This window comes from Triticum aestivum, chromosome 1B (assembly GCF_018294505.1).
Source record: "Triticum aestivum cultivar Chinese Spring chromosome 1B, IWGSC CS RefSeq v2.1, whole genome shotgun sequence".
Taxonomy (NCBI): domain Eukaryota; kingdom Viridiplantae; phylum Streptophyta; class Magnoliopsida; order Poales; family Poaceae; genus Triticum; species Triticum aestivum.
This window is the reverse complement of record NC_057795.1, coordinates 283,973,927-284,118,105: the sequence shown is the minus strand read 5'-3', so window position 1 is coordinate 284,118,105 and position 144,179 is coordinate 283,973,927.

Genomic DNA, 144,179 nt, shown 5'->3' with positions numbered 1-144,179 from the left:
GGATGAAAAGGTAGCATGAATTTCAAGCACGCGCCAATATGCTCTCGGCGTGCAAGTGCACGAAAACACCGGTGGCGCCCACATGTTGGCCTAAGAGTCCTTATTCTTTGTTTTTTTGGAGAGCCCGACCTTTTTTTTCAGGATCTTTTGAGAGCCTGGCCCGAGAGTCATAATTGACCTGTTTGGCATTGCGTTACTACTCGACCCATACACGACACCTCACTGGCCCAAACAAGTGTACATCATCGAAAAGGCAGTGAGCTCAAATTATATAACTTGAAAAAAGGAGATATACTCTGAACACTGGAGAATGGTGATGCCCTCATTTAGCCCACCAGTAGTTCGAGACAATAAACAGTTAGAAACAACGATATATACAACATTCAAACACTGACTAGTGACTACTACTGACATAAACAACAAGACATGATAGTTCATAAGAAGTCTTGCTACACCACCAAAACGTACCCATCTGCAGCGCTCAGACTCTCGTGATCCAGACGAGAATGACATTCTAAACAGAAGCAACTATTACATAGAAAGAGTGACATAGACGAGGATGAACAAATGACAAGGAATATGCATAACAAAAGAAAGAACTACCCATCCAGAACCAACAGCAAAGACAACAAAGTCATTCGAAGAGATGATCCAACACCATCATAATTTGCAGCCCCGCTTCAGCGACCAGTGATCCGGAGACACCAGTACTCCACCCTTTCGATGCAACAGCCCAGTTACCTATCAACCTGAAGGCTTGAACCACATCACTGCCTGTCGTAATTGAGACATCCAAGGATCAAAGTTAATCCGGATGCCTTTGTCATTCTCACCTTCTTTTGGGTGCAGGTTGTATCATTGACAATCAGGGGAGTTTGCTCCCGAACTCCTAGGGCTCGCCGTGTAGACACAGTTTTCCATAGCAAACAGAGACTCTCTTCTATCAAGGTCCTTGCCAACGGTGATCTCCTGGTTAATCAGATAATTGAGTCCGAGAAATAGAGAGTGTGAACCAAGGTTGTTTACCCGCCTCCAACTAAAAAGTCCTAAAGGCCCCAACAAGCTGGTATCCTGCTCATAGATGTAACAGCCACTGTCCAGATACTCACGTATTACACGGTGCTTGTATACAGTGGGGTTTTTGCAATATAACTTTTTTGTCTCATGTGTCCGAATGATCATCTGTCTTTTGCCGTCGTCTGATCGAGCGAGGAACCAGTTGTGCTTCCCTGTTTTTGGCAAAGGTGGTGTAATTACAAAGGGCAGTAACTGTAGGGACACTGCATCATATCAAAAAGGACAGGCGTTGTTAATGTAAGATCAACATTGTTCAGAGTATGAGTAGGATAATGCAAGAAACATCATTGATATGTCCCTATTGGAACTGGGAGGAAAATACAGGGAAATGTATACTGGGTTTGAAAATATAGAAGTGCCATGCATGGTTATACTCATGTTATCTCGCAATCGATTCTTCACAGGAAACTACCATGTCATGCATGTTATGTAATCATGTTCTGTCCTCACAAAAAAATTCTTCAAGGTAACTAACAGAACATGCATTGTTATATACTCGTGTTCTGTGGGCAAATTTTTTGTGAGGATATTATTCTAGCCATTGATTGCTGAAGGGCGAATATAGGTATGTACACATGGTAAGCATTGCAGGATTTCACTACTTCCAAATATAGAGTTCTCCATATGCACATTTACTTCCCTAATGTATGGTTAGATGAAACCAACAGTGTGGTGCATGTTTCTACATCATGAAAATGAGGAAACTAACATGGCCATTGATACACACTCATATTTAGTAGTAGTATATAGATTACTGTAAAATAAGGATAATATCCATATATTCCTAACCGTTTGATTATTCAGGGTACAAATTGGTTGTAATGACATGGTCACAATCGCATGAATTAACTCATTCCAAATATAGCTGATTTATGGTGTCTCTAATATATTGCCATAGTTCTACTCAAATTCTGCTCAAACAGGGATATGCCAATCATCACAAAAAGTTCAAACAGTGTCATGGCGTCATCATTAACATGAGACGGAAACAACTTACATGCGCCGTCCCAACAATACGTGCTGCCATCTGCTTTGTCGATCGCGTAGATGATGCCATTGTGTTCAATAGCATCACAGAAGTGTGTATCAGCTTTGACGATGATCCACTGCGAGCCGAGTTGTCTCCAGCTAAAAAAAGGCACCGGCGTAAAGATAGGCGAGTCCGCGGTCGAACAAGGCAATTAGCTTGAAGTCTGCGTAAATCGCATGTCGTTTGGGTACTTGGCAGATTACAATCTTCTGCAAAACAAGGTCCATCCAACTGACGTAGTAATCTAGATGACTTGGACTACAATGGTAATACTCTATATATAGTCCAACGGAGGAAGGATAATCTCATGGGAGGTCTGGAAGTTCACGAGCACCAACTTTTTGCCGTCTTCTCTGAAGGCAGCCATCCAGTGGGAATTCATGCCGACCCAGTACATACCTGCCAAGAAGTTTCGGACGATGGTGATCGGATCGATGTCAAGGGAAATGATGTACGGCGACACACTACATACCTGCAAAGAAGTTTCGGCTAATGGAGATCGGATTGAAGTCGAGGGGCATCATGCACACCTCCGTATCATGGTGAGCCAATCTCGCAAGACCAGATAGCAGCAAGCAGGGTGTCTTGAAAAGCTTAGGCCTCGCTTCGACGATGGCCGTGTGCATGTCCCTCGAGCATGCAGCCAGCCGCAGGGCGGTCAACATATCCATACACGAACAACAGAGGTCGAGGATGTCACTGGAGAGATTGCTCCAATCGTGGCTCATATGGATGCTGCGCAGTTCGCGTTCGGCCATGGTGGAGTTTGGAAGGGGGCTTGATTTACGGGGGAGAAGGATGTCGGTGCTGGAGCGGCTAGCGAGGGAATAGTGGTACTGGGGGAGGCGAGTGAGGCGACGGTACACGGGGGCACAGTGAGATGGAGACGGCGACAGAGACGGAGAAGGAGATGGAGATGGAGTGGTGCTATGGGAGTGGAGAGGGAGACGAGGCGAGGTGCCAATGTGCTGTACAACGGCGGTGACAGACTGTACAATGCACAGGGTGAGGCTGACTTTGGTAACCCGAACACGCCACCTCTCCTGGACTAGTGTCAGGCGCAGGGTGTTGTCACTTCACTGTGAGGGACGGATGAATAGTATTTTGACCATCAAGTGTACCATAGTTGTACTACTACTACTACTAGTAGGAACATGAGTACTCCAGTATTGTATAGCGGAAATAGGTCTCCCGTGCTAGCATGCATGTTTACTTCATCGTTCAGGTATCATCCATATTGCGAGCAGAACCAAATTCTCGTGCATGCCCAATCAACGCCCTTCCGCGATGCATGCAGTGGTCGTTCTGGTGCATCAAGGACGGCATGCAGATCGTTCCACACTTGAGAAGAGGAAAAAATGGAAAGGTAGAACACGGCAGCAGAGGAAGAGAAGCTGGCTAACGAGGCTGGGAGGGGATCGAGCAGGAAGTTAATGCTCCACGCCTAAAGGTTTTGGGAAAACCTGATTTTCATAAGGTGACTTATACTCACCTAAACGGAGGGTGTATTCCTTAACCAGAGAATGTTGTGTCTCCCACTCACGCGCTCAAAAAAAAAGCTACGACACATTTTTTATCTGTTTGCATAGGTCCCACCATCAGGAAGGATGGGCACGTACACGAACAGGTATGACTCCTTAGTCTACCCGCATAGCCTTTTCGTTTAGTCTACCTAGCCGTCTAATCAACTGCCTACACGCCACTTCTCCCATTTACTTCTCCATCGGGAACCGATTCGCCTCGGCTTCTTCACCTCCCCTTCGTCTTCATTTGCATCCAAACCCCACTGTGTTCACACTGTTTTAACCTCTTTAAATAATTATCTACTACTTCAGTTAGACTAGCCATCTAATCCTAATTCTCCAAACCATAGCCCTCCGTTCCAGCGGTTCCAAATGGCAAAAGAGATCAAGATGCAGGTTTTTAGCGTCCAACATGTCCTCGTCGAAGGATCGATGCGCATAGTTGCCACCGTCACCGTCAACCCAAGGGTTGTTCGGCAGTGGATCAACAATGTCCAACTCCCTCGAAAAGGTAGAGACGAGGTCATTGGTCTCGACGCAGAGTACACGGAGCGTGCCCCTGGGAAGATCCAGCGCGCCGTCGTCCTTCAGCTGTGCCTCGAAGATGATGTTTTGGTGTACCACATCATACACTCGCCCTCCATACCAGGTGAGCTTCACGATTTCTTGTCTCGGGAGGACGTATACTTCTGTGGGGCAGCCATCGAAGGGGACAAACAGAAGCTGGAGCCGTACAACCTTGATTTGAAAAGCATCGCTGACCTACAAAACAGAATCAAAATTCCTGTAGAAGATTGTGCTAAACAGACACCATCCCTATTCGACGTAGCAAATTTTGTGCTTGGTACAAATCTTCAGAAGGGTGACGAGACGGTGGCATTAATGTCGTCTGGATGGGAGAATTATCCCTTGACATACGAGCGGATAAAATATGGTGCCCTCGATGCCCGTGTGAGTTTCGAGATAGCTACAAGGTCCAAAGAGCTTGTTGCGAAGCCGTCTCCCACAGAGAATGAGAACAAGAAGAAGAAGAAGAAGAAGAAGAAAACGCTGCACCAGCAGGAGAGCATTATGGATGGATGAACTATTTCCTCTCTTGTAAAAAAAATTATTCCCTCTCGGTGTATATTGATATAGATGGACTATTTCGATGGTGTGCATGCCTTTGGAACAGAGTAGTAGCGTGGGTCCGCTTGACTATAAGGAACTATTTATCTGCATATATAGCTTTCTCTGCTACTCCTTCCAGTGATCGGTATGCAGTGCATGTGTCCGTAGACATGACAGCTGGTCCATGGAAGTTCAACTACGACGACCATCACGTTTCATCTCGCGATTCCCACGATGCCTCTCCAACCCACGACACCACGCCCCCCGACGTGCGCCTCACCCCTCTCGGCCGCACCGCCCCTCTGCCTTTGTGTGAATGACATGTGGGCCACCTAAAATGCGGCGAGCATCAAGTTTCTACCATAGCCACCCGCGATTACCATGACGCCGCTCGAACCCATGAAACCACACGTCCCCCGACCTGCGGCTCACCCCTCTTGGCCCCATTGCCCCTCTGCCTTCGGGAGCATTACATGTGGACCAGTCACCTATCGGGTCCACATGTTATTGACTCAAAGGTAGGTGTAGTAAGGTGCTGAAGCTCAGTCCCGACGGCCCTGAGAGGGAAATGTAACTCCTGCACCAAGCTTGTGGTGCTCCCGCAGCACGAACTCGTGCCAAACTCGAGATTTATTTCTTTACTATACATGCACGCAACGATTTAATGGACATTGTAATCTCAACATGTGATGGGGAGCTCTAAATTTGAATTTGAAACTTATAAAACGAAAAGATTCAAAACAAATAAACTGGGAGAGAGGGAGTATATCGTAGGATGTGTCCCATACAAAATAAGTCCCCTGGTTTTTCACCGCGAAGATGTGGTTAGAAAGGAGCACAACGTCTTCCTACTCGTACGGCAACAAATCGGCCGCAGACAGCATGGTCCGCCTTTGACCGCCATGTGCAAGGTTCGTGCTATCGTTTATTCAATCTCACCATGGTTCCATCGTACCAATTCATGCGGTGGCCCGTTGCATGGCTGATCCCAATGTTGGACAAAGGTTCTACGGGAATGCTGTCACCATTGTAAATGTTGTGCAAATTGATGTTGGTACCCTACCGTACATATGCAAGCCAATCTCCACTCGCACCGAGCCTAGCCTATGAAACAGTGGGCAGGGGGAGAATTAGGAAATGGACATGGAAGTAGTCTTTAGAATGCATTTACTACGTGATCAAACTCATCTTACCTGCTCATCGGAGGAAATCCGAGTGCCCCTCAACGTCGGCATCTCAAGGGGTGTCAACTTGCAACTACGGCCACGCCGCGCTGGAGAGACCCCCAAGGAAACATCCTCGTGCGTTCCATAGAACATCAAGATGCATTTGTATGAGTAGTTTATCTTGTGAGAGAAAAGGATGAACGAGGGAAGGCCTCTAGAGATAGATATGGACACTACTACTACCAATGTGCTGGCCCGTGCGTTGCAATGGATCCAAACTAGTAGAATAATACTTGTTCACATGCTTGAAATATAAACACTCTAGTTTTGATATACATGTGTCAGCAGACACGACAGGTTGTCCATGGAAGTTGAACCACGGCGACCATCACGTTTCTTGTTTCTACCACTGCCACACCCACACGCGATTCCCACGACGCCGCTCCAACCCACGGCACGACGTCCCCCGATGTGGACATGGATCCTCTGACGTGGCTATCACTGCCTTGCCCTGCCTTTCCTTCGCTGACATGTGGGACCCACGCTTATGGGTCCCAGATGTCAGTGACAAAATGGTAGGATTGTTCGTGCCCCTCATCCCTCTCGGCCCCACCGCTCCTCTGCCTTTGTGTGCATGACATGCAGGCCAACTGAACTGCGGCGACCATCAACTTTCTACCACAGACACACCCGATTGGACGCGGTTTGCCTGCTCCGCTGCTATGCTCCGATCCGTACTCCCGCACCATCGAATTTTCATCCAGCAGCTGTGACACATTTCTTCCCGGGCATCAATCCTCAGTTGGAGTACTTATGTACTACAAGTAGTACCCGCCGGTGTGGCCATCTACGCCTCGTAACGCCCCGGCGCCCAACTGTGGTACCCTCGCCACGGCCACGCCACCACCGGCCGGTTCATCTCGAACGAGTGAGTCGCGAACCACGCCACCACCATGAGAATGACATGTCGGCCAGCCGCATTTAAGGTCCGCATGTCATTGACTCATAGGCAGGGCACTAAGCCACTGAAGTTCGGTCCCGTGGGCCCTGAGAGGGAAATGTAACTCCTGCGGCAGGCCTTGTGGTGCTCCCGCAGTACGAGCTCGTGCCAAAACTGGAATTTGTTTCTTACTACTACCAACTAGTACTAGTAAGGTACACGTGCATTGCATGCATGAGATTCTGGTGGTTTGTGCATTATGCTTCTACATGTGAAGTTTTCTGGATTCTAACATGTGCCAAAATCTGGTGGAATGTAAGGTTAGGCAAGTTTGATTAACTTAGGTGAGTGTCTGGTTCAAGCCACACCTTAGGCAAGCCACACTAAGGCCCCACATGACATACACACACAAAATGTGGCAAGATTCCCTTAGGCTTGCCAACTTGTGGGTCTCATTTTGAAGAACTAATAACTTTGCCTAAGCTTAGTTGTGGCAAAGTTAGTCATGAATTAAGTTCAACCATGGAGTCTTCTAGATTATACATGTGGCAGAATCTGGTGGATGATATCCAATGGCCAGTAGTGCTCGGATTTGCCATCTTTGTACCGTCGGATTGGCTTCATCCAACGACCAACTTTCAAAGTTTTTCACACACTATATAGGGGGTATAGATATAGATGTGCCGGTCCGTTGCAATGGATCCAAAGTATATCTATTTAGTGGAGTGCACTCTAAACACATTATCTATTTATTTTTCTATAACCTTCCATAGCCATGCAACCAAGCCACATAAGCTTCATGGGTGCCCCCCACATCATATTATTCATACTACGTTGATTGAAAAAAAGATAAATCACCCAAAACAAGATCTTCCCATTTTTTGTTCCTACGATGTTGTGCCGTGCACGCACCTACTAGTTTTATAGTGGTAGTACTAGTAATATAGTATTAGGAGTACAAACTTGGTAGTACTAGTAGGAGTAGTACTAGTACGGAATGCTCCTACTCTATCAACGAGCCCTGTCTGACACAAAATTTCTTGGCTTCCATGCTACAGCTAGATCTCCCCCTTGTTTCTCTTTTCCAACCCGGCGGCGGGCGGGGTGTCGGTTTGCTCAACGGCGGTCCCACATGAAAGTGAAAATTCTAGGCAGGCAACACGCCTTCCCTAAGCTATGTGTCGTGCCGGACGGGCCGTGTTGTACTCCCGATTCCCGGTTGTGTGGGGGTGCGACGCGAACGTGGCATGCCTTTTCCTTTTACTAGCAATGTGCCCGTGCATTGCGACGGATCCAAAGTAGTAGAATAGTAGTATTTGTTCACAAACTTGAAAGAAATCACTATTGTTTTGATATACTCCTAATATATTACTCCCTCCGTACCTAAATATTTGTCTTTTTTGAGATTTCAAATGGACTATCACATACGGATTATATAGACATATTCTAGTGTTTCTAGCAAGATGCCCGCGTGTTGCACGAAGTTGATGGAAAAGGTAAGCACAACTTATAAATTGACGGATGGAGTACTAGTTACAGTGATGCATATAATTAAGCAAAGGGATCGCACATATCGGTATTGACTGGAACGAGAATGCAACAACACAATAAGCATTAAGGCCACGATGATGTGATCGCGGTGGTGGTTACAGAAGGCAAGAAGAAAGATGGATCCACGAACGTACGACCTCCTCCTCCTCAACTTAGTGCGCCGGGCCACCAACCGGCGGCTAAGGAGCGGCGGATTTTGTGGCGAGGTCGAGGTGCTTCTCAACAAAGGCATCCAAGGCTTCCAGCCGATTGAGGAAGGCCAACATCGTTAGTTCCTCACTGGCCTTGTAGATACCTATGTACACGATTTTCTCGTATGCGTGGATGTGTAAGTCGACGAATTCTTGTAGGGCGAGGCACCTCGCGGCGAGCACAACCTCCAGGTGGACATTCTTCGTGGCGTCGGTGGGCAGTCGCAGGGCCACCAGTGCTTGAAAGAGGTTCCGGCCATGGAGGCCGATTAGGGTGGCAGGCAATGAGGAGCCCGGGCGCGCGGGCTGGAGGAGTACGGCGATGTCGTCCGCGAGCTTCTTGAGGACGGTGAACTTGTTGCTGGTGGCAACGATCATCTGGTCCAACTAAGAGTCGTAGTTGGCATCGACGGCAGCCATCCACCAGCCGGTCTCCAACACCGTCTAGAGATGATCCTCGGCGCCATGCCACAGGCCGGCATCGTGGACCATCTGGCACAACCGCTGGCTGCTCACGCGCATCACCGCCATGGGTCTGGAGCGAGCTCTTTTGCGCTTAGTGTAGGTGCTTAGGCAAATGCTTAGGTGCGTATGATGTGGTAGATGCATTGGAATGGAGGGGCGCCTTTATATGAGGGCAATGAGGGCAAACTGCGTTGCATTCACATCGTGCAGCCTCTTTTCCCGGACCTCCTCCCATTACTTCCCTCATGCATTAATTGAAGGAGGATGCATTGGCCGTTCAACATATCGGGAACCGCTACTCCCTCCCTCGTCTACATTAAAGCCGTATCGGGAACTGTGCCGCCCGCTGTCAAATCGAATACTCCCTCCGTCTAGGTGAGTGTTAAGTCATCTGACAAAAACCAAATACTAGTAAACACATAGGCGTGACACATTAACTCTCACGTTGTTTCTTATTTTTTGACATAAATAGAGGAATCAACCAAGAAGAGATGTGGGGCTTGTATGCTTTTAATGACTTGAGACTATCAAACATGACATGCAGTGGTCAGTTCGTTGCACAAGAACAAATACAACCCGCGTCAGCACACACACGCATCTTATAGCATCACATCCAATGGCTATAAAAGATGAATGAGACCAAATTATATCTCATCTAGATGAGTTCTAGCAAAACTGTATTAATAATACTTAGTACTCCTGCGCCATGTATCATATATTAGGCTGGTTGTAATGGGGAGTATCATATAGTAGTATCATGCATATGATACTAGTGTATGATACTACATCCGTAATGCATGGTATCATACTCCCTCCTTTCCGGTTTATAGGGCTTATCTCAATTTGGTTGTTCCCCATCACATGTTCAGATTTCAAGGTGCAATAAATCATTGCATGCAAGTATTAAGAGAAAATTGACCAATGCATGTACTTTATGCATGCATGCATTGCAATTAATGCATTCGTAAACACAATTTTTGAGGAAAACAAGCGCATTAATTGAGTTGTTTTGCAAACTACAACAATTGTTCCACCACTCACCATCTACCTTGGTTGGCGAGATTTTTGAATTAAGCCCTATATACTGGAAAGGAGGTAGTATGTTGGTATCATATAGGACTACAGTTATTGCCATGCATGACACAAAGTAGTATATGATACTCAAGCTCCTCTTTCCTCATTTAATTCAATGACACCTCATCAAAATTGCTTAGTTGGCATGCATGATACTACCTATGATACTCCCATTACGACCAGCCTTAGTATCATGTAGTACTTTATTTATTGCCATGTATGACACATAGTTCACGAGCGCTCTCTATACGTACCACCTTTTTTTTAATTTCAAGTTTTGCTCCATGGCGCAATCCATCGATACTACTACTGTACAAAAGTGGAGTATATACATTTTTTAAAAGGCTAGAGGGCAGGGCAGTCTAGCTCGGTCGGTTTCACGAGAGGCGAGGGCCTTTGTGATTTGATGGCTCATTAATGCTGTCAAATCAAATAGTACTGCGCCGCCCGCTGCATGCCCGGCGCCTCCATTAAATCCCTCCGTTAAACCCGCATGCAAACCGAGAATCCTACTCTGGCCACACATCCGTTCATGAGCGGGCAGGAATTAAACGCAACACCGGCCGAGCTACTCCCGTCCGCCCTCAGTTTACACGAGGCCAGACGCCGGCCAAGCTCCTACTGTCCGCCCTCTATTTACACGAGGCCAGATAGACAGCGGGCAAGAACCGCACCCCTCCGCCGCTCCCCCATCTCCTCCTTCACCATTTTCTCCATCCTTCCGATGGCTTCCGATGAGCCGTTCTCTGACATATTACCCGGCTGGGTGGCCCGCCGAGCCCTTCGGATACGGGCGAGGCCGCTCGGTGCTTCACCAACCTCGCTTGGCCCGACGAAGCCAGTTTGCCGCCCCAAGCAGGCACGTGGTTCAACAACTTGTTGCGCCAGTTCAGCTCGATGAGGAGTGGCGAGTTGCTCCACGCTGGCACGGCGCGAGCATGCCGGTACGGGCGCCATCACTGCCGCGTCCTATGGCGCCACCAGTGTCTGCGGTGGGGGCACCTCCCGTGTCTGTGGGCGCACCTCCCATGCCTGCGGCAGAACCATGCAGGCAGAGACAGAAGCCGGGTGCGTGGAGAGCAACGAGTCGGTGGCCAGCTTCTCCGTGTCCGCCGCCATCATTGAGGAGAAGAAGAACACGGGAGGCCACCTCCACTTGGGACCCATGAAAGGCCACCGCCGAGGCGAAGACCGCGGATTCAAGTGGTTTCTTTGCTGCTTCGTCTCTTCCGAGGACCTTCGTCGACCCCGCAAGTGTCTGACGGACATGAGGAAGACAAAGGGATCCGCGGGCGGCCATTTAGAACTAAAATAAGTCTAGATATATCAATTTCTAGGACATGTATTTCTGGACGGAGGGAGTATTAATTATACAAGAGAGCCGGATTGGCACCTCTTAGTTCATGTAAATGTAATGAAATCCATCATGTTTATATGAAGATCCGACTTTTTTATATGAAATCCTTCATGCTTATATGAAATCAGTCCGTGTTTGCACGAATTTCATCTGGTGGGTTAGAGTTGTAAAAATGTATGCTGCTGGCGTTTGATGTCGTCCTCCGCGGAAGGAAGCGGGAGGAAATTTGCCGGCTGTCCTTGGAGATGCTCTTTATGCTGGAAATAATAGAGTGACATCCAATCCATTTGAGTTAATTTCCTGTATGATTGTCCCTCTATAAAAAGTTAATTGCATGTACAGTGTACACGTGACTTGCAGGGTGGCTACAGCTTCGTACAGAAAGTTAAAAAGAAACAAATCCATTCTTAATATTCTAAGTACTCTGTGGGTTCCACTGTCAGTACAGTAGCGAAAGAAGTATATATTAAATAAGTAGAGTAATATATAAAATAAAAATCTAAAGTTAAAAGACAGAATTTGAACTCATGTCATCGCGTTACGAGCATCCGGCGCTAACTAGCCCAACACATTTTTGTTGTAGACCATGCTGGAGATATATCTCCATGTCTACTTTTATATATACTCCATTCATTCCTAAATATTTGTCTTTTTCAGATTTCAAATGGACTACCACATACGGATGTGTATGTAGACATATTTTAGAGTGTAGATTCACTCATTTTGCTACGTATGTCTTTTCAGGAAGGGGTCAGATTTGTCCTTGATTTATTTACGAGGTATCCAGATGGCACTGCACCGCCAAGAAAAGAGGGTAACATCAAAATTATGGACTACTTTTTTGAGTATGTTGGTAAGGTCCGGTCATAGTCACTTGTTGAAATCTCTAAAAAGACAAATACTCCCTCCGTCCGAAAATACTTGTCATCAAAATGGATAAAAGGAAATGTATCTAGACGTATTTTAGTTTTAGATACATCTATTCTTATCCATTTTGATGACAAGTATTTTCGGACGGAGGGAGTAGAAAACAGAGTTGGTGATGATGGTGTGCGTGCCATCCTGCAATATAGGCCATCGTATTTATATCTAACGGATAGGAAAGAAACTATGGAAATTTTGCAAAAATATACCCACATGTCTCTCCATGTTCGCAAATAAGGCCTTCCCTCATTCAGCCTTTTCTCTCACAAGATAAACTACTCATACAAATGCATCTTGATGTTCCGTGCAACGCACGGGCAGCTAGCTAATTTCTTTTAAAATAGTTGCTGCGATAATTGGGTTGAAGTGATATATTTTATGTCTGCCCCGAATGATTTCAGATTCACTAGTAGTAACAAAGAAAAGGTTGCCTTGTTAATTAACAGAAAACAGGGTGAAAACTATCACATGAGGCCGGTAAAAACAAGGCACAATGGGTTCAGCGTCATCGTCACTACACCTGTGCGCACGTGAGAAGTCTACATATCGAGGGGGCTACCGAGCGAGGCACCGAGACACAATGTTTGAGAGAGAAACCAATTGACAGATTATGATCAGATCGAGTTGTCACCCTTCTGCTGTCATTGTTGTGGGGGGAGGGGGGAGGGAGATTAAGACATATCGAGAGTGTGCGCAGTAGGCACAGAGGCACAACTAGCATGTGTGTGTGTGTTTGAAAGAGGAGTAGATAGATTATTATCAAGATCAATGTGCCACCCTACTCCTTCGGTGCCGGGTAGTGTGTGTGTATGTTTGAGAGAGAATCCAGTCGATAGATTAGTATCAAGATGGAGGTGTCACCCTACTCCTTCGGTGCAGGGTAGTGTGTGTGTGTATGTTTGAGAGAGAAGTCAGTCAATAGATTAGTATCAAGATCAAGGTGTCACCCTACTCCTTCAGTGTTGGGAAGTGTGGGTGTGTGGGGGGGGGAAGTGACACTCACATACCTCTACTCTTATAAAAAAACAAAGTTGGTGATGATGGTGTTCATACCATCCTGCAATATAGGCCATCCGATTTATATCCGACGGACAGGAAGGAAAATATGGCAATTTTGCAAAAAGATACCCACACCCCTCTCCGCATTTGCAAATAAGGCATTCCCTCGTTCATCCTTTTTTCCCACAAGATAAACTTCTCATACAAATGCATCTTGATGTTCCATGCAACGCATGGGCATCTTGCTAGTAGGGAGAAGGAGTTTGTGTGACACATATCTAGCTATATTAAGGGATAGGTAGATAGCATATGTGTGAGAGACATTATTATACTTTGAGACATTAGTGGTTGCGGGTGGGCGGAACTAAAGGGGTGGGCATGTTAGACATAGAGAGCGTCTGTGTTTCTGTGTGAGAGACTTGTAGGACGGGGTAGAAAGACGAATTTAACCCTGACGGAGGGAGAGAAATATATGAAGTGCGCGTGTGTGATTCCGATGCCCACAGGGAAATGAGATATGTATGCGTGTGAGAGAGATTGCACAATTCATTCACGTATCACTATCTAGCGATCGTGGACGTGCATCGCTTGAACATAAGTCAATATCTACTGCGTATCATGGCCAAAGGTACAATATCGATTCAACGCTGTAAAGATTGGACACTCACATATCACATATTTTTCTATTTAAATAAACCTTTTCAGTTGTGCATGCCAAAGTTACATTGATGTTTCTTCAAACAACCAATGTAGCTATCATGCACATGCACCATTGTTACTCTTGCATTCAAATTCATTAGTCTTGGATGATTTAAGTTTCTATTTTGAAGTAATATATGAAATATTCATATATGAATTCAACGGGTACGCAATTTATGAAATGGAGGCTATGTAATCATATGAGGTAACACTTTTAAGTAGCTAACTACAATATCCATTTCTTTTTGTGCGCCTCTACACTAACACGTCAATGCATTATGTTTAAAGTAAATAACCAATGGCACTAAATTATGTATTTACACGACAAATACATAGGCTCAGTGTTTGATCCCTTTTTTTGAGAACGTGCCACTACACCCATACGATTGGTCGCGCCCGTGTGAACGTCCAAGTTATCGGCGCATCATCCCGAGTTATTGTCTTTTTTTCTGGGGTGGACTTCACACTAGTTATTAACTGCTGACGCATGCCCCGTGTACACAGTCTAGCATGACCTTCCCACTAGCACGGTCCAAAATTAGTTGAAACTGGATACGAACAATCCCGCGGGCGGAAAAATCTCCCGCCTCCTTCTAAAATTTCCGCCACCTTAGTCTTTAGCATGAGAAATCCCCCTTTTGTCCTTGGTGCACGGAGACCAACAGTTACAATACCGCCCTCATCTACATGATAGGTCGGGGCTGCTTTGGTAACTTCCGGTTCCCCCCACTACATGGCACCCCCATTTCCTCTCCCCCTCCCGCAAAAACGACTAACTCCACAGCACCAGAGCATCTTACATCACGCCGTCCGTACTTCATCGCCCTTTCTCCCCTCCCCTCTCGAAACCCTAGACTGCTCATCCACCGGCGTACCATAGCCCATTCACTGCCAGCGGCGTCTACCTCGCCGGATCTGCTTCTATGGTCGCATCTACCCCTCCCACCTCCCCTAGAAACAAGTAGACTGCTCATCCACCACTGTACCACATCCCATTTAGTGCGGCCTTGTCCACGGCGCCGGATCTGCTTTGCCAGTACTCTCGTGAACCGCCGCGCATCTGCAGCGGCTCATTCGTACTCCCCACAGGAGACGCTTCGTCCACACCCCCCGGAGCCGCCCCACCGACGCCCCCGTCGACGGCCTCTGATCCTCTTCGCTGACACCTTCCTCAACCCTACCAGAGCCGCTTCGCCGATACCTTCCTCAACCCCATCGGAGCCGCTTCGCCGACACCATCGTCAACCCTACTGGAGTAGCTTCGCCTATACCATTCTCAATCCTACCGGGGCCGCTTTGCCAACTCACAAGTCCATGGCCGCAGATCCGCATCGTCGACACCACCCTTAACCCAACCACCGGAGCAGCTTCTAACACCCTGTCCACGACCGCAGATCCGCATCGTCGACACCATCCTTAACCCAACCACCGGAGCAGCTTCTGATGCCCCGTCCACGGCCGTAGATCCGTGTCGTTGACACCATCCTTAACCCAACCACCGGAGCAGCTTCACCTACGCCCTCGTCCACGGCCACAGATCCGCTTCGCCCACACCATAGTCCACCCTACCAGAGCCGCTCCACAAACACCCTACTCGACGGTTCTAGATCTCCTTACCGGACCCCGACAGCCAGCGCAGCGTCATCACCCTCAACGTTTCTAACCTGATTCCCACCGTATGGAGAGATGCCAAGCACCCGCCACGGCCTAGGTACTTGTCACCGTTAAACCCGTCTAGCATCACCTGCCCGATGCACTTCAAATATACTAACCGGTTGCTGTTACCTGTTATGCAGCTAGCAAAAACTACAAGGACGATGTTTCTTCTGGATCTAACAGCTTGGCCAACCAAGATCCCGGACTGAGGCATTGCTATGATCTTGTAAGCGCGTCTCTCTCTCTCTCTTGTATTGTTCTGTGCCTGCCAACGTGCTTTGCTAGGATTTTCGACCAGTAATCCCTTTATGCACACAATGATTTCTACTACTGGCTGCTAAATTATATATGTAGATGTCATACATGATACTACCTCGTACCTCCGTTCCTAAATATAAGTCTTTTGGAGATTCCACTATAGGCTACATACGGAGCAAAATGAGTGAATCTACACTCGAAAATGCATCTATATACATCTGTATGTGGTCCATACTGGAATCTCTACAAAGACATATATTTAGGAATAGGGGTAGTACATTACACAAAATCGTAGGTGGCATGTAGGAATTCCAGTGCACTACATTAGGCTCCCTTAGAGTGCCTGCTAGTCCAGCATACAGAGTCATGGCTAGTTTATGGTACGCACACAATCGTTAATTGGTGGTTTAAATATGCGCAAGGGATATGCAATGTAGTATCATGTAGAGATGTCTGAAATTAGCCGTGTCAACTTGCAGATAGGGTTACACAATGAAAAAGTACAAGATGTATGTGGCAATTTCATGGAACATCGCAAAAAAAGGAGAGGCAGCGGTGAGCCTATACAGTGTGCTATGGTACGTCACTCCTCCATTGTAATCATCGTGACATGTTATTTGTATGCCAGTTCTATTAGCCAAGTTTCTTAGGGACAGTTATTACGAGTTATCCTAAGAAAATAAGCACCTGTGAATATAAGCTCCATGTAATATGCCAACTAGTTCTTTTCATTGCGTTTTCAGCTTATCTTTGGTATGATCAGTGGAAAGTATAGATTGCATTATATATTTTTCATTTTGCTGCCCATATGAAAATTAATTTGACTTGCAAACATTACAAATTGAACCCAGTGCAATAATTAATATGATAGGAAAACAGACCATCACTATTTGCTCAAAATGCAAATACAAAGATACCATCTACTTGGCACAATCTACTTTGGTCAATGTTTTCCATAGAGATCCCATTGCCTAATTTAAACGAAGAACACATGACCCACATTTAAATGAAGAACAATTATTTATTGAAATTCGATGGTCCAAGTAGCTGGTTATTATCATATAGCAGCACCACCTGAAAGCATCATATAGCAGCAGCAGCTCATAGCAACTCATCATACAGCAGCAGCAGTCTGCAATTCAACATATACCAGTAGCAGCTCATATCAATTCATCATATAGCAGCAGCAGGAGCAGCTCATAGCAATTCATCATATAGCAGTAGCAGGAGCAGCTCATAGCAATTCATCATATAGCAGCAGCAGGAGCAGCTTGTAGCAACTCATCATATAGCAGCAGCAGCTCATAGCAATTCATCATATAGCAGCAGTAGCTCATAGCAATTCATCATACAGCAGCAACAGCTCATAGCAATTCATCATATAGCAGCAGCAGGAGCAGCTCATAGCAATGCATCATATTATAGCAGCAGCAGAAGCAGCTCATAGCAATTCATCGTATAGTGGATCAGAATGAAAATTTGGCAAAAAATCAGAGGAGATCCTCACATTGTTGGATGAGCTCATCCTTCAATAGCACATCAAGGCCATGGCCTGGGAGGAGGGCAAGGGGAACAAGGTGCCTTCTGCCGCAGTGTGGCATTAGCCGTAGTTGTGCAGCGCCCGCCGGAGTACTGCGTTGGATGAACCACAGTGGAGCAGCTACTGGAGACCATGAGAATGAGGGGCGGCGCCAGAGGGAGGAGCAGCCAGGGAGATTTGCCCCTATCCGCCGGCCATGTAGCCTAGCTGGACATAGCATCGTCGAGGACCAGGCCAGATGGGACCAATGGCGACGGCTCGCTGGAGGAACCCTAGTGCTGCAGGCAGGGGATCGAGGTAGAGGGAAAGGGGAGAGGAGATGCAAGCGGGCAGGGCAATGAATGCTTGCGTGTTTGTTTTTACTTGAGGGTCAGGTGCGACACGGGCGTCAGCAGTTGCATTTTGAGTGTAATATAGGCTGATAACAGAGTCACTTCACTATTCCCCTTCCTTTCAATTTTTAGTGAGGATCTACCCGAAACACCCCCCTCCAGAGCAAAATTACTTAAGCCCAAGCCCATAACTCAAAAATGACTTCTTTACATCTTTTATGGCTTATTTTGACAATATGCCCTGAAAAGGCGGAATCGAACTGGCCCTTAAGCTGCAATTCAATTGTGCGTGCAATGATGAATCACTCCTGCCTGCTATCTGTACATTTAGGCATCATCATACATGGCATAACCTAATACATGTGCATTCCATTGTAGAATCTGGAATATGCAATGTTTATGTTAGTTCATACGTTGCACATGATGTTTAAATGCCCCTTAAATCTGGTTAGTCAAGTGATGGTCTTTAAGCCTCCTTCTTTGCTTCTTTTCTTGATATGTAAGATTTGCTCACACATCTGTTCAATTGCTTGTTTGCATCAGCCAGCCATACTAGGACTGTTTGCTTTGATTACTTGTTGTTCTTTATCTAACACTCTAACAGAGCTTGTCAACGATTTAAACACTAACGGCTGCTGTAGTGGGGCCTTGTCTAACTCATAGGTGACATAAAGGTTTGGTTGTACACTACAGTAGGCTCTCCAAGAGTGCTTGGAGATCCAGTTCGAAGGTATGCCTAGTTTTTACATAGTGCAGACATAGTAAATGCTCATTTCATTGTGTGCAAGTGCAAGAGATGCGGCTTCATTATGTGGTGTTGTTTTGTTATAATCTCATCCTTTTGTGTTCACAGACTGTAAAGTATGCATATTTATCTTCCAAGGAGATGAGTAACTAGTTTGTGTCACCTTGCAGAGGGGGTGCAATGAAGATAAGATTGAGGATTTCCAAGTACAAGATGTTAGGAAGGAGCCTTGCAAGAGAAGTAGGAGCTGCGCTGAGCCTCTTCAACCTGCTAAGGTAAGTCACTGTATGCAACTCAACAGTTCAATTCCTTGTTTGTTTCAGGCATAGTTAATTTTCTCTTTCCAATTGCTTTATTTGTCCTCACTTAATGAGATGCCCAAATAATTATGCCTGATGTTCGGTACTTGTATCACTATTAGTTGACATAATTAAAGGCGTTACCATTTAATTACTCTATCGAAGTGTGCCTGAAGCTTTGAAGTCTATTAACCAACTATTATTGCATGAGGCTCACAATCTAGTTTATACTACGCTAATGATTGCATAGTTTTGCGTGCTGTAGTATGTTTGTATGAAACCCTCTGCTGTTCATTATGCTCCCTAAGACTTTAATTGAGGTACAGAATGGCCAACTGCTTGCTTACTTATACGCAACATGCTGTCTAAATTTGTAACTTGTCTGTGTTTTCGATTGGGCCCCAACATCATGCTCCTCTGGTGAGCTAAGAGGGATTTCTGTATGCAGGCTGCACAGACTATCTTTTTTATAATTTTTAAATATCACATGCTTATGCTTCATGACATGTAACATTTTTTTGTGAAAGTGACGTGTAACATTATTGTTAGTCCTGTTTTGCCATGTAGTACAAAATAGTGTCTTGTTCGGTTCACTGTTGTAACTATATTTTTGCCCTAGTCATGTGTACTTACAGAAACATTTCAGGATGAAGTGACATCAACACAAAAATCTGCGAGCAGTGCAGCATGGCCATTACCGAATGATTATGGATCGGAATTGGAATGTGCTGATGTTCTCGAGCATCAACTAGAGGTGGCAAGATAACGTGTACATGACTGTCAACGTATAATCAACAAGTTGAGACTGGACATGCAGGTATTAGATGTAGGAGTCAAAAAGTGAAATAAGACACCGAGGTAACCATGAAGGAATTGGAGTTTTGTCGATTGAAATTTGTACTATCTGAATCCGGCCAATCCTATTTTCTGAAGAGATTATAGTTCAAATGGAGTTAAGTTGATGCGCGTCCATGATGTATGAGTTGTATTTGCCCAGTGTATGTAATTTGTTGTTTGTGTATGCTTTATTATCACCTGTGCCGAACCATAATGCCAAGTGGGTATAATCGGCTATAATTTCTTTATTGTATAGTGTAGGATTATTCTACCTTTCTATGCCTTGATCTCTTTGTTGTATAGTGTATGCTTTTTAGAGGTGATAGTATTGAGTAGGATAATTCTTTGAATATGCTATATCGTTCAAACGGGGGCCAACTCGCCCGACCATGGCCCTTCATGGGCCATCGGATCCATGGGCCTTCTACGTCTCGCAGGATCCATGGGCCTTCTACGTCTCGCAGGATCCATGGGCCTTCTACGTCTCGCAGGATCCATGGGCCTTCTACATCACGTAGGATCCATGGGCCGCCGACTCATTTATGGGTCTTGTACGAGCCTTTAATGGGCCGTAAACGGGCCTATAATGGAAATCGTATGTTTTATCGGCTGACCATAACGGGCCGTTAATAGGCCATATTTGGTGATGCTATGAAAATGGCCCAACATACTAACGGACCACAAACGGGCCGACTGTAACGACGGGCTGAATTTGGCCCACAAGCAGAAAATGACAGTAACGGGTTGTAAGTAACTGAATGCTGCAAATGAGCCCAAGAATAAATGGGCCCTCAGAAGGCCGAAAGTTAACTTGGGCTGGAAACGGCCCAACGGAATAACTGTCCGTTAATGGGTATAAAGCGTTACACTGTTCATTACGGGCCAGTTTCACCGCAGGCCGTTAATGGGTGTAAAGTAATACACTATTCATTACGGGCCAGTTTCAGCACAGCCCGCTAATGGGCCAAGAGTTACAAAGGGCCTCATATGGGCCGAAAGACGTCATGGGCCATACATGGGCCATAAGTGAAAACGGGCTGGAATCATATTGGATGGCCCAGATGATGCTACTAGGCCTAATTCACATAGGGCGTAACGGGCCTTGGGTTAGCGGGCTGTAAATGGGCTATATGCTAACAGGCGTTAACATGCTTTCCATGGGCCGGCCCGCCAGCTTTTGACCAAGTCAAACGGGCCGGCCTTTTCACAGGAATGGGCCACTGTTGGGCCGTGCCACGTGTCGACGTATCATCGGCGCCTTCTGTCCAGTGAGTGGATGACATCTATCCCAATGATGAACCGACACGTGTTTCCTCCAGCCAATGATGATTTTACACATGGAAAATCCCCATTGGTCGGGGCTGTTAACGGGTTATCGGATCCAAAACCCGACCCGATAGCTTAACGGCGTTCCGTGACGGTGGATGCCACGTGTCGGTCACCCTTGAGGAAAGCACTTCTGTGACGCGTGATTTATCGTCATGGAAGTGGACACTTCCTTGATGATAATTTTGGTAATGTCATGGAACACTTCTACGACAGCACAGGTATGACTATCTTGATTCTGTCATAAATTTGTCATGGATGTACGTGCATGACAAAAAACGCGACCTACTGTGACAAACACGTGTCATCACGGAAGTGTATTTTTTTGTAGTGAGTCCGGCGCGCAATCTTGTCTTCGGCATTGCAAGGCGGGTTCCATCTCCGAATACTCCAAAGTAATTATCAAACACGTCGACCGTGTCCGGTTCTACAAGATGATCTTCACATACCACCGTAGAGAAAATGATATTTCAGCTGACAACTTTTTAGATGACGTGATATGTCATTATGGTCGGGTCATTATTCGAACCGTTTTCCCACAACCAGCCACAACGCATATTGTGAGGCGGTTTCCTTGACACGTCTTGTCAAAGCAGAGATCGCGTCCCCTTATCACAGGATTCTCATCAATATGGGTATGGGTAATCCCACCGCGCCATCAGTCGTGGCGCTTGGGAAATAAGTGATTCTCAACGGGCAAGTGGGGAGGCGCACCGCTTTTGTCGCCTCTATAAAGGGATAAGGCTTCCCCATTTTCACCCACGCCTTCTTCCTTCCTTGCTTGTCCTTGCCTCCTCGAGCTCCAGCGCCCTAGTCCAAGCCTTCTCGGCACAACCAAACATGTCTGGAGCAGGAGGCAAGTGGGTGGCTTCCATCGTGAAGGAGAAGCATATCACAAATCTTCGGGCGGCCGGATACTTGGCCGCAGACATCACGCACCGGCTACCAGACGAAGGGCAGGTCATTCCAACCCCAGAACCCCACGAGAGGGTCGTGTTCCTCGCCCACTTCGTCTGTGGACTGGGGTTTCCACTTCATCCCTTCGTCTGCGGGCTCATGTTCTATTACGGGCTAGATTTCCATGATCTAGCCCCAAACTTCGTCCTCAACATCTCGGCGTTTATCGTCGTATGCGAGGCCTTCCTCCGCATCAAGCCTCACTTTGGCTTGTGGCTGCAAATCTTTTGCATGAAGCCGAAGATCGTGAGCGGCCAGCAAGCGGAGTGCGGAGGGGCCATGGTGGGCAAGATGCCCAACATCACCTGGCTTGACGGATCCTTCGCGGAGACCGTGAAAGGGTGGCAATCGGGGTGGTTCTAAATCACCGAGCCGCGCAGTGCCAACTGGGCGGCGGCCCTCGAATTCCGATCCGGAACCCCCATGCGGCTCACCTCCTAGGAAAAGAAGGGCCTGGCCTGGGGTGAACCTACAGAGCTGACCGGACTCCAAAACTGCATCAAGAGCATGAGGTACAAGAACATCAAGCTTGTCAACGTGATCCAGGTCATGCTCGTTCGCCAGATTCTTCCATGCCAAAGGCGGGAATTTAATCTGTGGGAGTTCGTCTAGGTCGAACACCAGACGCTTCGGACGCTCTACGGCATGACGCATAAAGACGCATGGAAGGCGTTGTTCAAGGCCTTCGAAGTACCTCCTCCCACATCCGAGGACCATGGACTTCATGCCGCCCAGCCTCCTAGTTCGGTGAGTTTTCTGACTACCACCAGATTCAGTTCTTCCCAATATATTCGTGGGGGAGTCTTAAGTAATTGTGCATATTCGATCAGGATTATGTGGAGCCAGCGGAGTGGACTAACTGTCTGACTCCGCTGCCAGAAGGACCAGCTGATGCTCTCCTGACGGAGATGCTAGTCCCGGCGCCCTACAAGGCACCAGAGAAGAAGGCCGAAAAGAAGGCCCCAGGGACCAGGAAGGGTCTCCGGCGTAAGGTCGTACCGGAAGCCTCGCCCGAAGACGACGAGGCGCACTGCTCCCTCGAAGGGGAGGAAGAAGAAGAAGGGGCAACCCCATCTGGAGAGGATGGGGGGCCTGAGAAGGCGGACCAGGGGGCCGGGAAAGGCCCCCGGCGCAAGGCCGTCATTCCCTCGTCGTCCGATGATGATGAGGCAGATTCCTCCCGCGAAGGTGGGGGGAAGCAAGAGGAAGCTCTGCCTCCCCGCATTGGGGAGGAGAAAAACAGGAAAGCCGCCCCGGAGGGGGAGGCTGGGTCGTCCAAGAAGGGAAAGGTGTCCCTTCCGGACTACTCCGCCATGGCCGCCCATAGCGAGGAGGGGTGGCTGCCCAGGGGGAAGCCCCTAGCGTGATCGTAAGTATCTGCACTCTATTGTGATTTTACTTCATAGTCTTTTTATAACACCAAACATATATGCAGTCTGGCCAGGGTTCATCCCGAGGTAACATCTTCGGATGGGTCCCTGAGCGATTCAGCGATGAACTCGCTCCCGACGGCCACTACTCCTCAGCCCGCGGATGACACGGAGGTGTTGTCCCGAAGGCTCTTAGAACGGGGGGAGGTGACTCTGGAGACGCCCCAAGGCAGAATTCCAGATGTCGGACACGCGGGGTTCAAGATCCCTGTGGATCGTGTCGATGAGAGCCGCAGTAGGCCGGGCTCTCAGCCGAACACTGTTCCGGAACCTCCAATGGTTCCGGACTCAGGCAGGCAGCCCCTCGTTAGGGAGGGAGAGCCGTATGTGCCGAGGACTTCCGTTGCGCCTGAGGCATCGAATTGTCTACTGGAAGCGCTTCGCGATGCTTCCATGGATGAAGAGCATCGTACTGTTATGAGTGCGGTGATTCAGAAGGTTTTGTCCGCCAAGAGCGGACTAACCGAAGCTTGCACCAGCCTCCTCACAGGCTTTGAGGTAAGTAATGAAAATGTGTGTAATTACCACCCGATAGGTAGTAGCCCCTGATACTCTGTTTGGTGTTCAGAAAGAAAAGCCAAACTGAGGGTCAATTATAATCCGCAGGAGTCTAATAATAAGTGTGCATGTGAATAAGCAGGCTGTGCTGCTTGCCGCTGCTGTCCGCACAGCCGAGGTCGCCGGACTAAAGCGGGACCTGGAGCAGGCGCAGGGAGAGCTCAACCTCACGAAGAGGCAGCTCGAATAGAACAAAGGTGAGTGACTCCATGCTCTCATATAATGAAGGATAGATAAAATTGGTTATTCTAACGACGAAGCGTCGTGACTGTGTAACAGAGGCCACCACCGAAGTGGCGCCTCTGAAGAAAGAGTTGTCTGAGGCCGAAGACAAGGCGGCCTTGGAATGCAAGGAGCGCGAAAAGCAAGATGCTAGAGTGGGCGAGGTACAGCAAGAGCTCCAGGAGCTCGGCAAGAAGTTCGAGTCCGTGGAGCATGATCTTAAGATGAAAGAGGCCGAGCTTGCGAAGGCCCTCGCGAGTATGAAAGACGCCAAGGCTGAAGCCGCCAAGGCACAGCAGGAAATCCAGGCGGCCAAGAAGATAGCAGCGGGTAAGACATTCTTTATGCAAAGCAAACATGTGGAGGAGGCATTTCTTTTACTTAGCCGAATTCGGAGCTCTCCAGGGGCATTCACAGATCTGCCACGCAGCGTATCAGATGCCATGGAGTTCTACCGTGCCAAGGAGGGGAGCTCAACGGAGAAGCTGTTCTGGTCTCAGTATGTTGGGGCCGAACACCCAATGCCTGTGAGTGACCAACTAAAGCAGTTGGTCGAACTCCATAGGGCGGGCGAAGTGGCTACGAAAGATTTCATAGTCCGGATGTGGCCTGGTGAGCCCCTGCCCACTAGCTACTTCGGCCTGATCAAGCGGATGGTGAATGCCTGTCTGCGGCTTGAAGTTATCAAGCGATCCGTTTGCATTGAGGGTGCCCGCCGGGCCTTTGCCCGCGCGAAGGTGCATTGGGGCAGGCTGGATGCGGAGAAGCTGGTGAAGGACGGGCCGCCGGAGGGCAAAGCGCATCGCTATCCCGAGAAGTATTACAATGGCGTTATGAAGGGCGCTCGTCTCGTGGCCGATGAATGTACCAAGGACACGATCCTTGAGTAAATGTACCTCTGTCGTTGTTGTAATGTTAAGACGAAGTTACTTGCGCTATGTAGCGCTGTTTGATTTAAAATATTACCTTCTGTGTGTCTGTTTATAAAATTCTGAAAGTAGGCCAGTTGTCAGCTTCCGCCTCACGTAACTAGTACCTGGGTGTTCCTGGAAAAACCCGGATACTCTTTATCCAAATTTTTTGTCCCTTAAGGATGTATCCGGCGCAGCGAACAAGACAATCGGACTATGCGGCTTTATAACTTTCACTTAGCCATAGAAGTCTACAATTTTAAATTTCGGCGAAGCCCCTAGAATTCTGAAGGCCGAATTGGGGCGCTATATACGCCTAAATCGGATGAAGCCGATTCCTCGCCTAAAGCGAAAAAATCTTTAAGGATTTTAAGACCTCTCGAACAGCGACCAGCTCTCGCCGCATCATGCCGATCAGTTTTCGGCTTTCTCTACTGAGGTGCCCGTCCGAAAGAACCGAGACACAATCGCAGTAGTTCTCCCTGTGCTACCTTAGCCGATATAACGGAACATAAGGTACCAAAACAAGGGAGCCGGGCAAACCCAACTATTGACCCAAGACGTGATTCAGAGCTGATGCATATAGTGCTATAAGTTCGGGGTGCCGCACTGTTGAAAGTGTTCGGACTTGTTTTGTCGTATTATGAGGTGCCATAAGAAGCCCCTGGCAAACTGAACGTACCAAGGTGTATGGATGCAATATTAAATAAACATTTGTAAGAAAAAATGCTCAAATAAGAATAATAAGCTGACGCTATATATGGTCTCCCATGGATGAATAATACGTTTAAGCGTATGTTTACAATGGGTGCGTTTAAGCAGAAGTAAATAGGACTATTTAACATGTCCTATCCAAGGGCAGGCTGCATGTAGGTATATAAAACAGGTATAACGATCATGAACAGATTCCACCTGGGTATTCCCCTTTGTGCGCAAAGCCTGTTGCCTCCTTGGTTTTCTCTCCTATGTAAGTCCGACAATCCGGCTCTTCTGAAGAGGCTGCCCTAAAGCAATGTCCTGAAAGATAAAAGGAAAGGTTATGAAGGTATGTTGCGATGATACCGCACTGTTGACTGAGTCACTGCTGCGCCTCCGCTTGTGCCCATGGTATTTTGAGTGCGTAATTGTGTACGCGTGGCACAAATGCTGCTTTGATGGGGCTTGAGCGGAGGCTGGACTGCTAGTCGCGCTCTTGGCGTGCCTGGTGATCCTATTGTGGGGTGCTCCGGACTCGCTTGACGGTGCTCGAGGTTGTCGTCGCCGGATTGGTGGTTTGTCGGAGGAGGCCGCATTATACATCCACCGCGAGGGCTGCAGTATGCTCTTCTGTATGGAGAGAGCAGTCCATATTTCCATTGACTGTTATGACCCCGCGCGGTCCTGGCATCTTGAGCTTGAGGTATGCATAGTGTGGTACCGCATTGAATCTAGCGAATGCGGTTCGTCCAAGCAGTGCGTGGTAACCACTACGGAAAGGGACGATATCGAAGATTAACTCTTTGCTTCGGAAGTTATCCGGAGATCCGAAGACCACTTCCAATGTTATAGAGCCCATACAGTGGGCCTCTACTCCAGGAATTACACCTTTAAAGGTGGTTTGGGTGGGCTTGATCCTTGAAGGGTCAATGCCCATTTTGCTCACTGTGTCCTGATAAAGCAGGTTCAGGCTACTGCTGCCATCCATAAGGACTCGCGTGAGGTGGAATCCGTCGATGATTGGGTCTAGGACCAATGCGGCTGAGCCGCCGTGACGGATGCTAGTAGGGTGATCCCTATGATCAAAGGTGATCGGGCAAGCTGACCATGGGTTGAATTTGGGGGCGACTGGCTCCATCGCATAGACGTCCCGTAGTGCTCGCCTCCGTTCCCGCTAGGGAATGCGAGTGGCGTAGATCATGTTGACCGTTTTCACCTGGGGGTGAAATTTCTTCTGTCCCCCCGTGTTCGGACGCCGGGGCTCCTCGTCATCGTCGCTGTGCAGCCCCTTGTCCTTGTTTTCAGCGTTTATTTTACCGGCCTATTTGAACACCCAACAGTCTCTATTGGTGTGGTTAGCTGGCTTGTCTGGGGTACCATGAATTTGGCATGAGCGTTCCAGTATGCGGTCCAGACTGGACGGTCCTTGATTGTTTCTTTTGAACGGCTTCTTCCGCTGACCGGATTTGGATCCGCTGAATCTGGCGTTGACTGTCATATCTTCGGTGTTGTCGCTGTTGTTCCGTCGCTTGTGTCTGTTGCGCCGTGGCTTGCCGTTATTGTCACGGACGTCCGAAGTGCCAGAATGTGGCGTAGTGCTACTGTGAGCCAACCAGCTGTCCTCGCCCGCGCAAAAGCGGGTCATCAGTGTCATGAGAGCTGCCATGGACTTGGGTTTATCCTGGCCGAGGAGTCGGGCGAGCCACTCGTCACGAATATTATGCTTAAAGGCCGCCAAGGCTTCGGCATCCGGACATTCAACTATTTGGGTCTTTTTAGTTAGGAACTGAGTCCAGAATTTCCTGGCTGACTCTCCGAGCTGTTGAGTGATTGGCTCAAGTCATCGGCGTCCGGTGGTCGCACATATGTGCCTTGGAAGTTGTCTAGGAATGCGTCTTCCAGGTTTTCCCAACTGCCAATGGAATTTGCAGGCAGGCTGTTTAGCCAGTGTTGGGCGGGTCCTTTGAGCTTAAGGGGAAGATACTTGATGGCATGTAGATCGTCTCCGTGGGCCATGTGAATGTGGAGAAGGAAATCTTCGATCCATACTGCGGGGTCTGTTGTGCCATCGTATGATTCGATGTTTACGAGTTTGAACCCTTCTGGGAATTCATGATCCATCACTTCATCGGTGAAGCAGAGGGCGTGTGCAGTGCCTCTGTGCTGGGCTATGTGGCTACGCAGTTCGAATTGGTCTGGGTGGCTGTGTTTGGCCTGGCCGGACTTGTTTATGGTGTATCCGTTGCGACGGTCATCGTCGCATGCTGGGGCGCGCCCCCGCGATCCGTAGATCGATCTTGGCTGTCCTGCTTTGTTTTCCAGTATATCTTGCAGGTCTTGCATATTGCCCCAGGCCGTAGTGTATGGGCGGGAGGGGGTGCGGGCTGGTATTCGGGCTGATATGCCGTTTTATCCCCGCCACGGGGTGGCCGGTCAGCCGTGTGGCACTCAAGTCCATACTCCTCGGTTTCCAGGACCTCAGTCCATCTATCTATGAGCAGGTATTGATCAGCTTGGGGTTGTTGTTGCTTCTTTTTCAGGCTCCTCGCAGTGGCCATAAGCCGACGCTTGAAGCGCTCCTGCTCCACGGGATCCTCAGGCACGCCGAACTCTTCGTCACCAAGGCTAATCTCATCTTTGGAGGGGGCATGTAGTTGTCCTCCTCCGGATATCCGTCCGTCGCCTGTTCGTCTGGGCTGACCTGCCCGTCTTCCTACTCGGCCTGCTCGAAGGCAGGCTGATCAGGGTTGTATTCCTCTTTGGCACCATCCGGATTGTTTTCGTCTCCTAGGCCGGTATTGTTGTGGCGGGGCTTGGAGCGGCGCCGACGACGCCCATGCTTTGCTTTTCTCCCTGAGGGGTTGTCCTCCGTTGCCTCATCGCCATTGGTTTCCTTCGGAGTGTCCACCATATATATATCGTATGAGGAGGTGGTTGTCCACCGCCCTGTGAGCGGTGGTTCCTGTGCTTCTCCTGCATCGTCGTCCATACCGTCGATGTCTTCGGAGTCGAAGTCAAGCACGTCGGTTAGATCATCGACCGTGGCAATGAAGTGGGTGGTTGGTGGGCAGCAAATTCCTTCGTCGCCTGCTTCCCACTCGAGCCGGACATAGTTCGGCCAAGAGCCTCCTGACAAAGAGAGAGACTTTAATGAGTTCAGCATGTCGCCAAAGGGCGAGTGCTGGAAGATATCCGCAGCGGTAAACTCCATTACCGGGGCCCAACCAGGCTCGGCAGGCTCAGGAGCGCGCGGACTGGAACCTATCACCGGATATGAATCCGGGGGGTCCGGAGTCACAGGCTTCCTTAGAAGTGAGGCATGTGTTCGGCTCTACCACCGATGAGTGTGCAGCCTGTGGGGCAGGGTCTATCCACCCGTCCGTGGGCCACGCAGTCTGCTCCGGATTTAGGTCTGGGATTACTGCAGGGGTGATATCCCGAGCACTGTCCGACAGCAGGTCTAGGCCGTGCTCATCGTGACTGTCCGGCTCTCCTGGCACAGGCCCGATTCCGTTGAAGATCAAGTCTCTACGGATATCGGCCGTGTAGTTCAAGTTTCCGAACCTGACCTGGTGGCCAGGGGCGTAGCTGTCGATTTGCTCTAGATGGCCAAGCGAATTGGCCCGCAGTGCGAAGCCGCCGAACATAAAGATCTGTCCGGGGAGAAAAAGATCTCGCCCTGGACCGTGTTGTTGACGATTGAAGGAGCCATCAATCCTTGCAGCGACGACACAGAGGAACTCTCAATGAAAGCACCAATGTCGGTGTCAAAACCGGCGGATCTCGGGTAGGGGGTCCCGATCTGTGCGTCTCAGGCTGATGGTAACAGGAAGCAAGGGACACAATGTTTACCCAGGTTCGGGCCCTCTCGATGGAGGTAAAACCCTACTTCCTACTTGATTAATATTGACGATATGAGTAGTACAAGAGTAGATCTACCACGAGATCATAGAGGCTAAACCCTAGAAGCGAGCCTATGATGATTATGATTGTAGTTGTGATCGGCCTTCTAAGGACCATCCTCTCCGATTTATATAGACACCGGAGAGGGCTAGGGTTTACACTGAGTCGGTTACAAGGAAGGAAATACAATATCCAAAACCGCCAAGCTTGTCTTCCACACAAAGGAGAGTCCCATCCGGACACGGGACGAAGTCTTGAGTCTTGTATCTTCACGCCCAAATAGTCCGGACGATGTATATAATCCGACTGTCCGGATACCCCCTAATCCAGGACTCCCTCACCCTCCGGTGCCCATCTTCTGCTATATGAAGGCTTTTACCCTGGAAAAAATCATAAGCAAGCTTACGGGACGAAACTCCGCCGCCACGAGCTGGAACCTTGGCGGAACCAATCCAGGGCTCCGGCGAAGCTGTTCTGCCGGGGAAACTTCCCTCCGGGAGGGGGAAATCATCACCATCGTCATCACCAACGATCCTCTCATCAGGAGGGGGTCAATCTCCATCAACATCTTCACCAACACCATCTCCTCTCAAAACTCTAGTTCATCTCTTGTATCCAATATTGTATCAAAACCACAAATTGGTACATGTGGGTTGCTAGTAGTGTTGATTACTCCTTGTAGTTAGTCCTGGCCATCTCAGGCCCGGCCCTGTCGGCCCACCTAGGCCCGGCCCTAAAATCCAAGGCCTAGGCCCGATGGGCTTGCCCATGGGCCGGGCTTGGGCCTGAGTTTTGAGCCCACCAGCAGGGCCTGGACGGGCTTGGGCTTAGCATATTGGCATTTTAAGGAAGAGGCCCGACCCATGGCCCTAAGCCCTAAGAGCTTTTCAGGGCTTTTTACCAGATGGGCCGGGCTTGGGCTTGAAAAGTAGGCCCGATGGTAGGGCCTGGGAGGGCATGGGCCTAAGTTCTTTGTCGTGGGCTTTTTTAGGCCCAGCCCAAGCCCAGCCCGGCCCGACCCATGGCCAGATATACTTGTAGTTGATGCTAATTGGTTTACTTGGTGGAAGATCATATGTTCAGATCCTTAATGCATATTAATACTCCTCTGATTATGAACATGAATATGCTTTGTGAGTAGTTACGTTTGTTCCTGAGGACATGGGAGAAGTCTTGCTATTAGTAGTCATGTGAATTTGGGATTCGTTTGATATTTTGATGAGATGTATGTTGTCTCTCCTCTAGTGGTGTTATGTGAACGTCGACTACATGACACTTCACCATTATTTGGGCCTAGAGAAAGGCATTGGGAAGTAATAAGTAGATGATGGGTTGCTAGAGTGACAGAAGCTTAAACCCTAGTTTATGCGTTGCTTCCTAAGGGGCTGATTTGGATCCATATGTCTAATGTTGTGGTTAGGTTTACCTTAATACTTCTTTTGTAGTTGCGGATGCTTGCAATAGGGGTTAATCATAAGTGGGATGCTTGTCCAAGTAAGGGCGGTACCCAAGCACCGGTCCACCCACATATAAAATTATCAAAGTACCGAACGCGAATCATATGAGCGTGATGAAAACTAGCTTGACGATAATTCCCATGTGTCCTCTGGAGCGCTTTTCTCATTATAAGAAATTGTCCAGGCTTGTCCTTTGCTACTTAAAGGATTGGGCCACCTTGCTGCATGATACATCTCCAACATATCTATAATTTATGAAGCATTCATGTTATTTTATTATCTGTTTTGAATGATTATGGGCTTTATTATACACTTTTATATTACTTTTGGGACTAACCTATTAACCGGAGGCCCAACCCATATTGCTGTTTTATTGCCTGTTTCAGTATTTCGAAGAAAAGGAATATCAAACGGAGTCCAAACGGAATAAAACCTTCGGCAGCGTGACTTTTGGGAAGAATATGATCCTGGAGACTTGGAGTTCACGTCAGAAGATCCTCGAGGAGGCCAGGAGATAGGGGGGCGCCCCCCCACTGGGCGCGCCCCTAATACGTCTCCAATGTATCTATAATTTTTGATAGCTCCCTGCTACTTTATCTACTGTTTTAGGCAATATTGGGCTTTATTATCCACTTTTATATTATTTTTGGGACTAACCTATTAACCGGAGGCCCAGCCCAGATTTGTTGTTTTATGCCTATTTTAGTGTTTCGAGGAAAAGGAATATCATACGGAGTCAAATCGGAACGAAATCAACTGGAAAAGTTAATTTTGGAAGGAAACCCACCTGATGGACTGGGAGTGCATGTCAGGGGAGTCCCGGGCTGCCCACGAGGGTGGGGGGCGCGCCCCCCTACCTCGTGAGCACCCCGGAGGTCCACCGACGTACCCCCTGCACCCATATATACCTACGTACCCTAAAACATCCAGAACAGACGATAGATCGGGAGTTCCGCCGCCGCAAGCCTCTGTAGCCACGAAAAACCAATCGGGACCCTATTCTGGCACCCTATCGGAGGGGATCCCATCACCGGAGGCCATCTTCATCATCCCGATGCTATCCATGACGAGGAGGGAGTAGTTCACCCTCGGGGCTAAGGGTATGTACCAGTAGCTATGTGTTTGATCTCTCTCTCTCTCGTGTTCTCTCTCATGTTCCTTTATGGCACGATCTTGATGTATCCCGAGCTTTGCTATTGTAGTTGGATCTTATGATGTTTCTCCCCCTCTACTCTCTTGTGATGAATTGAGTTTCCCCTTTGAAGTTATCTTATCGGATTGAGTCTTTATGAGAACACTTGATGTATGTCTTGCCGTGATTATCTGTGGTGACAATGGGATATCATGTGCCACTTGATGTATGTTTTGTTGACCAACTTGCGGGTTCCACCCATGAACCTATGCATAGGGGTTGGCACACGTTCTTGACTCTCCGGTAGTAGCTTTGGGGCACTCTTTGAAGTACTTTTATGTTGGTTGGATGAATCTGAGATTGTGTGATGCATATCGTATAATCATGCCCACGGATACTTGAGGTGACAATGGAGTATCTAGGTGACATTAGGGTTTTGGTTGATTTGTGTCTTAAGGTGTTATTCTAGTATGAACTCTATGATGGATTGAGCGGAAAGAATAGCTTTATGTTATTTTACTACGAACTCTTGAATAGATAGAATAGAAAGGATAACTTTGAGGTGGTTTCGTACCCTACCATAATCTCTACGTTTGTTCTCCGCTATTAGTGGCTTTGGAGTGACTCTTTGTTGCATGTTGTGGGCTTGTCATATGATTTATCTATGTTATTATTGTTGAGAGAACTTGCACTAGTGAAAGTATGAACCCTAGGCCTTGTTTCCTATCATTGCAATACCGTTTACGCTCACTTTTACCGCTCGTTACCTTGCTGTTTTTATTATTTCAGATTACATAAACCTATATCTACTATCTATTTTGCACTTGTATCTTCATCTCTTCGCCGAACTAGTGCACCTATACAATTTACTATTGTATTGGGTGTGTTGGGGACACAAGAGACACTTTGTTATTTGGTTGCAGGGTTGTTTGAGAGAGACCATCTTCATCCTACGCCTCCTACGGATTGATAAACCTTAGGTCATCCACTTGAGGGAAATTTGCTACTGTCCTGCAAACCTGTGCACTTGCAGGCCCAACAACGTCTACAAGAAGAAGGTTGAGTAGTAGACATCAGCCCCCTGTTTCATGATCAAGTCGTGTCCAAATATTGTGATAATTTGATTACCTTTGAGCATCATAAAGAGCTTAGCATTGTTTTGGGTTATGAAGAAATGAAACGTATAACCGAGGGTATTCCAAAATTTAGTCTTGATAGATTTCTTGATTTTGATCTACAGAAGATTTATATGTATTGTGCGGTGAATTGCATTGAAAATCCTTATATTGCCAATTACATAAAGGAAAGAAAACAAATAGAGGACGAAGAAAATACTAATGAAAGGGAAGAGACTTCCCAATATCCTCCTATTATTTCTTATGATGAATCAGGTAACGAGGAGGAGCTTTCTATCCAACCAATCTCGTCAATAAGGAGCTCAAAGAGGAAGGTTGAACCCACACATAATGTGAGGAAGAAAAAGAAAAGAAGGAGCAACAAAGGTAGAAAGGTATCCCTCCCAAATTATGTTGCTCCCGTTACTCATTGTGATGATGATAATTGCTATACTATTGGTGCTATCAATATTTTTAATGGTGAGAGTGATTATGCTTATGATATGAAAAGGCCCAAGCTTGGGGAAGCTATGTTTGATGAGAATGACATATTTGAGAATATATTTGCTGAAATTAATGTTTGTCCCAAGCTTGGGGATGCTACGTTTAGTGAAGATGATATTTTTAGCATCCCAAGTTTTGATATGCAAAGTTGTTGTGATGATAGCATGCCTCCTACGTATGATGATTATATAGATGAAAGTGGGTTCGGAAGAGAGTCAACTTTAGGAAGTAGTGATCCCACTATTTTGGAGGATGTTAAATTTTATTGTGATGAACATGAAAGTGGATTTGGAAGAGTGTCAACTTTATTTAGTGATTCCACTATCTAGGGAGAGGTTTCAATCGATTATGATGAGAACGAAGTTGCTACTTATGATGATTATTGTGATGAAACTTATGCCATAAAAAGTAGTGATGATTATATTTACAAATCTTTTCATGATTATGATTACCCTTTTTCTGAACATTACTCTTTTAATGTGGAAACAATTTTTAGTGTTCAAGTCTCTCATGATACTCCCACTACTATTCATGAGAAGAAATTTGCTTATGTTGAGAGTAGCAAATTTTCTATGCTTGTAGATCATGAAAAGAATGCTTTAGGTGCTGGTTATATTGTTGAATTCATTCATGATGCTACTGAAAATTATTATGAGGGAGGAACATATGCTTGTAGGAATTGCAATATTATCAAGTTTCCTCTCTATGTGCTTAAATTCTTGAAGCTATGCTTGTGTTACCTTCCTATGCTTGTTGATTATTGTTCCCATAAGTTGTTTGATCACAAAATCCCTATGCATAGGAAGTGGGTTAGACTTAAATGTGCTAGTCATATTCTTCATGATGCTCCCGTTATGTTTCAATTCTTATCTTTTATGTGAGCATCATTCTCATCATCATGCCTAGCTAAAAAGGCATTAAAGAAAAGCGCTTGTTGGGAGACAACTCAATATTTATCCTTACTGTTTTTGTGTGTCCACATGATTATGCTACTGTATTAATCATGTTTTATAGCTTTTGTTTCAATAAAGTGCCAAGTAGAACCTTTGGGAAGACTTGGGTGAAGTTTATATGATCCTGCTGCGAAAAACAGAAACTTTAGCGCTCACGAGATTAGCTGCCATGTTTTACTGGAGAGTGCTTTTAGGTTGATTCTTTTTGAAGATGATTAATAGACAAATTTCTCAGGTTCATCAATTTATTTCATAATTTTTGGGGTTCCAGAAGTATACGTTTAATTCAGATTACTACAGACTGTTCTGTTTTTGACAGATTCTGTTTTCATTGTGTTATTTGCTTATTTTGATGAATCTATGGCTAGTATTAAGTGGTATGAACCATAGATAAGTTGTAGTACATTAGATATTACACCAATATGAATTTAGAATGAGTTCATTACAGTACCTAAGTGGTGGTTTTATTTTCTTATAACAATGGAGCTTATGAGTTTTGTTTTGAGTTTTGTGTGGTTGAAGTTCTCAAGTTTTGGGTAAAAGATTCGATGGACTATGGAATAAGGAGTGGCAAGAGCCTAATCTTGGGGATTCCCAAGGCACCCCAAGGTAATATTCAAGGACAACCAAGCAACTAAGCTTGGGGATACCCCGGAAGGCATCCCCTCTTTCGTCTTCGTTCATCGGTAACTTTACTTGGAGCTATATTTTTATTCACCACATGATATGTGTTTTTCGTGGAGCGTCATTTTATTTTGTTAGTTTTTGCTTGATGTTAGTTAGAATAATGTTTTTCATCTTTAGTTCAATAAAAAAGTCAAGGATAGCCTTTGCCATGCTTATTTTGCTAGTATGCATGTTGCTGTTTGAAAACAGAAAGTTTACCGCTGTTGCAAAAATTCCCTAGAAAAGTCAGAGCATGGTCTAACGTTGAATATTTTTGCCTATTGGGATCTGATAAATTTATTACAGTGGGAATTTTAGTTCATAATTTTTGGAGTCAGGGAAGTATTGATACTCATACATTCTTTACAGACTGTACAGTTTTGGCAGATTGCTGTTATGGTTGCATTGTTTGCATATGTTTGTCTGTTAATGATTCTATTTGATGATAGGAGTATTAAATATGCAGAGGCATTTAGTATGCAATGTTGAATAATAATTTTAGTGATTTGTTACAGTAGAAAATGATAAGGTTTTGCATTGGTTTATACTAACCTATCTCACGAGTTCTTTTTGAGTTTGTTGTGAATGAAGCTTTTGATAAAAAGAGAAACCATGATAAGAGAGGAATTAAGGAGACACAAAAGTTCAAGCTTGGGGATGCCCAAGGCACCCCAAGATAATATTTCAAGAAGTCTCAAGCATCTAAGCTTGGGGATGCCCCGGTAGGCATCCCACCTTTCTTCTTCAACAACTATCGGTTAGTATCGGTTGAGCCTAAGTTTTTGCTTCTTCACATGAGTTGTGCTATCCTTGCAATGTTGTTTTCTTTAGCTTTGCTTGCTGTTTGAATAAAGTATCAAGATCTGAAATTCTTTAATGAGAGAGAGCCATACATGAATTCTAATTTGTTAGAATACTCTATGTCCTTCACTTATATCTTTTGAGCTTGATAGTTTTTGCTCTAGTGATTCACTTATATGTTTTAGAGCATGGTGGTAGTTTTATTTTGAAGAAATAGATGAACTCTCATGCTTCACTTATATTATTTTGAGAGTCGTTAATAGCATGGTGATTTGCTTAATGTTAATATACTTGGTATTCAAGATATGTGAAACTTTCTTATGAGTGCGTTGAATACTAAGATAAGTTTGATGCTTGATAATTGTTTTGAGATATGGAGGTGATAATATCGAAGTCATGCTAGTTGGGTGATTATGAATTTGAGAAATACTTTTGTTGAAGTTTGCAAGTCCCGTAGCATGCACGTATGGTTAAAGTTGTGTAACAAATTTGAAACATGAAGTGTACCTGGCTTGTGCATCCTTACGAGTGGCGGTCGGGGACGAGCGATGGTCTTTTCCTACCAATCTATCCCCCTAGGAGCATGCGCGTAGTACTTGATTTTTGATGACTTCTAAATTTTTGCAATAAGTATATGAGTTCTTTGTTGGGGAACGTAGCAGAAATTCAAAATTTTCCTACGTGTCACCAAGATCTATCTATGGAGAGACCAGCAACGAGTAGAAAGAGAATGCATCAACATACCCTTGTAGATCGCTAAGCGGAAGCGTTCAAGAGAACGGGGTTGAAGGAGTCGTACTCGTCGTGATCCAAATCACCGGAGATCCTAGTGCCGAACGGACGGCACCTCCGCGTTCAACACACGTACAACCCGGTGACGTCTCCCATGCCTTTATCCAGCAAGGAGAGAGGGAGAGGTTGAGGAAGACTCCGTCCAGCAGCAGCACAACGGCGTGGTGGTGGTGGAGGAGCGTGGCAATCCTGCAGGGCTTCGCCAAGCACCGCGAGAGAGGAGGAGCACTTGGGAGAGGGAGGGCTGCGCCAGGGGCAAGGGTGAAGCTCCCATGCGCCTCCCCACTATATATAGGGGTGGAGGGGGCTGGTTTCTTGCCCTCCAAGTCCATTGGGGCGTTGGCAAAGGTGGGAGGAAAGAAATCCCATCATTTCCTTCCCCACCGATTGCTATCCCCCCTTTTTAGGGATCTTGATCTTATCCCTTTGGGATATGATCTTATTCCTTCTAAGGGGGGATCTTGGTGCGCCTTGACCAGGGGTGTGGGGCCTTTCCCCCACTACCCACGTTCATGTGGGTCCCCCCATGCAAGTGGGCCCCACTCCGGAACCTTCTAGAACCTTCCCGGTACAATACCGAAAAATCTCGAACATTTTCCAGTGGCCAAAATAGGACTTCCCATATATAAATCTTTACCTCCGGACCATTCCGGAACTCCTCGTGACGTCCGGGATCTCATCCGGGACTCCGAACAACATTCGGTAACCACATACAAACTTCCTTTATAACCCTAGCGTCATCGAACCTTAAGTGTGTAGACCCTACGGGTTCGGGAGACATGCAGACATGACCGAGACGTTCTCCGGTCAATAACCAACAGCGGGATCTGGATACCCATGATGGCTCCCACATGTTCCATGATGATCTCATCGGATGAACCATGATGTCAAGGACTTAATCAATCCCGTATTCAATTCCCTTTGTCTATCGGTATGTTACTTGCCTGAGATTCGATCGTCGGTATCCAATACCTTGTTCAATCTCGTTACCGGCAAGTCACTTTACTCGTTCCGTAACACATCATCCCGTGATCAACTCCTTGGTCACATTGCGCATATGATGATGTCCTACCGAGTGGGCCCAAAGATACCTCTCCATTTACACGGAGTGACAAATCCCAGTCTCGATCCGCATAAAACAATAGATACTTTCGGAGATACCTGTAGTGCACCTTTATAGTCACCCAGTTACGTTGTGACGTTTGATACACCCAAAGCACTCCTACGGTATCCAGGAGTTACACTCTCTCATGGTCGAAGGAAGAGATACTTGACATTGGCAAAGCTCTAGCAAATGAACTACACGATCTTTTGTGCTAGTCTTAGGATTGGGTCTTGTCCATCACATCATTCTCCTAATGATGTGATCCCGTTATCAACGACATCCAATGTCCATAGCCAGGAAACCATGACTATCTGTTGATCACAACGAGCTAGTCAACTAGAGGCTCACTAGGGACATATTGTGGTCTATGTATTCACACGTGTATTACGATTTCCGGATAATACAGTTATAGCATGAATAAAAGACAATTATCATGAACAAGGAAATATAATAATAATACTTTTATTATTGCCTCTAGGGCATATTTCCAACATTCTTTTGATTAATGTTGAGTCCATGGATTATACGCACTCTCACCTTTCCACCTTTGCTAGCCTCTTCGGTACCATGCATTGCCCTTTCTCACCTTGAGAGTTGGCGCAAACTTTGCCGGTGCATCCAAACCCCGTGATACGATAAGCTCTATCACACATAAACCTCCTTATATCTTCCTAAAAACAGCCACCATACCTACCTATTATGGCATTTCCATAGCCATTCCGAGATATATTGCCATGCAACTTCCATCATCATCATCATGACATACATTACTTTTGTCATATTGCCATTGCATGATCATGTAGTTGACATCGTATTTGTGGAAAAGCCACCATGCATTATTTTTCATACATGTCACTCTTGATTCATTGCACCATCCCGATACACCGCCGGAGGCATTCATATAGAGTCATATCTTGTTCTAAGTTTCGAGTTGTAATCCTTGTGTTGTAATCAATAGAAGTGTGATGATCATCATTATTAGAGCATTGCCCAAATAAAAAAGAGAGAAAGGCCAAAAAGAAAAAAAGAAAGGCCAAAAAAAAGAAAATAAAAAGGGCAATGCTACTATCTCTTTTTCCACACTTGTGCTTCAAAGTAGCACCTTGTTCTTCATGTAGTGAGTCTCATATATTGTGCTTCAAAGCAGCACCTTGTTCTTCATGTAGTGAGTCTCATATATTGTGCTTCAAAGTAGCACCTTGTTCTTCATGTAGTGAGTCTCATATATTGTGCTTCAAAGTAGCACATTGTTCTTCATGTAGTGAGTCTCATAAGTTGCCCTTTTTTTATACTAGTGGGAATTTTTCATTATAGAACTTGGCTTGTATATTCCTACGATGGGCTTCCTCAAATGCCCTAGGTCTTCGTGAGCAAGCAAGTTGGATGCACACCGACTAGTTTTCTTTTGTTGAGCATTCATAGCTCTAGTCAATCCGTTGCATGGCAATCCCTACTCCTCATGTTGACATCAATTGATGGACATCTCCATAGCCCGTTGATTAGCCTCGTCAACGTGAGACTTTCTCCTTTTTTGTCTTCTCCACACAATCCCCATCATCATATTCTATTCCACCCATAGTGCTATATCCATGGCTCACGCTCATGTATTGCGTGAAAGTTGAAAAAGTTTGAGATTATTTAAGTGTGAAACAATTGCTTGGCTTGTCATCGGGGGTATAGAAGTTGGGAACATCTTTGTGTGACGAAAATGAAGCATAGCCTAACTATATGATTTGGTAGGGATGAACTTCCTTTGGCCATGCTATTTTGAGAAGACATTATTGCTTTGATTAGTATGCTTGAAGTATTATTACTTCTATGTCAATATGAACTTTTGTCTTGAACCTTTCGGATCTGAATATTCATGCTACAATTAAGAAGATTTACATTGAAATTATTCCAAAGTATCACTCCGCATCAAAAATTCTTTTTTATCATTTACCTACTCGAGGACAAGAAGGAATTAAGCTTGGGGGTGCTTGATACATCTCCAGCGTATCTATAATTTTTTATTGCTCCATGCTACTTTATCTACTATTTTAGGCAATATTGGGCTTTATTATCCACTTTTATATTATTTTTGGGACTAACCTATTAACCGGAGGCCCAACCCAGATTTCTTGTTTTATACCTATTTCAGTGTTTCGAGGAAAAGGAATATCAGACGAAGTCAAAACGGAACGAAATCAACTGGAGAAGTTAATTTTGGAAGGAAACCCACCTGATGGACTTGGAGTGCACGTCAGGGGAATCTCGGGCTGCCCACGAGGGTGGGGGGCGCCCCCCTGGGCACGCCCCCTACCTCGTGAGCACCCTAGAGGTCCACTGACGTACCCCCTGCACCCATATATACCTACGTACCCTAAAACTTCCAGAACATAAGATAGATCGGGAGTTCCGCCGCCGCAAGCCTCTGTAGCCACCAAAAACCAATCGGGACCCTATTCTGGCACCCTGCCGGAGGGGGATCCCATCACCGGAGGCCATCTTCATCATCCCGGCGCTATACATGATGAGGAGGGAGTAGTTCACCCTCGGGGCTGAGGGTATGTACCAGTAGCTATGTGTTTGATCTCTCTCTCTCGTGTTCTCTCTCGTGTTCCTTTATGGCATGATCTAGATGTATCCCGAGCTTTTTTATTGTAGTTGGATCTTATGATGTTTCTCCCCCTCTATTCTCTTGTGATGAATTGAGTTTCCCCTTTGAAGTTATCTTATCGGATTGAGTCTTTATGAGAACACTTGATGTATGTCTTGCCGTGATTATCTATGGTGACAATGGGATATCATGTGCCACTTGATGTATGTTTTGGTGACCAACTTGCGGGTTCCACCCATGAACCTATGCATAGGGGTTGGCACACGTTCTTGACTCTCCGGTAGTAGCTTTGGGGCACTCTTTGAAGTACTTTTATGTTGGTTGGATGAATCTGAGATTGTGTGATGCATATCGTATAATCATGCCCACGGATACTTGAGGTGACAATGGAGTATCTAGGTGACATTAGGGTTTTGGTTGATTTGTGTCATAAGGTGTTATTCTAGTATGAACTCTATGATGGATTGAGCGGAAAGAATAGCTTTATGTTATTTTACTACGAACTCTTGAATAGATAGAATAGAAAGGATAACTTTGAGGTGGTTCCGTACCCTACCATAATCTCTATGTTTCTTCTCCGCTATTAGTGGCTTTGGAGTGACTCTTTGTTGCATGTTGAGGGCTTGTCATATGATCTATTTATGTTATTATTGTTGAGAGAACTTGCAATAGTGAAAGTATGAACCCTAGGCCTTGTTTCCTATCATTGCAATACCATTTACACTCACTTTTACTGCTCATTACCTTGTTGATTTTATTATTTCAGATTACAAAAACCTATATCTACTATCTATTTTGCACTTGTATCTTCATCTCTTCGCCGAACTAGTGCACCTATACAATTTACTATTGTATTGGGTGTGTTGGGGACACAAGAGATTCTTTGTTATTTGGTTGCAGGGTTGTTTGAGAGAGACCATCTTCATCCTACGCCTCCTACGGATTGATAAACCTTAGGTCATCCACTTGAGGGAAATTTGCTACTGTCCTACAAACCTGTACACTTGCAGGCCCAACAACGTCTACAAGAAGAAGGTTGAGTAGTAGACATCAGCCCCCTGTCTCGTGGGCCCCTCGAGCACCCCCCGACCGACTTCTTTCGTCTATATAGTCCCACGTACCCTAAAAACATTCGGGGAAGATAGATCGGAAGTTCCGCCGCCGCAAGCCTCTATAGCCACCAAAAACCTCTCGGGAGCCCGTCCTGGCACCCTGCCAAAGGGGGAACCCATCACCGATGGCCATCTTCATCATCCCGGCGCTCTCCATGATGAGGAGGGAGTAGTTCACCCTCGGGGCTGAGGGTATGTACCAGTAGCTATGTGTTTGATCTCTCTCTCTCTCGTGTTCTCTCTATGGCACGATCTTGATGTATCGCGAGCTTTGCTATTATAGTTGGATCTTATGATGTTTCTCCCCCTCTACTCTCTTGTGATTAATTGAGTTTCCCTCTTGAAGTTATCTTATCAGATTGAGTCTTTAATTTGAGAATACTTGATGTATGTCTTGTCGTGTTTATCTATGGTGACAATGGGATATCACGTGCCACTGGATGTATGTTTTGGTGACCAACTTGTGGGTTCCGCCCATGAACCTATGCATAGGGGTTGGCACACGTTTTCTTGACTCTCCGGTAGAAACTTTGGGGCACTCTTTGAAGTACTTTGTGTTGGTTGGATGAATCTGAGATTGTGTGATGCATATCGTATAATCATGCCCACGGATACTTGAGGTGACAATGGATTATCTAGGTGATATTAGGGTTTTGGTTGATTTGTGTCTTAAGGTGTTATTCTAGTATGAACTCTATGATGGATCGAGCGGAAAGAATAGCTCTATGTTATTTTACTACGAACTCTTGAATAGATCGATCAAAAAGGATAACTTTGAGGTGGTTTTGTACCCTACCATAATCTCTTCGTTTGTTCTCCGCTATTAGTGGCTTTGGAGTGACTCTTTATTGCATGTTGAGGGATTGTTATATGATCTATCTATGTGATTATTGTTGAGAGAACTTGCACTAGTGAAAGTATGAACCCTAGGCCTTGTTTCCTACCATTGCAATACCATTTACGCTCACTTTTATCATTAGTTACCTTGCGGTTTTTATATTTTCAGATTACAAAAACCTATATCTACCATCCATATTGCACTTGTATCACCATCTCTTCGCCGAACTAGTGCACCTATACAATTTACCATTGTATTGGGTGTGTTGGGGACACAAGAGACTCTTTGTTATTTGGTTGCAGGGTTGCTTGAGAGAGACCATCTTCATCCTACGCCTCCCACAGATTGATAAACCTTAGGTCATGCACTTGAGGGAAATTTGCTACTGTCCTACAAACCTGTGCACTTGCAGGCCCAACAACGTCTACAAGAAGAAGGTTGTGTAGCAGACATCAAGCTCTTTTCTGGCACCGTTGCCGGGGAGGTGAGTGCTTGAAGGTGTATCTTTAGCTCTTGCAATCGAATCTTTTTGTTTCTTGTTTTATCACTAGTTTAGTTTATAAAAGAAAACTACTAAAAAATGGAATTGAGTTTGTCTCATACGCTTCGTCTTTTTAATATCTTTCGTGAGAATGATGAAAAGGAAAATTGTGCTCAACTGCTAGAAGAAGAATTACATAGAATGCTTGGCATGAAATATGTGAATGATGAGCATGATTGCAATGTTGTTGGTATGAATTCCTAGAATATCCATGATGCTAATGATATGCAAAGCCACAAGCTTGGGGATGCTATGTTTGATGAAGATGATATTTTTTGTCCCCCAAGTTTTGAAGAGAAAATTTATTATGATGAAAGCATGCCTCCTGTTTATGATGATTATATTGATGAAAGTGGGTTTGGAAGAGTGTCAACTTTAGGAAGTAGTGATCCCACTATTTTGGAGGATGTTGAATCTTATTGTGATGAACATGAAAGTGGATTTGGAAGAGTGTCAACTTTATTTAGTGATGATTCCACTATTTCGGAAGAGGTTCCAATTGATTATGAGAACAAAGTTGCTATCTATGATGATTATTGTGATGACTCGTATGCTATTAGGAATAATGATAACCATGAAATTTGTCATCATGATTTTAGTTTTCAATTGGATTATGCCTCACATGATAATTATTTTGTTGAGTTTGCTCCCACTACTATTCATGAGAAGAATTTTGCTTATGTGGAGAGTAGTAAAGATTCTATGCTTGTAGATCATGAAAAGAATGCTTTAGGTGCTGGTTATATTGTTTAATTCATTCATGATGCTACTGAAAATTATTATGAGGGAGTAACATATGCTTGTAGGAATTGCAATAATATCAAGTTTCCTCTCTATGTGTTGAAAATCTTGAAGCTATGCTTGTTTTACCTTCCTATGCTTGTTGATTATTGTTCCCATAAGTTGGAATACAGTATATATTACACCAATATGAATTTAGAATGAGTTCATTACAGTACCTAAGTGGTGGTTTTATTTTCTTATACTAACGGAGCTTACGAGTTTTCTGTTGAGTTTTGTGTTGTGAAGTTTTCAAGTTTTGGGTAAAGATTCGATGGACTATGGAATAAGGAGTGGAAACAGCCTAAGCTTGGGGATGCCCAAGGCACCCCAAGGTAGTATTCAAGGACAACGAAGAGCCTAAGCTTGGGGATGCCCCAGAAGGCATCCCCTCTTTCGTCTTCGTTCATCGGTAACTTTACTTGGAGCTATATTTTTATTTGCCACATGATATGTGTTTTTCTTGGAGCATCATTTTATTTTGTTAGTATTTTCTTTCTGTTATTTAGAATAATGTTTTGCATCGTTATTTTCAATAAAAATGTCAAGGACAGCCTTTACCATGCTTATTTTGCTAGTATATATGTTGCTGTTTGAAAACAGAAAGTTTACCGCTGTTGCAAAAATTCCCTAGAAAATTCAGAGAATGGTATAATGTTGAAAATTTGTGCATATTGAGATCTTATAAATTTATTACAGTGGGAATTTTCTTTCATAACTTTTGGAGTTAGGTAAGTATGATGAATCTTGCATTCTTTACAGACGTTACTATTTTGACAGATTGCTGTTATGGTTGCATTGTTTGCATATGTTTGCTTGTTTAATGATTCTATTTGAGGATAGGAGTATTAAATATGCAGAGGCATTTAGTATTAAATGTTGAATAATAATTTTAGTGATTTGTTACAGTAGGAAATGATAAGGTTTTGCATTGGTTTATACTAACCTATCTCACGAGTTCTTGTTGAGTTTGTTGTGGATGAAGCTTTTGAGAAATAGAGAAACCATGATATGAGAGGAATTAAGGAGACACAAAAGTTCAAGCTTGGGGATGCCTATAATATTTCAAGAAGTCTCAGGCATCTAAGCTTGGGGATGCCCCGGTAGGCATCCCACCTTTCTTCTTCAACAACTATCGGTTAGTATCGGTTGAGCCTAAGTTTTTGCTTCTTCACATGAGTTGTGCTATCCTTGCAATGTCATTTTATTTTGTTTTGCTTGTTGTTTGAATACAATACCAAGATCTGAAATTCTTAAATGAGAGGGAGCCTTCGCATAGTTACATAATTATTTAGCTATTCATTGATCTTCACTTATATCTTTTTGGAGTAGTTTGTCATTTACTCGTGTGTTTCACTTATATCCTATGAGTAAATGGTTGAATGAGTTGAATGTCATAAATCTGAAATTATATATGTCTCATTTGCTTATCCCATGGGGAGTTATGACTTCACATCTAAGGAGTAGAGGTTGTAAATTTATTGAAGGTCAGCAAGCATTGTATTGATCATTTGAACAATTCATGAAAGAATATTGAAGGAAGAGAGATTTCACATAAAAATACACTATCCTAGACATCTTTTATAATTGGGAGCACTCATTAAGTATGACATGCTAAAGAGTTGATGTTGGACAAGGAAGACAACATAATGGTTTATGTTTTCTGACATCTCAGTTAAAGTATATTGTCATGGATCATTCAAACATGTTGAGCTTGTGTTTCCCCCTCTTGCTAGCCAAAATTCCTTGCACCAAGTAGAGATACTACTTGTGCTTCCAAATATCCTTAAACCCAGTTTTGCCATGAGAGTCCACCATACCTACCTATGGATTGAGTAAGATCCTTCAAGTAAGTTGTCATCGGTGCAAGCAATAAAAATTGCTCTCTAAATATGTATGATATTTTGGTGTGAAGAAAATAGCTTTATACGATCTTGTTATGGAAGCAATAAAAGCGACGAACTGCATAATGAAGGTCCATATACAAGTGGCAATATAAAGTGACGTTGATTCGCATTAAGATTTTGTGCATCCAACCCTAAAAGCGCATGACAACCTCTGCTTCCCTCTCCGAAGGGCGTATCTTTTACTCTATGTCTTTTACTTTATGCAAGAGTCAAGGTGATCTTCACCTTTCCCTTTTTCATTTTATCCTTTGGCAAGCACTTTGTGTTGGGGTGATCCTGATATATATATCCAATTGGATGTAAGTTAGCATGAACTATTATTGTTGACATCACCCAAAGGTGAATACGTTAGGAGGCAACACTATAAGCCCATATCTTTCTCAGTGTTCGATTAAGACTTCATAACCATTAGTATTGCGTGAGTGTTAGCAATTGTAGAAGACTATATGATAGTTGACTATGTGGAGTTTGCTATTCCTGAAAATAAGATGAATTGCAATGGTTTGATGACTGAGAATGAAGTTTGCTAGTTTTCAAGAAAGTTTATGGTCTATGCTTTGACATGTGAATTGCTTGTTACTTTATCATGAGAAGTTCTATGAGATGAACTACTGTTATGACATATTATCATGCTAGAAAAGGTGATTGAAATTATCATTGATCAAACTTGTGCACCTTCTAGCATTCACACTTCATAAATTCTTTCTTTATCATTTACCTACTCGAGGACGAGTAGGAATTAAGCTTGGGGATGCTGATACGTCTCCAACGTATCTATAATTTATGAATCATTCATGCTATTTTATAATCTGTTTTGAATGATTATGGGCTTTATTATACACTTTTATATTACTTTTGGGACTAACCTATTAACCAGAGGCCCAGCCCATATTGTTGTTTTATTGCCTATTTGAGTATTTTGAAGAAAAGGAATATCAAACGGAGTCCAAACGGAATGAAACCTTCGGCAGCGTGATTTTTAGGAAGAATATGATCCTGGAGACTTGGAGTTCACGTCAGAAGATCCTCGAGGAGGCCAGGAGATAGCCCCCCCCCCCTACTGGGCGGGCCCCCTGTCTCGTGGGCCCCTCGAGCACCCCCCGACTGACTTATTTCGCCTATATAGTCCCACGTACCCTAAAAACATCCGGGGGGAAGATAGATTGGGAGTTCCGCCGCTGCAAGCCTCTGTAGCTACCAAAAACCTCTCGGGAGCCCGTTCCGGCACCCTGCCGGAGGGGGAACCCATCACCGGTGGCCATCTTCATCATCCCGACGCTCTCCATGACAAGGAGGGAGTAGTTCACCCTCGGGGCTGAGGGTATGTACCAGTAGCTATGTGTTTGATCTCTCTCTCTTGTGTTCTCTCTATGGCATGATCTTGATGTATCGCGAGCTTTGCTATAATAGTTGGATCTTATGATGTTTCTCCCCCTCTACTCTCTTGTGATGAATTGAGTTTCCCTATTGAAGTTATCTTATCAGATTGAGTCTTTAATTTGAGAACACTTGATGTATGTCTTGCCGTGTTTATCTGTGGTGACAATGGGATATCACGTGCCACTTGATGTATGTTTTGGTGACCAACTTGCGGGTTCCGCCCATGAACCTATGCATAGGGGTTGGCACACATTTTCTTGACTCTCCGGTAGAAATTTTGGGGCACTCTTTGAAGTACTTTGTGTTGGTTGGATGAATCTGAGATTGTGTGATGCATATCGTATAATCATGCCCACGGATACTTGAGGTGACAATGGAGTATCTAGGTGACATTAGGGTTTTGGTTGATTTGTGTATTAAGGTGTTATTCTAGTATGAACTCTATGATGGATCGAGCGGAAAGAATAGCTCTATGTTATTTTACTACAAACTCTTGAATAGATCGATCAAAAAGGATAACTTTGAGGTGGTTTCGTACCCTACCATAATCTCTTCGTTTGTTCTCCGCTATTAGTGGCTTTGGAGTGACTCTTTATTGCATGTTGAGGGATTGTTATATGATCTATCTATGTTATTATTGTTGAGAGAACTTGCACTAGTGAAAGTATGAACCCTAGGCCTTGTTTCCTACCATTGCAATACCGTTTACGCTCACTTTTATCATTAGTTACCTTGCGGTTTTTATATTTTCAGATTACAAAAACCTATATCTACCATCCATATTGCACTTGTATCACCATCTCTTCGCCGAACTAGTGCACCTATACAATTTACCATTGTATTGGGTGTGTTGGGGACACAAGAGACTCTTTGTTATTTGGTTGCAGGGTTGCTTGAGAGAGACCATCTTCATCCTACGCCTCCCACAAATTGATAAACCTTAGGTCATCCACTTGAGGGAAATTTGCTACTATCCTACAAACCTGTGCACTTGCAGGCCCAACAACGTCTACAAGAAGAAGGTTGTGTAGTAGACATCACTGCACTTTATTTACTTTCATTGCTTGTTACCCGTTAAAAATTATCTTATCACAAAACTATTTGTTACCTACAATTTCAGTGCTTGCAGAGAAAACCTTACTGAAAACCGTTTGTCATTTCCTTCTGCTCCTCATTGGGTTCGACACTCTTACTTATCGAAAGGACTATGATAGATCCCCTATACTTGTGGGTCATCAAGACTCTTTTCTAGCGCCGTTGTTGGGGAGTGCAGCGCCTTTGGTGAGTGGAACTTGGTAAGGAAACATTTATATAGTGTGCTGAAATTTTCTGTTACTTGTTACTATGGAAACTAATCATTTGAGGGGCTTGTTCAGGGTATCTTCACCCCGACCAGTAGAGCAAAGAGTTTCTCCTCAACCTACTAAACCTACTGAAAATATTTACTTTGAGATTCCTTCGGGTATGATAGAGAAACTGCTAGATAATCCCTTTGCAGGAGATGGAACATTGCATCCCGATTTACACCTTATCTTTGTGGATGAAGTTTGTGGATTATTTAAGCTTGCAGGTATCCCCGATGATGTTGTCAAAAGGAAGGTCTTCCCTTTATCTTTGAAGGGAGATGCATTGACATGGTATAAGCTATGTGATGATACGGGATCTTGGAATTATAAACGATTGAAGTTGGAATTTCACCAGAAGTTCTATCCTATGCACCTTGTTCATCGTGATCGTAATTACATATATAATTTCTGGCCTCGCGAAGGAGAAAGCATCGCTCAAGCTTGGGGGAGGCTTAAGTCAATGTTATATTCATTCCCCAATCATGAGATCTCAAGAGAAATGATTATTCGAAAAATTTATGCTCGGCTTTCTCTCAATGTTCGCACCATGCTCGATACTTCCTATGCTGGTTCTTATATGCTGAAGACTACTGAATTCAAGTGGGATTTATTGGAAATAATTAAATGCAACTCTGAAGATTGGGGTTCCGACGATGGTAAGGAGTCAGATATAACACCTAAGTTTGATTGTGTTAAATCTTTTATGGATACCGATGCTTTTCGTGGATTTAGCGCTAAATATGGACTTGACTCTGAGATAGTAGCTGCTTTTTGTGAATATTTTGCTACTCACGTTGATCTCCCTAAGGAGAAGTGGTTTAAATATAATCCTCCCATTGAAGTAAAAGTAGTTGCACCTATTACAGTTGAAGAAAAGACTGTCACTTATAATGATCCTATTGTTCCTACTACTTATGTTGAGAAACTTCCTTTTCCTGTTAGGATAAAGGATCATGCTAAAACTTCGACTGTTGTTTGTAAGAGTAATACTAGGACTTATACACCTCCTGAGCAAATCAAAGTTGAACCTAGTATTGCTATGGTTAAAGATCTCTTGGATGATAATTTAGATGGGCATGTTATTTATTTATGTGGTGAGACTGCTAATATTGCTAGACCAGATGCTAAGTACATAGACCTCTTGTAGGCATGCCTGTTATTTCTGTTAAAATAGGAGATCATTGTTATCATGTCTTATGTGATATGGGTGCTAGTGCTAGTGCAATACCCTATGACTTATATAAAGAAATTATGCATGATATTGCACCTGCTGAAATAGAAGGTATTGATGTTACTATTAAGCTTGCCAATAGGGATACCATTAAGCCAGTTGGGATTGTTAGAGGTGTTGAAGTCTTGTGTGGGAAAGTTAAATATCCTGCTGATTTTCTTGTTCTTGGTTCCCTACAAGATGACTTTTGTCCCATTATTTTTGGTAGACCCTTCTTGAATACTGTTAATGCTAGGATTGATTGCAATAAGGATGTTCTTACAATTGGCTTAGGGGATATGTCTCATGAGTTTAATTTTGCTAAGTTTCATAGACAACCCCGTGATAAAGAATCACCTAGTAAGGATGAGATTATCGGTCTTGCTTCTATTGCCGTGCCTCCTACTGATCCGTTAGAACAATATTTGCTAGACCATGAAAATGATATGTTTATGAATCAAAGAAGGGAAATAGATAAAGTATTCCTTCAACAGGGTCCTATTCTCAAACACAACTTACCTGTTGAAATCCTAGGGGATCCCCCTCCACCCAAGGGTGATCCCGTGTTTGAGCTCAAACCATTACCTGATAATCTATCTTGATGAAAAGAAAATATATCATGTTATTATTAGTGCTAACCTTTCAGAGCAAGAAGAGGAAAGATTATTGAAAACTCCGAAGAAGCACCGTGCTGCTATTGGATACACTCTGGATGATCTTAAGGGCATTAGTCCCACTCTGTGTCAACACAAGATAAAAGTGGAGAAAGATGCCAAACCAGTTAGAGATCCTCAACAACGATTGAATCCTAAGATGAAAGAAGTGGTAAGAAAGGAGATACTAAAGCTCCTTGAGGCAGGTATAATTTATCCCGTTGCTAATTGTGATTGGGTAAGTCATGTCCATTGCGTTCCTAAGAAGGGAGATATTACTATCATTCCTAATGATAAATATGAATTGATCCCGCAAAGAATTATTACAGGTTATAGGATGGTAATTGATTTCCGTAAATTAAATAAAGCTACTAAGAAAGATCATTACCCTTTACCTTTTATTGATCAAATGCTAGAAAGACTTTCCAAACATACACATTTCTGCTTTCTAGATGGTTATTCTGGTTTCTCTCAAATACCTGTGTCAGCGGAGGATCAATCAAAAACTACTTTTACTTGCCCTTTTGGTACTTTTGCTTACAGACGTATGCCTTTTGGCTTATGTAATGTACCTGCTACCTTTCAAACATGCATGATGGCTATATTCTGTGACTTTTGTGAAAAGATTTGTGAGATATTTATGGATGATTTCTCCGTTTATGGATCCTCTTTTGATGATTGCTTGAGCAACCTTGATCGAGTTTTGCAGAGATGCGAAGACACTAGTCTCGTGTTGAATTGGGAAAAGTGTCACTTTATGGTTAATGAAGGCATTGTCTTGGGGCATAAGATTTCTGAGAGAGGTATTGAAGTTGATAAAGCTAAAGTTGATGCTATTGAAAAGATGCCATGTTCCAAGGACATAAAAGGTATAAGAAGTTTCCTTGGTCATGCCGGTTTTTATAGGAGGTTCATTAAGGACTTTTCTAAAATCTCTAGGCCTCTGACTAATTTATTGCAAAAAGATATTCCTTTTGTCTTTAATGATGATTGTGTAGAAGCATTTGAAATACTTAAGAAAGCTTTGATCACTGCACCTATTGTTCAGCCACCTGATTGGAATTTACCCTTTGAAATTATGTGTGATGCTAGTGATTATGTTGTAGGTGCTGTTCTAGGGCAAAGAGTTGATAAGAAATTGAATGTTATCTAGTATGCTAGTAAAACTCTTGATACTGCTCAGAGAAATTATGCTACTACTGAAAAAGAGTTCTTAGCAGTTGTGTTTTGTGACACTCCAAAAAAATTTGTGGCTTTTGTTTTCAAAAAGAAAACCCTTTTTGGTTTTTGGGCTTTTATTTGGTTTTGATTCTTTCTAAATTTTACCATGCCTCCTATGGTGAAATTTTCCCAAAACCCCTCCTTCCACTTTGGTTCAACCCAAACCTTCTGTCCAAACTAATAAAATCCATTTTTGGATTTTATTCCATTAAATTCTTTTCCCAAAATAATGATGTCCTTCTTTTGGAGCCTAGGTAGTTTGCAAAGCAAGTACCTTAATGCATTTGATTTTTGACCTCAACTCAACTTCTCTGGATAGTCCTTTGTACCCACAACCTAGAACCATCTTGATCCACTCTTCTCCTTTTCAAATATTTCAAATTTCACTCTCTGCAAGTTTGGACCAGATTTGCCAAATTTGGTGAAATTCATATTTCCACTGCTCTAAAAATTCCACCAAAATTCAGGCAACCTCTAGATGCAATGAGAGACCACTCCACCAAAAACCAGCTCAAGGAAAAATCCCTACATACTAGAATCATTCTGTCGAACACCTTGCATGCACTAGTACTGTTCATATTCAGTAAATTCAGAGTTCAGTGTCGTTCTCCGTCAGTAACTTCAGTCACATGTCCACAGTGCCCTTGGCACGTTGCTCGCAGTCTATCCCTCTTGTCCGGAGCACCACACGAGCGCTTCGCGCGTTCCTGGCGTCGGTGGCGCCCTGGCCCGCCTGCGCCGGCGTGCTTTGCGGCGGCAGAACCACCGTAGCGGCCGACAGGGAGCAAAACTGCGGCGTAACGCTGTTCGGCGCCGCCCAAGCATCCTGGTAGCTCCGCGTGGCCACCTCCTTGCCAGCGCACGCATGCGGCACCGTCGCCATGGCCTGGCACGCGCAGAGCGCGTTCTCTGCCGCCGACGGGCCGTGCGGCCGTTCCGTCGAGGGCAGACCGTAACCAACCCTCCCGTGCTGAGTTGGACACGGGAACGGCACCAATACTCCACCTAGGCGATGCTCAAGCTCCTAAGCCAACCGTCCAGCCACAGCGCCGCCGTAATCACTCGCCGGACCTATCCGTTCACGGCAACCGACTCGGGCCGGCTATATATAGCACCCCCAAGCTTGCTCTCGCCCCCGCACAACTCCACCACCTCACCAGACCCCGCCTAGCCACTGGAAGAGCCTCGAGGGGCTTTTCTTCCTCGACTCCGGCCACCTCCGTCCGCCTCGGGCTCCGGCATTGTTCTCTTCGGTGAGAACTCCTCCGCCGCCCTACTCTCGCCCGTAGCCTCATACCACCTCCAGTAGGTTAACCCCCATTTCAATTTTGACCCCGCAGCTCTCTCCGGCGAGATCCATGACTGACCGAACCGTCGTCCGCCGGAGCAAGGGCCACCGTCGATGTGGTGCTTGCCGACGACCTCTGCCACCACTCACAGACGCGGAAAGGTGCACTGACCACGAAGGTAACCCCCGATCACCTTGCCTCGCCGTGGATCGCCGCCGGCAACCACCGCACCTCTCGGGCGCTGTCGCGCTCTGTTTTCCCCTCGTTTGAAAATTCAAACCTGACGGGTGGAGCCCGCCTGTTAGTCTCTCAGCCGTTTCTTTTAAACGAAGCGTTTTCTGGACTTTTCTGCGGAACCCCCCTAGAAACTTTCTATTTCATTACAGATGGGTCCTTGGACCAAAACTCTTATAACTTTTAAACATAAAAGTATTTTTGATTGAATCTTTTTCTGTTCTCTTTAAATTTTTGTCTAGTTTTTTATCAGATTTATTTGAGAATTTATTTGGAATATTGTCTGTACACTCGCGGTATTTACGTTACGTGCATATTTTTCTTATACTGTAGATTCCGGAGGAAGCGACGGAGCTGCAAACTTCGCACAGTTAAACTCCGACTACTCCGAACCAGGCAAGCATGTTTGAACTATTGATATGATGAAGTGCTTGTTGCATGTTTGCATTTTAGTATAGTCATGGCATGTTTATGAGCATTTCTTTGAATGATATATTTCATGCTCATAAGTGGAAAGTAAGTTTCGGAAAGCCATATGTTGTTGGATACATATTGGCAAGGCCATGAGATGGCATGAGGATGGGTAAGATGGCAGTGTTGTGACATGCCAGTCTTATGCCAGTCCATTTGACAGCAGTGTCATCATGATCAAACCATATTCCCATTCATTTCCTTCCTGTGCTGCCACATGTTTTCCGCAAGGAATATGGCATAGTAAGTTGCAACCGTTTTCCTGGTACACACCAAGTAGAGAGGCCGGGATGAGGGTTCCATGGCCCTGGATTAAAGCCCGTCATCCAGTCAGGGGGCATGGGTGTTTCCGGTTGGGACCGAGAGGGGGGGGCACCCCTTAGAGCGCGCGTATAGAAATTTGATCCCATGCTATTCGAGGTTGTGGCCTCCCCGTCTCAAAGTTTTTCTTGGACGTTGCCTAGGGTGATTCCTGGAATCGTGAGGTGGAATGGGTGTGTACTAGTTAAATGTGTTTCTTCTGAAATACCGTAAATGGAACTAGTCCTTCGTGACTACGGAAATCTGTTGGCTGTGGACAGTAAGTACAAACTCTGCAGAGTCACAACTCCTTTAAATCATCTTGTACTTGTCCAAGTATTGTACTCATCTTATCTTGTCAGGTATCAGTCTCAGTGACAAAAACTCCGGTGGACTACCTGGGTGATAAACCTGGTTAAAAGATTATTCTTGTGGATGGACTAATCTTGTTATTTACATTTGTTACAAGCCCTGTCTGCGATGTCGCTCAGACGTCCGACGGTGGCATACCTGTTATTTACATTTGTGATAAGCCCTGTCTATGATGTCGCTCGGACGTCCGACGGTGGCATACCTGTTATTTACATTTGTTACTAGCCCTGTCTGCGATGTCGCTCAGACGTCCGACTGTGGCATTTCTTTTAAAGCCCTTTATGTGATGTCGCTCAGACGTCCGACTGTGGCATTTCTTTTAAAGCCCTTTATGTGATGTCGCTCAGACGTCCGACTGTGGCATTTCTTTTAAAGCCCTTTATGTGATGTCGCTCAGACGTCCGACTGTGGCATTTCTTTTAAAGCCCTTTATGTGATGTCGCTCAGACGTCCGACTGTGGCATTTCTTTTAAAGCCCTTTATGTGATGTCGCTCAGACGTCCGACTGTGGTAGTTCTTTTAAAGCCCTCTATGTGATGTCGCGCAGATGTCCGACTGTGGCATTTCTTTTACAACCCTTTATGTGGTGTTGCTTAGACGCCCGACTGTGGCATGCACTTTATTTGTTTACCTTTCGAGGCGTCGCTCGAGACACCCGATCGGTTTTCAGTTATTTATTCTACCTTGTTAAATCTTTATCATTGTATTGAGCATTATTATTTTTGCTCATGACGCATTCATGCATGCATTTGTTATATCTTTTGTCCGAACTGTCTTGCGAGTACTTTCAAAGTACTCACCTGGCTTGTTGATTTGGCCAGATGTTGACGAAGGCGATCTCATGGATGAGGAATTCAATAGCGAGTCCGACGCCTAGAGGAGTCCCAGTCAGTCCCGTGCGATCCTGTTTTGGTCATTGTATCATATCCGCTTCCGCTACCCCAGAATAAATTCATCGAGCCTCACTTCGACGCTCGATGGGCTGCCAGTAGAAGTCAAGTTATCCTCCACCACTTTTATCTCGAGCTAGTAGCATGTCACCACACCCTTGTGCCATAACCGCCTTTATGTAAGATATTGGCGAGTTTGTAATAAATTGTTGAGCAACCTCAGCTCAACCCTGTAATATATTTGATGCTACTGGTCCTCTGTTTATCAAGTATTTGTCTACCAGAAAGGATGACTTTCCTATACTGGGTTTAAAAGATCGGTTTTATCAATAAGCATTTTATTGAAAAGCCGGTCGTGACATGTTTGCATGTGATAAGTTCAGACCTTATATTGTTGATTCTAAAGTTACTATTCACACTGATCATGCTGCTATTAAATATCTTATGGAAAAGAAAGATGTTAAGCCTAGACTTATTAGATGGGTTCTCTTGGTTCAAGAATTTGATTTCCATATTATTGATAGAAAGGGAGCTGAGAACCCCGTTGCAGACAACTTGTCTAGGCTAGAGAATGTTCTTGATGACCCACTACCTATTGATGATAGCTTTCCTGATGAACAATTAGCGGTCGTTAATGCTTCTCGTACTGCTCCTTGGTATGCTGATTATGCTAATTACATTGTTGCTAAATTTATACCACCTAGTTTCACATACCAGCAAAAGAAAAAGTTCTTTTATGATTTAAGACATTACTTCTGGGATGACCCACACCTTTATAAAGAAGGAGTAGATGGTGTTATTAGACGTTGTGTACCTGAGCATGAACAGGAACAGATCCTACGCAAGTGTCACTCTGAATCATATGGAGGACACCACGCTGGAGATAGAACTGCACATAAGGTATTGCAATCCGGTTTTATTGGCCTACTCTCTTCAAAGATGCTCGTAAGTTTGTCTTGTCCTGTGATGAATGTCAAAGAATTGGTAATATTAGTAGACGTCAAGAAATGCCTATGAATTATCCTCTTGTTATTGAACCATTTGATGTTTGGGGCTTTGATTATATGGGACCTTTTCCTGCCTCTAATGGTTACACACATATTTTAGTTGTTGTCGACTACGTTACTAAGTGGGTAGAAGCTATTCCAACTAGTAGTGTTGATCATAACACTTCTATTAAAATGCTTAAAGAAGTTATTTTTCCGAGGTTTGGAGTCCCTAGATATCTTATGACTGATGGTGGTTCACATTTTATTCATGGTGCTTTCCGTAAGATGCTTGCTAAGTATGATGTTAATCATAGAATCGCATCTCCTTATCACCCGCAGTCTAGTGGTCAAGTAGAGTTGAGCAATAGAGAGCTCAAATTAATTTTGCAAAAGACTGTGAATAGATCTAGAAAGAATTGGTCCAAGAAACTTGATGATGCATTATGGGCCTATATAATTGCATATAAAAATCCTGTGGGTATGTCTCCGTATAAGATGGTTTATGGAAAAGCATGTCACTTACCTCTTGAACTTGAACATAAAGCATATTGGGCTATTAAAGAGCTCAACTATGACTTCAAACTTGCGGTGAGAAGAGGTTATTTGATATTAGCTCACTTGATGAATGGAGAACCCAAGCCTATGAGAATGCGAACTGTTCAAAGAAAAAGTCAAACGCTGGCATGACAAAAGGATACAAACACTACAAAAAAAACACTTCCGTGATGATACGTGCTTGTCACAGTAGGTCGCGTTTTTTGTCATGCATGTACATCCATGACAAATTTATGACAGAATCAAGATAGTCATACCTGTGCTGTCGTAGAAGTGTTCCATGACATTACCAAAATTATCATCACGGAAGTGTCCACTTCCATGATGATAAATCGCGCGTCACATAAGTGCTTTCGTCAAGGGTGACCGACACGTGGCATCCACCGTAACGGAACACCGTTAAGCTATCGGGTCGGGTTTTGGATCCGATAACCCGTTAACAGCCCCGACCAATGGGGATTTTCCACGTGTAAAATCATCATTGGCTGGAGGAGACACGTGTCAGGACTGTGCTGGCACAGGTGTCACTCATCCAATGGGCGAGACGCGCCTATGATATATTGACACGTGGACCGGCCCATCAAGTTTAAATGGGCCAACCCAACTAAAGGCCCACAAGATTTTGCGGACCATAATGGGCCAGCCCAGCTAAAGGCCCACGATATTTTGTGGACCATAATGGGCTGGCCCAGCTAACGGCCCACAAGATTTTGCGGGCCATAATGGGTCGGCCCAGGTAAAGGCCCACAAGATTTTTGTTTGCTATAATGGGCCGGCCCAGGTAAAGGCCCACAAGATTCTTGCGGATCATAATGGGCCGGCTCGGCTAAAGGCTCACGAGATTTCGCCGACATTAACGGGCCGGCCCAATTGTAGGCCCACAAGAATTTGAGGACCCTAGTAGGCCGGCCCATTAACTGGCTGCCATGTTTTGGGCCAAATGTCGGCCCATATTTGATCCGGTCCATTAATAGCCTGCCATGTTCCGGGCCTAATAGGGGCCCATATGAGATCTGGCCCATTAAAAGCCTACCACATTCTGGGTCAAATTACGGCCCAGATCAGGTACGACCCTTTAAGAGGCTATGGGCTCAATTATGGCCCATATCAGATTCGGCCCGTCAACTGGACACTATGCCTTTGGGCCCACTTGCTAGAGGCCCACTTAGTAATTCGGCCTGACATTAGTTTTGGCCTCTTAAGGACCCATTTCACATTTCGGCCCTATATTAATTTCGGCCTGTTAAATGTCCGTCATATAGTTGGGCCTAACTACGACCCGGTTTGCATCCGGCCTGCTCGCAGCCGATATCTGATTGGGCCAAACAAGGACCGAGACAATTTTGGCATGTTAAAAGCCCGTCACTTGATTCGCACAATCATGCGCCGGGGTTCATTTCGGGCTGCTGCCGGCCCGTTAGCTGTTCGGCACGTTTCAGGACCAACCTACATCGTGATTGCATGACGGCCCGATTATGTACCGTAATTTTACGGTTTGGCCGGTTTACTGCGAAGACAGGATAAATATATAGTAAAATAACTGCAGCATCGTGAATAAGAAAAAACCTAGACTATACAATAAAGAAATTACAGCATATTACATCCACCGGGCATCAAAGTTCGCCACTATGATAATGAAGCACAAGCAGACAGCAGATTACATACACTGGGCATCAAAGATCGCCACCAGTGCAAATAAACACGCCGACAAAATAATATACAAAATCGACAGCACTTTAATAGAGTTCAAGAAAGGTTAGCCCTGCTGGGGAGCTGCAGCGTAAGCAGCTCAGCAAGATGATGAGACTGCGCTTGTTCAACACTTAAATCTTCCTCACTCTGAAAGATAAACAAGCAGACAGATGACAGGTTTTGCACATAAAAGTATCAGTGCTGACAATTCATCACATTTCTTACTGACGAATAAAGTGACACAGTTTAAAATTGCATTAACACAATATGGTATTGTTCAGGTCAAGACATGGCAGGAAATGACATTGTGAAGGAGTTGGCAGCTTCACGACACCACTGGATTACAGATCAAGAACTCATAAGTATCAATGGTTAGTGTGCTGTCAATTTATCCCATTTCAGATTGGCAAATAAAGAGACGATTTAAATAATACACCCTCCGTCCGGAATTACTTATCATCAAAATGGATATGTCTAGAACTAAAATACATCTAGATACATCCATTTCAATGACAAGTATTTTCCGACGGAGGGAGTAGTAGAATGATATGACATTGTTCATAGTTAAGATGACATTGTGCTGTAGTGGGTAGGTTCACCACACCACTGGATTACGGATGAAGAACGGAAGCATACATGCAGTGCAAAAGAAGATCACTTGCTCTGTATAGTTTAATTTACATGGTATGAATAAGGAACTTGGTTGTACAACTAAAAACTTAAATTGAGAAAGGACAAACTTTTGTTTATGAACTACATAATAAACTTTAAACATGCAATTGGATGCAAACACCAAAAATAAACAGCTGTTGCAGTCATGCCTAACCAAATATATACAACAAAGTTTGAAGGCTTGAGATGGAGAAACTTACATTATTGGTTAAGACAGGCTCTATAAAGGCCTTGTCCATGCTGATGGGGGGCAATTCAAGAAGTTTACCACAGAATCTTCTTCATAAGCATTGCCTTTATTCTACATTTTGTTAAGAGTAAATATAGATGTGATAATATACGAAAAATGGAGAATATTTAAGATAAGATGAAGAGTGATGCTACATAACCAAGTAGCTATAAATGCAAGTGCAGCGATACAGGCAAAAGGTACAGCCAAGAGCAATGCACAGCTAAACTTCTTCAGTACCAACCTTATAGTAAGAGTAAATATAGATCTGGTGTGTAGAAAATGGAGGGCAAAGGAAAATAAGCTGCAGAGTGATGGTACATGAACAACTACCTGTCATTGTAAGTACACTGATAAAGGACAGCATGTACTTACAAGAACAATGCAGAGCTAAAAAAACATTGGCATTGGATATATTCTACACTAATGTAACCATTCATACAGATCAGATAATTTGGAGCGAACAATTGATAAGCAAGCTATCATGCATACTGCTGTCACATAATGAACCAGGTATGTATGCAAGTACAGTGATACAGGACAACAGGTACTAACAAGAGCAAAGCAGCGGGCAGCATATTTGCAATATCCTATCGTTCTTTTCAAACCGGAATTCTTCTTCGAGCAGATTTCCTGCAAACAAGATCCGTAAGGCACATGCGAAAAAGTAGAAGTTCAAATTGTCATGTGATTTCATAGACAGTACCTCATCCTAGGAACGAGACCAGTGCATAACAATGTTTTTCCATTCAATGTCTTCTAAATTTAGCACAGGAGATTTCACCGGAAATTCATTTATAGATTTGCCACCAAAGTATGATTTCCTCAGGTAACACCGATACTGCTGCAATGCTTCCTTGAAAAGCACAAGCAAGCTTTGCTCGTCATGACTATCCAGATTAAACCTCGCCTAGTTACAACAATGTAATGTAAATCATTGATGTGTTCAATCAGCAGAAAACAGGAAAATGATAACCATGAATAATAGCACTTACACGTAAGTTGGACAGGAAGATGTGAAAATGGTGTTTGTCTTCACAATAATCTTCCCATGATGGGAATATATGCACATAGTCACTAACAACATTGAAAGCATTGTCTTTTAAACTGGGAATAAATGGAATGGGGTTCCAATCTGCAGGAATTGGCCGTCTCTGCAGTTGGGATAGGTCTTCGGCCGGTGGACTTGCTTTACTTTTTGCTGGAGTGGGATTTTTCTGTGGTACAGCTAGTGCTATGGCAAATGAAATCGGTATACCTTTTGCTGGAGTGCAGGTCCTGTGTGGTGGGGCTAGTGGTGTGGCCACTGAAGTATGGGTACAGTCTACTGGAGTCGGTCCTACGTTTTGTGTCACAGCTCTATCGAACATGGTAAAGAAGAGCAAGTAGATTTTTGATAATAAAATGTTGGTTGCACAGTGCCCACACATGATGAACCAGAGCGCATTAAGAATGCAACTCCCAGCTGTCTCTCAACCATTTCAGGCGGTTGGATGAAGATCCTACGTCTCCTAACCCTTCTTCTTCCTCGTCTCTGATTCTTCCCATACAGAACACCGCACGGGCCGCCGGCCGGACCACCGGCCCCCATCGCCTGTGTTCCTCCGCCACCCCCACCCCCCACCCGCGTCGAGTTTTCTTTGTTCCTCACTCTGAAAAATTGACTGACCCAATTTTGAAATTTAGTCTACTGTGATTTAACTAGTGTGGAATATAAAAGGGAAAACAATAAGCATTGGGAGTATAGTGTTGAGCGTGCCATGGCGGATCTGAAGGTGCAAACCGGACAAAGGCAACTTCGCAACCAAGACAAGAAATCAGAGTAAAGCAGTGGCGATCTATTTTCTTGCTGCGATAAATAAGTTGAGCAGATACGAAAGAGTACCGCCTCTGGTGCGGCGCCGTGTACGCATCTGCTGAGAATTTGACGGTGCTGCGGTAGCGATGGCTGTCAGCGGCGTGGAAGCAGATCTAGGAGGGTAGACGATGGCGGCGGGGTGCGGTGGACGAGACGGTCATAGGAGCGGTGTCGGCAAGGTGGACGACGACGGGGATGAAGTGAGAGGATGGGATGCAAGGATCCCGGTCCGAAGGCGTGGATGAGAGAGGTCGATCTCTTGTAATGGACGGCGGTGCCGGGGTATCAGCTCCGTCATGGTGGAGGAGGACGGCGGTGTATGGGGTGGCGGATGGCGGCGGACGGAGGAGGGTGGGGTGGAGAGGGTGTTTTGGCGCCCACGGAGTACGAATGGGGAAAAGGGAGGTAGAGAGGAAGGGGGGAACCATGTATTCAGGGTGTGCTTGTCTCAAATGCGAGGAAATTTACAAACTTAGCCCCCGTTTCAAATTTCTACTACATCACAGCAACATTAGTCGGTTGGGGATAGGACGGTAATCTCGCATACACCGAATATTTGCCGACGAAAGTTTGTTTTTGGCGCCCACCGTGTATGAATATGAATCGGGGAGGGAGTCGATTTCGGCCGAGGGCACACTGTGTTTTGGCGCCCACCATGTATGAATATGAATCGGGGAGGGAGTCGATTTCGGCCGAGGGCACACTGTGTTTTGGCGCCCACCATGTATGAATCCGGGTGAGAGGCGATTACGTCACGTTTGGGTGAAATTACAAACCTACCCCTATCGAAACCTATAGAAATCCAGCAGATAGGCTTTGCACGGCAGGGATAGGCAGTAGTGATTTCCATCTCGCAGATTTTGGTTTCGAGGGGTTACTGCGACTTTCCCCGATTCGTTCAAATTTTGCACAGTGCACGTTTACCGTGCCAACTCAATTCGAATCCCGTTTGTATTCTACTATTTTTTTCGGGCGGATCCATTTTCAATTGGAATTACATTCTATATACATCATTTTTTTACATATACTTTCAAAAGCACAACAAAGAATACTGCTCCTTTATATGTATAATATGATTTAAAAATACAACGATCTCAAAATCTTAAGGTTGAATTCAAAAAAAAATTAACCAAATTATGTTCTACTAAAATGTATGGATCAGTAATATCTACATATTAAATAACATAGATGTGCGTGAATTCATATGAGTATGCATGTTTGATAGATCAATTTTGGTTCGAGTATGGATTACATGTATCATCATCTCGAATTCAAATATTTGAATCCCTTTTTTGTTCACTCCTTTCACGCCCATCTCTCTCGCATGCATGCTCCTTCAGGTAGCCATCACTCTCTTTTCTCCAGCCCACCCGCACGCTCACTTCATGTTTCTCCTATCCTTGCAATCATGGTCTCTCGACATCTCCCTTGAGAAGTGTCACACTCTCCCTATCATTATACATTACACGGTTTTCATTATCTCTCACGTCTCTACTATTCTCTGGTATCACTCAGTACCTAAGCTTTCTTTTTCACCGCCACACACACAGTCTCCACTCGTCTTTCACTTTGTCTTTCTCTCTATGGGATTCTCTCACACACCCTATATGTCTCTACATATGACTCATACCACTAAAATTACTCCCTCTCTCCTGTAGACACAACATTTGTTGCGGTCTCCTTTTTGTCTCCATCCCAGACTGACACCGATCAGACAACCCCGACTACAGTCTCCTCTCTCTCTCTCTCTCACAGACACACACACACACACACAACTCCTGCTTCCACTCCCCTTCCCGACTACCGTCTCTCTCTCACACACACAAAACTCTCGCTTTCGCACCCCGACTCGTATTTCTCTCACAAACATTTATCAACTAGCTAGCCTCTAGATAGGTTTATACACCCGCACACTCATGCTTCCACCATCGCATGCATGTCTCTCTCCCGCTCCTTGTATCTATGTAGCTTTTTCTTCCCTTCTTGAGACACGCCCTCTTGATCGTGCACACACACACTATCGCCTCATTTTAAGCTGATACCTATCGCACACACACTACTTGTGTCTTTGTCACACATGCACTCCGTCCTCCTCCACTCTCCCTCTCTCTCACACACACATGGGCTTTTTGCAACAACTAGCAAGATGCCCATGCATTGCACGGAACATCAAGATGCATTTGTATGAGTAGTTTATCTTGTGGGGGAAAAGGATGAACGAGGGAAGACCTTATTTGCAAATGTGGAGAGGGGTGTGGGTATCTTTTTGCAAAATTGCCATAGTTTCCTTCCTATCCGTCAGATATAGATCAGACGGCCTATATTGCAGGATGGCAGGCACAAGATCATCACCGACAATGCTTTTTATAAGAGTAGGGATAAAAAATAGATTTGGTGATGATGGTGGGCCTGCCATCCTGCAATGTAGGTCGTCCGATTTATATCTGACGGATAGGAGGGAAAATACGGCAATTTACCCACACTCTTCACCACATTTGCAGATAAGGCCTTCCCTCGTTCATCCTTTTCTCCCACAAGATTTTGATGTTCCGTGCAACACACGGGCATCTTGCTAGTAAGAGTAGAAATTAGACATATACCACTTCTCGAATCTTGAAGCCAACAACATTCCTCCCTTATCTCATCAAAACCGCCGAAGGAATATATTTTGAGTGAAACATAACATATTTTTAGTGATATACGTATTTCAAAACTAGACTTTTTTTTCTATCAAATCGGTGAATATGTATTAATCTACTTTGATCGTGTGGCAATGCATTGGCACATTGCTAGTAGTTATTATAATTTTTTGGACACCAGACAAACGGTGGAGTACATATACGAAGAGAAGAGGCGCACGCACGCAATCGACATCTCGCTGTCTCGCACACATGAGTGTTACGTAAAGGCGACGTTAACAAATAAACCCTAAAACCTTATGTGCACGATTGCTGCATTCGCGGGTACCGGGTACGTGGTGGAGCACCTTTGTAGGAGTTGATGGTCGGGACCACAGGTGAACGACTTGGAGCGCGGTGGCTCGCCAGTTGCCACAGATCGAGTAGCCACGTTTAAAATATCATTTTTTAGCGGGGTTAAGAGTTCCAATTTTAAATGGCACGTTATAAGTAGTAAGTAGTTTTTAGAAGGATTGGTATGGAGCGAAAATGGAATTCATAGTACTACGTACCTCCTTGGCGTATGGTTGTATGGGTTTATGTTACGAGATGTTGAACCTGGTAGTTCTAGGGCAAATACTATGGTTTAGATTTAGATGCTGGTTTTCAGTAATCGGAAGGGGAAACCCTTCTTTGATTAAAAAAAACTACTACCTCCATTCTGGTTTACTAGTCCCCATCGTACTTTGGGTCAAAGTTTGTCCATGAATTTTACTTGTAAAATGTGAATGGAAAACGAGATTTTGTTATACCCAAACAAAAAAGGACTGGAGGGAGTGATTGCTCTGACACGGACGCGACCTCTCATAGTGCAGTCATTGAACCGACGCGTCGGCCAAGAGGGCGCACTCGCTGCAGGCCTGGCTGAGCACGCCTCCTCACCGCGTGCAACCAGCTTAAGACTGCCCCGCCTGCCTTCACTGAATCCGCGTGTGTGTCAGCAACACATCCTTCCGCGAGCCGGCAGGCATTTTAGAACACAAAAAATGACTAAAATATAATTAATTTACGCATGGTCTTGACTTGTTGTGCTTGCACTGGTAGCAGGAACTAGTAGAGGTTTTTCTTTATTTATAACTCTCCGCACATTTTTTTGGCTTTGAAGTGAATCATGGTTGTGGACATTATGTATGAATGTGCAGATATCTGTGAACATGAGTTTGATGTGGAAGTTGGACTTGGAATGTCGGGCTTGCGCGTGAACTATACCATGTCCAATGCTTTGTTTGTTATTGTTTGGAAAGTAATTGCTGTTATTACATGACCCAAAAAACATTTTGTGCCACATCAGTAGATGCACAGACATCACAACAGGCATGCTGACTGGAAAAACATTTGAACCTAGCTATTATGAAGGAAATTGTGTATTGACAACAGTTTTAGATAGCAGGAGACACCTAGCCTGCTCTGCCTCTGCTAGCTTATTTCTGGCTTCTTCCATCTCTTCTTTGGCTTGGGTGAAGAGAGCATCTGATTGCTCTTTTCGCTTCTTCAGGAACTCAGCTACATTCTCAAGGGCTGCTGCATGCTTTCTTTTAGCCTTTACTAATGCCACGAGGACACGAACAGCTGACGACTCCACCTGTCTTGTGTGTAATCCAACATCATCTGGGAATTTGCACCTTGTGTCTAATCCAGCATCATTAGGGAACTGGCACCTTGTGTGTAATCCAGCCTCATTTTGGAAACATGATCTCGAGGTTGACCATACTTCCCTCCTCGCAGGAACTGCATCCTGACATGAAGTTACTTCTTTTTTAGATCAATACTCAGAGAAACCTAGATCCATTTAGTAGAAGCCAGATAAACAGAACTCGAAGAAGTGAATTCAAAAGGAAAAGAAATATAAAAACAGACTACACGGTGAGAACACCCACTTCCTACATCAAGTTAAAAACGAAAGCATTAGGACGATTAAGACTCTTCTTATTACACATCGAAGAACACCACGCTTAAGAGAAACAGAAACTACAACATATACACATCGAAGAACACGAGGCTAAACAAAAGTAATTGAAAGGGTGTTACTTACCAAAGCTCGTTTTACAGGTTCGGTGCAGCTCCTCTTTAACTTGCCATGCTCCTTGAAGATGTCCCAAATATCCCGTGTTTGGTCTTCATTTCTCCTCTGCATGTTCACACTCGTGGTTTCAAAATCTCAACATGGCAAGAAACATACTACTAGTAATACTCGCGCATCTTGTGGGCAACATTAAAGCACTCGTCTGCCATGTTAGAGCATCTCCAACAGAATCGCAACGCGCGGCGCTTTAAAAAACCGTTTACAGTGCTGAGATCGAGAAGTAGATACTAGAGAGTAGAGGATAGTTCTCAGCATAGATAGAGAAAAAAAGATAATTCAACTACTCCTCGTCGTCTGACTGCTCCTCGGTGATGTCCTCCTCCGACGTCTGACTGTAGGCGTGAAGATACCGATCATCGTCGGATTCCCAGGGCGATGCTGCTCCTAGCCTCATGTTGAATTGAGTGTCCACTTTTCGCCTACGCTTGTCCTCGCGATAGGCGGCTCGCTCCGCCCTCCTCTTATCCCTCTCCGCCCTCCTTTGCACGTAGAACTCGCGCTCGTTGATGATGTCCTGTGGAAAGTGTTGGCGACATAGCACAATGGCTTCCTCGTCCATCTCGGCGATGCCGAGACGGTGCTCCCGCCGCCGGTTGTCGCAACGATCCTCGTCGGTGCTAAGTCGCGGCAGAGGCGCGAGCTCCTACGCCCGTTCCCGCATCGGCATGTTGGGGAAGTTCAATGTTCTATGAGGCCACTGGAGGCGCCACGCTGCCGCGTCGTACACGCGGGCGGCCTCGGTGGCGGTGTCAAAATTGCCGAGGCCGAGGCGCATCCCGCGGAACCGGATCTTGGCGGAGAAGCCGCTGGTGGGGCGCGCACGGACGCCGCGGTATCCCCAAGTTTCCCGGTGATGCGGCGGCGAGGCGAAAAAGAGCGGGGAGAGAGCGGTGGCAAGGCACAGAGCAGTGGGAGGGCGTTGGATTTTGTAAAGCGTGTCGGACGCCGCGCGCCAAAACTAGCGCATGCCCGGCCGCTTTTTCCTGCACGCGCGCGCGATCCTTTCCCGACGTCTCTGCTATCTCTACTCTCTTCTCTACGGTTATATTTATTTAATATTTAATATTTAATATTTATCTCTACTTCCTTTACTGTCTACTTTTTTTCTCTATACGTTTTTTTCTTGCAATATAGGTCGTCCGATTTATATCTGACAGATAGGAAGGAAACAAATGGGAATTTTGCAAAAAGATACCCATACCCCTCTCCAGATTTGCAAATAAGGCCTTCCCTCGTTCATCCTTTTCTCCCACAAGATAAACTACTCATACAAATCCATCTTGATGCGTGCAACACATGGGCATCTTGCTAGTTCTAAAAACCTTTCCATCATTTGCCAAACTACTAGTTGCAGATGAAAAACCTACCCAAGCACAGCGCGATACAGGAGCGACGCACAATTACAAGCTGATATTCTGTTGGACAATGGAGGCTATAACCAATTACTTTTACGGGAACAATAGCACCCAGGAAAATTGAAGGGTAGGTATGAACAAAATTGGAACTGCACATGTACTGCTAAGTGATTCAATACACACATTACCAATCGAGGAGGAGAACGATGGTCGCGGCGGCCTCTGTGAGTCATGGTCGGCAACGGGAGTCAGTTCATTGTCCACGACGGTGGTACTTCTGCGCTTGGCGTCGGCTTCCGGGAAGCAGATCCGAGACCGTGGAAGACGATGCCGGGGAAGAGGCTCCGTCTACAACGACGACGGTGGACCGGCTCCAGTGCGGCGTACGAGGTCGTCGATGAGGCAGATGCGCTGCGGTGGACGAGTGCGCCGATGTAAAGGGGAGGAGCACGAAGGCTGCGGTGCCGTGGAGAAGTCTATTTTGCGGTGGGGATAGAAAATGGGGAGTATTCAGGTGTACTACTCTGGGTGCCGGGGTGGGGCTGGCTGGGTAGGGTGAACCTGAAGTTACGAAAACAGCCCCCTACCAAGCGTCGTCCGTAGGCCTGTTCCGAAGGCTATGATGGTAACTTCCCACTGCTCGAATCAGGGTCGCGGGAGATTTTCCCGCCGACCTCAAAATTTTGTGACACTGGACTCCCCGTGTGGCGTGTTGAGTGATTCGGCTAAGCAACTAGCGAGTAGTAGTAGTAAACTCTGCATATTAGGTTTGACCGAAGTCAAACTTCCTAAAGTTTGACCAAGTTTATATAAAAATATAAACATTTACCATAACAAATATGTATGATGTGGAAGTACATTCAATAATGAATCTAATGGTATTTATTTGTTATTGTATATGTTAATATTTTTTGTTATAAGCTTTCTGAGAGTTTACAAAACTTGACTTTGACCAATGCTAATACGCGGACTTAAATAAAAATGGAGGGAGTACACATTTGTTTTCTTAGTTTGTAGTGAACTAATCATTTGTTGAAATTGTGAAATAAATATATTAGGCTATTGACTTCGAATGTAATGGTCTATACAATTCAATAGTTACAATCATTGTCAAATCCCAAGATGTATACAAGGTCTATAGTACTTCACAACATGCTCAAACTCACATAATCCCAGTCAAATGAGAATCTAAATGCATTTCATAGTTATTACTTTGTAGGATGCAACAAAAAGAACCAAAACTCTACATCAGCCATTATAGAAGCAACATTTTGACATATCCCATTGTGTGAATGAAACATGCAGAGAGAGCTTTTGAAGATGGAGCAGATAGGGCGGGAAAGATTGTATGTATGTGTACGAGAGAGTAGGAGACAAACCTAACGAGACAGAGAGAGAGAGAAAGAGAAGGAGATAGGAAGAAGTTAGGTCTGTGAGAAAGATGGAGACATGTAATATACCTGATTCTGTATATGTGGAAGGAGAAGAGACAATATGTTTGATGAGAGAGCTGGAAAAACATGGACGAGAGGGGAAGGATCTCATGGGTTGAGGGATTGACAATTTTGTGCGGGGGAGAGAGGGATTGGTAATTTTGTGCAAGAGAGAGAGGGTGTGGGGAGGAGTCAGTCAGCCGTCGTCACATCACCCTGCTTCCAAATGACCACGCATTCTCTAGCATGGTGTGGTCGCCGTGTTCGATCCGCTCGATGCCCTCTTTGAAGATTGAGGTGTTGTGCATGTTGGGGTGCAAAGAAGCACAAGCGAGAGTGGTCGCCGTATAACCTTGGATGGGGATGAATTGTGTGCTCGGGGGAGTGTGTGTGTGTGTTGTGCTGTCTGTGCGCGTGTGTGTGTGTGTGTGTTGTGCTGTGTGTGTGTGTGTGTCAGATATTGAGCGAAAACAAACCTAAGGAGAGAAATGGGTATTCACGAAGAGATTGTGCGGGCCTTGAGGTGGGCAGGGGCCGAGTGAGGGTGTCAAAATGTGCGCGTTGATGCATATGTTGCATGCGATCGTGCGAGGGACGGACGAATCGAGAGAGATGGTTGTTGTGTTACGGATGCTCCTCTCTCTCTCTCTCTCTCTCACACACACACACACACACACACACACAAGTAAACTAGAAGACCGTTCTCTCATGTATACACAATGTATCGGCATCTGTCTATGTCTCACTCATGCATGATCATTTGCACATTCACACCTCTCTATGTCTGTATCACACGCACACCGTCTCCACATTGCCCTTCCGCCACAACACACATATGGACACATACACACGTTCTCTCTCAGTCACACACACAAAATAAGTATTAAAAAAACTAGGGCGCACCTAAAACGTCCAAATCCAAATAAACACAAACTGGAGCTAAATTCAAATATATGGAAATATTGCAGCGTCAAGAACTTTCCTAGGAAAAAAAAGTTGAGTAATATTCGAGGATTGTTTTCACACACACAAAAAGGTTCGGTGGATGTCCTTCGAGCGCGACATGGTGATGCACCGTTCGATCGACCGCGCGGTCGCGGTTCACGCGCTTGCACAGGATTCCGTATCATGGTTGTGGTACTAACTTAAAAAAAGCGCTGCCTAAGTGTAATGTTTACGTGTACTAGTACGGTTTTCTTTTAAGTTTGACCAACCTCATATAAAACTAAAGTAAGCTCCCATACGCGCACTCATCAATATGCTGCCGCCGCTGTTGCGCATGCCGGCACCCGCCTGCTCCGGCCAACAATTTCTCGCCCATCATCGCCGTGTCGCCGCCATCCCTGTGCCATGAAGCCAAAGGCTCGCCCGCTCACGTCGTTTGCAGTCCCTCCTCGCCATGCCACCATGCTGCCAAGCACGCGAGCAGCTGGTGGAGCCGCGTGTATGCACGCAGCGTACAAAGAGGAGGACAAGCGCGTGCTCCAGCATGCCGGCGAGGAGGAACTAATGTGTCATTGTCGTCTCTGCCTACGCGGAGGAGGTGCGCACGGTGGCTGTCGCGGCGGAAGCTGGTCGCGCGCGCGTCGAGCCCGCAAACCGGGTGCCAACGTGGAATCTACCTTCGAGACCTTGAATGCCATGCGGATCCTGCAATCTGAAGGAGAAATTTGGGTCAGTCGACTCATGTGAGCCGTTTGATGCAACATGGATGGCTAGAAGGGCTTCTTCCACCTCTTCTGTCGTCTTCTTCCTTCGCTCCGTCGAACTTCTTTCACAAATCGACTGGCCCAAATTATACTACTAGTACGAATGTATTAAGTACAGTAGGAACACGAAGGTACGAGCAGTAGTACCAACTGCAAGAAGAACAATAGTAAGACATAGTACTAGTACTATTCTACGTACTAAACAGTTCAAATAACGAGAAAGAACATAAACATAGTTCTACTGGGGCCTCAGCACAACACACCCTTGAAAATAAACTAAGCAACTAGTCAACTTGACACTGCAGTAGAACCAGCATGAGCGACGGCACTGCCACCTACTCGGAGTCCGAGTCCACGTCCTCGACTTCGTCCTTGTCCCTCTTCCTCTTCCTCTTCGCCAACGCTTCTTTGCTTGAACCAGACACTAGGCTCTGCTTCTTCATCCAACCCATGTAGATATTTAAACAAAGGTAGGCATCCATTGCTGCATACAGGATATGATCTTCATCTAATGTCTTCGACTCCCATGCATGATGAAACTCGTGATGAGGTTTCTTCAGTTTAGCGTACGAAGGATCAATCATGGCTGCTGCCAGGGTCAGCATTGAAGGTTGAGAGGAGGACACCAGGCTTGCCTTCTGGAGATCGAAGAGCTGGCCTACAACGAGACCTATCTGACGCAGGACTTCTTTGTCGTTCTTAAAGCCTACAGTAACGAATTTCACTCTTTTGTCCTTGAGGAAGCTCTTAAAATCCTGGCACTCAACGTCGGCATGGCATATGTGGTAGACCAAGCAAACGTTATGTACGCAAACCTGGATCATGGCGGGCTTCTTTGTCTCTTCATCCTTTAGATCCTTCTCTTGTCCCGGGACTATGGTGTCCTCAACATCTAGCCCAGCGACCCACTCATCCGTTGAACTATTGAACATGTGTAGGAAGCGAGCAAGCCATGCTTTCACCGTCGCAGATCCACGTGTGTAGATGACGATGAACTGATCGCTGGTGATGGTTCTAACCTGCTACTCAGCGGCGACCATGGAGATTTGGGAGGCCATGGATTTTGGAGGAGGGTTAGGAGAAGTTGAACTGTTGTACCCCACAAAAACTAGGAGCGAACTAATGTGAAAGGACGGGACGACTGCGAGCGAACTGTTGTGAGGTAGAAGACGAGGACGAGTAGGGCGTGCGAACAGCGTGGGGTTGCTGGCTTGCCCGGTGGATAAAAGGCTGCAAGCCCCCAAAGAGTTCTCGAGAACTATGCGGGACCCACTAGATGTCATGTCTACTAGACCCATATCGTAGGCCTGACGGTATAGCTTCTGCCTGTTCGCATGCCATGCCGGCGCGTGGATGTAACTTCACTTAATTCCGTCAACCTTCGCGCCTCCCACGACCTTCGCCTCCCTCGCGCGGTCGCGCCTTTTGAGACTTCGACCGGCTATAAATGAGCAATTTTTTTTGCCTACTCCGCTTGCATGATACTCCCTCTGGTCCTTTTTACTCTCGTCAACCGTTTGCAAAGTGTTTGACCAAATATATACTTTTTTAACACCACCTTATATTAATTAACCATCCACACCAGTACACTCATTCGATACAATATTCACCACACAGGGCGGTACGTTATTTACAAGAATACCATCTAATCTATTGTCAAAGTTATACTTAGCGATTAAGTGTGCCACCTTATTGGCCAAACGGCTAATCTTTGACAATTGAAGATTGTTGATCAACTTCGAGATGCTCAACGCTTTCATCTTCAGGTCACGCATAGCAGACCTGTCATAGTCCCCTGATGCAAGAGACGCTAACACAAAAGCGCAATCAGTCTCTAAAATTACAGAATTATGAAGAGAAATACCTATGTAGAGACCGGCAATGCAAGCCCTAAGCTCCGCTTCCTCCATGCTTTGACAGGCATCAATGAAATCCGACGACCAAATTTATACTAAAAATATCAATATCTACAATACTGGTTATAATGAGTATAAGAACTACGTTTTATAATGAGTGTAAAAATATTGATTTGACATTGTGAATGTTGATACTCCCTCCGTCTAGGTGAGTAAGTCATCTTAGGCTGTGCACCGTGACCAAGGAGGAGGGGAAAACGAGAGACATTAATGCTTATTTTCTAATTAAATAGTATTGCATGCAATGAACTAACCACTGCATGTCATGTTTGATAGTCTCAGGTCATTAAAAGCATGCACACCCTCATCTCTTATTGGTTCATATGTCAAGAAACAAGAAACGAGGTAGAAGTTAATGCACCGCGCCTACGTGTTTTGGGATTATTTGGTTTTCGTAAGATGACTTACACACCTAGCTATTAGAGTACCACTACCTCCCTTCTAGTTTAAAGGGCTCGACTCAAAAATTTCACCTACTCTTAGCAAGATAGTAGAGGCGGTGGAATAGTTTTTGAAGTCTGCAAAAGTACTCAACTAATGTTGTCGTTCTTCACAAAAAATGTGTTTACCAATGCATGCATGAACACTAGTTAGTCTAACCCCCCTCTATTCTTTAATTCTTTGCCACATCAGCATGTTTGCTATTCCCGTGTGCATGATACCAGCTAAGATACCACCATGATGGCCAACCTTAATCATCGCATGCAATAATTTAGTGCACCTTGAAATATGAACATGTGTGGGGCGTGTATGTTTTTAATGACTTGAGAGTATACCTAGCCCGGCATGCAAGATGACTTATTATGCACCGTTCCCCATACCTGCAGGAAGCCCGTTTGTCTCCAAATCTTTTCCTCTCCATGTGTGGAAACAATATGCCTGCCAAACTCTCCTTCTCCCTCCGGCGGTCCCACCACTCCACTCCGTGTGAAAAAATCTGCATGCATGACTCTCCTCCCCCCACGCTCGTCCAATCCGTTGTGACCAGCAATATTTCCACCCCTTCGCTCCCCCGTAATTTACTCCAACAAATATGCCCACGTAGCTTTTACTTAACTTCAGGTGCATTGGGTCACTAACATACGGGCTCAGTAGTGTACTAGCCCACATGTCAGTGACGCAACTGGACCTGCAGTTAAGTCAGTGCAGCTCAGTTCATATCTTACGTAGGTGTGCCATTCCTCGCTATAAATACTGCGCCTCCCACGACATCGCTATCTCCTCCCCCTCACGTTCACGTTCATCGCTATCTCCTCCCCCTCCCTCTCACGTCGACCACAATGGCATCTCCCCTCCCAAGCCCTAGGAGTCCCTCGCTACACCGCGCGGACGGTCACGCGTCGCCGTTCTGTTCCTCGCCGCCACTAGTCGAGGAGGACGCGTCGGTGTTCCACTCCTCGCCGCCACTAGTCAAGGAGGACGCGTCGGCGTTCCGCTCCTCGCCGCGACACGACGCGTCACCGTTCCATTCCTCGCCGCCACTAGTCAAGGAGGATGCGTCGGTGTTCCGCTCCTCGCCACGACGTGTCGAGGTGGACACGTCGGTGTTCCCAATCTCGCTAGCACGCGCGTCGGAGGACGCGTCGGCTCCCCGCTACGAGGAGAACGCCGCGCCGCCCGCCGAGCCCCCCAGCCTTGAGGAGCTTTGGAAAGAAATGGATGTCTCCTTGTGGGAGGCTTTGCCTCCAGCAGAGCGTGCCAAAATAGAGGCGGACAAGAAGGCCGAGGAAGAGAAGCACACCGCGCAACAAGCTTTATGGGAGATCTATGTCGCGTCCGAGAGAGTCAAGCAATTGGTTCTTTGGCAGATAGCTCATGCGAGGGCCGTGAGGGTGGGGACGCCCGTGCCGACGCCCTAAGTGCAGTCGGGCCCAAGCGCCTCATCTATACTTGGCGGTACGTGGACCGGGTGCATGCTTCCGGCCAAGAGGAGTACCTGTTGGCGCCGGATCACCACACCGGTGAGATCGTGCTCGCCCGCCGGCAAGCCGCCAATTAGTACCTCGCGAGTTGCGAGGCTGAGGAAGAGGCGTTGTGTTGGCGCGCTGGGAAACGGCCATGCACCAGGGCACTCGTGGCGTGCCGCAAGCACTCCTACGAGCATCGTGGCTTTTAGGAGGAGTATAATTTTTGTTTCGTAAGGCGATCTCATTAGTTTTGGGACGCAAATGATAAATCACGAACGTTTGGGAATTTTTAGCGTCCTTAATTAAGTATGTAAAAGGGAAAGCTTGGAAATGTTGTGTATTATTACGCATTTTGCAAGTACGTGCATATAGCACAAACTTTACTATATACTATCGGACTACACGTCTCTCTCGATATATGCTTGCAGACTGTGCTACTCCCTCCGCCTAGGTCAATAAGTCATCTTTGGTTGTGCACGGTGACCAAGAAGGAGGGAAGACGTGTACACCTAGACGGAGGGAGTACTACTATTACTTATGTACGTGCAAATGCACGTTCTAACATTACGATGTGCATTTTGTAAAAGTAGAAAAACAGCACTAGTCAAGCTTGTGAAACGATTCAATGCAAAACAAATGCAAAAATGCTCGTTTTCTTTACTTTTAGCTTCCTTCTCTGTGGTTATTTCTCTGTGCACCGTGACTAAGGAGGAGGAGAAAACGAGAAACGTTAATGTTTATTTGCTAATTAATAGTATTGCATGCAATGAACTAACCACTGCATGTCGTGTTTGATATCTCAAGTCATTAAAAGCATGCACACTCTTTATCTCTTATTGGTTGATATGTCAAGAAATAAGAAACGAGGTAGAAGTTAATGCACCGCGCCTAAGTGTTTTGGGATTATTTGGTTTTCGTAAGATGACTTACACACCTAGATGCACCGCACCTAAGTGTTTTGAGTAACATTTTATTAGTTAGATCTTTGGTCGAAATTTAGCACAAATTACAATGGTGAGGAATAAACCAGGACGGAGTAGTAGTTTAGAAGCCCAAATAAATGAGTGAGGCGCCTTATTGTTACTCTCCACTGTGACTAGTCTTGTGGGAAAAGCTGGGGAAGCCGCCAAATGAACTGGCCCTAGGAGTAGTAGCTAGGGATCGAGTGTGGGAGATGAACCAGAGAAAGTAAATGCAGAGAGATGAAATGCAAAAAAGACGGAGGGATGTGATTGTTGTTTGTCCGTTTATTTTATCAGGCCATTTATTACTGGGAGTGGTTGGGTTTTGTGATATGACGGCTTTACTACTGCACCACGAGTGGGGTGAGAGGTGAGACTCCGGTGCAGCGCCGCCCTCTACACTTGTACTACATCGGTCGTGGTTTATTAGTCCCCTATTGAATTTGACTGAAGATTTAACTGACAAAATGTTAGTGCATGTCAACAAAAACTATATCGTTGGATTCGTATTTGAACATAGTTTTGAATGATATAATTTTAGGTGACATGCATCAGTATTTATTGTACTATATATAATGTTAGTTCAATTTTTGGTCGTACTAATCTATAGTAGTAAGGTGCCCGTGCGTTGCACCGAAGAGTGAAATGCATTGATCGGGGAGTTGTTTATTTTGACAAAGGATGTGGGGGTCATCTCATGTGTAATGGGTATCGATAGGTTTCTTCGGATATTATCTCATCTCTAGAGCTCACAAACATCCGGGTGAAATAGATAAAAAGGTATCTTTTGCAAAAAAAAGTGTTCAACTGTTCAACCTGCATCCAAAACTTGTGAAGAAATAACACTTATTGTGCTTTGCAAGAAATGATCTTTAAGAATTAGTTTTTGAGTATCGATTGTTATACATGTTGGCTACAGATGACATGGCACTTTCTTATAGTCAACAGTTGGCTATACTATTAAGTAATATTAACCATGCCCTTATACACCTAGATGGAGGGATTAAATCAGGATGACTTGCAAGGGGGCAGAGGAGATGTAAGAAATGGTTCATCGTAAGTCTTTCAGGCTAGTCATAGTGTGAAGTAACTTAGACTAGTGTCATGCATATAACACTAGTCTTTGTTACTACCTTCATAGTGCAAAGTAACATACAAGTAGTATCATAGATGATAGCATTTATTACATTATAGACTCATTTTGCTTTGGGTTGCGTTATGTTACAGTAACATATTATGTTACTTCAAACACATTTTTCCTCATTAACTCTATGCCACATAAGCAAACTTATCTTGAAATGCGCTATGTTACTTGCTAAGTTACTCCCACTATGACCAGCTTCACCAGTACTGTAGTAAAAATTCATACATGGAAGATTCTAGACTAAACCATAAACGGATACAGTTTTATTCATGCGCGATACTCCAATAGAGCAAGATCATGTATGGAAGCCTCCACATGCTTAGACAGCGGATTACATTGAGCGAAGACTAATGATCAACATTTAACTTGATAATGCGTTTTTTTAGAAGAACAGGAGGCTCCTCCCCGGTTCCATTATCAAATGAAACCCAAAGTGTCTTACATCAGCTCACTGAGAGGAGCAGTTCAAAGGAAGGACTGCGGCGAAAGCCACTCAAGTTTAACGACAAGCTTACAGAATCAAAAGCGGCAAAGACACGGGCCATAAGCGCCCACACACACACTACATGTTTTCTAAGTGCACTTGATAATGCGTATGTCCAGGTGAACCTCCTTGGAGTCCCCGTGCACCGAGTCGATGGGTAAAGGATGGAACGGATGCCATGGGTTTTCCAAGTCCACATTGGCGGGATAGTCCCAGCTCCTCAGAGTCCAAGTCTGTCCGATGAGGCCGGTTTCACCACGCGCGCCCGGAGGGGTAGTAACATTGACCACACACCCGTACATCTGCCTACGTGGGCCTCGCCGGTGCCCACAATCAAGAGGAAGATGATGTCGTCCTCCTCTGAGACTAGCAAGCGGCGGTGATCCTCCAGCGACTCCGGCATGGTGAACTGGTAGCACGTGTCATACTTGATGTTCTCCGCCAAGGGCCAGCAGTGACCGATGCACGCATCCGTGAGGTGATGCACCATGTCCGCCGGCGAGCCACAAAATGGCATCGGGCACTCATAGCAGTGGACGAAGGGCTCCTTGGAAGCATCGACCAGGCCGTCCATGAAACGGGAGTGGCTGTAGGGGACGTTGCGCCAGTTGAATATGTGAGCAAGTTACTACGAGATTTAATCTGAATAAGCACGAAATAAATCATGACGGCTATAACAGAGATGAAACTAATCATGTGGACTAGCATAGTAGTAGGATACATAGTAGAAACATGAATTCTACCACGATTTCGAACAGGAAGGACAGAAACACATACGATGCAACGGGAGCAGCACCGTTGGCGTTGAGATTGTCGCCCATGTCATTGAGGAAGAGGTTGCCGAGGTCGGGGAAGAAGTCGTCATCGGTGAAGTCGTGGCTGCCAGCAGTCGCGAGAGTGTGCTCCCCAGATTTCAACAGCACCCGCCGAATGGAGCGCAGGAGGGAGTGGCTGTAGGGGACGTTGCGGCCGCTGAATGGAGCACAGGAGTAGCACACGAAGCAGTAGATGGTGTCCTTACTAGTACTCCCTAGTCTCTATCTATCTATATTTATATATATCAACTCTTATAGAAAACCGAGTTGGTGATGATGGTTTGCCTGCCATCTTGTAATATAGACCATCCGATCTATATCTGACGAATAAAAAGCCAACTATGACAATTTTACAAAAGATACCCGCACCTCTCTCCACATTTACAGATAAGGCCTTACCTCGTGCTCCTCCCTATGTCTCTATCTCTACAAGTACTTTTTTATAACAAATCGAATAGTGTTGCATCGTCCGCTGCACGCCTGGCTGACCATGCCTCCTCGCCTCCATCATCACCAACTGAGTCTTTTATAGGAGTAGGAGTAGAGAAAAAACCGAGTTGGTGATGATGGTGTGCCGTGCAATGCATGGGCATCTTGCTATTTTTTGCATATAAGTCCAAACACCACGTAGACACGGTCTTTGAGCACGGTTCATAGTCGTTCCACGATCGGGCATCGAATTTGTAACTATTTTAGATTAGAATATACTACTCCTCTGGTGCTAGTAGTAGAGCAGAGTCCTACTCTACTACTCTACTCTAGCAAGCTAGGGCATAGTACTGTAGTAGGTACTGTAGGGAGTACCAGTACTGTGATCACTCAAGCAAGTTGTCTGGCATCAATATGACCCTACGCTGCTGGTATGTGTCTCGTAAGTCAAGCGGCATGTTGTAGTCATCATCACCAGTCCACTTCCCACAGCACATATTCACTTCTCCATCTTTGTCCGCACATAATCTCGTCCAAGCTTCCATCCCCGCTAAGGCGCCTCCCCCCCTCGTCCGAAACCCAAGCACTAACAATGGCAGAACCGAGCAGCGTCCGCCGAAAGAGTGGATGGAATTCGCTCCCCACAGAGGTAATCAAGCTCATTGTTTCGAGTGTGGACAATCTCAGTACCATGCCGCTTGCTGCGTGCTCGTCGGGGCTGTACCATTTACTCAAAGCCCTCAGGCCGGAGCTTTTTAAGCCAGCTCCTTGCTTGCTGATGCCGCCTGATCTTCAGAAATGGCGTGTCACGTAGCATAACGATCGTAGGGTGGCAAGTATCAACCCCCTTCACTGCGATCCGATCCCCGTCAGCCTCAGCTACATTAACGGTATGTACTGGGTCGGCATGAACACATCTTGGATGGTGCTCGTCGACGGTCGCGGCAGCTAGATGCTTGTGGAGGTCTACACCCGGTGATTGATCCCCCTTCCTTCCATTAACACTCGGAATCTCAGAATACTCGGAATCTTACAGTAGCCAACATGATACCAAGTTTGATTTGCTCAAGGTTGTAATCTGCCAAGTGCCCACAAGATCTGGGAATTATAAAGATTTCAGGCTAATTGCGTTCTTCAACTGCGGTCTCGCCTATCTGACAGGTCACTGTGGTAAGTGGATAAATCTGCACGTCCATCGCAGGATCATACATCCTCCATGGTTCTTTGATGCCATTGAACACAAGGGCTTCATTTACGCTGTCGACTCCTTCTATGGTTGGACGTATTGCTGGCCTACTCCAGTCATCGCTACAAACGGCTGTTACAGCAGTATGATTGCTTGCTTATATTACTGTCAACATTTATTGAAAAAATATTCATGCTCATAACATGTTGTTCTTAAGATTGACTAAATCAAGAGCCCTTTTTTATTTGACTCCAACTTGATATGATGTTGTAGGCCGCCTGGTGTCCCTACCCTTCCTAATCCCAGAACCTTTCAAAGAAAATCGGCATGGCAGTTGCAGGTGGTTCCTGGCTCGATCAGACGACGGCGAAAGATTGATGATCGTTCGCACGTACCGGACGTGTTGTTTCGCGGAATACAATCATAGTCACTGCAAGGTCTTTGAGCAGGATCCCAGCTTCTCTGGGCCTTCAGGAATTTTTGACTGGAGGTTGGTAAGTAACCTTGGTACACGCTCTCTGTTTGTCAGACTGAATTATCCGATTAACCAGGAGATAACCGATGGCAAGGATCATGATGGCAGCGCAGTTTCGTTCATTAGGCAAAACTGTGTGTACACAGCGTACCATGCGTCTCTGCATGCACCATACCCTGATATGTGCTGCCACGCTCTGCAGCCCAAAGTAGGAGAGAGGGTCGCAAGTATCAGACTTCAACCTGCTGGCTGGAGTTTCCCCCGTCAGGAACCCATATGGTTCAAGCCGTCAGCCAATCTCCACAGCTTAATAAATAGTAACGTCTAACTGAGCCAGTTAGTTAGATGCGTACACTTGGTGTAGTAGGATCTTTATTTAGTTTGATGCATACACTTGTTCTTTTTTGGTATCCCTTTTGTAATGATGGCTGATGTTTGGTTTGGAAGAGAGAGCTGCGTCTTCACTCTTCTGGCCTGCTTACTGCTTCTGTTGCACCCCCAGCCCTGGTTGCTCCTGCTGCTATTTTCAATGTACAATCAGTAGTATATTTCGTCTGTTGGTTGAATATAAATGTGTTGTTAGAACGGAAAACACAATGTTTTGGAAGTCGTTGCATGGTTCGATCCTTTAGTGCCTCGTACCGTACGTAGCTCATACTATTTTTTGTACGGAACACATTTTCCACTTGTTGATAACATGCAGCCCACTGATGAAGGCCCAATAGAGAAGCCCATAATTAACTGGAAGGGAGGCTCTCACATGAATCCGGCCCAGGTACATGCTCATGGTCCCCTAAACATAAATAAGTAAACAAATAAATAAAGTTAAATGCTCATGCACCAGTTCTTTGGGAAAATAGGTAGCCCAGTATTTCTTTTTGAAGAATACCCAAGCTAGGCCTATTTGTTTTCTCCGAATTACTGGGCTGCAAATCTTTCAAGATGAGCAAATGGGATATTAGTTTTTTTTTAATTTTGTTCTTCACTGATATCTTATACGTATTTCATTGGATTTAACATGACATAGTACTAACTTATTTTTAAATTTGTTTTAGTATGGCTATTAATTTTTGGATTAAGAATATTTCGTTTCCCAGCAAAAATTTCCCACATATTTAGTTAATTTTTTGATCCTGGTACTGACCAGAAAATGGCCGGCAATTCTAAAAATGGAAAACGGGCTGCAATAAATTCCATATGAATTAGAAAATGAGTAAAAATTATAAAAATAATAGCAAATGGGTTGTACACGCCACATATTTCGAGGCTGACTTGTTTACGCAAGGCTTTGTCAGTGAACACACGATTCTAGCCGCCGTGCTTCTTCAATCTCTGATCTTCCTGCTCCAGCCGCCTAAACTAGCGCCGGCGGGACTGCCTCCTCCCTCCTCTTGTGGCCCGCTGTGATGCCGTGCAGGCTTCCCCGGCCCACCCTACTCCCTCCGCTGGCCTGGCCGCACGCAATCAACTGCCTCCTTATTACGCGAAAAAAATGATTCCTCCCACTGACATCTGGGGTGCACCGGTTGGGAGGCTGACCTGTGGGCCTACTATGTTGACGTGTACGTAGGGCTTGTCAACTTAGTCAACAAACGATTCTAGGAGCAGTAACCGTTGGATTTGAATCGAACGGTCCTGCTGCTTCTTCAATCGCTGCTCTTCTTGCACCAGCCGCCCAAACCAGCGCCAGGGAGACCGCCTGCTCCTGCCTCCAGTGGTCGGCTGTGCTGCCGTTGAGGCCTCATCACCCCCTACTACTCCCACCGCTAGCCAGGACCTGCGGTGACGGCAGCCTCACACCGCAGCCGAACCAGTGAACCCTCGTACTCCTCTCCGCGTGGGCATCCACTGCTGCATCTTCCCCGGCTCCGCGTCGTCCCCTTCCTAGGCCTCGCCATCGTCCACCGCCTTGGTGCTCTCGGTGCGGCGTGGTCAATGTGGTCAACGACATTCCATCGGGACAGTATTGTACGTATAGAGGCTGACAGCTGGGTCCACGGTCACAGCCCAGTTTTTTGTGATTTGCCAAGTAAGTCGCTTTGTCAGGCCTGTTGGGCTGCAAATCTTTCAAGACGAGGAGAGCTTTCATTCGGCTGGCCGAGAAAATGGCCCATCAGTAATGAGAAATGGGTTGTACATTTTTTAAACACATCAAACCGGCAATTAGTTTCAAATATCTTTTTTTTCATTTCGAGATTTTAAATTACATTAATCTTTATGCATGGAGAATTTGTTGGATTTTATATTGATATACATTTATTTTTAAAATCAGTTTGAATGTGAGTCGAAATTTCGGGATTAAAAACAGTTCGGACCGCACCGAAATATGCAAAATTTCGTATAAGTTTTTAACCGTGGCCACAATATGGGCTGTAATGCTAACAAAAAGAATATGGGCTCCAAAAAAACCTTAAGAATTAGCAAATGGGCTGTAAATTATTAAAAATAATGGCAGATGGGTTGTATGCTGTTTTCCACAGATTTGAGGCTTTCCTAAAAAAAGGTTGACGCACAAGCAGTGACTGTTGGATGGCCATCCAACGGCCGTCGTGCTTCTTCAATCTCTGCTCTTCCTGCTCCAGCCGCTCAAACAAGCGTCGGCGGGACTGCCTGCTCCCTCCTCCCCGCGGACGGCTCTGACAGCTCGGACCCACCAGCTATATCTTCGTACGCAAGGAAGTGCCTCCTTATTACGCACACAAAAAATGAATACTCCCCCTATTAGCTGGGACCCAGTATAGTGGCAGGCTGACTTGTGGGCCTACTAAGTTGACGGGGACGGAGGGCTTTGTCAACTTAGTCAATATGCATGATTCTAGCTCCAGTGACCGTACGATGTCCATCCAACGGCCGTAGTGCTTCTTCAACCTCTGGTCTTCTTGCTCCAGCCGCCCAAACCAGCGTCGGTCGTGCCTCGTGCTCCTGCCTCCCGTGGCCGGCTATGGTGCGACGGAGGCCTCACCGCCCCTACTACTCCCACCGCTGGCCAGGCCAACCCTCTACTCACACACACCCTCTGTTATTCTGCGGCGACGGCAGCCTCACACCGCAGCGAACCAGTGAACCCTCGTACTCCTCTACGCGTGGGCATCCACTGTCGCGTCTTCCCCGGCTCCGTGCCGTCCCCTTCCTAGGCCTCGCTGTCGTCCACCGCCCTGGTGCTCTCGGCGCGGCATGGTCAACCTGGTCAAGAAACAACTTCCATCGGACGTGGACTGTACGTGGAGAGGCTGACAGCTGGGTCCACGGCCGCAGCAAGGAAGTGCCTCCTTATTACGCGCAAAATAATTATTCCTCCACCTGACAGCGGGGACCCACCGGACGGGCCACCATATTTCGCGAAAAAAATGTTTCCCCCCTGACTGCTGGGACCCACCAGCTACACCTTCACACGCAAGGAAGTGCGTCCGGGCAAAAAAAATGATTCGCCCCCCTGACTGCTGGGACCCACCAGCTACATCTTTGCACGCAAGGAAGTGTGTCTGGGCAAAAAAAACGGTTCGCCCCCCTGACTGCTGGGACCCACCAGCTACATCTTCACACGCAAGGAAGTGCATCCGGGCAAAAAAAAATGATTCGCCCCCCTGACTGCTGGGACCCACCAGCTACATCTTCGCACGCAAGGAAGTGCGTCCAGGCAAAAAAACGATTCGCCCCCCTGACTACTGGGACCCACCAGCTACATCTTCGCAGGCAAGGAAGTGCCTGACAGTCGAGACCCACCTGGTCGAAGCGTACGTAGCATTGTCATTCTGGTCGCGAAAGTGTACGTACATACTGGTCGATGTAGAGGCACGCACGTGTCGTAGTAGAGGCGCGCATGGGTCGATGTAGAGGCGCGCACGTAGCATGTACACGTACGTACAACGGCGAGGGTGCAAGAAAGAAAATACGGCCACGTACATACATACGGGCAGGGTCTCGAACGCCTACTCGCACATACGTACATGGCTGGGTCGGAACAGAGAAACAACGTTGTCGTCGTGTTCATGGGGAGGCAACGGAATGCGTCGTGTTCATGGGGAGGCAACAGAATGCGTCATATTCATCGGGAGGCAATGGAACGCGTGGGAGCCAACCGGCTTGGACGGAACGGGCGATGGAAACAAGGCCTGGTGTACCGCAGAACGGAGGAAACGGCCTTGTGTTCGACCGGCCACGTTCGAAACGGGGTCCTGTTGATCGGGAGGGGTGTGGCGTACCGCAAAACGGAGGAAACGGACCTCCTACGGTCGAAACAGGGGTCCTGTTGATTGGGAGGGGTGTGGCGTACCGCAAAACGGACGAAACGGACCTCCTACGATCGAAACAGGGGTCCTGTTGATTGGGAGGGGTGTGGCGTACCGCAAAACGGACGAAACGGACCTCCTACGGTCGAAACGGGGGTCCTGTTCATCGGGAGGGATGTGGCGTAGCACAAAACGGGACTCCACAGGATACTATTCATCTCCACCGTCGACCTCCTCCAGCCTCCACGGGCTACCGTCGACCTCCTCCAGCCTCCACGGGCTCCTGTTCATCCAGCCTCCACCGCACGCTACTCCACCGGCTACTGTTCAACCACCCCTCCACCGTCTACTGTTCATCCAGCCCTCCACCGTCTACTGTTCATCCAGCCCTCCACACCACGGGGTCCTGTTCAACCACCCCTCCACGGCCACCCCTCCACCGTCTACTATTCATCCAGCCCTCCACACCACGGGTTCCTGTTCATCCAGAAGCAATGCCACCGCTCACTGTTCATCCAAACCCCCCCCCCCCCCCGCAACGCTCGGCAGCATCGATCGGCTTCAGTTAGTAGCAGTAGCGAAGGAATCGCTCCATCGGGTTCAGTTAACAGCCATCGATCGATCGCTCGGGTTCAGTAACGCGTAGCATGCAGTGCAATCGCTCAGGTTCAGTTAGAGCCCAACGCCTCGTTTGGGTTCAGTTAGAGCCAACGCCTCGCACACACGCACGTACGTGTACAAGAGAAACGCGCATCGCTCCGCCCCCGACCTCCCATCGTAACCGGAAACTCCCCGAAATTTTCCTCCCCCTCGCTTCTACCACGGTTTTTTCTGTCATGGACGGCCCAAAGAATGTCATGTAGCTGCGTCTCCGGCCCGCCCAGGACAAAAAGCCCACTTTCTGTCATGATTTTTTGTCGTAGAAGTAGGAGCCCACCACATCTATGATGATACTGGGTTTTGTCACAATTATCGTCATAGAAGTGTCATATGTATGACAGAAAAAAAATCGTTCGGCCCAAAATGTCACGGATGTGTCTTTTTTTTGTAGTGAAAAGCAAGAATTTAACGTAGGTGATTATGTGTTATTATTCAACTCTCGTTTAAGTTTTTTGCAGGAAAACTTCTCTCTAAACGGGAAGGTCCTTACGTTATCAAGGAGGTCTATCGTTCCGGTGCCATAAAAATCAACAACTTCGAAGGCACAAGTCCGAGGGTGGTGAACGGTCAAAGAATCAAACATTATATCTCAGGTAATCCTATCAATGTTGAAACTAATATTATTGAGACCGTAACCCCGGAGGAATACATAAGGGACACTCTCCAGAATGTTTCAGACTTCGAAAAGGAAAAAGGTATGTGGTACGGTAAGTAAACCGACTCCAAAACAGTTCTAATGGCAATTTTTCTCCATTTTGGAATATTTAAGAATTTTGGAAAGCAAGAAGTAATCCGGGAAGGACACGAGGCCTCCACGAGGGTGGAGGGCACGCCCACCCTTCCTGGGCGCACCCCCTATCTCCTGGCCACCTCGTGTGCCTCCCAGACTCCATTTTTGTCAGGACCCCGACTCAATGCCACATCGACCTAGCATGTAACACCTCATATCACTTTGCGGCCTCACGCACGGTATTCCCACGGGTGTCGCCTTACCTTTGCCCGGGACCGTTTGCGCCTTTTGGCACACGTATATGACAGTGTCGCTAGCATCCATATGATAAGGAGCCCGGGCTGACATGGCTAGTCGTAAACCCAAAGTGGCACAGACTTACAGGGACAGGCATCCATGACCCAGCATCGAACGTGTCGGTCATCAGCGAGTGAATCCAGGCTGTAGCACTGGGCTAGCAGGACTCCGGTGAACTGGGCTGTAGCGGGCTAACAGGACTCCGGTATTCATCGCGTGACATTTCCCCGAAGGGACAGACACAGGAACGAAGAAGGACACATGCCGGCCAGCCTAAGTGTTCCGGAGCAGTAGCAAGCTACCAAGGCTCAATGGAAACACTAGGAGACATTTCCCGGTAAGAGAGGCTACTAAAGATAAACAACTAGATGGTCAGATCCCACACATACCAAGCATTTCAATAACATACACACAATATGCTCGATATGTGCAAATACAACATGGCATCACAACATGACTCTACGACTCAAGTAATTTATTCAATAGGCTCCGAGGAGCGAGATATTACAAACATGGGTCTCATGACCCAACAATCAGAGCATACAAATCAAAGCACACGCGGAAGCTATCATGTCTGAGTACAGACATCTATAAATGAAAAAGGCTGAGAAGCCTGACTATCTATCAGATCCTGCCGAGGGCACAAGATCGTAGCTGAGGTATCAAGCTAAACGTCGAAGTCCACGCGAAACTACTAGTGAGACCGAAGTCTCTCTACAAAACATAAAATGGGCAAACGTGAGTAGAAATGTACCCAGCAAGACTTACATCAGAACTAACTACATATGCATCATTATCAACAAAGGGATGGTGGGGTTTAACTGCAGCAAGCCAGCTTTGACTCGGTGGCTAACCTGAACTACGACTGCAAGTAACTCTTTTGAGGTGGCGCACACGAGTCCACATATTCACCATATCAATACACCACTATGGAACCGCTCCCGTCTCCCTACGAGAACGCCATCCATAGCACTCACGCTTATCTTGCGTATTTTAGGGTATCCACTTTCACTTGTCTATGAACAGATATAAGCAACCCAGAAGTCCTTTTCCGCGGACACGGCTATTCGAATAGATTAGGTTAACCCTGCAGGGGTGTACTTCTTCACACACGCTCTCACCACTTACCGCCGTTTACACGACATGTACTCGGCAACCTTCAAGCGGAAGCCCAACGTGGGTGTCGGCCACGGCCTACCTAAACACTCGAGTCTCTAGTCCAGGTTTATCGCCTATTCGGGTTCCATCCATGAGGAGATCCGGCCGGAGTTTCGCTCACAGCCCCAAACGATGTGAACAGGGTTCCCGAGACACCAAACGGGCGCCCGGTACACCGTGCCACGTGCCTACCGCATCACAGCCCACCCCTACGGTCAGCGCTGCGCACGGCCTCCAGCATACTACAAACACCAGAAATTACTTGCAACTCCTGGACAGAGGACAAGGGTGATCAAGAAGCCGAGAGGGTCCATTGGTTTCGGGCCCAATGCGTGGTAGTAGCTGAATCATGGATCACAAACACAGAACTCAGTTCCTGAGGACGGCTGCAATGAGACAACCCACCATGTACTCCTACATGGCCTCTCACCGCTACCTTTACCAAAACGTGTTCACACACTTAGCTCACACACAGTAGGACATGTTCACACACCTCTGATTCATCCTCGATGAATCAGACCTGACTCAACTCTAAGCAGTAGCAGGCATGACAAACAAGCATGAATGAGTAGGCACATCAGGGCTCAAACAACTCCTACTCATGCTAGTGGGTTTCATCTATTTACTGTGGAATGACAGGTCATGCAGAGGATAAAGGGGTTCAGCTACCGCAGCAAGTAACAGATGAATCGATGTTGTCCTAATGCAGTAAAAGAGAGCAGGAGCGAGAGAGTGGGATTTTATCGGAATGAACAAGGGGGTTTTGCTTGCCTGGCACTTCTGAAGATAACATTGAGTCTTCATCAGTGTCAACGATCACATCATCGGTATCACGTCTATCGAGAGGGGACAAATACCGGCAACACAGAAAGGAACACAATCAATGCAATGCACAATATGATGCATGATCATGACATGGCAAAATGAATGTGTTTTGAGCTAATGCAACTAGCAACAGATTAAATGAAGTTGGTTTGAATATAATATTCAAATTCAAACTCCATATGTGATTATTTAAATGCCATTTAATTGATTTGTGCTAAACAGCAGCTATAAGTTGTTCTAACATGCATGAAAATGGTACAGATGGATTCCTTGAATTTTTCTGATAATTTTTCATATATAATTTATTTAATTTGGAGTTACGGTTAATTTTCTATCAATTTTAGAAGTTTTGGTTATTATCTGAAATTTATAAATCGTTTAAGATTTATTTAAATTCCAGAAAGGAATTATTGCGTCAGCATGACGTTGGCATGACGTCAGCATGTCAACGGGCGTCGTCCAGGTCAAACTGACCTGTGGGCCCTGCATGTCAGTGTCTGGACTAACTAAACTAATTAAAATTAACCCTAACTAACTTGGTTAGCCGGGCGGGGCCCGCATGTCAGTGTAATTAGTCTAACTAATTTTTAGTTAACACTAATCCTAACCTAATTAACAGGCCGGCCCCACCTGTCATGGACACAGGGGGGGTCCTGCCGTGGTCAACGTGGGTCAAACCCACCGGCGGCTTGACGTCGGCGAGGCCAACCGCGGTGGCGAGCCTCGGGTTTTGCCCACAGGGCTCGGTTTGGCGCGCGGAGCACAGCTTCGGGATGCGGACGCTCGTCCGCATCCAACTGTGGTGGTGGCGCGGCCGGGAAGTGGCCGGAGTGGTGCCGGCGACGAGCTCGGCGGCGGCCGAAGCTCGGGTGCAAGTGGGGATGGGGCTGCGGTGCGCAAACAAGCGCGGCGAAGTGCCACGGAGGCTCTACGCGATGCGGGGAGCGCGTTGGGCGCATGCCCGGGACCAAATGGTCACCGGAGCATCATCGGCGACGAGTGCGGCGGCGGCGAAGGTTCGGCCATGGCGGGGCTACAGCGTAGAGAGCGGGCGCAACCAGGGGAGAAGGGGGAGACGATGCGGGTGCTCACAGCGCGTCCGATGGCGTCGTCGGCGAGGTCGGGGGCGGTCGGGTTGCTGCGAATCGACGACGACGGCTGTCGGTGCAGAGGACGAAGGCATCAACGATGACGGCGCTGCGGGGCGCTCCGGCGTCGTTTGTCTCAGCGAAGATGAAGAGCAGGTCATGGCGGAGCTCCTGGACCGCTCGAGAGGACGAGGGGGAGGCGATAGCCACGGTGGTGCTCGTCGGTAGCGTCGGCGCGGTCCGGTGAGGTGGGGGAACAGCGAGGGAGAGAGAGCCAGGGAAGGGGAGAGAGCTCCAGGGAAGAAGGAAGAGGTGAGCAACAGGTAGGTCTTCTGCTCTTTTTTTATTTACTGTTTTCTATTTTCTGTAGTTTGTTTTGATTTAGTTTAGCAACTAAATCATTTAAATAAATTCTGTAGATTTTTATGTGGCTTGCTAAAATATATACAAAGCCACTCACAAACTTCCAGAATTATTGGAGTCATATTTAATATATATTAAATATAAATCCAAAGCAAATAGTTATTGGATTAATTCAAATGACCAAAATAATTATCTCTGTGACTCCAAAAATATTGGTTTAAATTTTACCTCTTACCAATATTTCCATGGAATAACAGGAACATTTTCTTGGACACATTTGAGAAGATTTAATTGTTGGTTATTTTTAGAGGTTTCTGAGGCTTTGAAAATTCCTCAATTCAAATTTCATTTGAAATAAAACATGATGCTCACAAGAGGTCTAGCCTAGTGCATTACCAGAAGCTAGGGATGTGACAACTCACCCCCACTAAACAAGAATCTCGTCTCGAGATTCAAGCGTAGGGTAGGATGAAGGGGAAACGCAAACTAGTACAATCTTCACGATCCAGGTTGCACTTCAAATGAACGTTGAGTTGAACACCGTCTTTGTCTTGTCGTCTTGCTCTGAGAAATCCTGCCAACATGACATGGAGAGAAGAAGGAGACTCTAGAAGGGTCGATCTTCTCGAAGATCGAACAACTCAGGATTAGCTCACGGAATGAGACATAGAACCATCTCTCGGGTTGAGACACGAGATTCACATCAAGAGGGGTGGAAAGAAACGGATGACGAAGGTTCACTAGGTAGACAACAATTCCACACCTAAGAAGGTGGTAAACGATTGTCAACGTAGCGAGGAGTTGAGTTGCCATGATACCACGAAGAAACATCCTGGAGGAGGGTGATTCATAGATTATTACCCTAAGTAGCAAAAAGAATTACCTTTGATCCAGAGATCATTGAAACTCTTCATACCAGCCTAAGGCAATCACAAGCGATCATTTGGAGGGGGTCGGTAGAATGGCATACTCGGACTTGGATGATGTGGATTACCTTGTTGAAAACAACGTAATGGATGAATTTGCTTATCACCGGAAATGGAAGAGACCCATGGTAGGATGGCACATTGGCGGTGCAAGCTGGGAACAAAATGCAAATGATGGGAATGATTCTGGTAACTAAGGAAGAACCCAACAATAGAGAGTGGATTCACTGTTTGAAAAGATCATAGCATTGCCGAGGAAACTGAGAGAAAACCCAGTTAGTGCCGATGATAACACCTAGCGCTTGTGCGTGCTCTCAAGAACTTGAGCATTTCCATATTCATCAAGGTTTTACCAACATCCGTGTCAAGGATCCTGGCAACACAACATACCACCATGATGAACAACGATGGACGATGCAGATGCATAGGAAGATAACATCAACTCAGATTTCATCCTAGCGAGGCCAAGGAAACAAAATCTGGATGATCGACCGAGAGACATTTAGCACTCCGCTTCTAATGTTCTCCTTGATGTGCTAGTGTAATCCAATCATTGAAATGGTTTGGTAACTAGACATCAAGTAAAAGGTCGGACTTCGGGAGCAATAGAATCCATAAGGAACAGTTACGGAGGTAAATCCTACGAAATCCTTATGGGGAGGTGGCCAACTTCCTCAAACAAGATACTACAATAACAGGTCTTCCGGCTGGGTGTGTTGGCCATGACATCCACTTTACCGGTTTCCGAGGGACCGATATTATAGTTTTTGGGAAATGTTCCAAACCATCATATCTGCCTGAGATTCAGATCTGGTTGGTGTCAGGATATTCCAGACTCATCGAGTCTAGGAAGAAAAACGAAAGTTTGCAACACAAATCGACGAGATGACGTTGCGAGATTCTCGGGGAATGAACTACGATAGTAAGCTCCAAAACATGAGCTGGTTCTGGTACAAACATGTGAACACGTTGTCCCAGACAAGCATGACCACGTGGTAGTCTTACAATAAAACACTACCGAGTTCTGGTTGGGAACCATCACCGTGGATATCGAAGTCCTTGCATAAGTCATATGATTATCTCTTATGAAGGAACTTCTTCTCCTTGAACAAATCAATCAGTGGCTTGGTGTGCTCGGGACACATATGGAATGAAGGTTGCAAGTCTCCAGACCACAGAATACTTCGCACGTGTGCATGACTGATTTGGGATGATTCCAAGGAAACAAAACAATCTTCCTCGAATTCATGGCGGCAACTTGCATCATATGCACATGAATTAGGGAAAGTCACTACTTTCATCCAAACATATGCTTCATGAACGAAACACGAAGAAATGCTTACACAAGTTTCCAACACTAGGTTGATGTTCAACATGATTCATGGGGGGGACAAAATGCTACTGATGGGCTCAACAGCAACTCATCGGAATTTCCATATCACTGGACTTCCACCATCATGTGAACACGGTGATAGCATTGGTCAGACCAAAGATGTAATGGTGTATGCTCGAGGGATCAACCACGAGTAGGACAACATTACGAGCATCGTTGGTACTGATTTGATTTGACGATAGCCCACACTCAAATCAAGGGATTGATAAGACAATAGGTCCAGCAACTGATCACAGGGACCAATCGATGAAGATATCATCTTCTTTCAACACACACTACACAAGAATATCCCTTTGGAACGAACTAAGTCAGGCAAGCTTTTATCTTCCAACTCTCCAAGTTGTCGTTTAGCTTAACCAACTAGCTCAGGGGTATCCAACACGGATTCCTGGAGAAAGGGTGGTTTACAATAAACCAACTTGATCACGAGCTCAACATAGCGGTCAGGTGACAACCTGGTAGTACTTCCGAGAAGATCTTCGGAAAATCACGAACCACCGATATGTTACTAAGCTCGAGAACAATCTTGCTTTTCAGGGCAAGATGATATGATCAAATGAGCGAGGACTTGACAAATCCTAACTCATCAATCAAAGAGTGCACCAGGAAATAAGGACTAGGTAGCACGATCAATCTTAGAATGGTGATTCAATAACCAACATACTAAGAATAAAATTATTATCCTTTAACTACCAAGCAATGAGGTTGCTGGGAGTATTGATTTCACACATCACAATTCATTTGTCGGTATTCCGGTTGCATCAACACGAGGGCCGAGGAATGACTAATGATGGTGAGAAGTATCACTACGTCAAAATTCATGAGAGTTGGTGCAGTTCTCATGACAATTCTGACATAAGGGGGGTAATACTCCAAGGTAGAACAGAACCCAAAAGCTGGATTGGCATTTGATCTGCGGAATACAACTACTTTGACCCAATCCTAGATATGGATGAGGTACTGGAGTTTGTTTCTCCAAGTCATTCAGGACAGAATGGCTTGACGGACCACAAGGGTAATAGGCATCGATAAACGAATGCATGCATACCCTTGATATCAATTGATAGACGAGGGTCAGAATGCAACTAAAGAGAGCAACTCAAAGGAACATATAATTTTCTGAGTTGTGGATGCATAGATTAGTATGTCGAACCAAGTTCAACATATTTCTTCCGGATAACCCATGCAGAAAGTAGAACTGGCAGAGCCATAATATATAATGGAGAACTCATCAAGAGCACTCTGGTTGTGATCGTTCAGTTCAACGAGGAACTTCTGCCATAAGTAGTTCATGGTATTTGGAAGAAGGATGTACCACGAACCTCGAGGACTATCGCAAAGGTTACTAATATCCTAAAGGAACTAGCAAACCCTATCAACATGAAGTAAGTAGAGTGAATCTCGGGTTCAAAACCCAAGGAGTAGAATACCTACTACTAAGTAGCATCACGGGATGCTTTCGAGAATGATGGCCAGAATCATCACACTGGGAACACAAATCATGGCTAGACCACTAGATGATCCCCTGAGACACCTAGGGTCATAACAATTATTCCAACATAAAGGTCGAGGTAGTAGAATACCTCAACTCAACAATTAGTGTGATTGAGCTGGCATAAAGGAGCATCGAAACTAGAGGGAAAGGATTTTGCAAATGCGTCAGACTCTTTAGAAACCTGGGATGACTCGGACAGCATAACGGCTGTAAATGCTCAGAAAAGATTTGAGACATTCACAAAAATGGTGGCATAACCACTCAGAAGCACAATATCAAGGTCTCGAGATCAACAATTAACATACGGAAGTAGTAGGAACTGAACTGAGACTTAAATCCAACAATCTTATAAGTCTACGGATTAGTAACACGTGATCCTGATAGAAAGAAGAGATAGCTTAGTTCTTAATCCCCGTAGGAAAGATAAGATGACTCAGATCAGAAGGGCATGAGGTATAAGGAGTAAAAAGAGCCTTACGTTCCATCCCACAATCAATTCCCTTATATAACTAAAGAATCTCTAGACTCAACTTCGACCAGTTTGGCTTGGTAATCCTACAGGCAGTCAAGCTCTGATACCAACGCTGTCAGGACCCCGACTCAATGCCACATCGACCTAGCATGTAACACCTCATATCACTTTGCGGCCTCACGCACGGTATTCCCACGGGTGTCGCCTTACCTTTGCCCGGGACCGTTTGTGCCTTTTGGCACACGTATATGACAGTGTCGCTAGCATCCATATGATAAGGAGCCCGGGCTGACATGGCTAGTCGTAAACCCAAAGTGGCACAGACTTACAGGGACAGGCATCCATGACCCAGCATCGAACGTGTCGGTCATCAACGAGTGAATCCAGGCTGTAGCACTGGGCTAGCAGGACTCCGGTGAACCGGGCTGTAGCGGGCTAACAGGACTCCGGTATTCATCGCGTGACATTTCCCCGAAGGGACAGACACAGGAACGAAGAAGGACACATGCCGGCCAGCCTAAGTGTTCCGGAGCAGTAGCAAGCTACCAAGGCTCAATGGAAACACTAGGAGACATTTCCCGGTAAGAGAGGCTACTAAAGATAAACAACTAGATGGTCAGATCCCACACATACCAAGCATTTCAATAACATACACACAATATGCTCGATATGTGCAAATACAACATGGCATCACAACATGACTCTACGACTCAAGTAATTTATTCAATAGGCTCCGAGGAGCGAGATATTACAAACATGGGTCTCATGACCCAACAATCAGAGCATACAAATCAAAGCACACGCGGAAGCTATCATGTCTGAGTACAGACATCTATAAATGAAAAAGGCTGAGAAGCCTGACTATCTATCAGATCCTGCCGAGGGCACAAGATCGTAGCTGAGGTATCAAGCTAAACGTCGAAGTCCACGCGAAACTACTAGTGAGACCGAAGTCTCTCTACAAAACATAAAATAGGCAAACGTGAGTACAAATGTACCCAGCAAGACTTACATCAGAACTAACTACATATGCATCATTATCAACAAAGGGGATGGTGGGGTTTAACTGCAGCAAGCCAGCTTTGACTCGGTGGCTATCCTGAACTACGACTGCAAGTAACTCTTTTGAGGTGGCGCACACGAGTCCACATATTCACCATATCAATACACCACTATGGATCCGCTCCCGTCTCCCTACGAGAACGCCATCCATAGCACTCACGCTTATCTTGCGTATTTTAGGGTATCCACTTTCACTTGTCTATGAACTGATATAAGCAACCCAGAAGTCCTTTTCCGCGGACACGGCTATTCGAATAGATTAGGTTAACCCTGCAGGGGTGTACTTCTTCACACACGCTCTCACCACTTACCGCCGTTTACACGACATGTACTCGGCAACCTTCAAGCGGAAGCCCAACGTGGGTGTCGGCCACGGCCTACCTAAACACTCAAGTCTCTAGTCCAGGTTTATCGCCTATTCGGGTTCCATCCATGAGGAGATCCGGCCGGAGTTTCGCTCACAGCCCCAAACGATGTGAACAGGGTTCCCGAGACACCAAACGGGCGCCCGGTACACCGTGCCACGTGCCTACCGCATCACAGCCCACCCCTACGGTCAGCGCTGCGCACGGCCTCCAGCATACTACAAACACCAGAAACTACTTGCAACTCCTGGACAGAGGACAAGGGTGATCAAGAAGCCGAGAGGGTCCATTGGTTTCGGGCCCAATGCGTGGTAGTAGCTGAATCATGGATCACAAACACAGAACTCAGTTCCTGAGGACGGCTGCAATGAGACAACCCACCATGTACTCCTACATGGCCTCTCACCGCTACCTTTACCAAATCGTGTTCACACACTTAGCTCACACACAGTAGGACATGTTCACACACCTCTGATTCATCCCCGATGAATCAGACCCGACTCAACTCTAAGCAGTAGCAGGCATGACAAACAAGCATGAATGAGTAGGCACAACAGGGCTCAAACAACTCCTACTCATGCTAGTGGGTTTCATCTATTTACTGTGGAATGACAGGTCATGCAGAGGATAAAGGGGTTCAGCTACCGCAGCAAGTAACAGATGAATCGATGTTGTCCTAATGCAGTAAAAGAGAGCAGGAGCGAGAGAGTGGGATTTTATCGGAATGAACAAGGGGGTTTTGCTTGCCTGGCACTTCTGAAGATAACATTGAGTCTTCATCAGTGTCAACGATCACATCATCGGTATCACGTCTATCGAGAGGGGACAAATACCGGCAACACAGAAGGGAACACAATCAATGCAATGCACAATATGATGCATGATCATGACATGGCAAAATGAATGTGTTTTGAGCTAATGCAACTAGCAACAGATTAAATGAAGTTGGTTTGAATACAATATTCAAATTCAAACTCCATATGTGATTATTTAAATGCCATTTAATTGATTTGTGCTAAACAGCAGCTATAAGTTGTTCTAACATGCATGAAAATGGTACAGATGGATTCCTTGAATTTTTCTGATAATTTTTCATATATAATTTATTTAATTTGGAGTTACGGTTAATTTTCTATCAATTTTAGAAGTTTTGGTTATTATCTGAAATTTATAAATCGTTTAAGATTTATTTAAATTCCAGAAAGGAATTATTGCGTCAGCATGACGTTGGCATGACGTCAGCAGGTCAACGGGCGCCGTCCAAGTCAAACTGACCTGTGGGCCCTGCATGTCAGTGTCTGGACTAACTAAACTAATTAAAATTAACCCTAACTAACTTGGTTAGCCGGGCGGGGCCCGCATGTCAGTGTAATTAGTCTAACTAATTTTTAGTTAACACTAATCCTAACCTAATTAACAGGCCGGCCCCACCTGTCATGGACACATGGGGGGGGGGTCCCGCCGTGGTCAACGTGGGTCAAACCCACCGGCGGCTTGACGCCGGCGAGGCCAACTGCGGTGGCGAGCCTCGGGTTTTGCCCACAGGGCTCGGTTTGGCGCGCGGAGCACAGCTTCGGGATGCGGACGCTCGTCCGCATCCAACTGTGGTGGTGGCGCGGCCGGGAGTGGCCGGAGTGGTGCCGGCGACGAGCTCGGCGGCGGCCGAAGCTCGGGTGCAAGTGGGGATGGGGCTGCGGTGCGCAAACAAGCGCGGCGAAGTGCCACGGAGGCTCTACGCGATGCGGGGAGCACGTTGGGCGCATGCCCGGGACCAAATGGTCACCGGAGCATCACCGGCGACGAGTGCGGCGGCGGCGAAGGTTCGGCCATGGCGGGGCGACAGCGTAGAGAGCGGGCGCGACCAGGGGAGAAGGGGGAGACGATGCGGGTGCTCACAGCGCGTCCGATGGCGTCGTCGGCGAGGTCGGGGGCGGTCGGGTTGCTGCGAATCGACGACGACGGCTGTCGGTGCAGAGGACGAAGGCAACAACGATGACGGCGCTGCGGGGCGCTCCGGCGTCGTTTGTCTCAGCGAAGATGAAGAGCAGGTCATGGCGGAGCTCCTGGACCGCTCGAGAGGACGAGGGGGAGGCGATAGCCGCGGTGGTGCTCGTCGGTAGCGTCGGCGCGGTCCGGTGAGGTGGGGGAACAGCGAGGGAGAGAGAGCCAGGGAAGGGGAGAGAGCTCCAGGGAAGAGAGGAAGGGCTGGACGGCTCCGGGCGGCTGCGTGGCGTCTCCACGCATGGATAGGCTCGAAGGGGAGGCCTCCAGCACGAAGCAGGAGGTGGCCGGCGTCGGCGCGCGTGCGTCCAGCACGCAGCTGCTTCGGGGCGAGGGGGAGGAAGATGACTGGCAGCTGGGCTGCACAGTAACGGGCCGCGCAGAAGCTGGGCCGGCTGGGCTACCAGGTGAGCAACAGGTAGGTCTTCTGCTCTTTTTTTATTTACTGTTTTCTATTTTCTGTAGTTTGTTTTGATTTAGTTTAGCAACTAAATCATTTAAATAAATTCTGTAGATTTTTATGTGGCTTGCTAAAATATATACAAAGCCACTCACAAACTTCCAGAATTATTGGAGTCATATTTAATATATATTAAATATAAATCCAAAGCAAATAGTTATTGGATTAATTCAAATGACCAAAATAATTATCTCTGTGACTCCAAAAATATTGGTTTAAATTTTACCTCTTACCAATATTTCCATGGAATAACAGGAACATTTTCTTGGACACATTTGAGAAGATTTAATTGTTGGTTATTTTTAGAGGTTTCTGAGGCTTTGAAAATTCCTCAATTCAAATTTCATTTGAAATAAAACATGATGCTCACAAGAGGTCTAGCCTAGTGCATTACCAGAAGCTAGGGATGTGACAATTTTCTTGCATGTTACGTATTTTGGTCGGTAAAAAATCATTATATAGTACCCCGAAGGTTTTGACCATCGTATCACAAGATTATCTTTTGTTTTTATTTCCAGCTCTTTCTGTCGTAGATTTAGAGCAAGATGTCTTGTCAAGAGTCAGTCGGGGAGAGTCGGATGTCACACCCGACATCAGGTCTAGGAGCAAATAGCGATGCTTATCACTTTGGACCATCAACGGAGGATGAGATGGAGGCCGACTTGAAAAGGATAGATGCCTTGGAGGAGGATCAAGAAGTTACCTCTCGCTTCCAAGCAGGATTCATGATGGGGGGACTACATAGCTCGGCTATTCCAAATTCGGTCATCCCTTCCAATGTTAAATTTCTTTCTTATGAAAACATGAAAAAGAGTGTCACTTGTTCTCCAGAAGCTATGCAGCATCCTTGGGTAAAGGGAGCTTTAGCCGTCACTGGCAAGCTTCGCAAGGAAAATATGGACCTCAAACAACAAGTCAATAAGCTCGAGGAGGAGAATCATATCCTGAGGGACATCATCGCCAAGAAGGTCATAACACCAACTATGAAGAAGGAGACATAATCACATGGGTATGGGCACTTCCTTTGGCAACTGCCAAGCTTGGGGGAGGTGCCCCGGTATCGTATCACCATCACACCCCTATCTTTACCATTTTACTTAGTTCGATCCTTTTAGTAATATCTTGATCTAGTAGATTGAAGTTTTGGTATCAAGTAGTTTTGATTTTTGCTTTGTGATCTCTTTATGTAATCGAGTCCGTGAGCTATCTATAATAAAGATTAGTGTTGAGTCAAGGGCTTTGCTATCTTGCTATGAACTTGAGAAAGTAGAAAGAATAAAAAGAATAAAAGAGTTCATATTGATCTTATGGATAGTAACGACTTCACACATAAAAAGTATGAGGCATAAAAGCTGTTGAGAGTTGAAAAACATAGTTTTGGTCATCGTTGCAATTAATAGGAAGTAATAAGGAAAGAGAAGTTTTCACATATAAATATACTATCTTGGACATCTTTTATGATTGTCAGCACTCATTAAGTATGACATGCTAAAAGAGTTGATGTTGGACAAGGAAGACAACGTAATGGTTTATGTTTTCTCACATCTCAGTTAAAGTATATTGTCATTGATCTTCCCAACATGTTGAGCTTGCCTTTCCCCCTCATGCTAGCCAAGATTCCTTGCACCAAGTAGAGATACTACTTGTGCTTCCAAATATCCTTAAACCCAGTTTTGCCATGAGAGTCCACCATACCTACCTATGGATTGAGTAAGATCCTTCAAGTAAGTTGTCATGTTGCAAGCAATAAAAATTGCTCTCTAAATATGTATGACTTATTAGTACGGAGAAATTCAAGTAAGGTCTCAATGAAGTTTCTGAACCATACTTGACATTGTGAATTGATTGTTACTAGAGCATAAGAAATCATATGACAAAATCTATATATGTTGCTTTTATAAGAATGATCATGATGCCCTCATGTCCATATTTTATTTTTATCGACACCTCTATCTCTAAACATGTGGACATATTTTTTTGATTTTGGCTTCCGCTTGAGGACAGGCGAGGTCTAAGCTTGGGGGAGTTGATACGTCCATTTTGCATCATGCTTTTATGTCAATATTTATTGCATTATGGGCTGTTATTACACATTATGTCTCAATACTTATGGCTATTCTCTCTTATTTTACAAGGTTTATCATGAAGAGGGGGAATGCCGGCAGCTGGAATTCTGGCTGGAAAAGGAGCAAATATTGGAAACCTATTCTGCACAGTTCCGAAAATTCTGAAACTCCACGAAAGTTATTTTTGGAATTAATAAGAATTATTGAGAGAAGAAAACACCAGAGGGGGCCAACACCCTGGCCAGGAGGGTGGGGGGCGCGCCCACCCCTACTGGGCGCGCCCCCTGTCTCCTGGGCCCCCTGGTGGCCCTCCAGTGCCCATCTTCTGCTATATGAAGGCTTTTACCCTGGAAAAAAATCATAAGCAAGCTTAGGGGACGAAACTCCGCCGCCACGGAACCAATCTAGGGCTCCGGCGGAGCTGTTCTGCCGGGGAAACCTCCCTCTGGGAGGGGGAATTCATCACCATCATCATCACCAATGATCCTCTCGTCGGGAGGGGGTCAATCTCCATCAATATCTTCACCAGCACCATCTCCTCTCAAAACTCTAGTTCATCTCTTGTATCCAATCTTGTATCAAAACCACAAATTGGTACCTGTGGGTTGCTAGTAGTGTTGATTACTCCTTGTAGTTGATGCTAATTGGTTTACTTGGTGGAAGATCATATGTTCAGATCCTTAATGCATATTAATACTCCTCTGATTATGAACATGAATATGCTTTGTGAGTAGTTACATTTGTTCATGAGGACATGGGAGAAGTCTTGCTATTAGTAGTCATGTGAATTTGGTATTCGCTCGATATTTTGATGAGATGTATGTTGTCTCTCCTCTAGTGGTGTTATGTGAATGTCGACTACATGACACTTCACCATTATTTGGGCCTAGAGGAAGGCATTGGGAAGTAATAAGTAGATGATGGGTTGCTAGAGTGACAGAAGCTGAAACCCTAGTTTATGTGTTGCTTCGTAAGGGGCTGATTTGGATCCATATGTCTAATGTTGTGGTTAGGTTTACCTTAATACTTTTTTTGTAGTTGCGGATGCTTGCAATAGGGGTTAATCATAATTGGGATGCTTGTCCAAGTAAGGGCAGTACCCAAGCACCGGTCCACCCACATATCAAATTATCAAAGTACCGAACGCAAATCATATGAGCGTGATGAAAACTAGCTTGACGATAATTTCCATGTGTCCTCGGGAGCGCTTTTCTCATTATAAGAAATTGTCCAGGCTTGTCCTTTGCTACAAAAAGGATTGGGCCACCTTGATGCACTTTATTTACTTTCATTGCTTGTTACCCGTTACAAATTATCTTATCACAAAACTATTTGTTACCTACAATTTCAGTGCTTGCAGAGAAACCTTACTGAAAACCGCTTGTCATTTCCTTCTGCTCCTTGTTGGGTTCGACACTCTTACTTATCAAAAGGACTATGATAGATCCCCTATACTTGTGGGTCATCACACCTGAAGAACAAGCCAGGCCAACTAAAGAATCTGTCGCTACACCTGAAGAATCTGAATCTGCCAAGGCAATTGACACAGTTGTGCTTGAAGAATCTGTGCCACTTTCATCTGCTCCTCCTGCACAATCTTCATAGATGAAAAGCACTCTCCTTCCTTCTGCATCAGAAGCAAGGAAAACAAAGGCTGCCAAAAGGGCATCAGCTAAGAAGAGGAAAGCATCTGATGCCTTAGTGTCTTCACTCCAAAGAAAGTGAAGACTTTGACGAGCTCTTTTGAGAACCCCATTGATGTTGTTCCACTGAATGTCATGCCATCAAAGGAAATTGTTCCTTTTGGTGAATAATATGTCATCACTGATGACATTGCTGAAGAAGATCCTTCTGCTGCTATGTTAGAGCAGTTGGATGAAGAAATTGAAGTGGATAATATCCCTTCACCGCTACAGGTATGATCGCCGCTGCCTTAGTTCACTACTGAAGAGGCCAGTGTTGAAGAAGTTGAAGCTGACGAAGAGGATGTAGACATCAGGTCTACGACTCCAGTAATGAATGACGATTTTTGGGAAAGTCATCATCCCAATTCTCCTCTATTCATTCCTCTGCAACAAATTCCTAAGTACCCCGTGCACACTGAAGAAATTCACACGAGCTCTGATCAAGGTCAAGCTTCACTTCACTCCATCCCCGAAGAAATTCCAGCCACTAGTGTTGATGAAATTGAGAAGAAGACAACAGAAGAAACTGCTCCAGAGATTCCTCAGCCTGCTCCAGAGGTTGCGCTTGAAATGGCTATGAAGACTTCAACAATAAATCTTCAGCCCAAGCCACAGAATCCTCACTCCAAGAAGCAGAAGTTCAAGGCTAATGACTTCTTTGTTGAGCATCATTTCTTCTTAGATTTCAATCCTTATGACGCTGCTTGTCTTGGCCGCAACCGCTTCTGGACTGCTTCTCAGATGAACTTCTATTCCTTGTTGCTGTTTGACAAGGACCAAGTGTTTGACCATGAGCATCTTCCTCATGTGGATATGGAGTCCCTTCCGTGCTTTACTCCAGTCCTTAGTGTTCTTCATGATGCAGGGCTGCTCAACTTCTGCGTCGACATCTACTATTGGAATGAAGAGCTAATTCTTTAGTTCTATGCCACTCTGCATCTAACAGGCAATGTTGGTGATGTGAATTCATGGGTTTTGGACTGGATGACTGACAATGCTCATTACAAAGCTCCGGCATCTGAATTGCTTCATGCCGTCCCAATCAGTCCGCCCACTGAAGGAGCTCTGAAGCTATATGAGGAACCTGAACTATCAAATCATCTGATGCAAGTGATGATGAAGCCTTTGAAGGCTAGCCAAGTGCCAAGGACAAATTTCCTCGTCAAGGATCTGATGTATGTGCCAAGGACTGTCTATCGCATTATGGCCAAAACCCTCAGTCCCATTAAAGGCCACAACTCTAAAGAAGAAGAGGTTGTTGGCATCATGAAGAACTTGCTTTTCAACATCATGCATGGTATTCCAATCAACTATCATGATTTCTTCATGAGGACATTGGCCAATGTTGCTTTGTCACCTTTTGAATTGAAGCCTTACGCTCCCTGGATCATGAAATTCATCAGATCAAGGACTTCAATTCACTACAGGGATGGTTTTCAAAATCATCTCAGCTATCTGCCCCCGATTGAAGTCGTCAAATGAACTATATCCTCAGCTGATGAGAAGGGCAAGGCTGCATTTATTAATGAAGGCACTCGTCCTTTGGATGGACAATTTCGAAAGGCAGCATCCTACTCCACTAATGATGACTCTAACACACATGATACTACTGCAAATGCTTCAAAGCAAAATTCTCAGGCGACAGCTCCCCGTGTGATGACTGATCGTGAGCTGCTTCTAAGTCTTCATCAGAAGGTGGACAGAAATCACAAGTGGGTCAAGCGTCAGTTCGGTGCTATTCTTCACAACATGACAGTCACTAAAAATACTGTGAAGAAGAATCACTATTATCTGCATCAAGTCTTTGACCGCACTTGGGCTATTCTTTCACATGTTTACACCGATGATGAACTCAAGAAGATGGACTTCCAACAGGACTTTGACTGGTCTCAGACACATTCGAAGAAATTCAAGAAGGTCAAAGTTCCTCCACTGGTCGTCAGTTCATATTCTTCACCATGCGAGACGGACGAAGATGAAGATTTGGACGACACTGTAGCAGACCCTACTACAACGGACGACCCCAACAACACTGACGCTCCTCCATCGACGTCATGAAGAAATTCTTCAGGGGCGTTAGTCCTCACTTTTCGACCATTTTGGTCATTTGATGACAAAGGGGGAGAAATTTGAGTTAGTCTTCAAGCAGTTCTATATATGGGCGTTTTTTTGCTAAGTTACAACTCCCGCTCTTCTGAAGTATTTGTTGGATCGAGTTGTAAACTTAAGTCCTATGGTGGCCTGATACTTTTGCTTTGTTTTTCTGCATGCTATTTCCTCGTATATGTTAATGCACGCATGCTGAATTACATCAGTCACCATATTTCATCATGCATTTCAAATTCTTCATTCGATATGTTAAATGCGTGTATGAATTACAAAATATAGGGGGAGATCTCCATGATATTACTCTACAATGTGCATTGCTTTTTGAAAGCAAATTCCTCACATATGCACATCTTCAGGGGGAGTTCTTCTATATCTTGCAATCAAATTCCTCAATATTAAGCACTTTCAATTGATATGTTTATCCCCATTGAAAACTTAACCTATCTGTCATCAATCACCAAAAAGGGGGAGATTGTAACTGCATCTAGTGCCCCTTAGTGATTTTGGTGTATTGAAGACTTATAGGTTAAGGGACTAATATGTTTGTGAGTATACACAGGCTCTATAAACCAATGAGGAATTTGATATTTAAGATGAAAGTCGACCCCTAAAAATGTATGTCTTCAGATGAAATGCACCGGCTCGAGTCGACTTGATGAGAAATGCACCGGATGAAAAGAGATGAGAACCAACGACAGGAAAACCAACTGCGTGATCCTGAAGAAAATTTTGAAGGGGAAGAGGAGTAATTCAAAACACCTATGTCAAGATTCTTCACCAGAGCGACGGAGGGGCTGAGGAGTAAAAATAATTCCTACTCTCCGATATACCTAGACTCCGAAAACAGTTTTCTTCTAGACTCGACAACGGCCAAACTACACGATCAATCAAGGGGGCTCCTATGGTCGGTCGAGGCGCTGATACCAACTTGTCATGCCCAAGATGCGACCCTATCCTAAAGGAACTCAAAGGTCCCACCAAGAATAGAAGCGCATCTTGAAGACGCTTTTGCAAGGTGGATATCATTACATCAACATTACATAATAGATGGGGATACATACAAAAGGCATACAATGCCACACGAATACAACATCATCTTACATAAGAGCACCATCCGACTACGGATGAAACACAAACAAAAACTCAAACGACATCCACCCTGCTAGCCCAGGCTGCCAACCTAGAACCTATCCCCTGATCGAAGAAGAAGTAGAAGAAGAACTCCAAAACAAGCAAACATCGCTCTCGCGTCATGAACATCGCAAAACCTGTACCTGCAACTGTTGTTGTAGTAATCTATGAGCCACGAGGACTCAGCAATCCCATTACCATGGGTATCAAGACTAGCAAAGCTTAATGGGAAAGGAAGGATAAAGTGGTGAGGTTGCAGCAGCGACTAAGCAAGTATGGTGGCTAACATACGCAAATAAGAGCGAGAAGAGAAGCAACGGAATGGTCGTGAAGCTAGCAATGATCATGAAGTGATCCTGAACTCCTGCTTACGTCAAACATAACCCAAAAATCGTGTTCACTTCCCGGAGTCCGCCGAAAAGAGACCATCACGGCTACACACGCGGTTGATGCGTTTTAATTCGAATCTGGTGTCAAGTTATCTACAACCGGACATTAACAAATTCCCATCTGCCACATAACCGCGGGCACGACTCTTGAAAGTTTATACCCTGCAGGGGTGTCCCAACTTAGCCCATCACAAGCTCTCACAGTCAATGAAGGATATTCCTTCTCCCAGGAAGACCCGATTAGTCTCGGAATCCCGGTTTACAAGACATTTCGACAATGGTAAAACAAGACCAGCAAAGCCGCCTGATGTGCCGACAAATCCCAATAAGAGCTGCGCATATCTCGTTCTCAGGGCACACCGGATGAGCCAGACGTCGGGTTGGCATAGACCCTGGTTGCCCAGGAGGCGCCGGACATCGCTCGGTTTGGACCAGCACTTGGAGAAGAACTGGCTCGGGGGGTAAAATAAAGATGACCCTGAGGATGCGCGACTCCCAAGGGAAAAAGGCTAGGTGAGGAAAATGGTAAAACCAAGGTTGGGCCTTGCTGGAGGAGTTTTATTCAAAGCGAACTATCAAGGGGGTCCCATAAATCACCCAGCCGCGTAAGGGACACAAAATCCGGGAACATGATACCGATATGACGGAAACTAGGGCGGCAAGAGTGGAACAAAACACCAGGCATAAGGCCGAGTCTTCCACCCTTTACCAAGTATATAGATGCATTAATTGAATAAGAGATATTGTGATATCCCAACATAATCCTGTCCACCATGGAGCAATCTTCAACTTCACCTGCAACTAACAACGCTATAAGAGGGGCTGAGCAAAGCGGTAACATAGCCAACCAACGGTTTTCTAGGAAGGGTGGAAAAGGTTAGAGGCTGACATGACAAATTGGGAGGCTTGAAGAACAAGTGATAGGAAGCGCAGCATAGCGATAGAACGAAGCAACTAGCATAGCAATGATAGTAATGAGATCCAAGGTGACGGTCATCTTTCCTGAAATCCCGCAAGGAAGAAGAACGATTCCATGAATAAGATGGAGCCACGAAGACGAACCAAGCATAGACGAACGAATCCTCACGATCGCAACGAAACAGGAACTAACGAGAAGGAGCACAACCGGAAATAAATAAACACCACGGTAAACACACAACACATATACATGAAATGATGCTCAACCAAATAAGATGCAAGACAAGACTACATGAATCTACTCATGGCAAAAGATGATGCAAACAAGAACAACACATCAAAGCAAGTTTAAATGAGGCCGAAAACAACATATAACAAATCCGCTAAGTCCTCATATGCAAATTTCGAAATTGCTCCAGAACTGAATAAACCTTATGTTCAAGTTGTTAAACAGCAAGTTAAGATGCACCAAGATGATCTACACGAGATTCTAGTCAAGTTACATATAAAGTTCATTTAATTCGGAGCTACGGCCTAGAAGATATGAGCAAAACAAGTTAAACATGACATTGATGCAAAATGCATACAAACATCAAGTAAACACCTCAAAACAAGGATGCAACATGATAATATGAAGCTACATGCAAATCTAAGCAAGTTTCATATAAAGCACACTCAAAACGGAGCAACGGTGCAACACATACACTCTATACAAGTTTAAAGGACAAGCTGTCCAAAACAGTAACTAGGCATCTAGCAAGCATCAAAACTAAATGCTACAGCACATCAACATAAGAACAAAAGGCATGCGCATGAAGTACAGGTAAAGCACGACAAAACATGAACACTGATCTATCTCCAGAAATCACTAGAACATGCTCAAAACATCATGGCAAGATTGCAAATAATAATAGTTTACAGACTTAGCAGAAATAACATCAGGTTGCAATGTTTAGAGCTATAAAACAACATGCTACAGGAACTTATCATGGCAATCAAAGGCATGGCATGCTAAGACTAAAGACAAAGAACAAAACTCCCTTACTGAACTTATTCCAAAGATCAACAGAAAAGATGGTAGCATCCATGCAAACATGGCAAATGATATGACAGATTCAGACATGGCAGGAACAACAATAAGTAGGCATGTTGGTGAGCTTGTGCAACTCACCACAGATCAATACATGGCATGTAATGAAACGAACAGTAATAAGACATGTTTATGAAGCTAGGCATGGCAAGAGAAAGTCCATAGGGTACATGGATCACTAGCAACACATAGGGCAAAACTGAACTTCATGTTAACAGGCTGACATCAACATTATTTAGCAATTTGAGAGCAAGATTACAACAAGCTACATCAGGCTATAAATGCAACCAGGGGCATGGATGGATAGAGCATGACATTTATAACAAATAATCCTTAGTGAACATCTCCAGATTATTCATAGAGTAACTTGTAGCAGCAGGTTTACATAACATCATGATATAACAGATTCAGCCTAGCAAAACAGTAACAGCAAGTACCCTACTTCACGAGCTCGATGCACTCACTACAAGACTCACAAAAATACATGGATTGCACCACTGTAAAGATGGCATGATGTAGTTAAAAACACATGTAGACATCAAGCTCACAAGATGCACACACAAAATGCAATGAAAAAGACAAATCACCAAGTTTTGTTAACAGACAGCAGTTAACATCATATAGCACTCTTGCAACAATGATTAAGGCATCAAGATGAACTCAAACAAACATGGCACAATGGAACAAAATGATTAGCACATCCTGATGAACACTCTGATATATCATGCACGCAAAACGAAGCAGTACATAACAAGATACAGGGTACACAATATGCATGCATGATGTTGAAAACTCAGGACTTGGAGAAAATCTCACCCCGCGGAAAAAGTCAACGGGACGACGCGGTACCGGGATGGAGTGGATCGGGTCGGAGGGGGGCATTTGGTTGGTGGTGGTGGTGGATCTGGTCCATCTTTTTCGGATCCGACCTGAGAAGAACTCCGGCGAGCGGCGGGGCGGCTCCGGCGAGCTCCCGCGACGACGCGGAGGCACAGTGGCGACGGTGCGGGGCCGGTGGCGCACGAGGCGCGGCCGAGCGGCGCAGCCACCGGGCGGGAGGCGGCGGCGGGAGGAACTCCGGCGATGGGGTCGAGGCGGTGGCGCGGGTCGCCGATGAAGCGGGGCCAAGGCGGCGGCGGGGGTGGTCGAGGGCGAGGCAGAGGAGGTCTCCGCGGGCGGCGGCGGTTGGTGGCCGGCGGGCGTGGCCTCCGGCGAGGGCGCGGGGTCACGGCGCAGCGAGGCGGAGGCGGGCAGAGAGGCGGCGGCGGAGCGGGTGCAGAGGCGTGGGCGGCGGGGCGCGGCCCGGTTCGGGCCCGACGGGAGTCGGATCTGGGCCCGGTGGGCTGCGGCGGCATGGGAGAGAGAGAGGGTGACGTGGCGGGAGGCAATTGGCTGAGGGCGGCGGTGCGGACATGTCCGACGGCAGGGTGGACACGTCCGGCGGCTGGAGGAAGGAGGTGACTAGGGTTAGGGTGGAAATCATCTACGAATTTCGGGGGAGAATGTGTTTATATAGGCATAGGGAGCTAGGAGACTCCAAATGGGGTGCGGTTTTCGCCCACGCGATCGTGATCGAACGTCCGAGAGCATGGAGGGGGTTTGGATGGGTTATTGGGCTGTGGTTAAGAGGGGCCGGGCTGCAAAGAGAGAGGGGTTTCGGGCTACGCGGTTAACCGTTGGGGCATCAAACGACCTCCAAATGGAACAAAATTTGATGGGCAGTCTACCGGTGCTATACCAAGGCCACTCGGCAAACCTCAGTCCATTCTGAGAACGTTTAACACCTGCTCACAATAAGAGACAAAGGGGGACGCCGGAGGACACAGGAGTGTCGGATTGCAAAACGGACAACGGGGAAAATGCTCGGATGCATGAGACGAACATGTATGCAATGCAATGCACATGATGACATGAGAAAATGCAACACGCAAGCAAATGACATGGCAACAACGGCGAATATCTAGCGGGCACCTGGCGCATCGGATCCGGGGCGTTACAACACTCCTCCACTACCAAGAGATCTTGTCCCGAGATCTTAGGACCGATATGGGGAGGAAAAGAGGATGAGGTGAACCAAGAACGCAAGAGGGAAAAATGAACAAAGTCAAGAGCACTCGGGTAGAAAGAGAAAAGGCGAATATGACGGGAATGAAAAGCTCATGGAAACAAGATAGACTCTAAAACCACTCCGGTTAGACAAGGCAGAAAAGAATAAGCACGAAAGAATTTTGTACAACACTCTGGCTGAAAATGGAAGGAAAAGAACACGATCTTGAGAGGATGGAATGATACTTGACGAGAGGAATAACACAATGCCTCCGGAAGACTTAAAAGAGAGGAATGAGCAGAACGGGGAAGAAGATGACAACTTCTACCACGAAAGAAATTTAAAGCAACCTCAGAAGAAAGGATTGAACGGAGTTGTTGAGAAAATGAACAACGAAAAGAATATGCTTGTCGTGGACTTATGGATAACATCTCAAAATCATAAGGTGATAAACGGCCACAAACGGAAATGATTGGATAGCTGAGAAGAATGAAGAAATGCAAAACTCCACTTAAAAAGAATATGGAGAATTAATTGCACTTTGAGATGCGAGAAGAAAGATACTTGAACTCAACCAACAAGAATCTTGATGAACTCTTAAAGAATGAATTAAATCATGAAGAACCACCATGAAGAACTCCGGTGACAAAAGGATGATGAGATAGGATGAAGGATGAAAGAATAAGACTAAAGCCTTGCATTGATTTAGATGGAGGTTCCGACAAGATGGCCGAGGAAATTTGAACTCCGAAAAAGAAAAGATGAAAACACTTGGAACTAGAATTTATTCATCAAGAACAAACTCCAAAGAAAAGGGATTACTCACTTTGAGGAAATAAGAATAAGATTTATTGTATGCTTATCCTTCATCAAATTAAATTGATGACAAGCAATGGATTTTGCATACTACTTATTCTTCTTGAAAAGGATTGAGAAGTGACATATCGCAAACTTGAGAAGGTCTTCATGAACCACCGGTAGGATTGAAAAGAACGAATGAATTAATATGATAATTAAAGAAAAAGAATCTTAAAGAACCACCGTAAGACTTCAGAAATGACTGATGAAAGAGAATTAATCACCAGGAAGAATTAGAAGAACCAATATGCTAGAGGGTATTTAGATGCAAAAGAACAAAGAGATCATGAGTTGATTAAAGAACACTTGAACGAAGCACCGGGATAATTGGATAACGGTAGCTGAAATGTGAGGACGAAGAATTCTTTTGGAATGATGGCCTCTGGTGAAAAGAAACAGAAATCAACTCCTGACATACTCTAGATGGGTAAGAAAAAGGAACTTCTGACAAATGGAATAATTCGAGAGGATAACATGAAGCTAGAACCACGAATCTTTGGGAGAATGAACAAGATTTAGAGGAAAAGCCCTTCTTCGGTCTTCAAATGATGAAGAGAAACACCACCAAAATTTGTTAAGGCACTCCGGGGGAACGAAGAAGCGAAGAGGTTGAGGCAACAATGAAAATGATTCGAAATTGATCTTGGAAAGGCATCTAACTGATGGGATCCATTCTTACATCACACTTGAAAAGAATTGAGAATAACTCCCAGGGAATTAGAAGAGTCAGGTAAGATCCTGGGGAAAGACATGTGGGTTAGGGCCCACTAAAAGAAAATACCATCGGAAAGGGTTGTTGAAGAGATAGATGATGCACCGGAATGATTGAAATATTTGAATAAGGTGACAACCTCGAACTAATTGGAACACAGATGACTCTCCTGAGATGTCTTCCGAACTCCGGAATGGTTGAATGGCGAGAGTCAAACGAGCAAGGAGAACACTTGATCCACGGAAAAGAATATGATCAACCAAAAAAACCTTGAATTGAATCCACCGGAAAAGAGATGAAGAATGTCCACCGAGACGAGAATTCACCGGTTAAAATTATTGAGGGAAGACTGAAGAGGCTCCGCACGAATGAAATTGATGGTTGAAAGAGACTCAGACTCCGGGAAGAAAAAGGGTGGGAGGGTGGGAAAAACAAAGGCAACTTGGAAGGGGAAACCAACGAATATCTTGAAGAGAAAACACCGGTTGAAAGAATGCAAATGCTTCGCACGAGTAGGATGGATACTCGATTACGGACTCCAGCTCTGAGAAGGAAAAGGGGTGGGTGGGTAGGAAAATTAAGCAACTAAGGATTGAACTTGGCAACAATGAAGAGGCTCGAGTTGACTTGACGAGAAATGCACCAGGAAAAGAGATGAGAACCAACGACCGGAAAACCAACTGCGTGATCCTAAAGAAAATTTGGAAGGGGAAGAGGAGAAATTCAAAACACCTACGTCAAGATTCCTCACCAGAGCGATGGAGGGACTGAGGAGTAAAAAGAATTCCTACTCTCCGATATAACAAGACTCCGAAAACAGTTTCCTTCTAGACTCGACAACGGCCAAACTACGCGATCAATCAAGGGGGCTCCTATGGTCGGCCGAGGCTCTGATACCAACTTGTCACGCCCAAGATGCGACCCTATCCTAAAGGAACTCGAAGGTCCCACCAAGGATAGAAGTGCATCTTGAAGACGCTTTTGCAAGGTGGATATCATTACATCAACATTACATAATAGATGGGGATACATACAAAAGGCATACAATGCCACACGAATACACCATCATCTTACAAAAGAGCACCATCCGACTACGGATGAAACACAAACAGAAACTCAAACGACATCCACCATGCTAGCCTAGGCTGCCGACCTGGAACCTATCCCTTGATCGAAGAAGAAGCAGAAGAAGAACTCCAAAACAAGCAAACATCGCTCTCGCGTCATGAACATCACAAAACCTGTACCTGCAACTATTGTTGTACTAATTTGTGAGCCACGAGGACTCAGCAATCCCATTACCATGGGTATCAAGACTAGCAAAGCTTAATGGGAAAGGAAGGGGTAAAGTGGTGAGGTTGCAGCAGCGACTAAGCAAGTATGGTGGCTAACATACGCAAATAAGAGCGAGAAGAGAAGCAACGGAACGGTCGTGAAGCTAGCAATGATCAAGAAGTGATCCTGAACTCCTTCTTACATCAAACATAACCCAAAAACTGTGTTCACTTCCGGAGTCCGCCGAAAAGAGACCATCACGGCTACACACGTGGTTGATGCGTTTTAATTCGAATCTGATGTCAAGTTATCTACAACCGGACGTTAACAAATTCCCATCTGCCACATAACCGCGGGCACGGCTCTCAAAAGTTTATACCCTGCAGGGGTGTCCCAACTTAGCCCATCACAAGCTCTCATGGTCAACGAAGGATATTCCTTCTCCCAGGAAGACCCGATCAGTCTCGGAATCCCGGTTTACAAGACATTTCGACAATGGTAAAACAAGACCAGCAAAGCCACCCGATGTGCCGACAAATCCCGATAGGAGCTGCACATATCTCGTTCTCAGGGCACACCGGATGAGCCAGACGTCGGGTTGGCATAGACCCTGGTTGCCCAGTGGGCGCCGGACATCGCTCGGTTTGGACTAGCACTTGGAGAAGCACTAGCTCGGGGGGTAAAATAAAGATGACCCTCGGGATGCGCGACTCCCAAGGGAAAAAGGCTAGGTGAGGTAAATGGTAAAACCAAGGTTGGGCCTTGCTGGAGGAGTTTTATTCAAAGCGAACTGTCAAGGGGGTCCCATAAATCACCCAACCGCGTAAGGGACGCAAAATCCGGGAACATAATACTGATATGACGGAAACTAGGGCGGGAAGAGTGGAACAAAACACCAGGCATAAGGCCGAGTCTTCCACCCTTTACCAAGTATATAGATGCATTAATTGCATAAGAGATATTCTGATATCCCAACATAATCCTGTCCACCATGGAGCAATCTTCAACTTCACCTGCAACTAACAACGCCATAAGAGGGGCTGAGCAAAGCGGTAACATAACCAAGCAACGGTTTGCTAGAAAGGGTGGAAAAGGTTAGAGGCTGACATGACAAATTGGGAGGCTTGAAGAACAAGTGATAGGAAGCGCACCATAGCGATAGAACGAAGCAACTAGCATAGCAATGATAGTAATGAGATCCAAGGTGACGGTCATCTTTCCTGAAATCCCGCAAGGAAGAAGAACGATTCCATGAATAAGATGGAGCCACGAAGACGAACCAAGCATAGACGAACGAATCCTCACGATCGCAACGAAACAGGAACTAACGAGAAGGAGCACAACCGGAAATAAATAAACACCACGGTAAACACACAACACATATACATGACATGATGCTCAACCAAATAAGATGCAAGACAAGACTACATGAAGACTACATGAGCCTTTGCATAATCTTTTCTGTATTTGCTTTGTTGAATTTGCGGTTGCATCGTCGTGTCAAGTTGCTGGTCTTAGAGTCTAGTCTTTTAGAGTTTCGAGTTCTGGCCATAAGTTGTCACGCCGCCGCCGCACCATCGTCATCGCCCCTGCCATCTACCACCACCGCTTATCCGCCACCGCTTCGAATCCGTATCCATATACCACCACCGCTGTCAGATACCACCACCGCTGCCATCTACCACCATATATCCACCACCAATCTGAGTTCTTGTCATATTAGGTTTGTTTTCGAGATCCATCTAGATTCTGATTCGTGTTTCTTTGCCGGAGTAGGTTTCGGAAAAAAAAAGTCCGGAAACCACCCTCCGTTTAGGCCCAAAATTTTCCGAAAACGCACTTGTCGAAAAAAATTCTGGCTATCCTATTTTTAGGTGTTTTAAGCGTATTGAGACAGTCGCCGTTATAGAAAGTTTTTTCTGACCCGTTTCCAGTTTTTGGGTCCGGGCAACAAAAAAATTGGTCAAAAAAATTTCGTGCCCATCCTGTCAGTTTGACCTGGGAAGAGTTTTGAGACACTCGCCATTATAGTGATTTTTCGCAAAAAAAAAGCAGCGCAAAAAAAATCCAGAGTGTGCTTTTCCCTTGTTTACGTGCAGCGCCATGATTTTGTTAGTGTTCTAGGCTCGCGTCTCTAGTACAGTCTAGCCTAGGACCAGCACAGTACCATCGTTGGGCGTTTATTCAACTTTGCATCTCTGAATTGATTATTGCTGATCCTTTTTTGCTACCATATTATAAGCCTTCCCAGCTCCACATACATCTACGTCGTGCGTTTGACTCTCCCTGGTAATCGCTCTATCCAAGCTTTGAGAGTTTTGACTACAACGGTTGCTGATCACCACCTGCTGTTGGGTAAGAACTGGTAAGAATTTGAGATTTTCTTGACGGGTTTGTGATACACCACCACCACTTCTTAGTAGTCTGTAGGATCATATTCTTGTCTGTTTTATTTGCTGCTAACCATGGTAGGATCACAAGCCGATGAGACTGATTGGGAGAACCTGACGAACAAACAGCTACATGATAAATTTCAGCAAATGATGAGTGGATAGGTGCAAGATGTGCTAAACAGATTTGACGAGGCCATGGAGAAGATAGATGGCATTGAGAAGACATTCGAAACAAAGCTTGATAGCAAGTTTAATGAATTGCTCGCGCGTTTTCCACCACCACGCCGGCTGCACCTATCGCACCTCTGCAACAACAACAGCAACGCCTCCTTCTGAATCAGTATGGACGAGTGAAGCGTGTTCCTATTGAGGATGGCCAAACTTCTGGTGTTGTTGTTCCTGTTGTTGATGCTTCTTTGGCTCGTGCTACTGCTGCTGCTGGTACCCAGGAGGATGATGAGTATGCGGGCGATTATGTGGATGAGGTTGATCAAAATCTGAACTACGTGCAGCCACCAGCACCACCACCAGTAGGTCGACCTCAGGTATATATTCGTAATGGTAGGCCTGCACCACCACCTCAGGTACGAGATGATGTCCATATTCCTAAACTGAAATTGAATATTCCACCATTTGAGGGTAGATATGTTCCTGATATATATCTTACTTGGGAGTTAGAAACTGAACAACGTTTTACATGTTTACAATATCCCGAGGAGAGACGGGTTGTTGCCGTTGTTTGTGCTTTCACTAGTTTTGCATGTGTCTGGTGGTCTGAACATTGTAGATTATATCCTATTCCAACTACTTGGGCTGCTTTGAAAACTGCTATGCGTACGCGTTGGGTTCCACCATATTATCAACGTGAATTGCTTCAAAAATTGCAGTGTTTAAGACAAGGGAAAAATTCTGTAGAAGAATATTATCAGGAATTACAAACTGGCATGATTCGATGTGGTATTGTTGAGGAGAATGAAGCTATGCTTGCACGTTTTCTGGGTGGATTAAATAGAGAGATTCAGACCATTCTAGACTATGAGTATACTAATATCACTCGTTTATTCCATCTTGCTTGTAAAGCTGAACGTGAAGTGCAGGATCGACAAGCATTGGCGCGAACTAACTTTTCTGCAGGCCGACCTTCATCATGGACACCGCGTGCATCTTCTACTTCAACTGCACCAGCACCTCAATCAGGTGCCTCCTCCAGCCGTGATACAAGAAAACAGGCACAACCACCATTATCTGCCAAGAGCGCACCTGCCGGGCATGCACAGAGTTCTTCTTCTTCCATGGCATCAACAGGGCACACAAGTGATATTATTTGTCGTCGTTGTAAGGGAGGAGGTCATTATGCGAGAGAATGCAAATCTCCACGTGTGATGATTGCTACCGAGGGTGGTGGATATGAGTCCGCTAGTGACTATGATGAGGAGACTTTGGCTCTTATTACACGTGAAGAACATGGTGGAGATGATTCTGATCATGAGACGCAATAAATGGCTCCTGAAGACGCTGACAGGTATGAATGTTTAGTTGCTCAACGTGTTTTGAGTGTGCAGGTCACACAAGCTGAGCAAAATCAGAGGCACAATTTGTTCCATACCAAGGGAGTTGTGAAGGAACGTTCTGTGCGCGTCATAATAGACGGAGGGAGCTGCAACAACTTGGCTAGCATGGAGATGGTGGAGAAGCTTTCTCTCACCACAAGACCACATCCACATCCTTACTACATCCAATGGTTCAACAACAGCGGCAAGGTTAAGGTAACACATACTGTTCGTGTGCATTTTAGTAACTCTACATATGTTGATTATGTTGATTGTGATGTGGTACCTATGCAAGCATGTTCCTTATTACTTGGTAGACCATGGCAATTTGATAAAAATTCTGTACACCATGGTAGAAACAATCACTATACTCTTGTTCCTAAGGATAAAAATATTACTTTGCTTCCTATGACTCCTGATTCCATTTTGAAAGATGATATTAATAGAGCTAATAAAGCAAAATAGGAGAAGAATAAGAGTGAAAATCAAATTGTGGCAAAAGAATTTGAGCAACAAATGAAGCCTAATAATAAACCATCTAGTGTTGCTTCTGAAATTAAATTGAAAAGTGCATGTTTATTTGCCACCAAATCTGATATTGATGAGCTAGATTTCAGCAAATCTGTTTGCTATGCTTTTGTGTGCAAAGAGGCATTATTTTCATTCGAGGACGTGCCTTCCTCTTTGCCTCCTGTTGTCACTAACATTTTGCAGGAGTTCGCTGACGTCTTTCCACAAGACGTGCCACCGAGATTACCGCCTATTCGAGGGATTGAGCATCAGATTGACTTAATTCCCGGTGCTTCACTACCAAACCGTGCACCATACCGTACCAATCCGGAGGAGACGAAGGAGATTATGCGTCAAGTACAAGAGCTTCTCGACAAAGGTTATATACGTGAATCCCTTAGTCCTTGTGTTGTTCCTATTATTCTAGTGCCGAAAAAGGATGGTACATCACGTATGTGTGTTGATTGTAGAGGCATTAATAATATTACTATTCGTTATCGTCATCCTATTCCTAGGCTAGATGATATGCTTGATGAATTGAGTGGCTCTACAATATTCTCCAAAGTTGATTTGCGTAGTGGATACCATCAAATTCGTATGAAATTGGGAGATGAATGGAAAACAGCATTTAAAACTAAGTTTGGATTATATGAGTGGTTAGTCATGCCTTTTGGGTTAACTAATGCACCTAGTACTTTCATGAGATTAATGAACGAAGTTTTACGTGCTTTCATTGGACGATTTGTGGTAGTTTACTTTGATGACATATTGATTTATAGCAGATCTTTGGAAGAACATTTGGAACATTTACGTGCTGTTTTTATTGCTCTACGTGATGCACGTTTGTTTGGTAACCTTGGGAAGTGCACCTTTTGCACCGACCGAGTATCTTTTCTTGGCTATGTTGTTACTCCACAGGGAATTGAAGTTGATAAAGCCAAGATTGAAGCTATTGAGAGTTGGCCGCAGCCCAAAACGGTCACACAAGTGAGGAGTTTTCTTGGCCTCGCTGGATTCTATAGGCGTTTTGTGAGAGATTTCAGCACCATTGCTGCACCTCTCAATGAGCTTACAAAGAAAGATGTGCCTTTTCTTTGGGGTACCGCACAGGAAGAAGCCTTCACGGTATTGAAAGATAAGTTGACACATGCTCCTTTACTCCAACTTCCTGATTTTAATAAGACTTTTGAGCTTGAATGTGATGCTAGTGGAATTGGATTAGGAGGTGTGTTATTACAAGATGGCAAACCTGTTGCATACTTTTCTGAAAAATTGAGTGGGCCTAGTCTGAATTATTCTACTTATGATAAAGAATTATATGCTCTTGTTCGGACTTTAGAAACATGGCAACATTATTTATGGCCCAAAGAATTTGTTATACATTCTGATCATGAATCTTTGAAACATATTAAAAGTCAAGCTAAACTGAATCGTAGACATGCTAAATGGGTCGAATTCATTGAGACTTTCCCTTATGTCATTAAACACAAGAAGGGAAAATAAAATGTTATTGCTGATGCATTGTCTCGTCGCTATACTATGCTTTCACAACTTGACTTCAAAATATTTGGTTTGAAGACCATCAAAGATCAATATGTGCATGATGCTGATTTTAAAGATGTAATGCAGAATTGTAAAGAAGGAAGAATGTGGAACAAGTTTGTCGTTAACGATGGATTTGTGTTTCGTGCTAACAAGCTATGCATTCCAGCTAGCTCCGTTCGTCTTCTGTTGTTGCAGGAGGCGCATGGAGGAGGATTAATGGGACACTTTGGCGTGAAGAAGACGGAGGACGTACTTGCTACACATTTCTTTTGGCCAAAGATGAGACGGGATGTTGAGCATTTTATTGCTCGCTGCACTACATGTCAAAAAGCTAAGTCACGACTCAATCCTCATGGTTTATATATGCCTTTGCCTGTACCTAGTGTTCCTTGGGAGGATATATCTATGGACTTTGTTTTAGGTTTACCTCGAACAAAGAAGGGCAGGGATAGCATATTTGTTGTCGTGGATAGATTCTCGAAAATGGCACACTTTATACCATGTCATAAAAGCGATGATGTTGTTAATGTTGCTGATTTGTTCTTTCGTGAAATTATTCGCTTGCATGGTGTGCCAAATACTATTGTTTCAGATCGTGATACTAAATTTCTTAGCCACTTTTGGAGATGTTTATGGGCTAAGTTGGGGACTAAACTGCTTTTTAGTACTACTTGTCACCCCCAAACTGATGGACAAACTGAAGTAGTCAATAGAACATTGTCTACTATGCTTAGGGCTGTTTTGAAGAGTAATAAGAAAATGTGGGAGGAATGCTTGCCTCATATTAAATTTGCTTATAATCGTTCATTGCATTCTACTACTAAGATGTGCCCTTTTGAAGTTGTGTATGGTTTCCTACCTCGTGCACCTATTGATTTGTTGCCTCTTCCATCTTCGAAGAAGGTTAATTTTGATGCTAAACAACGTGCTGAATTGATTTTAAAAATGCATGAGTTAACTAAGGAAAACATTGAGCGTATGAATGCCAAATATAAACTTGCTGGAGATAAGGGTAGAAAACATGTTGTGTTTGCACCTGGAGATCTTGTTTGGTTACATTTGCGTAAGGATAGATTTCCTGATTTGCGCAAATTAAAGCTCATGCCACGTGCTGATGGTCCCTTTAAGGTGTTAGAGAAAATAAATGATAATGCATACAAACTTGAGCTGCCTGCAGATTTTGGGGTTAGTCCCACTTTTAACATTGCAGATTTGAAGCCTTATTTGGGTGAGGAAGATGAGCTTCCGTCGAGGATGACTTCATTTCAAGAAGGGGAGGATGATGAGGACATCAATACCATTGTTACACCCACAGCCCCTGCTGCTATACATACTGGACCAATTACTAGAGCTCGCGAACGTCAACTAAATTACCAGGTACTTTCGTTTCTTGGTAATGATTCTAATGTTCATGAGAATATGATGCTTCCTAATTTGGATACATTTGTTTTGCTTACAAATGAAGAGCCTAGCTTGGAGAAGGATGAACATTGGAGCAAGAGAAAGCATGGAGATGATGGCATGCGCAAGGGGAACAAGAACGGAGTTATGAGTGATGATTTCAGGTCTTTGAAGCCACCATAACGAGTGCATGAAGCCTTGGATGAAATATACAAGATGCCACTTCATAAATTTCGTCCAGAGGATATTATAGGTGCTGCGTCACCTTTTTATTGGGCCAGGCCCATGTAATTTCGAAATACATTAGTATAGGCTATTTTTAGAGTCCGTATGTGTGGGGAAACAAGAGATAGGGTTGATTTCGGACCCCTCCACCAAGGGCCACGAAATTCCCCCTCTCTTCCTCCATATATACAGCCCTTAGGGCACCGTTTAGACTTTGGGTTTTGTTTAGATTAAAGTTCGCCATAGTTGCAACTTTGCGTACTTCGTTTGTGTTCAACGACCAGACAAAGGCGTCACAGAACCCCACCTCGATCAATAAAGCTTTCATCTTATATTCGCAATATCCAGATTGCAATCTCAGTTTCTTGCTTGTTCTTCGTTTGCTCGCAGGAAACAGACCCTCGTGGCCACGTTGATCGTGCTCCGGCGTGGTCAATAACCTCTCGGAGTTGGTTTAGCGATTGCTAAGGCGCGACGTCCTCGCACGTTCGTAGTCGGATCGTCAAAGTCGACTTCCACCAAAGCGAAATCCATCATCTCATCGAAAGACGGGACACCTCTGCCTCTATCAATCATGCACGCAAAATGGAGCAGTACACAACAAGATACAGGGTACACAATATGTATGCATGATGTTGAAAACTCAGGACTTGGAGAAAATCTCACCCCGCGGAAAAAGTCAACGGGACGACGCGGTACCGGGACGGAGTGGATCGGGTCGGCGGGGAGCGTTTGGTTGGTGGTGGTGGTGGATCTGGTCCATCTTCCCTAGATCCGACCGGAGAAGAACTCCGGCGAGCGGCAGGGCGGCTCCGGTGAGCTCCCGCGATGACGGGGAGGCGCGATGGCGACGGCGCAGGGCCGGTGGCGCGCGGGGCACGGTCGAGCGGCGCGGCCATCGGGCGGGAGGCGGCGAGGGTCGCCGGGGAGGCGCCGGCGGGAGGAACTCCGGCGACGGGGTCGAGGCGGCGGCGCGGGTCGCCGGTGAAGCGGGGCCGAGGCGGCGGCGGGGGTGGTCGAGGGCGAGGCGGCGGAGGTCTCCGAGGGCGGCGGCGGTCGGTGGCCGGCGGGTGTGGCCTCCGGCGAGGGCGCGGGGTCGCCGGCGCGGCAAGGCGGAGGCGAGCGGCGAGGCGGCGGTGAAGGCCGGCGGCGGAGCGGGTGCAGAGGCGCGAGCGGCGGGGCGTGGCCCGGTTCGGGCCCGACGGGGGCCGGATCTGGGGCGGTGGGCTGCGGTGGCAGGGGAGAGAGAGAGGGTGACGTGGCGGGAGGCGATTGGCTGAGGGCGACGGTGTGGACATGTCTGGCGGCGGGGTGGACGCGCCCGGCGGCGGGAGGAAGGAGGAGACTAGGGTTAGGGTGGATATCATCCGCGAATTTTGGGGGAGAATGTGTTTATATAGGCATAGGGAGCTAGGAGACTCCAAATGGGGTGCGATTTTCGCCCACATGATTGTGATCGAACGACCGAGAGCATGGAGGGGGTTTGGATGGGTTATTGGGCTGTGGTGAAGAGGGGCTGGGCTGCAAAGAGAGAGGGGTTTCGGGCTACTCGGTTAACCGTTGGGGCATCAAACGACCTCCAAATGGAGCGAAATTTGACGTGCGGTCTTCCGGTGCTATACCAAGGCCACTCGGCAAACCTCGGTCCATTCCAAGAACGTTTAACACCCGCTCACAATAAGAGATAAAAGGGGACGCCGGAGGACACATGAGTGTCGGATTGCAAAACGGACAACGGGGAAAATGTTCGGATGCATGAGACAAACAAGTATGCAATGCAATGCACGTGATGACATGACAAAATGCAACATGCAAGCAAATGACATGGTAACAACGTCGAATATCTGGCGGGCACCTGGCGCATCGGATCCGGGACGTTACATCTGAGCATCCGAGAGGAATTGTGGATCGCCGAGTGACCAAGTCTGTGAAGGTTTGGAAGTCACCTAATAAGACTTACCACGAGTGTTGGGCGAGGTTTGTGTGGCTTTAGCACAAGGAGAATACGGTGAGGACTGTGTGTCCTTGAGTTTAAATACTCAGCCGCTCCAACCAGACGTACAACTATCACAGCAGTTGGAACTAGTCTACCAAATCATTATCTTCACCAAGCCAACTGGTTCTATTTCCTCAACCCTTTCATTTGCTCATTCATATGTTGATGAACCTGATCATTACTGTTTGAATACTTTGACTGAAGACTTTCTCTATTTCCTCAATCCAATTTCTTCAGTCACATTGTCTTCAGCCTGCTTATCCTGTTTTCACACTATTTGTACTTTGTGATTGTTTTTATTTCATCATGATGACTATGATGTTGCTCTGTTATGCTTATACCTGAGTACTTATTCCGCTGCTAGTGTGTCGTTTCTTAGAATTTCTTCACCTAGAAATTCCTCAGTGATGAATTTGTAAAAATCGCCTATTCACCCCCCCCCCTCTAGTCGATATAACGCACTTTCAGTTTTCCTCACTTGATGATTTTCGCTCAAAGTCCTCGGAGGATGGGATGCTCTCAATGACAAGTGTCAGTTTCTCTTGGAGCAGTCCGACATGATAAGACATAAATGCCCTTCAATGATATGATCGTTAGGTGGATAGATATTTTGGGACAGCTGGCGCATGGCACAGCAATGGTCGGATATTTGATCTATCAAATTCCTGAGGGCTATGATGTTCCTCACTTGTCGGCAATCCGCACTGGCGAATTCCTAACTCCTCAGTCAGAAAATTCCTCAGAGAACAGAAGAACTTTGTCTCTGTCACTGAAGAAATTTACTGAACTATATGAGATTTCCAATGGCTTCACTCGAAAGGATTGGGTAGGTGTAGGATTTTGAGATGAGCATCACTTGGAAACTTTTCCTTAGTTTTTCCTTGATCCCCTTTAATAGTACGATGTTTCCTATGACTCAAGAAAGAGAAAAATGAAACTACAGAAACAAAAGTCTTCACGCTTCATATTCCTCGCATGAATATAGAGTCTTCATGGTCACACCAATTTCTTCACTTTCAAAGTCTTCAGATGAAGACATTCATTTTTAGGGGTCGACTTTCTTTGTAATATCAAACTCCTCATAGACTTATAAACCTGTGTACACTCACAAACACATTAGTCCCTTAACTTATAAGTCTTCAATACACCAAACTCACTAAGGGTCACTAGATGCACTTACAATCTCTCCCTTTTTGGTGATTGATGACAATGTAGGTTAAGTTTTCAACAAGGATAAACATATGAAGTGTAAATACTAATATTGAGGAATTTGATTGCAAGATATAGAAGAACTCCCCCTAAAATTGTGCATATGTGAGGAATTTGCTCTTGAGAAGCAATGCAGATTGAAGAGTAGAATCATGGAGATCTCCCCCTATATCTTGTAATTCATACATGCATTTAACATATAATACGAAGAATTTGAAATGCATGATGAAATATGGTGACTGATGTAATTCAACATGCGTGCATCAACATATATGAGGGAGTAAGATGCAGAAGAACATGGCAAAAGTATCATACCACCATAGGACTTAAGTTTACAACTCGATCCAACAAATACTTCAGAAGAACGAGAGTTGTAACTTAGCAAAAAAAGCCCATATATAGACCCGCTTGAAGACTAACTCAAATTTCTCCCCCTTTGTCATTGAATGACCAAAAGGGATGAAAAATGAGGACTAACGCCCCTGAATATTATCACGAAGTTGATGGAGGAGCGCTAGCGTTGTTGGGGTCGGTTGTTGAAGTAGGGCCTGCCACAGTGTCGTCCAATTTTTCAGTTGAGTCCATCTCGCGCGATGAAGAATATGAATTGGTGAGCTTTGACCTTCTTGAATTTCTTCGAAGGTGGCTGAGACCAGTCAAAGTCCTGTTGGAAGTCCATCTCCTTGAGATCTTTATCAGAATACAGATGTGAAAGTATGGCCCAAGTGCGGTCGAAGACTTGATGCAAGTAGTAGTGGTTCTTCTTCACTGAATTTTTTGTAACAGTCATGTTCTGAAGAATAGCACCAAACTGTCTCTTGTCCCACTTGTGGTTGCGATCGACCTTCTGATGAAGGCTGAGGAGAAGCTCACAATCAGTCATCACCCTTGGAGCTGTAGCTTGAGGATTTTGCTTTGAAACATTTGCGGTAGAGTCATGAGTGGCAGAGTCATCATTGGTGGAGTAGGGTGCAGCTTTGTGAAACTGTCCATCCAATGGACGTGTGCCTTCATCAATTACATCAGCCTTGCCCTTCTCATTAGCTGAGAACATAGTCCGTTTGAGGACTTCAATAGGGGGTAAGAAGTTGCCATGATTGAGAGTGTCAGCCTTGTAGTTGATTGAAGACCTTGTTTTGATGAATCTCATGATCCAGAGAGCGTAAGGCTTCAATTCAAACGGTGAAAGAGAAACATTGGCCATACTCCTCATGAAGAAATCATGGAAGTTGATTGGGACTCCATGGATGATATTGAAAAGCAAATTCTTCATGATGCCAACAACCTCTTCTTCATCAGAGTTGCGGCCCTTGATAGGACTCAGGGTTTTGGTCAATATTCTGTATATCGTCCTTGGCACATAGAGCAATTCCTTCACAAGGAATTTGGTTCTTGGAGCTTGGCCAGGCTTCAGAGGCTTCATCAGCACTTGCATGTAATGATCAGATAGCTCAAGTTCATGGTAGATAAGCCTTGCACCTCCAAGGGGAGGACTGGCTGGTAGGGCATGAAGCAATTCAAAGGCGAGTGCTTTATAGTGAGTGTTCTCAGTCATCCAGTCCAACACCCATGAATTCACATCTTCAACGTTGTCGGTGATGTGCAGCGTAGCATAGAACTGAAGAATTAGCTCTTCATTCCAGTCGCAGATGTCGGTGCAGATTTTGAACAACCCAGCGTCATGAAGAACACTGAGGACTGGGGTGAAGCAAGGCAGTGACTCCATATCAACATCAGGAATATGCTCATGGTCAAAGATCTTGTCTTTATCAAAAAGCAGCAAGGAGTAGAAATTCATCTGACTTGTTGTCCAGAAGCGCTTCCTTCGAAGATGAGCAGAGTCATAAGGGTTGTAGTCAGTGAAGAATACATACTCATGAAAGAAGTCATCAACTTTGAACTTCTGTTTCTTTGATAAGGGATTCTTTGGCTTGGGCTAAGGAGTATCAGTCAATGTCTTCACAGCTTCTGGAATCAGAGTCTCAGGAGCCACAGGCTGAGGAATTTTAGTTCCAACATCTTCAGTAGCAGCCTGGGTCTCCAAATCTTCAGCAACATGTACATCAGCACTAGTGGCTAGGATTTCTTCAGGGATGGTAAGAAGAGAAGCTTGAGGTTCTTCAGAGCCCGTATGAATTTCTTTAGTTTGGACTGGGGACTAATGAATCTGTTACAGAGGGGTGAACATTGGATAATCTGGGTGATGACTTTCCCAATAGTCATCATTCAGAATTGGAGTGGTGCACCCAATGTCCACGTCTTCATCTTCTTCATCAATTTCCTCAACGTCCGCCTCTTCAGTCGTGAACTGAGGCATGGGCGATGATACCAGAGGGGTTGAAGGGATGTTATCCACTTCAATTTATTCGTCCAACTGCTCTGACAAAGCAGCAGAAGGAACTTCTTCATTTGATCCACTTGGAATTCATAATCCTCACCAAAGGGAACAATCTCCTTTGATGACATGCTTGAAAAAGGAACAACATCTATAGGGTTGTCATAAGAGCACATCAAAGTCTTCATTTTATTTGGTACTGAAGACTCTGAGGCGGCAGATGATTTCCTTTTCTTCATAGTCGCTCGCTCCACAGCCTTGGTTTTCTTCGCTTCTGATGCAAAAGGAAGAATAGGACTTGGAGTTGGTGCAGGAGGAGCAGAGGAAATTGGTGCAGTTTCCTCAGGCGCAACTAATGCAGTTGCCCTGGCTTGTCCAGTGTCATCAGGCACAGCAGCAAATGCTTTAGCTGGCCTGGCTTGTTCTTCAGGCACAACACTAGTGGATGCCCTGGCATTTTCTTCAGCGGCTGGAATAGCTTCATCAGCCCTGGTGCTCTCATTTTCTTCAGCAGCCTGATTGTCATCAGCGGTACTGGCATGTTCTTTAGTGGGCTATGCAGATGCATCAGCCTGAGGAGATTCATGTTGCGTTGGGGCTGTAACATTGGAGGTGAATCCCTTCGCCATCTTGAAGAATCTGACTTTGGCTCCCAGCCAATCAGCATGGTAAGAGTCAAATTCATCACTAAGTGCTTTGATCTCAGCTTGCATGGCCACAAGTTCATCAGTTGTCATTCTGACAACATGTTTCTTCATAAAATGCTCCCTCTTGTACTGAGCTTTCTTCAACTACCTGGCCTTCTCAAATTTCCATTTTTCTTCTCCTATGAAGGCGGTCAACATGTGACTTTGGCCAGGGGTGAGCTTGAAATCAGGCATTGGAGTATTGGGGTCCTTGTGCCAGAGATCAATGAAGACCAGGATCAGCTTGGGATCCAACAGAAGAGGTACATCTGTACCTTTGGCTCTAGCGGCCTTTTGTTGTCTGTCTCTGATGATTTCTTCCAATTCTTCAGCATTAGCCTCGTCTTCACTAGACGGCACATGAAAGGCGACCTGCTTCTTGTGAGGACTTGGTCTAGCGCCTCGTCCAGCAGTGGACTTAGTCTTCAGGGCCTGTTGAGTAATGCGGAGGAGCTGAAGAACTTGCTGAGGCTCCTGAGGCAATTGAGATGCCTGTTGTCCTTTGGCACGTGGCGAGATGCACAGTTGTTGAGGACTTTGTAGGAACAGCTGAAGATTTTGCAATCTGAGGAACTGGAGCAGCTTGAGGAATTTTCTTTGAGGGCACAGAAGAGCTTGGCCATGAGGGCATTGTTGAGGAACTCAGTGGTTTGCGAGCTGGCTTCTTAGGCATAGCCTTCTTGGGCTTGCTAGCAGAGGCCTCAGCAGTAGCAGCAGCAGTGTCTTCGTTGAATTTCTTCACTGCTTCTTTGGCCATTTTGGCCAACTTGGCTTAATGTTTAGCCCACTCGGGAAATTCTTCACCTCTTCTAATGCTAGAGGGGTCAGCTACTTGGCCTGGTGCCAATGGAGGTCTTGGGCAAGGAGGGTGTACTGCGAGTTTCTTCATATACTTAGGAGTGACATATCTGTACTCCCGCCATTCTCGTGCCCATCTTCTCTCAATCCTCTGTATGCGCACCTTGCGCTAATTTCTGTTTTCCTTGCCATATTTGTCTTCATCAGGAGTGAAATATTCCTCATAGATGTCATCAGGTATCTCAAAAGCACTATTTGCTTCTGGTCTCTTTCCTCTTTTGAGGTCTTTTGTTGTCAGCCATATTCTTTAGCTGAGGATTTTGAACAATGGAATTCTCTGATGAAGTATGCAATTTGTCTTCGAGGAACACTACAAATGAGTTAAGTTGATGAGAACCTAGTGATTCAGCAGCGGACATGTGTACCTCTGAATAGAGTATAGGTGCGAAGAGTTTGGAGATGTCAATGCATTCTCAGAAGTTTTGCAAAAAAACGAGTTTGAGGAATTTGACTAGAGGTGTCTTGAGGAATTTCACTAAGCGTTCTTTGACTTAGGTTCCGGAGTTGTATAGATTGAAAAATCCACACAATCGAGGAATCTTGAAGAAAAACATTGCTTAGAGAAACAGATCAAGAACAAATGCTTGTGTGAGGTGTTTAAAGTGTGGAAGTTGAAGACTAAACACCTTTTGAAGATTTTGTGGAAATCATCAGAATCAACAAGGGCAGTAAAAATAAATTTTATTTACCCTTGACGAAGAACACGATGAACTGAGAGAAATAGATTGGAAGTTCGTCAGTCCAGATCTTCCACGTCATAACTTGGCAGAGGAAGACAGCTACAGCAGCGGCGGAGGTGAAGATTTTTGCGGCCGGCGCGAGTACGGCGGCGACGAGGTCGAGGCAGTGAAGCTCTTCCTCAGCAGCGATGATGGAAGCAGCAGGGGTGCTAGGTCTTGAGAGCTCAAGCGAAGGGAGTGAGATCGAGCGGGGTAAATGCAGTCTGAGGAGGGTGAGGGGTATATATAGCCGAGGTGAAAAACCACTCGCCCGAGGAAAATGGACGAACGTGCTTGATACGTCTCCAACGTATCTATAATTTTTTATTATTCCATGATGTTTTGTTATCAATCTTGGATGTTTTATAATCATTTTGTAGTCATTTTATATCATTTTTTGGTACTAACCTATTGACATAGTGCCAAGTGCCACTTGCTGTTTTCTGCATGTTTTTTACATCGCAGGAAATCAATATTAGATGGAGTCCAAATGCCACGCCAATTTACGAGATTTTTTATGGGCCAGAAGGAACACAACGGGCCCTGGTTGCACCTGTGGGGAGTCCCGAGGAGGGGACAACCCACCAGGGCGCGCCAGGTGGCCCAGGCGCGCCCTGGTGGGTTGTGCCCACCTCGGGTGCCCCCTGGACCGACTCTTTGCTCTATAAATACCCCAATATTCCAGAAACCCTAGGGGAGTTGACGAAATTTTTATCCAGCCGCCGCAGAGTCTAGAACCACGAGATCCAATCTAGACACCATCACGGAGGGGTTCACCGCTTCCATTGGTGCCTCTTTGATGATGCGTGAGTAGTTCTTTGTAGACCTTCGGGTCCGTAGTTAGTAGCTAGATGGCTTCCTCTCTCTCTCTCTCTTGATTACCAATACAATGATCTCTTGGAGATCCATATGATGTCAGTCTTTTAGCGTTGTGTTTGTTGGGATCTGATGAACTTCGAGTTTATGATCACTTATATCTTTTTAGATCCATGAAAGGTATTTGAGTTATGTGATCTCTTATATGTGTGATCTCCTATAGCCTCATATTTCTTCTCCGATATTTGGGTTTTGTTTGGCCAACTTGATCTATTTATCTTGCAATGCGAAGAGGTGCCCGGTAGTGGGTTCAATCTTACGGTGCTTGATCCCAGTGACAGAAAGGGAACCGACACGTATGTATCGTTGCTACAAAGGATAAAAAGACGGGATCCATATCTGCCGCAATAGATAAATGGATCTTGTCTACATCATGTCATCGTTCTTATTGCATTACTATGTTTTTCCATGAACTTAATACACTAGATGCATGTTGGATAGCGATTGATGTGTGGAGTAATAGTAGTAGATGCAGGCAGGAGTCAGTCTACTAATCTTGGACGTGATGCCTAGGTAATGATCATTGACTGGATATCGTCATGATTATTTGAAGTTCTATCAATTTCCCAACAGTAATTTGTTCACCCATCGTTTGCTATTTTTCTCGAGAGAAGCCACTAGCGAAACCTACGGCCCCCGGGTCTTCTTTCTCATATATTTGCCTTGGGATATAATTTTTCCTTGCATTTATTTTCAGATCTATTAAACCAAAAAATACAAAAATACCTTGCTGCAATTTATTTGTTCTACGATCTATTTATCCTACCTACAAATTTACCTCACATCCTTTGCCTATCTTGAGGCGTCGTACCCCAAAAGGGATTGACAACCCCTTTAACACGTCGGGTTGTGAGGTGTTGTTCTTTACGTGCAGGGGCTGTTTACGTTGTGTTGCTTGGTTGTCCTACCGGTTTGATAACCTTGGTTTCATATCTGAGGGAAATACCTACCACCGCTGTGTTGCATCATCCCTTCCTCTTTGGGGAAATACCGACGTAGCTTCAAGCGACATCAAAAGGAATTTCTAGCGCCGTTGCCGGGGAGGATCTTCAACATAACTAGGTTCCTAATCACAAATCTCATCTCCTCACAATTTACATTATTTGCCATTTGCCTCTCGTTTACCTCTCCCCCACTTCACAAATTTTTGCTATGTCTAGTACTTATTGCAATGATCATGATTGGGGTGATTCTTCTTATGATCTTGAAAATTTATTTAAGCCCCATGATGAATATGAGATTGATAATAATGTTTGCAATATTATTGAAAGTGGGTTTGGAAGAGTGTCAACTTTAGATCCCACATATTTGGAGAATGTTCAATCTTATGAATTTTTTGATAAAAGTGGGTTTGGAGAGGTCATGACTAAAGTTAATGTTAATCCCACTATTTTGGAAGAGTGTCAACTTAGCATGCATGTGGATCATATAGAGAATATGTTATGTGATAGCTATATTATTGAATTTGAGTATTATCCTACATGCAATTATTATGAGAGAGGAAAATATGGTTGTAGAAATTTTCATGTTACGAAATTACCTCTCGCCATGTTGAGATTGCTATTGTTTCTTTCTTCTTCCATGCATATGCTAGATGTTTCTTGCCTTGATAATTTGGTTGCCTAGAAAATGCCTATGCATAGGAAGTATGTTAGACTTAAATGTGTTTGTCACATGTTTTATGATGCTCTTCTTGTGCTTCGATTCTTGTCTTTCACGTGAGCGCCATTGAATCTTAAGCCTATCTTAATGGCTATAAAGGAAGAGCTTGTTGGGAGGCAACCAAATGAATAAAATTTATTTTTGCTTTTTACTTTCTATTCTTGAGTGTTAGCACAATTATGTTACTGTTATGATTGTGTTTTTTGTGTTTTAATTAGTGTTTGTGCCAAGTAAAGCCTTTAGGATCTTCTGGGGTGATAGTATTTGCCCTGCCCTCCACTTTCTCCAAATTATCATATCTACATTTACTCTTACCAAAATGTTGAATAAAGCCAATGCCACTGCACACGTTGATGTTTGCATTCCTCTTGTCATTACCTTTTGCCTTGTAACGTTGTACTTAATTAATTGCTATTTGATTATGTATCATTAGTTTGCAACTGAGCTTCATTATCCTCTGTTTCTTCCAATATTATTTGATCTATATTTACTTTTTGCAAAATATAGAATAATGGCAACGCTTGTAAAGAAGTTTCTTTGGAGAATTTATTGAATTATCCTTCCATCAACATGGAGAAGGGCTTTGTCCAGCCCATGTTAACATGTAATGTAAGTTCATCCTTCTCAAGCCTTCAAACCGTGTTCTAGTATAGATTTGGATAGGCATCATTTCCTCCACTATTGTTTACTTTGATGTTTACATCTGATTGGATATTTGCAACAACTACCATTTTTAAATTGTAGTTGTAAAAACATGTTCCTTATGCAGAACAGATCCATTTATTTGCTTATATAATTATGAAACTTGTTATAGGTCTCCTTGTTTCTCTTTCAGAGTCGTATCTCTTATGCCAGGCAGAACTTTAGGGAAGATAGTGAGCCAAACCATCTTGAAGAGAGCGAGATGACCCCAAGGTCCTATCTTGATGAAGACAGTGAGTTGAAGCTACTCACCAGCAGCTATGAGACAACCTCTGTGCAGTCGCTGCCTCAATCAGTTCGACTTCTTCAGTCTCAACTTAAAGCGGAAAGGCTTGCTTCAGCTCAGCTCCGACTTGAAGTTAAAGATGCAATGAAGATCTGAAAGGACTGCCTTGCGCACTATGGTGCTATAAAGCTAGGGATGGAGCATCTAAGGTTGACACAACTGTGGTCTCATCAGCTTGTTCGGCTGCTTGTGAAGCCCGTGCCGGCCAGGCCTAGTACCTTCTGAAGTGCTCTCAGTTTTGTATATTCTTTTGTCAGTGTGTTTATATGCACTGGTGGCGACCTTTGATGCACAGTTTATGTAATCCGCAGTCACGTTGCACTTTATTATCACTGGTAGCAAACTTTGATTCCCAGTGGATGTAATATGTCGTAATTTCTTTATTGTATAGTCTAGGTTTATTCTTGGACGGTATGATGTAATTTAGGCCGGAAGGTTCAGTGGATCTCAGTGTTGTCGGTCTTCAGGCCGGCCCGTTACCCATATGGGCCAAAACGTGGGCCTATAATCATCTTGGGCCATTAGCAGGTCTAAACCAATAGTAGTTTCCCGCCTTTAACAGGCCGAGTAAAGTTCTGGCCAGCTGGGTCAGAGAATACCATGGGCTTTTAACAAGCTAAAACCTAGATTGGGCTAGCGTTAAGCCAAAAAATTCAGGGGCCAATACAGGCCGAAACTGCCTAAGGCCCATGTTTGGCCCCAAAAGGATGAGAAGTTAACAGGCCAAAATATATCTCGGGCCTGTTTGGCCCAATAAAATTATGGGTTTTAAGCAGGCCGGTATCCATGCGGGCCATAGGCCCAAAAGTGTCATGGGCCATTATCAGATGGGCTGTAAGCAGGCCGGATTCAACACGGACTATAATTAGGCCCAACTGTTATACGAACCATTAACATGCCGATAGGCTAGTTGGGCTGAAATTTATCCACAAAGACTACGGGTCGTTAAGAGGCCTAAAGTTACTTCGGACAAGAAATTTCCCAGTTTCTGCATGGGATGTTAAATGGCCTAAAGTTAAACCAGGCCGACAACATCCAGATGCACCACAGACCGCTAACAGGCCGAAACTATTATCGAGTTGAACTGGTAAACGGGCATTTAACAGGCTGAAATACAAACCTGGCTTAGAATGGGCCCAAAAGAACAGTATCCTATTAACGGGCATGATCTGATATGGGTCGTAATTTGGCCCAAAACATGATAGGCTCTGAACAGGCCTGATCTGATATGGGCCTCAATTTGACCCAAAACATGGCATGCTGTTAACGGGCCATCCCACTAATGTTTGAAAAAACATGGTGGGCCTTTAGTTGGGCCGGCCTTTTTTACCTAAAATGGGCCACTGGTGGGTTGTGCCACATGTCGACATATCATAGGCGTCTTCCGTCCATTTTAGTAATGACATCTGTCCCAACGATTAGCTGACACGTGCATTATCCGGCGAATGAGAATTTTACACGTGGAAAATTCCCATTGGCTGGGGCTGTTAACGGGCCATCGGATCCAAACTGGAACCCGATAGCTTAACAGTGACCCGTTACGGTGGATGCCACGTGTCGATCACCCTTGACGAAAGCACTTCTATGATGCGTGATTTATCGTCATGGAAGTGGAAACTTTCATGATGATAATTTTGGTAATGTCATGGAACACTTCTACGACAGCACATTGATTCTGTCATAAAATCGACATGGATGTACATGCATGACAGAAAACGTGACCTACTATGACAAACACGTATCATCACGGAAGTGTACTTTTTTGTAGTGTTGTCCCGAAAGCTTCCTCTTGATTTTTCCAGGTAAAAACCCTTTATATAGCAAAAGATGGGCAGTGGGGGACTGCCAGGTGGCCCACAAGGTAGTGGGGCGCGCCCAGGGGGGTAGGGCACGCCCCCACCCTTGTGGCTGCCTGGTGGGTCCCCTCAAGTGCTTTCTTCGCCCAATATTTTTTATATATTCCAAGATAATTCTCCATGAAGTTTCAGGACTTTTGGATTTGTGCTGAATAGGTCTCTCAGATTTACTCCTTTTCTAGTCTAGAATTCCAGTTGTTGGCATTCTCCCTCTTCATGTAAGCCTTGTAAAATAAGGGAGAAAAGGAAAGAGTATTGTACCATAATGTGTAATAACAGCCCATAATGCAATAAATATCAATATAAAAGCATGATGCAAAATGGACGTGTCATTTGCATAATAATTTCTTAAGGTCATCTGTATCCTTACAAGTAAGAAATTCTATAGCTACCTCTCCATCCATAACATAACCCTCAGGTATGTCAGGCAATTCATATCTAGGAGCACTAGTTCAAATGGGTGAATCAAAGTTTTCAGTTTCAATAATTTCATCAACTTCAGTAATCTCATCAGTTTCAGGATTCTCAATTTCTTTAGCTCTAGCAAGTTGTTCATCAAGAAAATCACCTAGTGGCACAGTCTTATCAAGCAAAGTACTAGCATCATGCATAGCAGAAGTGGCATCATCGCTTGCAACATATTAGAAATAATAGCAGGTTGTGGTGTTGCAAGCTTACTTAAAACAAAAGGTGAATCAGGTGTAGAGCAAGATGGTAGTTCCTTACCTCCCCTCATCTTAGAGGGAATGGTCTTGGTTCTATCATCCTTAAGATTCTTCATAGTGATCAATAGATATAAATCCCAAGTGACTCATCAAATATAGCTATGCTCCCCAGCAACGGTGCCAAAAAAAGGTCTTGATAACCCACAAGTATAGGAGATCGCGACAATTTTCGAGGGTAGAGTATCCAACCCAAATTTATTGATTCGACACAAGGGAGCCAAAGAATAATTGCAAGTATTAGTAGTTGTGTTGTCAATTCAACCACACCTGGAGAACTAAATATCTGTAGCAGAGTGATCAGTAGCACAATAGTATGGTAGCAATAGTAACGGTAAGTTCTCTTAAAGTAGTGACGGTAACAATAGCAATAGCAATAGTAACGAGTAGACAACAAGGCAACAGGGCACGCCCTGATGTCTTGTGGGACCTTCGTGGTTGTGCCTGACCTAATTCCAGCATTATAAATTCTAAAATATTGGGAAACCCCCAGAAGCACCAACAAAACAACTATTCCGCCACCGCAAGTCTCTGTTATTCCCCGATCCCGCCTGGAGGCCTTCGCCGATACTCTGCCGGAGGGGGAATCGATCATGGAGGGCTTGCACATCAACCTTGCTGCACCTCTGATAATGTGTGAGTAGTTCCTACAAGGCCTATGGGTCCATAGTGATTAGCTAAATCTCTCTCTCTCTCTCTCTCTCTCTCTCTCTCTCTCTCTCTCTTTCTCTCTGTTCTTCAATACGATGTTCTCCTCGGAGTTCTATTCAGCGTAATCTTCTTTTGTGCGTTTGTTGGGATCCGATGAATTGTGGGTTTATGATCAGATTATTCATTGAAAGTAATTGAATCTTTTCTGAACTTTATTATGTGTGATTGTTATAGCTATGTAATGCTTTCTGATCTATGAGTTTTCTTTGCCCAAGTTGATGATTAGATCTTCAATGGAAGTGATGCATAGTAGTAGGTTCAATCTTGCAGTGTCCTCACCTAGTTTCGGAAGGGGTAGTGAGGCACGTATTTGTATTGTTGCTGGTAAGGGGAAAATGACGGTTTTGATCATATTGATTGGTTTTAATCTGTCTACATTATGTCATCTTGCTTAAAATGTTACTCTGTTCTTCATGAACTTAATACCATAGATGCATGCTAGATAGTGAGCGATGGGTGTAGTAATAGTAGTAAATGCAGGCAGGAGTCGACCTAATTGTCAGGGATGTAATGCCTATATACTATCAAGCCATGAATAACGTCATAAGTACGCGCTTTTCTACCAATTGTCCAACAACAATTTGTTTACCCACCATATGCTATGTTCTTGAGAGAGATGCCTCCAGTGAAAATTATGGCCCCGGGTCTATTTTAATTACATTACTAAAACCCTAAATACCTTGTTGCGCTTTATTTACTTTTATTTTATGTTGCAATTTTATCTATCTACTACTATCAGATTTGATCCTTGCAATTAATGAGTACAAGGGGATTGAAAACCCTCTTGCCCGCATTGGGTGTAAGTATTTGCTCTTGCATGTGTAGGTACTGTGGACGGTGGTTTTTGTGAATCTCCTATTGGTTTGATAACCTTGGTTCCCTACTGAGGGAAATACTATCCACTATTATATTGCTTCACCATTCCTCCTTGGAAAAAATCCCAACACAACTTATAAGTAGCAAGGGTGACGTGGAGAGACCGAGACAGGGGCGGACTAAAGGACAGACAAAAGGATGAAGACAAGACAAAATCTTACCACATACTTTTTAATAAGAAAATATGACTATGAAGTAATCTAAGTAGTAAGGACAACTCCAATGCACGACTCCATTTGGTCTGAGCGCGTCTGTTTGGGTCGAATCAGGTGTAAATCGCAACCCACGCCGAGACCCAAATGGACGGGCGTTCGTTTTTCGTCCGTCCGCGACCCATTTGCAACCCAAATTTGGGTATGATTAGCGTTAGCACAAACACAAAGCGAACGCATGCAACACTCTCCTTGTCCTCCTCCTGGCCCGTCCGTCGGCGGCACGTAGGCCATTCCCCTCTCCCTCCAACCCTACACCCTCCGCACTCACCGCTGCCACCCAATTTCTGGCCACTCGGCCACTACTCAGGCCGACGTCCACATCCAAACTCCCCTACCTCACTGCCGCATCAGAGGTAGTTCTTGCCGGTGTTTGTGGCCTCTTCTTGCTGGCGCCGGTGCACGAGAAACCACGACCGCTGACATCGCCCATCGCCTCCGGTACCGTCGGCCTTGCACTCCACGGGCGCATGTTGCTCTCGTCTTTGCTTCAACATGCCTACTACCTGTACGGGGAGGCTGAGACGCTCTTCACCGACCACATCTCCACCATGCCTGCAAGGTACAATGGATAGTAGAGATGTTTTTTTTGCAACTTCATTTGTTCATCGGACGATTCATCATCAGATGATAAGGAGCTTGTGGTTTTCGCTTTGGTTGTCGACCACCACATTGCTAGGCAGCGACCAGGGTTTAGGGGATCAATCCTGGGCCACACTCCGACGTTGAACCGCAATAGAGAGAGCGACCGTTACCTACTCTTCGCTGATTACTTTTAGTGCACGTCCTCACTCTTCAATCCCAAGCTTTTTCGGTGCCGCTTTCGGATGATGAGACATGTGTTCAGTCGTATTCGGGAGGGAGTAGTAGCATATGATGATTACTTTGAGTGACGGCTAGCTGCCTGGGCAGACCTAATGGGTCATCCGGTTGGGTGCACTGTCCATGCAAACGGAGAAGAGGCCGTGATGAGGACATCAATACCATTGTTACACCCACAGCCCCTGATGCTATACATACTGGACCAATTACTAGAGCTCGTGCACGCCAATTGAATTACCAGGTACTTTCGTTTCTTGGTAACGATTCTAATGTTCATGAAAATATGATGCTGTCTAAATTGGATACATTTGTTTTTCTTACAAATGAACGGCCTAGCTTGGACAAGAAAGATGAACCTTGGAGCAAGTTCAAGCATGGAGATGATGGCATGCGCAAGGGGAACAAGAACGGAGTTACAAGTGATGATTCTAGGACTTTGAAGCCATCATAATGAGTGCATGAAGCCTTGGACGAAATATATAAGATGCCACTACATAAATTTCGTCCAGAGGCTATTCTAGGTGTTGCGTCACCTTATTATTGGGCCAGGCCCATGTAATTTCGAAATACTTGATTATATGTTGTTTTTAGAGTTCGTATGTGTGGGGAAACAAGAGTTAGGGTTGGTTTCGGACCCCTCCTTCAAGGGCCACGAAATCCCCCCCCCCCCTCTTCCTACATATATATAGCCCTTAGGGCATCGTTTAGACTTTGGGATTTGTTTAGTTAAAAGTTAGCCATTGCAACTTCGTGTACTTCGTTTGTGTCCAACAACCACACCAAGACCGCTTCTAAATCCCCAACATTATCAATACTTCATCCATATTCGCAATATTCAGATTGCTTTGTCATATTCTTGCTGGTTCTTCGATTGCTTGCAGGAATAGACCTTCGTGGTTAGGCTGATTGTGCTTCCGGCATCGTCAGTAACCTCGGGAGATTGGTTTAATTGCTAAGGCGCAACGTTGTTGCACGTTTGTAGTCAGATCGTCAAAGTCGTCTCCACCCAATCGATAGTTATCATCTCATCGAAAGATCGGGACCCTCGCCTCTATCAAGTGGTATCAGATTTCCAAGTTGCTCGGTGAGATTTTACGGTTTTTAATAGTTTAGATCGAGTCTGTTCTTCATACCTACAGTCCACGAAAAGCCACAAAAAATCTAGGGTTAGTTCATCATATCCGAACCAGTCTGAGCCTTTGCATAGTCTTTTCAATATTTTGCTTTGTTGAATTTGCGGTTGCATCGTCCTGTCAAGTTGCTGGTCTTAGCGTCTAGTCTTTTAGAGTTCCGAGTTCTGGTCATCAATTGTCATGCCGCCGTCGCACCATCATCATTGCCCCTACCATCACCACCGCTTATCCGCCACCAATCTGTATCCATATACCACCACCAATCCGTATCCATATACCCCCACCGCTACCATATACCACCACCGCTGCCATATACCACCATCGCTGCCATATCTTACCATCATATATCCACCACCAATCCGAGTTCTTTTCATATTAGGTTTGTTTTCGAGATCCTTCTATTTTCCAATTCATATTTCCTTGTCTGAGTAGGTTTCGGAAAAAAAATTGGAGACCCCCGGGCAGTTTTTAGGCCAAAATTTCGGCACGCGAAAATATTTTTTCCCTATCCTGTTTTTAGGCTTTTCTAAGTCTTTTGAGACACTTGCCATCATAGTGATTTTGTGTCACGCTTTTTCGTCATTGTTGCCCTGATTTCCGAAAAAAAATAATTGTAAAAAAATCGTGCCTATCATGTTAGTTTGACTTGGGAAGAGTTTTGAGACACTCGCCATTATAGTTATTTTCGGCAAAAAAGAGGAGCACAAAAAAGGGTGAGAAAAACGAAACAAATTCAAAGTGTGCTTTTCCCTTGTTTCTGTGCAGTGTCGTGATTTTGTTAGTGTTCTAGGCTCGCGTCTCTAGCACGGTCTAGCGTAGGACCAACACAGTACCATTGTTGTGTGTTTATTCAACTTTGCATCTCTGAATTGATTACTGCTGACCCTTTTTGCTACCATATTATAAGCCTTCCCAACTCCACATACATCTACGTCGTGTGTTTAACTCTCCCTGGTAATTGCTCTATCCAAGCTTTGAGAGTTTTGACTACAACGGTTGCCAATCACCACCTGCTGCTAGGTAAGAACTGGTAAGAATTTGAGATTTGTTTGATGGTTTTGTGACACACTGCCACTTTTCTAGTAATTTGTAGGATCATATTATTGTGTGTTTCTATTGCTCCTAACCATGGCAGGACCACAAGCCGACGAGATTGACTGGGAGAACATGACAAACAAGGAGTTGCATGATAAACTTCAGCAAATGATGAGTGGCCAAGTGGGAGATGTGCTAAACAGGTTTGAAGAGGCCATGGAGAAGATAGATGGCATGGAGAAGTCATTTGAGACAAAGTTTGATAACAAGTTTAATGAATTGCTCCGCATCTTCCACAACCACCACCAGCCGCACATGTTGCACCTCTGCAATGACAACAACAACGCCCCCTGCCGAATCAGTTCGGATGAGCGAAGCATGTTCCTATTGAGGATGGCCAAACTTTTGGTGCTGCTGTACCTACTGTTGATGCTTCTTTGGCTCGTGCTACTACTGCTGCTGGTGCTGAGGTGGATGACGATTACAAGGATGAGGTTGATCAAAATCAGAACTACGTGTAACCACCAGCACCAGGTCGTCCACATGCATATAATCGCAATGGTAGGGCTGCACTACCAGCTCATGTACGAGATCATGGCCATTTTCCTAAACTGAAATTGAATATTCCACCATTTGAGGGTAAATATGTTCCTGATATATATCTTACTTGGGAGTTAGAAACTGAACAACATTTTACATGTTTACAATATCCCGAGGAGAGACGTGTTGCTGCTACTGTTTGTGCTTTCACTAGTTTTGCATGTGTATGGTGGTCCAAACATTGTAGATTATATCCTATTCCAGCTACTTGGGCTGCTTTAAAAAATGTTATGCGTACTCGCTGGGTCCCACCATATTATCAACGTGAATTGCTTCAAAAATTGCAGCGTTTAAGACAAGGAAAAAATTATGTAGAAGAATATTATCAGGAATTATAAACTAGCATGATTCAATGTGGTATTGTCGAGGATAATGAAGCTATGCTTGCATGTTTTATGGGTGGATTAAATAAAGAGATTCAGACCATTCTAGAGTATAAGCAGTATATAATATCACTCATTTATTCCATCTTGCTTGCAAAGCTGAACGTGAAGTGCAGGATCGACAGGCATTAGCGCGAACTAATTTTTCTACAGGTCGATCTTCATCATGGACACCATGTACACCCTCTACTCCCACACGTCCTACTGCAGCACCACTAACTTCAGCCGCCAATTCCAATCGAGATACAAGAAAACAAGCACCACCAACACCATCTACCAGGAGCACACCTTCTGGGCCTGCACAGAGCTCTTCTTCATCCATGGCATCAACAAGGCAAACACATGATATTATTTGTCATCGTTGCAAGGGTGGAGGTCATTATGCGAGAGAATGCCCATCTAAGCATGTGATGATTGCTACAGAGGATGGTGGCTATGAGTCCACTAGTGACTACGATGAGGAGACTTTGGCTCTTATTACAAGTGAAGAACACGGTGGAGATGATTCTGAACAAGAGACGCAATATATGGCTGCCAATGATGCCGACAGGTATGAAAGTTTATTTTCTCAACGTGTTTTGAGTGTGCAGGTCGTGCAAGCTGAGCAAAATCAGAGGCAAAATTTGTTCCGCACAAAGGGAGTTGTGAAGGAACGTTCTGTTCGCGTCATCATTGATGGAGGGAGCCGCAACACCTTGGCTAGCATAGAGATGGTGGACAAGCTATCTCTCACCACAAGACCACATCCACATCCTTACTACATCCAATGGTTCAACAACAGCGGCAAGGTTAAGGTAACACGTACTGTTCGTGTGCATTTTAGTATCTCTACATATGTTGATTATGTTGATTGTGATGTGGTACCTATGCAAGCATGTTCCTTATTACTTCGACACAGATCTGGATGACTCCAGGTCACAAACTAGATACGTGTATATTTTGAATGGTGGGGCAGTCAGCTGGTGCAGTTGCAAGCAAAGCGTCGTGGCGGGATCTACATGTGAAGCGGAGTACGTAGCCGCTTCGGAAGCAGTGCAGGAAGGAGTCTGGATGAAGGAGTTTATCACCGACCTAGGAGTGATTCCCAATGCGTCGGGCCCGATGAGTCTCTTCTGTGACAACACTGGAGCTATTGCCATTGCCAAGGAACCCAGGTTTCACAAGAAGACCAAGCACATCAAGCGCCGCTTCAACTCCATTCGTGAATATATTCAAGATGGAGACATAGATATTTGTAAAGTACATACAGATCTGAATGTCGCAGATCCATTGAGTAAACCTCTTTCACGAGCAAAACATGATCAACACCAGAACTCTATGGGTGTTCGATTCATCACAATGTAACTAGATTATTGACTCTAGTGCAGGTGGGAGACTGTTGGAAATATGCCCTAGAGGCAATAATAAAATGGTTATTATTATATTTCCTTGTTCATGCTATAATTTTATTAACCGGAAACCGTAATACATGTGTGAATACATAGATCACAACATGTCCCTAGTGAGCCTCTAGTTGACTAGCTCGTTGATCAATATATGGTTGCGGTTTCCTAACCATGGACATTGGATGTCGTTAACAACGGGATCACATCATTAGGAATGATGTGATGGACAAGACCCAATCCTAAGCATAGCATAAGATCGTGTAGTTCGTTTGCTAGAGTTTTTCTAATGTCAAGTATCATTTCCTTAGACCATGATATTGTGCAACTCTCGGATACCGTAGGAATGCTTTGGGTATAACAAACGTCACAACATAACTGGGTGACCATAAAGGTGCACTACAGGTATCTCCGAAAGTGTTTGTTGGGTTGGCACGAATCGAGACTGGGATTTGTCACTTTGTATGACGGAGAGGTATCTCTAGGCCCACTCGGTAATGCATCATCATAATGAGCTCAATGTGACTAAGGAGTTAGCCACGGGATCATGCATTACAGAATGAGTAAAGAGACTTGCCGGTAACGAGATTGAACGAGGTATGGGGACACCGATGATCGAATCTCGGGCAAGTAACATACCGATGGACAAAGGGAATTGTATACGGGATTGATTGAATCTCCGACATCATGGTTCATCCAATGAGATCATAGAGGAACATGTGCGAGCCAATATGGGTATCCAGCTCCCGCTATTGGTTATTTGCCGGAGAGATGTCTCTGTCATGTCTGCATGGTTCCCGAACCCGTAGGGTTTACACACTTAAGGTTCGGTGATGCTAGAGTTGTAATGGGAAATTGTATGTGGTTACTGAAGGTTGTTAGGAGTCCCGGATGAGATTCCGGACATCACAAGGAGTTCCGAAATGGTTCAGAGGTGAAGATTTATATATGGGAAGTCTAGTTTTAGCCGCTGGAAGGTTTCGGGGGTTATCGGTATTGTACTGAGACCACCGAAAGGTGTGCGGGGGTCCACCGGGTGGGGCCACCTACCCCGGGGACCAAGTGGGCTGAATATGGGTGGTAACCAGCCCCCTAGTTGGCTAGTGCGCCCCCTCCCACATGCTTGGGGGGCAAGTTTCCCTCCTCCTGGCCGCCCCCCCCCCCATCTAGATGGATCTAGGGGTCCGACCCCCTCTCCCCTTCCGTTATATGTAGTGAGGGGGTGGGAGGGCAACCGCACCCTTCCACTGGTGCAGCCCTCCCCCCTTCCAACTCCTCCTCCTCCTCCTCCGTAGTGCTTGGCGAAGCCCTGCCGGAGAACCACAAGCTCCACCACCACGCCGTCGTGCTGCCGGAGCTCTCCCTCAACTTCTCCTTCCCCCTTGCTATATCAAGAAGGAGGAGACATCCCCGGGATGTACGTGTGTTGAACATGGAGGCGCCGTCCATTTGGTGCTTGGATCGGATCTTCCGCAATTTGAATCGTCGCGAGTACGACTCCATCAACCGCATTCTCGTAACGCTTCCTCTTAGCGATCTTCAAGGGTATGAAGATGCACTCCCTCTCTCTCGTTGCTAGCATATCCTAGATTGATCTTGGTGACACGTAGGAAAATTTTGATTTATTGCTACGTTCCCCAATAGTGGCATCATGAGCTAGGTCTATGCGTAGATTCTATGCACGAGTAGAACACAAAGTAGTTATGGGCGATGATTTGGTCAATTTGCTTACCGTTACTAGTCTTATCTTTATTCAGCGGCATTGTGGGATGAAGCGGCCCGGACCGAACTTACATGTACGCTTACATGAGACAGGTTCCACCGACTGACATGCACTTGATACATAAGGTGGCTAGCGGGTGTTTGCCTCTCCCACTTTATTCAGATTGGATTCGATGAAGAGGGTATTTATGAAGGGTAAATAGCAATTGGCATATCACCGTTGTGGCTTTTGCGTAGGTAAGAAACGTTCTTGCTAGATACCCATAGCAGCCATGTAAAACATGCAACAACAATTAGAGGACGTCTAACTTTTTTTTGCATGGTATGATATGTGATGTGATATGGCCAAAAGGATGTGATGAATTATATATGTGATGTATGAGATTGATCATGTTCTTGTAATAGGAATCACGACTGGCATGTTGATAAGTCTGACAACCGGCAGGAGCCATAGGAGTTGTCTTGATTTATTGTATGACCTGCTAGTCAACATAAACGACATGTAATTGAAGGAAATATGTCCTAGAGGCAATAATAAAGTTATTATTTATTTCCTCATGTCATGATAAATGTTTATTATTCATGCTAGAATTGTATTAACCGGAAACATGATACATGTGTGAATACATAGACAAACATAACATCACTAGTATGCCTCTACTTGACTAGCTCATTAATCAAAGATGGTTATGTTTCCTAACCATAGACATGTGTTGTCATTTTGATTAAAGAGATCACATCATTAGAGAATGATGTGATTGACATGACCCATTCCGTTAGCCTAGCACTTGATCGTTTAGTATGTTGCTATTGCTTTCTTCATGACTTATACATGTTCCTATAACTATGAGATTATGCAACTCCCGTTTAACGGAGGAACACTTTGTGTGCTACCAAACGTCACAACGTAACTGCGTGATTATAAAGGAGCTCTACAGGTGTCTCCAAAGGTACATGTTGGGTTGGCGTATCTCGAGATTAGGTTTTGTCACTTCGATTGTCGGAGAGGTATCTCTGGGCCCTCTCGGTAATGCACATCACTATAAGCCTTGCAAGCAATGTAGCTAATGAGTTAGTTACGGAATGATGCATTACGTAACGAGTAAAGAGACTTGCCGGTAACGAGATTGAACTAGGTATTAGATACCGACGATCGAATCTCGGGCAAGTAACATGTCGATGACAAAGGGAACAACGTATGTTGTTATGCGGTTTAACCGATAAAGATCTTCGTAGAATATGTAGGAGCCAATATGAGCATCCAGGTTCCACTATTGGTTATTGACCGAGAATAGTTCTAGGTCATGTCTACATAGTTCTCGAACCCGTAGGGTCCGCACGCTTAACGTTAGGATGACAGTTTTATTATGAGTTTATATGTTTTGATGTACCGAAGGTTGTTCGGAGTCCCGGATGTGATGCCGGACATGACGAGGAGTCTCGAAATGGTCGAGACATAAAGATTGATATATTGGAAGCCTATATTTGGATATCGGAATCGTTCCGGGAGAAACCAGGATTTGTCCGGAGTACCAGGGGGTTACCGGAACCCCCCCGGGGGTTATTGGACCTACATGGGCCATGAGGGAGAAGAGGAGGGTCGGCCAGGGCAGGCCGCCCCCCCTCCCCTAGTCCGAATAGGACAAGGAAGGGGGGGGGGCGGCGCCCCCCTTTCCTCTTTCCCCTCCCCCCTTTCCTTCTCCACCAAGGCAAGAGGGGGGAGTCCTACTCCCGGTGGGAGTAGGACTCCTCCAGGCGCACCCCTAGGGGGCCGGCCGCACCTCCCCCTCCCTCCTTTATATACGGGGGCAGGGGGGCACCTCAAGACACACAAGTTGATCTTCGTGATCGTTCCTTAGCCGTGTGCGGTGCCCCCCTCCACCATATTCCACCTCGGTCATATTGTTGCGGTGTTTAGGCGAAGCCCTGCGTCGGTAGAACATCATCATCATC